At 44.0% G+C, this 144,179-nt stretch overlaps 2 protein-coding genes across 2 annotated transcripts; one reads left to right on the plus strand and one right to left on the minus strand.

Moving 5' to 3' along the window:
- The first annotated feature begins 9,271 nt into the window (after nt 1-9,271).
- On the plus strand, nt 9,272-68,624 carry LANCL2 (LanC like glutathione S-transferase 2). Its single transcript, XM_065399364.1, has 9 exons — nt 9,272-9,490; nt 39,704-39,821; nt 43,246-43,453; nt 46,028-46,175; nt 48,244-48,390; nt 57,543-57,725; nt 59,715-59,891; nt 64,504-64,576; nt 68,509-68,624. The coding sequence occupies exons 1-9, from the start codon at nt 9,272-9,274 to the stop codon at nt 68,622-68,624; spliced, it is 1,389 nt and encodes a 462-aa protein (XP_065255436.1).
- A 15,416-nt stretch (nt 68,625-84,040) lies between these two features.
- VOPP1 (VOPP1 WW domain binding protein) lies at nt 84,041-119,098 on the minus strand. Its single transcript, XM_065398398.1, has 5 exons — nt 118,973-119,098; nt 113,917-113,975; nt 93,066-93,143; nt 91,873-92,009; nt 84,041-84,222 (listed from the first exon to the last, which is right to left on the minus strand). Exons 1-5 carry the CDS (start codon nt 119,096-119,098, stop codon nt 84,041-84,043), a joined length of 582 nt encoding a protein of 193 aa, XP_065254470.1.
- Between the last annotated feature and the right edge of the window lie 25,081 nt (nt 119,099-144,179).

Below are 144,179 nucleotides of genomic sequence, written 5' to 3' on the forward strand. Positions count from 1 at the left end.
CGTTATACAAGGCACTGGTGAGACCTCATCTGGAATAGTGTGTGCAGTTCTGGTCTCCCATGTTTAAGAAGGATGAATTCAAACTGGAACAGGTACAGAGAAGGGCTACTAGGATGATCCGAGGAATGGAAAACCTGTCTTAAGAAAGGAGACTCAAAGAGCTTGGCTTGTTTAGCCTAACCAAAAGAAGGCTGAGAGAAGATATGATTGCTCTTTATAAATATATCAGAGGGATAAATATCAGGGAGGGAGAGGAATTATTTAAGCTCAGTACCAATGTGGACACAAGGACAAATGGATATAAACTGGACATTAGGAAGTTTAGACTTGAAATTAGACTAAGGTTTCTAACTATTAGAGGAGTGAAGTTCTGGAACAGCCTTCCAAGGGGAGTAGTGGGGGCAAAAGACATATCTGGCTTCAAGACTAAGCTTGATAAGTTTTTGGAGGGGATGGTATGATAGGATAGCCTAATTTTGGCAATTAATTGATCTTTGATTATTAGCAGGTAAATATGCCCAATGGTCTGTGATGGGATGTTAGATGGGGTGGGATCTGAGTTACTACAGAGAATTCTTTCCTGGGTGCTGGCTGGTGAGTCTTGCCCACATGCTCAGGGTTTAACTGATTGCCATATTTGGGGTCGGGAAGGAATTTTCCTCCAGGGCAGATTGGCAGAGGCCCTGGAGGTTTTTCGCCTTCCTCTGCAGCGTGGGGCATGGGTCACTTGCTGGAGGATTCTCTGCACCTCACGATTTGAGGACTTCAATAACTCAGACATAGGTTAGGGGTTTGTTACAGGAGTGGGTGAGTGAGATTCTGTGGCCTGCGTTGTGCAGGAGGTCAAACTAGATGATCATAATGGTCCCTTCTGACCTTAAAGTCTATGAGTCTGAGTCTTTCCTCTCACCACTTTCCCCCTGTGTCTCTCTGCAGGGTCCAGACCAGCTGCTCATGCTGGGTTCTGTGAAGATTTGGCTTTAAACACCTAATCATGCAGCCTCTTCTCATGTGAATAATGACTGCAGCATCAGACCACTAGTGAGGAATGAAATGTGCATGTGTTAATTCTCAGAATAAGCTACTGTACAATGCATTTCTATTCATGGGAATGAATGAGGTTCTATTGTGAGTTACAGTGAGTAATGAATGAGGTTCTATTGTGAGTCAGGTAAAATGGGGTAAGCAGTGTAAACACTATGTGTGTGATCCTGCCAAGTGTGTGATCAGCAAGAAGCAGCAACCTCATTTCTCATCAAGATTCATGAAACTGCAATTCCCATTGAAAGAGGCACTCAGCATGTTGCAGAGATGAGTCCATAACATATGGTAGAAAATTTATTTATTGTTTTCAGTCACAATACGTGCAATCCCCATGATAGCAGTAATCAATTCAGATGTACAAGGAGGTTTAGCTTTTGGTTTACCTTAGCCACTTGCAGAGTGCAAGTTGTCCCTTTCCTGATACAGATTTCTAATTAAACATGTGACCTATCAGTCTATTTCATCCTCAGTGCCAAACCTGTTATCTGCAGGGCCCTGCAATGCACTTTCACCTTCACCAAGAGAGGTAAGCATTTCTTTCATAGACTTTCTTGATCTTGAATCAATGAAATCAGTGAGAGTTTTCTCACCATCTTGAATAGGAACAGGATGGCCCTTTGATCTCCACTGGTTCCTTCCCTCCCCCACATCTTTTCATCCTCCCTCAGCTGTTCCCAGTACTGATCCTCCCCATTTTCCTTCACAATGTGTTCTTTCTGTCTCTCTCTCTCTCTCTCATCCTACTGCTTCCTTCGCTTGCAAATCATGTTAAACTTCTTTGCTTAAGACTGCTTACATTTTGCTTGTCTATCATATTAAAAATTCTTCTGTCTCATCCCATACTCTGTTCCTGTGTGAGAAAAAGTGACTGAATGTTGGGCACAGTTCTGTAAGGTGGGGAGCACCTCTTACAAAATGCAGAGGACACTCAACTCCCATCAGAGTATATGGGAGTTAAGAATGTTCTGTGCCTCCCAGGATCAAGCCCATTATTTCTGATGACTGTCGGGCCCAGGTCTTATTTCTATCCCTAACTCAAGGCAGTGATTGAGGTTGGTTCTTAAGCCACATTAATATTTCATTCAAGGGATAGGGGGCATGGGTCAGCATTCATGTCGCACTCCCTGTCAGTACCCAGCCCGGGGAAGCTGATGATCCAACCAGCAGACCAAATTTGGTGATGAATCCTGGTCACGTGGCACCTGAGGAACATTGAGCATATGTTAAGATTCAAGAGATGGAAGAGAAAACAAAAAAATGAAACCCATGAGGTAACACCAGAAGTTTGAAAGCCCTACTCACAGGTAGATTCTTAACACACAGAAAACACTGCGGTAATCCTGAGCTTGTTTTAGATCAGTGGTTCTCAAACTGTGGATCGGGACCCCGAAGTGGGCCATTTTAATGGGGTCGCCAGGGCTGGCTTAGACTTACTGAGGTCTGGGGCTGAAGCCTGAGCCACACTGCCTGGGGCCGAAGCCGAAGCCCGAGGGCTTCAGCCCTGGGCAACAGGGCTCAGGTTATAGGCCCCCTGCCTGGGGCTGAAGCCCTTGGGTTTCGGCTTTGGCCGCCCCTGCACTTGGGCTTTGGCCCCACTACCCGAGGCGATGGGGCTCAGGCAGGCTCAGGTTTCAGTCCCCACTCCTGGGATCATGTAGTAATTTTTGTTGTCAGAAGGGGATCGCGGTGCAATGAAGTTTGAAAACCCCTATTTTAAATATTGTGCAGTAAGTAGATGTGCATAAATATATAGAAGACTGCCCTTTCCACCAGCTATATGGCATTGAGAATGTGATATTTATCTTCTAATAGTTGATTTGTACTTTCAACTTCCTTACAAAACTTGTAGTGGCTGGAAATAACCCTGCTGAAAAATATATTGCTAAACTAATGATTGTCAAGTGGTCATTTTTAATAACATTGAGTAATTGTTTCATTTTCAACATAGCTACAATTAACAAGACACCAGGAGAATATTTAAGGGTATCTTCAGATGACTGCATTATTAATTGTATTCCTCTGGATGTGAAATCAAGAAACATTAAGGGTAAGATGACAAGGAGATGAAATGGGTGACTATGACAAAAATTTATTCTTTAAAAATAGACAGAAGTTCAACAACTGCCGCTCAGTCTTATCATTTCATATTAGTGTACACTCATCAAAACAAAGCAATACAGTGCCAGCATTTGATGGCATTGCTCTCTCTTAGAAGTTCAAAGATGTGGGAAAAAAAATTCTAGGTTCCCAAGCAACAGCATGTTAAATGGAATTGTTATTAAAAGCATCTATACAGTGATTGAATATCACAGTGATTTACAAGCCATACAATGAGACATACAAGCTCTCAAGTAGCGAGATCGAACAATAATAGAAACCAATTACTCATAGCAGCCAAAGAAGTGTGCTGTTTATGAAAACACAGCACAGTATATTATATGGGCCAGATTCACTCTTGCATAAGTGGATTCAACACCAGCTGAAGCTGAGTCCACTTACAAAGGGCTGGATTTGGTCCAAAGTCTGTAAGTACAATATAATGAAAATGTAGGACCTGATTCTTCAAATACTTACCACAGAGCACAGATGCTTACTACCATGAGTAGTCCCATTGTCTTCAGGCCCTGTTTTGGTATGATGGCTTTCAGACAAACTGTATCCCTAAATTTCTTTCAAATATTAGATGATATCAGAGGTAGAAGTACAGACAAGGGAAAAGAGAGATGTTTTCACATGAATTAAAGTATCAGTACAGGTGGAGAGTCAGTGAGGTGGAGAAATATTAGATAGGTATTCTAGCTAGGAGTAGAGCCAGATGAGTAGGGTCCCTTCCCGCCTCGTCCCCCACTCACTCCTCTCCACCCTCTCCCTCCCATCCGCCGGAGCCCCTAGAGCCCCATCTCACTTGTGGCTGGAGGAGCTCCAGCCAAACCACCCTGGACAGCCGACCGCCCCCAATGCCAGGTCGCCTGCCGGCCCCAGCTGCCTGCTGGCCTCCAGCTGGAGCTGAGCTCCTGCTAGCTTGGGGGAGAGGATGGGGCCAGGGCCTGGATTAGGAGAGGCTTAGCCTCCCCTGGCCTATTATACCCACCGCCCATGCATTCCAGCTACTGATGAATCACATGTCCTTCAATGAATACAATCCATGAAGGAATAATCCCCGAATCATGCAGTGGTATTTGTTCCTGCAACCATGTTGCTTTGAAGTACTGCATTGAGCTGGTAAAGATCATAAAAATGCAGACTTCTCTTCACAAGTCGGGGGGGGAGGTCAACATAATTAGAGCCAGTGACTCTGAAACTGAGGGGGAAGGGGTTTGATGGGGTCTAACTCCCCCCCCCACCCCCTTACCACTGCCAACTGCTGTCAAATGAAGCTCATAAAAGCTATATTTAGAGTTATGCAGGAGCAGACATTAATCTCATCTTTCGTTTCCCAGAATTTGCAAAGTAATTTACTTTAGATGCTGATGCCCACGTACTCATCATCCTGTCCCTGCTGAAGAAAACACAGAGAGGTTTGTTGCTTGTATATGTCAGATGGTGTCACACAAAGACCGGGAGAAAATATGGAGCAGCAAGAATGAAAATTACTAGTGAAGGAATAATTAAAAACAGAAACGTTGCTGCCAGTGCTTTGGGAGGCTCTTGATAGTTGTTCATATTGATTACAAAAACCACATCAGATTTCAGTATGATGAAACACTCGTGGGTTTAACACTGAGTACAATTGTGTACTAGCCCGTGGGGTGAACTGTATGACGCAAAAGGCCCTTTCCATCCCTGTCAGTTATGATCATATGTTAAACATGATGGGATCAACAAGCAAAATATATGGGAAACTGTAGTGTCATTACGGATTTATTAATTTACTATTATTATTTATACATTATCTAAAACAAACGAGACACTTTATTATACATTTTGAAAGGACATGGCACTTTCCCTAAAAAAATAGATCAGGCAATGCAGCAAGGAAGACAAAAACAAAAGTAGTAGGTGCAAGGCTAGAGGAAGGAAATATGAAGACTTTATGTATTAATCATTTGGCAAAAATGATCAGAAGATGATTAGCCCATATCATCCCATCGATTTTTCTTTTTTTAAGCTGAACTCTTCATTGAGTTATGTTATGTAACTAATTTCTAAGCAAAATACAGTGGGGAGTTCTGATTTTTTTTTTAAATGACATGAAATGACCCATTATCACTATTTATTATTTGTTCTGCATTATATAAAACATAAAGACATCCCTGCCCTGAAGATCTTACAATCTAAAAGACAGACACAGAAGAGACAAGATGCATGGAAAGCCCAGGAGTGTGATGTAAGTTAGGTGCTTGTTTCGGGAACAACTCCCTTCCCCTGTCCAATGAGGGAAAAAATGGGATACATATTGTCCCTCCCCCTTTATCATAACTTCCATGAATGCTGCAGAAATTGTGTGCACTGGCATCAAAGGGAGAATATTCAAGTATGTTTTGTGTCCACTTTTCCTATTAGTGTAAAAAGAAAAATTGTCAACTGAAGAATGTTTTAAAAACCTTCAAAGTATATCCAGCTGTCTGGGTACAAAAGAAAGGAGGAAGGAGAGAGTTGCTATTTCCTCACAGACTCTGTCAACATTACATGAAAAATGCTGCAAGAAACCACTGGAATGCAAAGAAAACCTTCTGCTTGCAACATTTTTGAGTCTATAATACCTTGCCAACAGTTGTCCCAAGTGTTTTACAAACATTGGTTGTATCAGCTGATAGCAGAAAATAAGTCTTTAGCTCAGCTGAGGCTGAGCTGGTGCACTGTAGAATGATTTCTCCCCAGTGTGGACAGGAAGTTGCAAGCATGGAAGCTGTACAAATGTACTGCCTCAGATTTAAGAATTACCCCCCAATCCTATTTCCAACAAGAGCAGCGAGGATTATGGGGAAAGTGCTTCAGAAGTCCCAGAATGCACAGATATAACAGCGACTGCAAGAGAAGGTGTGTGAGAAAAATCACTTTTTGTATGAAAAGGAGAGTTGGATTTTAAAAAATGGGTTTCCACACTAGCAGGTGTTGAATAAATTTCCAAGGGCACTGTGCATGTGCAAAGATGTTTTAACCTACTCAAGCTATTATGATAAGATTTGAAATAGTTTAGACCTTTGTTTTATATAACACTTGCGAAATAAATGAAAAAAACAGGCCTTTCTGTAAACAAGACTAGTTCTTTGGTCCAGATTTTGTTCTCTAAATAAGCATATTCAATTGTATAACTTACAGATTTTGATGGCTATTTCTTTTCCAGAGATCGTATGTGGTAACAGATGATATTTTCTTATGACACACACAATATGTTTGGAATTCCACTTTGTCATAAATTCCACTTTTAAAAAATAAAGGGAAAATGTTTTCTAAAATCTATATTATACCACAAGATAATGGCTGTGTGCACAAACATACCTATATATACATAGGTATGCATGTGTAACCTATGCCTGCTTGGTGTGGTGCTCTGTTCCCCTCTAGTGGCACCTAGCTTAGCTAGAGATTAATGAATCTGCTACAGCCTTAGTTACAGGGATGCTGGAACAATTTGTATAGTGGGGGCACTGAGAGCCTGTATATGATGGAAACCACTTCAAGCCAGGGGGTGCGGCATATCCCCTAGTTGCAGCACCTATGCTTACCTAAGAGCCAGCTAGCTTTTTAGCTCATGCAGTAGAGGCTCATACACTAAGCTTCAGAGGTCCTAGGTTCAGTCCTGTCCGTAGATGAACAGGGTCTATTGGTGTTACACATGCATGTGTATGTGTACACATACATACAAACTAGCACCCCTAGCCGGAATAGACTTACATTCATTCTTAATTTTCTGCGCTCTGAATATTCCCATTGAAGGCAGTAAATCTATGCAGGATTGGGGTCATGGACTAGAACCTTGATAAACTGCATACTTCATAATTACTTCCAAAACTGGTGGTTTATCTACTTACTAGGAAATATTTAATAGGAGATTGCTGTAATGAGATCTAGATGTCCACATTTTAATAAGATATTCTACAGTACCTTTACTTAGAGTGTAAGCTCTCCAGGGCAAGGACTGTCTTTCTGTAATGTGTTTGTTCAGTGCCCACCAGAATGGTGCCCCTGATCCATGATTGGGATCCCTTGGGACTATCACAATATAAATAATTCGTAGTTGTATATTATGAAGTGTTATAAAATCAACAATGTCAAAATAAATATAGAGTACATTTTGCGATGCACTCTTAATTTTTGTTGTTTATTCATTTACACCTCTTAATTTTAAGCATGTACTTAAGTGCTTGCCTGAATAGGTACTGATTTAGTCACATGCTTAAGTATACCAGGGCCTTTCAGTTAAACCTCTGAGGTGGTGAACTCCTCTTCAGAAGTGCGGAGTGTACTAATCTTCCATGCACATCAGTGGGATTTGAGGGCACACTTCACTTTGCAGGGTCAAGCCATTAATTCCTCATTTGCATAATTCAATCAGTTATTCATAATAGGCAATCCTGTCATTACTTAAAATTGTTGAGGTTATATAATCTGTATATGTGCATAAATATATTCACACACAAGTAGAATCTTGCTGATCTGCACTATTTTATACAGTTAAGCTGACACACTGTCTCCAAGATATGTTTTCCATTTCCAATACTAAGCAACTGGGATTTGGCAGGCAGTCTCTTTTTCCACACAAAGCTGTAACACAGTTTGAATATAATAAATAAACAAACCAGAATATATTATCTGAAACCTGTTATGGGCTGCTGCTGCCTGTCTATAAAAAAGAAACATATATGTGAAACTAAACAGTGAGCCAAGAGGAACAAAAAATGGAGATTGGGGTAGGCAAAAATGCTCAGCCAAGACTATTAAACTAAGAAGCATACAGTGAATTAGGCAAATGCCAGTACCACCATCTGTTCATACATGTGTGCCTGTTTCACATATGTGTAGATGCTGTAGGTGCTTTTTTCTTTTTTGGTTTGAGTGTGTGACAGCCTGGTGAAAGCTGGCAGATCAACTGACTGTTAGAAATAGTTGAGTGTGCAGGCAGCCCGCCCCCCTGATCTTGTCATGCAAAATGTATTCCTTCTTCATCCGAGGCCAGGGGGACACACATTTCACAGCAGCAAAGGAAGAATAAAATGCAAGGAGGAAATTACAAACTGAGGGGGAAGAAGATTAAAGGCTGCTTTTCCTCATCCCCCCCCCGCACAGGAAGAGTTCTTTGTTATATTTATAAAATTGATTAGATAAGTGTGGATTTGTGACTATGGATTGGAGAAAGGCTGCTGCTGTCATCATTTTGGTGGATGGGCTATGAATGAAAGCTGAATATCAATGTATTGAGCAAAGGAAGGGTACAGCCTTTACCATTTACGTGCATGTTTATCAGGGTCAGGGATTAGTTCTGTACGGTTTTTCTCATTCTCTCCTGATGATTGCAGCAAGCTGGAGGGTTCGGATGACACTGGTGAAGGAATTGATCATTTACTGCCTATACTTTGGATTTTCTTTCTCCTCGGTGGTTCTGGTTATTATGTAAAATAATTTGGGAGAGAATTTCTCCCTATTGCAGAGAGACAGAGGCAGCAGGAAGGAGCTGAGTTTTGCAGCCTTGGGTGTTGTTCGCAGCAACAGCCTGATTTATTTTTCGGAGGGGTTGGGGAGCTGAGGGGGAGAAGATGAAGAACTCCGATGGGTTTTTTAGAGGTGTGATCAAGGCTCAGTGGATTTAAAGTGGCTCTCTCTCAGAAGAGGTGCCCAGCTGTCCTGGCAACGATTGATGGGCGGGCGGCTTTTTCACTGTGCCAGCCCTTGCTTCCTCGCGATCGTGCCGTTTCGTGCAAAAAGGGGAGGAAACTGTGCCCATCTTGTCTTAATGTTCAGCGGGGCGTGGCGCGCCTCTTCTCCCAGCCCTGTTCTATGGCAGGCGGCAGCAGCCTGCTTCCTTATTTTTAAAGTTGGTATTTTCTGCCTCTTAGAAGTGGGGGCAGGGGCACAGCTACCCTGATACCTTCCAGCTGTGCCGGCAGCCGTGTTAAGTGCTAGGCAAGCCGCCCCCCACCGCATTATTATCAAGACAAGGCGCGTTTTGCCCCAGCCCTTGGCGTAGTACTGGCGCTGCAGCAGGGAGCGCGTTGCTGTTCTCGGGGCGGGCGCGTGTCCCCGGCGGCTCGCCGTGCAGCAGGGGGCGGGCCGGGGGCAGGCTGTCATGGGAGAGAGCATGTCCAAGCGACTGAAGCTGCAGCTGGGGGGCGAGGCGGAGATGGAGGAGCGGGCGTTCAGCAACCCCTATCCGGACTACCAGCTCCACGGAGCCGCCGCCGCCGCCTCCTCGAGCCCAAGCGAGGCCGCGGAGACCCAGCGGGACCCGGCGCCCTCCCCAGTCGGGGAAGAGCCTGAGTCCCTCCCCTTCGGCCCGGACGGGAAGGTGAGCAAGCAAGCGCGCGCTGGGCCCGGGGGGGCGCCGCCTCCTAGCATTCGAGAACGCTCCGGGCTGCCGTCCAGCGTTCTAGAACCCCGCCGGGCTTTGGAACGTTCAGCCTCCTTCCCCCGCCTTAGGGGGCCCGGCCCGGCCCGGCGAGGGGGGTGCTCTGCTGGTGCTGCTTGGTGGCCGGGCTGAGGGTGGGTCGGAGGGGGCAGCGCCTGGAGGGAGGGAAGGCGCGTGGCCACATGGGGTGCAACCGGGTGGTTATTGACAAAGGTTAGCGTGGCTCAAACCTTTCCCCTACACGCCACGCCCACCAGCTATAGCGCTGGGCTCTCATCCGCCTTGCCAGGGCCTCCTCCCACAGCACTAGGTGCTCCCTTCTCTTTCGCTCCATTGCATGCCACCCATGCGCTGCTCTGTACCCTGCACTCCCCACAGCCACCCCATTATGCCTCCCACCCGCTCTGCCACACTCACATGGCACCGACTCCTCTGAGCCCCCACGCAGCACATTGAACCCTTCTGCTCCCTGCACACTGTCATTGATCTGTATTTTACAGTAGTGCTCGTAGGCCCCCCCCCCCCCCCGCCCATAGGCCATCCCTACAAACCCACAGGTCCTCTCCCTGGCCTTTATACCCCCACCTTACTTGCATTAGCCTGGGACACCCCATTTCCTACTAGAGTGGCCATTCACACATCCCCAGAATACTGGACATTCCAATACTTCCAGAAATGGTGTGAACTCATCCCGCTGGCGTGACCCCGCACGTATGTGCATGCAAGATCACGCTGCACAGAGCATGCCATTTTTAAGAGAACATCGCTCTGCCCCCCCTCCCCCACTGATGTGACCTTGTGTGCAGCTCAGACTGGGGGTGGTGGAGCGGTGCATTTTTCAAAATGGTACCCTCTCCCTGTCCAATGCTGGATAAAACCACATTCGCTTTTGTCTCAGTACTGGCCGGGGCACAAACCACCCAGAAGGAAGACTTTCAGGTTTCAAACTGGATGAATGACCTGCTTGTTTCTGACCATGCCTTTTACAGCGCTTTGCCTGCCCTCACAGACCCCTCAGGCTATGTCTATGCTTATAGTGGCATGTAGTGTGCATGCACTGCGCTCCATCTAGCATAGGTATACATAGCAGTGTAGACAGTGAAGCACTGCTTAGGCGAGTAAAGGTACATCAGAGCCTTAGGATATATCCTACACTGGGCTCTATACAGCCAAGCAGTGTCTGCCCCATCTACACTGCTATTTTCAGCAGTGTAGTGTCCTGCTGCCTCCCCCACTGCTGGATGCTTTCCCTGCCACAGGGAGCTGCCAGTTCTTTTCTACACCACAGGAAAAGGCACTGCCAGAGCCTTTCCCCATTTCCTCCACCATGCCAGAGCCTTTCACTGCCGAGTGTAGCTACACACCGCAATGTGGATGCAGCCTGCTTTTCACTGGCATGTAGGTTCATGTACCCTACACGCCACCGCTAGTGTAGACAAGGCCTTGGATTCTAGTTTGAACCCACAAAAATAAGAATACTCAGTTCTTGTCTTCACTGAAGAAAAAAAGTGTGCTCTTAACTCGAGATAGGAACATGCTTTTATTTGCAGTGAAGGCAAGGCCTCAGAGTAAGACTGGAAACACTAGCCTTATCTACAACTCTCAATGTATGTACAGTAGAAGCTGCTTTATCCGGCACTTCATCATTCGGAAAGCTTTATAAACCAGCATTTCTGATCTTCATTGAAATTCTGGTTTATAGTCAGGTTGATGCGGGGCCGTTAGGGGGTTGGGGCGCAGGAGGGGGTGCGGAGCGCAGGCTCTGGGAGGGAGTTTAAGTGCGGGAGGGGGCTCAGGGCAGTGGGTTGGGGCACAGAAGGGAGTGTGGGGTGCCGGATCCAGAGGGCGCTCAACTTGGGCAGCTCCCCGCAAGTGGCAACCTGACCTGGCTTCTCTTAGGTGGAGGCACAGCAGGCAGCTCTGTGCGCTGCCCCCACCCTGAGTGCTAGCTCCACAGCTCCCATTGGTTGGGAAACGCAGCCAATGGGAGCTGCGGGGGCAGCACTTGTGGGTGGAGGCAGTGTGCAGAGATGCCTGCCGTGCCTCCACCTAGGAGCAGCTGGGATAGGTCACCGCTTGTGGGGAGCCGCCCAAGTTGAGCGCCCTCTGGATCCGGCACCCCACACTCCCTTCTGTGCCCCAACCCACTGCCCTGAGCCCCCTCCCGCACTTAAACTCCCTCCCAGAGCCTGCGCTCCACACCCCCTCCTGCACCCAAAGTCTCTTCCTCTTGTTTAACTGGCATTTTTCACTTACCAGCACCCCCCATTCCCCCAACATGCCGGATAAAACAGCTTTTACTGTATATGTTACAGCTCAGAAATTATCAAACGTTCATTAATAAAGTTATACAGAGAATGGAGGTGAGAGAGAGCGAGCCTCTGTTGGGTCACTTCCCTTCCAAATGCCCAGTTTTCACCACAGTATTCTCGGCTTGCTTACACGGTGACTTACTATGCGGCAAGCCACGGTGTGACTACTGCACGGCAAGCTAGTGAGCTGTAATGTCCTCTATGAGCATTGCTATGGTGCAGTGGGACTTTCGCTGTGCTGTGGCAGTGTCCCTGGCTTGCCGCACATTGACAGTGTAGCCAAGCCCTCAGTCTATGCTATTTTTAGAAAAGATGGATTTCTCTGTCTTTGATGGAGTTCACACTTACTCTTTTTAGATATTGCTGAGCCATTCCTTTCTCTTTTTAATCTATGGCTACTTGCATGTACACATGAAGGACAATTTCTTTTTGTAATTTTTAATTGATTCTATGAGTCTCTTGCCTTGTGATTACATCAAATGATACACACTTGCCAAACTGTTTAATCAGGAGAAGATCTCTCTAGGTACTGATATGGCCACCATCACATTCGTATCTGAGCACCTCACAGTCTACTATGTCTAAATCCCTCCAGTACCCCAGTGAGATAGGGAAGTACTATTCTTATTTTTACAGAAGAAACTGAAAAGCTGAATGACTGTCCAGGATCAAACAGGAAGTCTGTAGTGGGCAAAGAATTGAGCTTTTGAGGGAGTCCCAGGCTTCTGAGTCCCAGGCTCCCACTCTAACCACTGAGTACTTTCTTCTCAATACCACTGGATGGCTCTGGCTCTACCTCTGCCCTGACTGCGAATTACTGAATTTTAACACTGGTAACAGCTTATGTAGGATGTAAGAGTAACTGCTTGCCATTCTGAGAACTATGCAAAACCTGCTTGGGTGAATAAAGGATAACATGGTGACTTACTTTGAATTTCTGTGATATCAAATAATCATCTTGACACTTCAATGTAGCTTTATTTTAAATAAAGGATAGTGGTAGTGCTCTTATGGCTAGGATTCCCCTTCTTTAAGCAAAAAAAAAAAAACCCTTTGGCATCACACCACCTTCCAAAACAATTAACTGCTAATTGGCATCTGTGTTAGGCATCTTGTCAGCAATGAGAATGGGCTCACAGATTGGAGTATTCTCTCTTTAGTAATAGTCCCTTCAGGTCAGGGTTAAGACAGATTGAAGACCTACTGAGAAGAAGTTTGCACTGTGGCTGCATGTGCAGTATTTGTAGATAAATAGAACTCTCCATTCTTCAGTCTGTCATCTTTTTTTAATCACTAGCACCAAAATCAATTAGGTCCCAGTTCTGCAAACTGCTCCCATATCCCTGCATCCACATGGAGGACCACCTGTAGAGCTGGGTGCACAGAGTGATTTGCAGGATCAGTGCCTTAATGTTAATGGCCAAATTCTGATCCGTCTCTGAGTCTCTATTGGGAGTGGGATTTGTTTGTGTATATTCAAAGGCATAATTTCTTATTTGAAAAGAGAAGGAAAATGTGTCTTGGGGATGTAATGTTATTGAGATTAGAATTAAAACTGGATGTCCCCAGAGACTTTTGTAAATACAGGTATAGATCAAAAATCTTCATAAAACCTGGGTTATAAATTCTAATTTATTTTATGAATTTTGCAAGTAGGACCACATACTAAATATATTCAATGTGGGGAGGGGGAATTGGTTTATCTAAATATCTTTATTGTGTTAACACAGAAACACTTGGAAAGTTTTCCCTAAGTGGATCATGTGCAGGGTAGGAGATCCATCTTTTCACACCAACCCTACTTTAGATTCTACACATTCTGACCAGGTTTTAGAGAAAATGTGCATTCATAACTGCTTATTCAGTTGGACAGGCTGAGAGCATCACAAAAGTGAGAACAGAACTTGGAAAATGTGATGAATGAAGATTTTTGCTTCTGTTTTGTTTTTAAATAACTACATTTATAAAATGCACGTGGGAAGAAAATATTAACTGTATCGCAGAACATTTCAAATTCTGATTCATTTGAGAATTTTATGAATCCTTAACTCAGTGAAATTCTCCCACTGCAGATTCATGCTTCAGGAATTCCTAGCTCTAGATTTGCACTAGGAATTTGTTTCATTTTGCTAGTCTCACTATAATGGAGCATGCTAAAGTGCAATGCCTGTGTACTTTCATCCTGTCCCACATGGCATTCACTGTTGATAAGTGAGGCAGTTGGTAGCTAACTGCGCAGCTTTATTTGTAAGTATTTTGGGTCACCTGTGTACCTTATTACTTACTACTGTGAGGGAAAATTTAGCAGGCCTTAAACTTTTGTCAAGGCCTTGAGTTTGGTCAAGCTTGCTTACAGCCCTTGAACTAAGATCCTGCTTGTTTCTGTGTACAAGGGGCAGAAGGAGTCAGAGTGGGAAAAAAATCCCCAAACAGAATAATTTGTAATAGCCCAAGCTTAGGAAATATATAACCGCAATAGCACTGTTAGAAAAGTCAAACCGCAAACGAACCAGACTGTGAACAACAAGAAGGGTGATTGTTCTTTTTGCTTTTGACCTGTATTAATTTTGCAATGTATTCCAAATAAGGTAATTAATATGGAAGTTAACGTGTAATTTGTCTGTGGTTTTAAGCTTTAAAAAGCTTGTGTGTTCCTGAACTCAGGGGGGCAGCTCCAATAGCTGTCACCCCCTGCACGCTTGTAATCAATAAAGGGCCTCAGGCTGATCTGATTGAAAACACAAAGCGTGGATCGATTTTTTTTTTTTTTAAATTTTTTTTTCCCCCCCACGTCATTTGGTGCCATGACTCGGATAGACAGCGATCCCGAACACCGGATGACCACGAGCTGTTCCCCACCAGACCCCGGGCCCATTGAAAAGGTAAGAGACCTTTTGAAATCTCTATTTTGGGTTTCTGGTGGAGGACTGCCCGTAGGCTCTGGGATTGGGTGAGTGCACGTTCTATCCAGACCTTTTGCTGCCAGACAAGCCTGACGCCCTTCTGTTCTGTTCCCCGGGAAGAGCCCTATGTGTGGCTAAATAGGCCTCTGTACTGATTTGTGTGCCAGTGTGAATGTTTGAATGAAAGAAAGAGTCACGGGAAGATGCCCAGAGCTCTCTGCGAAGCTTGTTGGCTTGTGACCGGAGATGTCTCTAAAGCAAGCCCTGTGACTCCCACCTAGAAGGGCCAAAACAGAAGGGCCCTGGCCGAAGTAGCCTTGCTCTGCTGGCTTGACCGCCGAGGGGACTGCCTGGGTCTAGGTTTGTGTGACCCTATCCTCCCCACCCTTGGGTGGTCTGATTTCCTCAACCTCTTTCCTCTGATTCCCCTCCCCGCCTAAGGGCAGTGCATGAGCCACTGATGGGTCCAAATGTCCCACCAAGAAGGGGGGTGTAGACAGTCGTGGACGCCCTACAATAAGCCTTCCCTGTGTAAAAGACCCTAATGAAAGTGATTTGTTAAAATGGGGGCCGGTGAGACCAAAGGAATCACCGTCCCGCCAAAAGGGCACACCTGAGTATTGTATGTTTGTATGTATGTAAATTGCAGTCCTTTCACTTGTAAGCTTTTTAAAGAATGGAATCCCCACAAAGCCAGTTCGATGTGTATTTTAGTTGGTATGAAGAAGCAGAAAAATGGCACCGTGAATCTCAAATGAGGAGTCTCAAGGACTCCCAGGAGAAACTTACCACACAATTAAAAGAAATAAAAAGGGAATTGGCAAAGAATTTAAATTCAACTAAGCCGGCAAGAAATATTATGCAACAAAAGCCCCTTATGTTCACCCCTCAGACAGCATCTCCCCGTGCTGAGGAAATAGTCCCCTTGCGCCAATTCCCGGGCATTGCCACTTCGGGTCAGGAGACCTTGGTGTCTGTGCATGCCGTGTCTCCCACGGATTTGTATAATTTAATTAAAATTTTTCCAAAAATAAGAGAAGACACTGTTAAATTTCAAGAAGAATTAAAAACTGTCATGCACTGTTATAACCCTACCTGGGTAGACTTAAACCAACTCTTGAAGGGAGTCCTGCCCAGGAAAACATTAAATCGCCTTTATCAGGCAGCCCGGTGGCCCATGGAGGACCCAGGCCACGACCAGGACACAATAAATAGGATTAGAAACAGGCTGTGGGAAGCAGTTCTCACAGTCTGCCCAAAGAAAGCAGATTGGGCCAAAATTAGCACCTGTAAACGAAGTAAAGAAAAGAATCTAAATGAAATTTTAGCAGCTACCCAACACTATCACCGCCACATTGAAACTAAGTTAATGACCCTCCATTTCCAGGACATGCAGGGATCCCGCAAAAGCCATTGCGGGGGAGAGGGGAAAGGCCAAACCAAGGTCCCCACCGTCCACCTCCCCAGGGACCCAGTGATGGCACGTGTCATTATTGCAAACAGATGGGCCATTGGAAAAGGGAATGTCCCTACCACCCTGCCCGCTCCACAAGCGGTAGGCGTGGGCAAGGTTCTTGTGCCCCACCCCGTCTCTTCACCTCTGACCGTTTCTGTCCATCCTCTGTCTAACTATCCTGTTTTCCTCCTCAGTCCTTGTTCACGGGCTAACCTTTTGGGAAAAGACTTGCTGTGTAAATTAAATTGTATAATCTGCTGTACCCTAGATGACGTGTATCTGGACGTGCCTGGTCCCACTCAATGAGGTCCTGGCAGTTTTGCAGGAGAAGACCGACCCCAGCCCTTCCTCGTTGCAACAGGAACTGCTGGCTAAGGTCTCTCCCTCCATGTGAGCCGATCATGCCAACCAGGTTGGGTGCATTGGGTCTGCCCAACCTGTTAAGATTTGCCTAAACCCAGCAAGACCCCTTCCTGAGGTGCAGCAGTACCCTCTATCAAAACAGGCCAAAGAAAAATCCAACCTGTTATTACCTCCTGCATTCAGCAAGGAGTCATTTTTCATGCGGTGAGTGAGTGTAACTCCATTTTATAGTGCTGTTAATGCGGCTGTTCTCCCTACCTTTCCCGTTGTCCCTAGCCCTGCTACTATCCTTCCTTACAATGCACCGGTGCTGAGGGGTTGTTACCGCCTCAAGGAAAGATTGTATTAAGTCCCGACATAAAGAATTTAAGGTTATTATTAAATAAGATGCATCTAGATGTAATGTGTGTATGTAAATAAATAAATAAAAGGGGGGTTAGTCAAAAAAGCCCACCCTCCTTGCTAAATTGGTAGTGAAACAATGCCTGTGCCCATGGAAAGAAATAATGCAACAAGGAAAAAAGGATCGGGCCCAGACAAGCAGGCAACCACAGTTTGAGGAAGTTGAAAGAAAGAAAGAGAGAAGTTAACTCTGTAGTTACTGGAAGGAATTAAGCAGTAAAACTTTGTACAAATGTTAAAAGAAAGTGTTATGAAAGGAAGATTCTTGGTTTCTTTGCAGCCATTCTGAAGGAGAAATGTCTGTAAATAATCCAGGCAAGAGGTTATTTAAGTGTAATCATTTAATTATGAACAAGTTAGTTGAATTTGCTTTTTAAAAAAAAACAACAACCCACTCCTGGTGTGTACAATATTTGTTTTATAAATTTAAGATGAATTGGTGTTGTTTTAAGGTTGTAAAACCGAAAAATACTTTTGCCAGACAAAAGAAACTAGTGTTGTTTAATTTTGTTATTTAGCATTTAATCCTTAAAGTGACTTAATGCTTTACAAGATTTAAATTGTTTTAAATAAAGACCAAAGTTGTGGCTGCAGCCGGGCTGTCACCCCCTGCACGCTTGTAATCAATAAAGGGCCTCAGGTTGATCTGATTGAAAACACAATGCGTGGATCGTTTTTTTTTTTTTTTTTTTCCACATCACTACAAAGCAGGCGTTCTATTTTTGAAGAATTAAAAGTAGAAAATCTTATTTTTCTCCTTTGGAAAAAGACTGAGTCAGATTCTATCGTCCCATTAAATGGATTTAAGCTGCTTTAAAGTCAATGGAATTACGCTGCTTTTTTTCCTCCTTACTCTGACTGTTTCTGTTTTTTATTAGTAAATTGGTTTTGTCAGAAGATTGTGAGTATACTTTTCCTCATGAGATTTTGCTGGGGGTGTGTGTGTGTGTGTGTGTGTGAGAGATTTCCTCCCTCCATCCCCAAATCCTAAAATTATCTCTGACTTTATTGGGCCCTCCTGGAATATCATATGGCTTCAGCATTATATCTAGGACCTCATGTCATTACTTTTGAGGGTGGAGGTAGATATAGGCTTCTATCCTGTAACACAGACAGATCCCACTTTGAACACAGTGGGTCTTTACACAGGTTCAGGGGTCTGCTTATATAGAGTGACTTGCAGGATTACAGTCTAAGGCTTGTAAAAATCAAAATGTATGAAGAAAACCTCGATGTTTTGCATGATCCCCATCTGCTATAACACAAGTGGAATGGTGAGTAAGAACTATGTGACTCACATAATGACAGCTGCAAATATACGGGGTACTTCAGTTGCCACAGAAGTCACTGTATTATCAAGCAATCCATTTGATTTCATAAGTTGTCAAGTTAGCCACATAAAACTCATCCACTTTGGAGAAGGGCCAGCTCTTCAAATGGTCATGTTAAATGTGAGACAGTTAGGGCTAACTGCTGTATACAAACTTTGTTTTATAAATCTACACATTGGAACTCTGAATTTGGGATGTGAAAACAAAGCTATTTCAAATTATCTGGTTAACTTAATCACTTAAACAGCTAACCCTTTCAAATGTCATAGATTTATAGGTCAGTCATTCACATAGCTGAAGTGTTCTTTTTACATTGGAAGTGATTTGGATTTAAACTATATATGTAAAAGTTTTAGAAAAGTGATAAACTTAATCTATACTTGTATGGATTGTGGGGGTGGGGAGTTAAGGTGTGGTGTGTGTGTGTGTGTATGTATGTGTATATATATATATATTAGGACTGTCAAGCGATTAAAAAAATTAATCACACTGTTAAGCTGATAGAATACCATTTCTTAAAATTTGTTTAGATGTTTTCTACATTTTCAAATGTATTGAGTTCAATTACAACACAGAAAACAGTGTACAGTGCTCACTTTATAATTATTTTTGATTACAAATATTTGCACTGTAAAAAAACAAAAAAAAGTCTATTTCAATTCACCAAATACAAGTACTGTAGTGCAATCTCTTTATAATGAAAGTTGAACTTACAAATGTAGAATTATGTACAAAAAAAACTGCATTCAAAAATAAAACAATTTAAAACTTTAGAACCTACAAGTCCACTCAGTCCTACTTCAGCCAATCGCTCAGACAAACAAGTTTGGTTACAATTTGCGGGAGATAATGCTGCCCACGTCTTGTTTACAATGTCACCTGAAAGTGAGAACAGGCATTCGCATGGCACTGTTGTAGCCAGCATTGCAAGATATTTACGTGCCAGGTGCACTAAAGATTCATATGTCCCTTCATGCTTCAGCCACCATTCCAGAGGACATGCTTCCATGCTGATGATGGGTTCTGCTCCATAACGATTTAAAGCAGAGCGGACTGACGCATGTTCATTTTCATCATCTGAGTCAGATGCCACCAGCAGAAGGCTGATTTTCTTTTTGGTGGTTTGGGTTCTGTAGTTTCCGCATGGGAGTGTTGCTCTTTTAAGACTTCTGAGAGCATGCTCCACACCTCATCCCTCTCGGATTTTGGAAGGCATCTCAGATTCTTAAACCTTGGGTCGAGTGCTGTACCTATCCTTAGAAATCTCACATTGGTACCTTCTTTGCATTTTGTCAAATCTGCTGTGAAAGTGTTCTTAAAACGAACATGTGCTGGGTCATCATCCGAGACTGCTCTAACATGAAATATATGGCAGAATGCAGGTAAAACAGAACAGGATACATACAATTCTCCCCCAAGGAGTTCAGTCACAAATTGAATTAACACATTATTTTTTTAACGAGCGTCATCAGCATGGAAGCATGTCCTCTGGAATGGTGGCCAAAGCATGAAAGGGCATATGAATGTTTAGCATATCTGGCATGTAAATACCTTACAACACTGGCTACAAAAGTGCCATGCGAACCCCTGTTCTCACTTTCAGGTGACATTGTAAGTAAGAAGCAGTCAGCAGTAACTCCTGTAAATGTAAACAAGCTGAAAAGTGCCAGGATAGACAGCGCTTTATCGCTGGGAGCCGTGCTTCTGGTGATAAAGCTACCACCCCTCGTTTGGGGTGGTTATTTTTTTATCGCCAGGAGAGCTGTCCCCCGGCGATGAAGCGCAACTTACACTGCCCACGTCACAGCATTGCCGCGCTGTAACATGGGCAGTGTAGACATACCCTAATTGTAGCTCATGCTTCCTTTGTTTAGTAAACCAGTTAGTTTTTAACTAACAGGTCGTCAAATCACTGCCATATAATTATTAGAGACAAAATAATTATTATTAATTACAGATCTGTTAGTTTTAAATGCAAAACTTGTTTTGATAAACTGTTTTTCTTGTGTATCCAGCACATGTGTTTTTATAGTAGTTTTATTTAATTAAAAAAAAAAATGCTGGGCTTTGTGCATGTTTAAGTTAATTTGAATTTCCATCCAAACAGAGCCTGGCCCAAACAAAAATAAAATTAATCTTCTAGTAAATAAGAAATACATCATTCACAGTTTTCTAATAAAAATGTACAAACTAAGAATTTGAATGCAGATTAAGCAATGTAATTGCTTGAACAAATAGAGATAGATATAGTGTATAGCCTCCTGGTTAGCAAATAAAAGTACCAAATTTAGTGTGTAATAGCTATATTTGATTGCAAACCAACATGCTTGAAAGGTTGAGTCTTATTTATTGGTAACCATTCTTTAACTAAAAGGTACATATGCAAAACTAGATTAAAACTGATTATTTAAATCAAGATTTCCTATTTGCTGACTTAAATCAATCCACCCTGCATAGGACTGGCTTAACATTCAAAGGAATTTACAGATATTATTTCAGCTATCAAAGGATCCAAAAATATTGGAAGTGGAAACCTGTTGGAAGTTACAAGGGGCACAGGGGAAGTGAATCAAAGGGCTATAGAGTCCAAACAAAGAGTCTTCTCTAATTCATAGCAAAATGCATCTGCTGCTACTCCTGGAATTCTGTGCCACTGTGCAATGCAGAATTTGCGCAGAATCAATGTTCCCTGCAGAATTTGTGACTTCCTCCCAGCACTCCTGCCCGCTGTCAGCCCTGGGCAGCTGGGGCTCCCACTGTCAGCAGGAGCCCTGGCTACCAGGGCTGTCAGCAGGAGCATGATTATATTGTGGTGTTCTGACAAATAAAATATGCAGAATTTTGCAGAATTTAAAAATACTGTGCTCAGAATTCTTAATTTTTTTTGCGCAGAATTCCCCCAGGAATAATCTGCCTGTAATATTTCAGAGACAAGGTGGGTGAGGTAATACCTTTTATTGGACCAACTTCTTTTGGTGAGAGAGAGAGAGGCTTACACCGGGCTCTTCTTCAGTTCTGGGAAATGTCTAATAGCCTGGGACCAACATGCAATATTCCATTCATTTACTTTTCATTCATTTCACTTACTTTTGATGCTAAAGAGACCGTTATTAGAAATTAAACTTGAAGTTTCTACATTTTTTTAAGCTATAAGTGTATCTATTCTTAGATTCACCTATTAACATTTTTGCCTGTATGTTAGTGATAAGGTCTCTGAAGCACATTAAGACCTTGCCTACCTTTGCAGCAGTGTGTAGGGTAAACGTAGCTACATGCCGCAGTGAAAGACTCTGGCAAAGAGAGGTAGCGGGGAAAGGCTCCAGCAGCTCCCCACTGCCTGAGTCTTTCCTCACTTCTGGAACCTTTTCCTTGCTACCTCCCTTCTGACTGAGCCTTTCTCTGTGACAGGGAAAGGCTCTGGCAGTTCCCCCTATCAAAGCCTTTCACTGCAGTGTGGAAAAGCTGCCGCATTGGGGCGGTAGTGGGACACTACACTGCAAAAAATAGGAGTGTCGACTGGGGAGGCACTGCTTGGGTGTGTAGAGAGCCATTTAGGGTACATACATTGAGCTTCAGGTATGTAGGGCACTCTATTCTACTTGTCTAAGATGTGCCTCGCTCTCTGCACTGCTGTTTATACCCATGCTAGCTGGGCATGCACTGTCTGTACTCTGCATGCCACCTGAAGTGTAGATCTACCCTAAGGACGGAGTTCCAGTGCTGGGTGGTATCCATTCTTGTTCTCAGCTCCATCCTGCAATAAAGAAAGAGTACCCTGTTTTTAACTTCGAGTCATCACCATGACTCAGTCCCCTCATGATTCCATGATGAAGTTTAAATAATATTGTGACGGTGCTGAACAAAAGTTATGACTAGTGAGCATTTGCGGGAGCTGCTTTTTAAAAACCACTCTATACCGAAGAGTTGGTTTAGCTGATCTATGTCATTAGATTTAAAAATATCGTAATAAAATGTTGCATATGTCCTGACAACCCATATACTAGACACTGTACTTAATTAGGATGACTTTTAAGTAGGACTTTAATGATACTTAACTGCAAAGATTGCTGCTTAATGGGGATGCGAAGTTTTAATGGGGACATCTTCATGTGTTTTTTTTTTTTTTTTTTTAAGGGGTGTTTAGTTCCTTGGCTGTGTCTCTGTATCCTGCTAGTTCTATTTGTTCCTTTAAATGGTTTTTTAATCCTTCTTGGACTGTCATACATGCAAAAAGTCTGTGAAGTGCATCTCCATCATTGCCTGGCTGTTTACTCCTTCAGTGTCAGCTATACTTGCTGGGCTACCATGTTGGGCATCTCACAGCTCTTTCTTCAGCAGGCTCTTTCTTTTTCCTAGGGCTCAATCCTCCTCCCATTGAAGCTAAATGGAATCTTACCACGGACTTCACTGGAGGCAGGATCAGGCCTCTAGTGTACATGTGTGTGTCTTCCTAACTCTGTATGGGATGGTCCAGTAGTGTGATGGGATTGTAATAATATTGCTTAATCAGGACAAAAGGCCATTTCCTGGGCTGGCCTGGTTAAACAGTTCTATGATACTACATTCAAGCCCAGTGCTGCTTAATATAGTCAAGCAATGCAGGACATGTATTTGCTCCCTGTGGCTCTTCCAGATAATGTTAACTAAAAACAAAAAAATGTGACTAGAAAGCCCACTCAGGCTTAGAAAAACAACAGTTGTGTTCTTTTCTTCCCTGTCCATAATAACAAGTTAAGGCTTCCAATTCAGGAAAACATATATGCATGTGTTGCAGTCTATCATTATTCAGGAACATACTTAAGCACGTGGTTTAAGTCCCCTTTTTGGGACTTACACATGTGCTTAAAGACAAGCCCTTGTACCTGTCCTGAATGAACCCCTTAGTTTTGATTTCAGAATGTTTTCTGGTAGTAATTGTTAAAGACAGAGCATGGCTTGATTTCTACCTGCTCTTCATCAGATCCCAGTTTAAACTTACAGAGCTGATAGTCAGAAAAATCTTGTTCTGACTGGTTAAACAAATTCAATTATGTGAATTATTGGTGGTGAAAATTAAATTGACTTCTAAGATGCAACATATTTTGGGCTGTAAGAGAATTTTTTGGCTCTATGCATACTGTGTGTATATCAAGTATCAGAGGGGTAGCCGTGTTAGTCTGAATCTGTAAAAAGCAACAGAGGGTCCTGTGGCACCTTTAAGACTAACAGAAGTATTGGGAGCATAAGCTTTCGTGGGTAAGAACCTCACTTCTTCAGATGCAAGTAATGGAAATCTCCAGAGGCAGGTATAAATCAGTGTGGAGATAACGAGGTTAGTTCAATCAGGGAGGGTGAGGTGCTCTGCTAGCAGTAGAGGTGTGAACACCAAGGGAGGAGAAACTGCTTCTGTAGTTGGCTAGCCATTCACAGTCTTTGTTTAATCCTGATCTGATGGTGTCAAATTTGCAAATGAACTGGAGCTCAGCAGTTTCTCTTTGGAGTCTGGTCCTGAAGTTTTTTTGCTGTAAGATGGCTACCTTAACATCTGCTATTGTGTGGCCAGGGAGGTTAAAGTGTTCTCCTACAGGTTTTTGTATATTGCCATTCCTGATATCTGACTTGTGTCCATTTATCCTCTTGCGTAGTGACTGTCCAGTTTGGCCAATGTACATAGCAGAGGGGCATTGCTGGCACATGATGGCATATATAACATTGGTGGACGTGCAGGTGAATGAGCCGGTGATGTTGTAGCTGATCTGGTTAGGTCCTGTGATAGTGCTGCTGGTGTAGATATGTGGGCAGAGTTGGCATCGAGGTTTGTTGCATGGGTTGGTTCCTGAGTTAGTTGTTATGGTGCAGTGCGTGGTTGCTGGTGAGAATATGCTTAAGGTTGGCGGGTTGTCTGTGGGCGAGGACTGGCCTGCCTCCCAAGGTCTGTGAAAGTGAGGGGTCATTGTCCAGGATGGGTTGTAGATCACTGATGATGCGTTGGAGAGGTTTAAGCTGAGGGCTGTAGGTGATGGCCAGTGGAGTTCTGTTGGTTTCTTTTTTGGGCCTGTCTTGTAGCAGGAGGCTTCTGGGTACACGTCTGGCTCTGTTGATTTGTTCCTTTATTTCCTTGTGTGGGTATCGTAGTTTTGAGAATGCTTGTGTATATGTTCACAGTGTTTCAAAATAGAGTGTAACTTCCAGTTATCTCAACCTCTGTTTTCAAAAACTTGGGGTTATGTCACCCAGCATCTATTCATTAAATTTATAATTCCCTCCATTATCTATAAGCTTGAGTAAATGTACAGTAACTCCTCACTTAACGTTGTAGTTATGTTCCTGTAAAATGCGACTTTAAGCGAAACGATGTTAAGCGAATCCAATTTCTCCATAAGAATTAATGTAAATGAGGGGGTTAGGTTCCAGGGAAATTTTTTTCACCAGACAAAAGGCATTATATATATCTCTCACACTCACAAGTTTTAAACAAACAATTTAATACTGGTACACAGTGATGATGATTGTGAAGCTTGGTTGAGGTGGAGGAGTCAGAGGGTGGGATATTTTCCTTACTGCTAAATGATGAACTAGCAATTGGCTGAGCCCTCAAGGGTTAACTCTCACTCTACAAGGCAGCAGGAATGGAGGGAGATATGCGCATTTCCCCTTTAAGTACACTGCCTTGTTAATTAGATCAGCTTGCTGAGACCGCAGCTGCTGCAAGCTCCCTCCGTCCTGAGCCCTGGTGTGTCCCCCATGGAAGATGGGGTAAGTGGGGTGCAGGAGCAGGGGGGAGGGGGACACCCTGACATTAGCCCCCCTCTTCCTTCCCTCCCCCCCCCCCCCCCGCCCGCACAGCAAGCAGGAGTCACGGGAAGCCGCTCCAAGGCAGAGGGCAGGAGCAGCACATGGCAGTGGGGGGAGGGACAGCTGCAATTGCTAGCCTGCTGGGCAGCTGCTGCACAGGGAACTTAGGGGAGCGAGGAGCTGATAGGGGGCTGCTGGTCCACCCTGGTTCCAAGCACACAGGCTGCTCTTCCTGCAAGCAGTAGACAAAGCAGGCGGCTGCCAAACAACGTTAGAAGGGCGCATTACACAACTTTAAACGAGTATGTTCCCTAATCAACATTAACCGGGACGACTTTAAGTGAGGAGTTACTGTATTTGGATAATCTAGTTTTTATTGTAATAATACATGCCAACCAAAATATACTATGAGGCAAGTGTCCGTTTTGGATACCCAAGTACCTTAGATTTATTCTTCATACTCTAGCACTTTCTTTAGATGATGTTGGTGTTTAATACAGTTCTGAAAATCTTGAGAATTTAAGTGAATAGTGGCTTCTTGGTGCCCAACTGGAGGCACTTTAGAGGCCTGATTTACAGAAATTGCTGAGCACCCAGTCTCTGAAAATCAGGTCCTTTTAAGGCATCTTGAGTTAGACATCCAAAGCAACTAGACACTTCTGAAAATCCTGGCCTACAACTTTTAAATAAGAAGAAAAGTTATCTTTAAATTGAATTTGCTACCAAGCATCCACCCCTCCTTTTGTGAGTCCTTGGTTTTATTTTTAACTTCCCCCCCCCCAAAGGTAAGATTATTTATGAGTGTAAGGACTTGTTCTAAAAATAGCATGTGGAGTTGTTTTTCTTACAGCCGTTGATGTTTACATGAGTTCTAACTATGCTGCTTGCATGAAAATGAATGTTAGATCAATGAAAACAGGATACGGTGTTCTGCAGTCAGTGTTTCAGAACGTTCAATAAGGACCTGCTTTTGCAGAACTGGTGTTTGTTTCCATAGGGATTGGAGTGAGCTGCAGCAGGATTGTTAGATCTCTCTTAAACTTCATTTGCTGTATGGTGACAATGCCAAATGTCTGTCTCTTTTTCAGAAAAGGAGCTGTAGTCAAAGATGCAAAAATGAATAGTAAGTTTAATAAAAAACAAAAAAAGTCTTTTGCTAAATTCTGAGTCCTGGTACCTCTGTAACTCATCAGAGACGCATCACCTAGCTGGATTCTGCAGGTGCTGAGGCTACTTGTGCTCAGAAGAAGGAGCTCCCTGCCTTCCAAGGCAGCGATGTGGCATGTATGGCCCTGTCTAGAGGAGAAAAACGAGGTGTGTTTACCAAATGTGCTAGCTAGTATAACCCTTCTGCCAGGTGGTGTTGGCAGCAACAAAGGCCAGGTTCAGTGTCTGGGGGTTATTTTTAGCATTACAAAACAGAATGGCTCCAGCCCCACCCAGGAACCTGGGAAAACTGAATACAGCATTGGGGCACCTCCTGTAAGGCAATATGCCCCCATTCCCAAGCACTGAGTTTGTGCATAACAAAAGAAGACTTTCGAGGGGAGAGGGAACTCAGCTTGATTTGGGAAAAAGATCGCAACAGTGACTCAGAAGTATGCAAACAATAAGTAAAACACCCCACAATATCTTGAGCAGTTTCTTTGCTGCAGTTTCCTAACTTGCAGTATGAAAGTCCAAGGTCCGTTTAACTCCCCCTTTCCCTCCTTCACACCCCACTCACAATTTCTTGTCTGAGGTCAGTCAAGCCTGGGTGTCCAGAGGTTCGTTCATGTGGCTTCACCTCCACTCACTGGGTGAGGGACAAATGATGCCGCCACCATCACCACTGCTCTGCTGTGTCCTAGTCTGATCCTACAGCACCATGACCACTTAGCTCAGCTAAGTAATCACAGTTCTAGGATTTGCTAGGTAGGGGAGTGACTTTGCTGCTGTTGCATCTCTTATCGCACTGCATTTAGCTGCAATTCCACGCTCTGATGGTCCACCACTTAGGCCATGGCTACACTTGCAGATGTACAGCGCTGTGAGTTAAACCTGACTTCGTGCAGCTGAGTAGGGAAAGCGCTGCAGTCTGTCCACGCTGACAGCTGCCCAGCGCACTGTTGTGGCCACATTTGCGGCAATTGCAGCGCTATTGGGAGCGGTGCATTATGGGCAGCTATCCAACAGAGCACCTTTTCCCATTCTGGCGCCGTGGGTTGTGGGAAGGGGGCGTGGGTGCGGGGGATTCTGGGTCCTGTCCCAATGCCCCCGTGATGCATCGCTTCGCATCCCAGAAATCCCTTTGTTTCCGTCCACCTTTGGCGCCATCTTTCAACAGTTTCTGTGCAGCGCGATCTGTCTGCGGGAAATGGAGTCCATACTGCTGAGGCGTATGCTGACGAGTCTCGCCAGCACGTCACGTTTGGCTGTCGAACTATTCCTTAAGATCCAAAGTGACAGTGACAGTGAGGGTGAGGAGTCCGACGATGCTATCAAGCCGCGTAACGCGTACGACACGAAATTGCTTGTGGCATTCACGGATATGCTCAGCACCGTGGAACGCCGCTTTTGGGCTTGGGAAACAAGCACCGAGTGGTGGGATCACATCGTCATGGAAGTCTGGGATGACGAGCAGTGGCTGCAGAACTTTCGGATGAGAAAAGCCACTTTCATGGGACTGTGTGAGGAGCTTGCCCCCACCTTGCGGCGCAAGGACACGAGATTGAGAGCTGCCCTGCCAGTGGAGAAGTGGGTGGCTATTGCAATCTGGAAGCTGGCAACTCCAGACAGCTACCGGTTGGTCGCAAACCAGTTTGGAGTGGGAAAGTCGACTGTTGGAATCGTGTTGATGCAAGTTTGCAAGGCCATTAATCACATCCTACTCAGAAGAACCGTGACTCTGGGTAACGTGCAGGAAATAGTGGATGGCTTTGCACAAATGGGGCTCCCTAACTGTGGAGGGGCGATAGATGGGACGCACATTCCTATTCTGGCACCACCCCACCTAGGATCCGAGTACGTTAATCGGAAGGGGTATTTCTCTATGGTTGTCTAGGCGCTTGTGGATCACCGTGGGCGTTTCATTGACATTAACACAGGCTGGCCTGGAAAGGTGCATGACGCACACATCTTTCGGAACACTTGGCTGTTCAGGAAGATGCAGGCCGGGACTTTTTTCCCAGAGCGGAAGATCACGGTAGGGGAAGTTGAAATGCCCATTGTGATCCTTGGAGATCCCGTTAATGCGGTGGCTCATGAAACCCTACACAGGGAGCCTTGACAGCAGCAAGGAACGGTTCAACTACAGGCTGAGCCGGTGCCGAATGATTGGAGTGTGCCTTTGGCTGTTTAAAGGACCGCTGGCGATCTCTGTATGGGAAGCTGGACTTGGCTGAAAACAGCATCTCCGTGGTTATATCCGCGTGCTGTGCCCTCCATAATATTTGTGAAGGGAAGGGTTAAAGCTTCACTCAGGCATGGACCTCTGAGGTTCAATACCTGGAGGCTGAATTTGCACAGCCAGAGAGCAGGGCTATTACAGGGGCCCAGCGCGGGGCTGCAAGGATTAGGGATGCCTTGAGGGAGCAATTTGAGGCTAAAAACCAGCAGTGATATCTGGTGCCCTGCACGGGAGTGAAGTGCAGTAGTTCCAATCTTTAGGAATCAGTGTTTGCTAAGCAGACTTGCAGTGCCTGTTTATTTCCTGGACTAAGGAGTCTTTTACTTTATGCAATAATAAAGAATGTTTTCAAAGCCAAAAAAATCCATTTATTGAAAAGAAACAAGGGGGTGGAGTGGGGAACAGTACAATCACAGATTCGCGTATGTCCTGTCTGGTGTACTGTGCAGGGAGTACTACACTTCAGGACAGTTATACTGCATGGTGATGGGGGTTGAGTGCAGAGGGTAAGGGTCATGGTTTTCAGGGCTGGGTGGTGAAGATACTGGTGTTGGAGGCAGCTGGTGGCGTGAAGAACACGGAAGTTGGGGAAAGTGGGTTGGAGGTGACAGTGGGGCACAACGGAAAGAGTTTTGGGACAAGGGCTGTAGGGGGGGTTGGCATTTGCGTTTGCGGTACTGCTCCTCTTTCTGCATGGCTACCAGCTCCTGGATAGCGTCTGCTTGGCGCTCCAGGATGCTTATGAGCCTATCAGTGCTTTGCTGCCGGTGTGCGGTGCTTTGCCGCCGGTGCGCTGCATTTTCCTGGCGGATCCTGCTTTCTCTCTCCCTCCAGTTCTGTGCTTTCTCATTCTCTTTAATAGATTGCTGCATCACTTCTTGCAGCATGTCTTCTTTGCTTTTTCGCGGTCTCTTCCTGAGTCTTTGTAGTCTCTGAGCAGGCGATAAGAGGGACGGCTGAGGTCTCAAGGTTGATGCAGCTGTATAGGCAAAATGCAACATTTAACCGAGGCAGCATTGTTTATACCAGACAGAGTAATGATTCCCCCCGCACTTAAGGAGTAGAAAACACACAGGGTCTACACAATAGCATAATTTTCCCGTCCGAAACAGAGCGCACATATCCCACAGGAGCCTCAAAATGGTGAGTAAGGGGGACTGATTGTTTCAGGGCTGCACTGTCCTCTGGGTTTCTGTGCCTTGGGGAGAGCCAACAGCTTCAGGGGGCACCTACACTGACCCAACATTTTCCACAGGAGTTCGTCCTGGACGATATCTCGCTGCTGAGGGTGACCTGGGAAGCAAGGGAGGGTCTTCTACTGCAGTGCGGCTTCCGCCCTGGCCCATATGCAGCTTGCCTGTGTGCAGCAATGGTCCCCCCGCCCCTCGCGGCACAGTGGCGCGGACACGTTAGCCTGGCTGGGACAAGGACCACGGTGGCTCTCCCGATAAACCTGCGCCAAGCACATTGCACACGTTCTGGATGAGACATTCGAGGAGATTACCGAGGCTGATTACCGCGATGTGATAAACCACATCAATGCACTATTCCGCATCTAGGCATGCATGCCTAACCCTCCTCTCCCAAAGAGCCCGCACCGAAAAAATTCCTTCCCGAAAAACCCCCCCGCTTACCGGGAACCTGCTCTTCTGTTTGTCCTCCACCAAGTACCGGCCGCTGCGACTGGCTACCTTCCTCCTGGCTCGAGAAGAGCTCCTGGCTGCATGGCTCTAGGGATTCTGGGGTGTCTCCATCCGGCCCACCACCATCACTCCCATTTTCCTCCTCCCCCCCCACCCCCCCCACCCCCCCACCGGCTCTGAAGTGTCCATGGTGGTGCTCGGAGTGGAGGTAGGGTTAACCCCAAGTATCGCATACAGCTCTTTGTAGAATCGGCAGGTCGCGGGGGGAGCACCCGAGCAGCCGTTTGCGTCGCGGGCTTAGCGGTAGGCACTCCGCAGCTCCTTCACTTTAATCCTGCGCTGCAGGGCGTCCCAGTCACGGCCCCTTTCCATCATGTCCTTTGATACCTTCCCGAAGGTATCGTAATTCCTACGGCTGGAGCGCAGCTGGGACTGTACAGCTTCCTCCCCCCAAACACAGATGAGGTCCAGCAACTCGCCATTGCTCCATGCTGGGGCTCGCTTGGCGCGTGGAGGCATGGTCACCTGGAAAGACTCACTGATAGCACTCCACACCACGCCGGGCTGAGCAAACAGGAAGGGGATTTTTAAAATTCCCGGGGAATGTAAAGGGTGGGTCACATGGTTGGTTACCTGAGGCCAGGGCAGTAGAGTTTGAACTGATGACCAGAGTGGCTAGAACAGGCATTGTGGGATACTGCCGAATAATTCTGGAGGCCATTCACAGCGCATTGGGCGGCCACACTGGCGCCGCAGCGCTGCAGCGGCAGCGCAATACTCACTATTCCTCTCGGAGAGGTGGAGTGCATGCAGCGCTGCAACCACGGAGATACAGCGCTGCAAATGCCTTGCCAGTGTGGACGGGGAGTGAGTTACAGCGCTGTAACTCGCAAGTGTAGCCAAGGCCTTAATGTTTTCAGCTCTTAGTGATTGCTGCAAAGAAACAAGGACTCTCAATTGAGTTTTAATTAGCTCTGTCTGAAAACACTGGAGAGGGAGGGTCAAATGGCAGTTAGGACCTTTTAACAGGATGACCCAGATAGAAACACCTACCCTCCCACCCCACCCTCTGTCCATCACTTGAATTTCGCTCACTGTCCCATGCTTAGCGAATGAAGGTTACATTCACATATAATATGCCATGGATTAGGGCATATTAACTACAGTTCTGCTGCCCTTTAATCATACAATAAGGATAACATTTCATTACCCCTGCATCCAAGGCTTAAGAGAATTTTAACCCAAAACAGGCAAAATTGATTGCCTTGGCAAAGTAGGTCTGCTTCTGAGGCTTTTCCTCCAGTTAAAAACCTCTTGGCAACTATGATTGTGATCAACATTGCTAAGTGGTGTTATGCTAATTAGCACATGTTAGCAAACATGTTAGGTAAACATATCTCCCTTTCCTAGCCTAGACAGTGCCTCACTCACAGCTCCTCTTCTCCATGCCCAGAGGCAGAGTCCAAGGGTTTATCCAAACACAAACATTTCAAGGTGCTCAAACTGTGTGTAGACAAGCCCTCACTCTGCTCCTCAAGTGTATTGTTAGACATGGAAAGATTAGATTTTTTTCGTTTTTGTTTTTGTTTTTTGGTAAACATCAATTTCACTGTAGACATGCAAACTGATTTTAAAAAAAATTGCACCATTAATAATCAAAATTTACAGTTAGGCAAAATAGGAAAAATGCTGTTTGAGAACTGCAGTTTTCTAAGGATATTTACTTTATATATTTTTTAACATGTGTTGTTGACTGTTTGTGTTTAACAGTTATAAAGCTTTAATTTTTTGAATCTCCATGTCATTAAATAATTACTGCCCTAAATGCCCAAAGCTTCCTGCAACTGTGAACATGTAAAGTGATTAAAAATTGGAGAAAATATTTAAAAATCAGAATCGATATTCTCCGTCAAAATGTATATTTAAAAAAAAAAATCGAATGCTGCCAAGCCTGTGTATTGTCTTCATTTAGACTGCTCACAGGAATGGAGATCCGCACCGACAGGGTAAACTAAGCAGACCTTTTGTTGAGGTGGTTTTCCCAGTACACGCTCTACTATCAGCAACACGGTTTAGTGCGCACACAGACAGAGTCTGTGTCTCAGGGTCACTTCTGGTGCCTATCTTAAAGGGACAGCGTACCAGTTATCTAACTGTGCATGAATACAGTGCAACAGGGATGCTGGGGGAGGCCGTGAGCATAGGACTGCTGTGAATGAGTGCTTTATAACATGACTGTTGCAGCATAGCCTATTGAGACTGAACTTGGCTGACATTTCAAAAATGAAACTAATACGTCCAGGTGAGACGAGGGTCCACTGGGGCAAAGCTATTCCCTTCTCTGCTGATTGCTGTGTTGGTATTGCAGGGAGCAGTGCCCCCCCCCCCTAAAGTCTTCCAGAACTGTTTGGGACCCTTCTTCTGCTCCTGCAGGAGCTCTATGGAGGTGAGAAGAGGAGAGTCCAAGAAGGCTGTATGGGGCTGAAGAGGACCTGGGATCTCACTTGTTCAGATAACCATGGGTCCCTGGGCATAAAAGTGTGAAATCCTGACCCCATAGAAGTCGGTGGCAAAACTCCCATTGACATGAGTGAGGCTAGAATTTCACCCAGAGCGTGTATGTTCTCTTTTCTTCCTTACTAGCATTGCTCCCCTCCCATCCCCCCTCTCATTTTTCTACCCTTGTTTGCCGTTTGTCTCTGATCAGGTGCTTATTGGAAGTTCAGTTTTCCAAAGTGATCTTTTGCAGGATAGCCTGGCGCTAGACATATAACGTTTGTGTGTTTAAAAGAAGTCATCAACTTAAAAATCATACTTCTGACTGAAAACTTTTTATGTAAAATGACTGAGTGAGATGAGAAGGAAATACATTTTTCTGTTTGTTCACTTGACAGGACCTTGGGTATAGTCAGTTTCATTGTTTTCCCCTGTATTGTCAGTAAGTTTCTCCTTCGGTTTGTGAGGTTTTACTTTTGTCACACATCATCAGGGGAGAGAAAAACATAAGAGATGAAATGTGATTGTAAAACCACAAAAGTTTGCAGAGAGCTTGAGGGGCTGATGATCCAAAGGTAGGATGGTCCAGTGGTTAGAGAACTAGCTGGCAACTCTTCCCTGCTCTGTCACGGACTGCCTGTGTAACCTTGGGGAAGTCCATTCAGGGCCAGGTTAACAAAGATATTTAGGTGCCTAAAGATACAGATAGACACCTAGTGGGGTTTTCAGAAGCACCTAGGCACTTGATTTCTCAGTGGGAATTAAGTGCCTAAAAATGCAGATAGGTGCCTAATGGATTTTTCAAAAGCACCTGTGCAGCTAAATACCTTTTAATAATCTTGCCCCAGTCCCTCTCTGTCTCCATTTGACATCTGTAAAATATAAATAGTACTTCACTTCCACATAGGGGCATTGTTAAGATAAATATACTAAAGATTGAGGTGTTCAAATGCTATCGTGATGGGGCCAAATGAGCACCTAAGATAGCTTCAGGTGCCACACTGTCTGTCTAACTTACTTGCTCTCTTAAATTTACTGGATTTTAAATTGACAGTATTCCTTCAAACCATAAGACTTTCCAGTGGTTGTATTTATGACCTAAGATGTTTCAGGGAAAGGAGAAGTTGACTATTGCGTGATCCAGTCAGGCGGCTGGCTTGACATAAAAATCACAAATGCAAAATCAGCTACGATTGCAATATGAGGGTAATTCAGCAAGTATTGATCTATATTACTGCAACCTCAGATACCATAGCTGGTCATAGAAGTGACATAGTGCTGGATTAGATCTCTTACTCTTGCATTGTTATACCAGATTATTTACAATGGTTTGGGTTTTTTTTATAACATTAAAAAAAACCTGAAATTTAATATGCAGGATTTGGTCCTGTACAGAGGAGTAAACTAATGAGTTGCCAGTAATATTGTACATAAAGTACAGGAGGGAGCCAGTCCTACCTGTCCTTCAAAGAGTTTCCTGCTGTTTAGTTTGAATTCCATGAAATAACATCAAGCTATCTATTTTTTTTTTCTTTTCTTTTTTTTTTTTAAGCAAGAGGGAGACTTTCTTTTTTTCAAGCCATGTGAAATTTTTAGACTCCAGCTCTACAAATATAAGAAACTGAACAAATAATTGTAGTGACTGGTAACCTCCCATTCACTTTTTTTTTTTTTTTTTTTTTTTTTTTTAAAGGACCGTTCCTTAACTTTTTAAATAAGATTTGGTGCTGAACTTGACCTTAGATTTACTTTGAAGTCTTCAGGCTAACAAAAGTAGATGTGGAAAATGTAGGCATGAAAAGACATACAAGCTATGGTTATCATATATGCCAAAATTCAGTTAAATTGTATGCTGTGTACTGTCTATGAACCCGAGACTCTCATTGACTTCAGAGAGTTTGGATTAGGTCCTGTGTGCATGCACACTATACATTATTTTTATATAATATATACACACATACACACTCACACATGTGCGTCACCATCAGCAATGGAAAACTGTTGAGGTTTATGAATCCATTATGCAGCATTTAATCTGCAAAATTATGTATTTATGTTTCCTGGCCTTCTATTGTTTCAGGTTGAAAAGAGCTTTTTCAGTTCCCACATAATTGAAAGAAAAAATCACTGGTCATGGTGGATTTGAATGGTTTGTTCTATATATATTGAGAGAGAGAGAACAGAGTAGCAGTTAGGAAGATAGCACGGGTTTATTTCACCAGCAGCAGAGGAGGAGTAATACAGAAACTGTATTTCTGAAGAGAGCCATTTCTGCTCTGAGAATTTGTCATCCCCTTGTGCAGCACACTCCATTGGAAACCGGGAATAAAGTTAATACCTTGCTATTGGAAGTCAGATTCCCCTCCCCCGCTTGTGCATTCCATTGCCAGAAATAGGCATGGTAGGAAGCCAGCATGAAAGGATGAACACGAGCTGGAATAATCGTCATAAAAATGAATATGTTGCTCATGCTATATACAAATAGTATACGTTATTCTCAGCTGTAACGCTGCCATGAGAATCTGTTTTTTCACATTTTATAAATTAAATGTATATAAAATCCATCTTTCCCCACACTTGCCCATCCCAGTATCTTTCATTAACCAGATCAGTGCAAAAGTGAATGGGCTTAATGCGGCCACAGGGCTAGACCGCATGGATCAGCTTGCAGGAGTGGAGCTTCTGAGTGTTTCTTCACGTTGGGTGGGTCTTTAAAGACAGGTGAGTAAAACAAAGAATAGATTTTTAAGCAAGATTGTTTCTAAACAAATTTAAAATTTTCTGCAGAAAAGCAGCCCAGTTTTAAATTCAGTGACATGCATCAAAATAAATGATTTTGGGATTGAAGGAATGGAATTCTTAAACAAATGTGTTCCTAAAACTTAAGGTAAAATATTATCAAACAAATCATGTACCTGCTCAGTTGTTAAACCTTCAGAGCAATCCTTCCCACTCCTCTCCCGCCCCACCCCCCAAAAAAAGGAAAATGTAATAAGTATTTGGGCAGGGCTTTGAATAGTACTAGCAACTGATACTCATTCTGTTCTCACTTAGGCTGGTGTAAATCTGGAGTAGCTCCACGGGGTCAAGTGTTACACTGGTGTAAACCCAGTTTAAGTGAAATCAGAGTAAAGCCCATAGTGCCTTTCATCTTCGCTTCTCAAAGCGTTTTATCAAGGTGTATGGTAGGTATTATCCTCATTTTAGAGCAGGGAAAACTCAAGCATAAAGAGGTTGAATTATTTACCCAGGTGAGAGGGTCCAGAACAGAACCCAGGTGTCCGGACTTCCTAGTCCCTCCTCTAAACAACTTGACCTCCGTTGGAGGGACCTGCCATGCAAGACAGCATGATTTGGTAATATGACTGGAATATTCTCATTTTTGTTGAAGTTATTTTGTTCCAGGATATTAGAGAGACAAGGAGCTCTGTGTAGCTTGAAAGCTTGTCTTTTTCATCAACAGAAGTTGGACCAATAAAAGATATTACCTCACCCACCTTGTCTCTGGAATGTTCTCAGTAATTTAAAGACCATTTAAATTCTCTTATTTTTATTTATTTAATGTCCATTTAACATTCAGTAGATTAATAGCCTTGGAGACCGAAGTCCTCCATTCCACTCTGTTTATTCCACAGAAGAGGCATAGCGCATTGCATCAGTACCACCTTTCCTCGCTCCTCCCCCAGTATGCCTTGGTCCTTGGAGTGACCACCTCGAGGGGAGAGCGAACAGTTTAGTCTCCATATATCATTGTGAAAATGTTGGTTTTAATCCTTGCCCACCCTTTGTGTTGGGGCTGCACTACCGTTGTCTAATTGGAAATGGCTGTGACCACCAAACCTAGATCGTTGAACAGCTGTCAGTTGTGAATAGCTTTGGGTGACTACCAGCTTGGGCTAGTGGATTTGAACCCTCATCCTGGAGGTGTACATCTGAATGTCTAATACATTACTGGGGTCCTCTAGAAAAGAAAAAATGTGTAAACTATAAACTGTCATACATAGGTCACCTGTTCTGTATCTGTAAAATGGATGCTTGAAATCAACTGAATGTACAAATGCAGTGTGAACAGCGATACTCAGGGTAGTATATTTGGAGTACTTAACTTCATGATTGCACACAGGCCTTTTTTTTTTTTTTACTAATTTTACTGAAGCCATCCCCCAGTCCTCATTTTTCATGTATTATAGTCGAGCAAAAACCTATTGACTTAATGAACTAATCGCCTGTTGCAATGGAGAATTGCAAATGGCGTCAGGTGGACATGTTAATATTAACAGCCTCCAACCCTCTGTTTTATTTCAGTTGCCAATGAAAAAAACTATGCAATAGGGAGACCGAGAATTGTTAAAAAGGTTAAACATTTTAACAACCAACCAGCTGAGCTAACAACTAGCTGAATTAGTTATGTATCTCTTCTAGATACTGGAGGCTACTAACTTGTGTCTGTCTACTGGTTTTAGCAACTGTGAAAGCTGTACTAGTTCTCATGTTCTTAGAACTCTCTCCTAATTTGCTAGGATAGTCTGGAGTGAAGAAACTAATCTACCATACTATGCTAGATATTTTGTTCTTTTTAGGGAAGTTAAAATGAAAGCCCCTTCTCAAATTTTTTTGAGTGACATACTGTCTGAACCATTGTAGTCAAGTACTGATCTACCAGATTGTCTGGTAAGAACATAATAAAAACTTGTCAGTGAAATAAATTGTCCATAATCAAAGATTGGAAGGATTACCAATTTCTTTTCCCCCCTCCAAAATGGATAATTGTACTTTAAATAATGTAAAGATCCACACCTATGTACTATTTGTAACATTTGTGGGAGGGGGTTAATGTTTCGATGGGGGGAAAAAATCGCCAAAAGAATTGTATTATAAAAGTACATTTTTATAGGATGCTTAGTGTTCCCCTTTTGAATGCGGAAACTATGAATAACTTTACTTACAGAAGTAGTCTCCATGGAAGTCAATAGGGCAATACATTATAGATAATTGATTATTCATACACTATGGAGTACTACCACAGTTCATCTTCTCGTATACCATTAGTGACAGAGTAAATCGTGATGACAATGCAGGATCCCAGGTTATACTGCATCACATCTGTATGTAGCTTCCCTAATCAAAAATAAAACCAATACATGGACTAAGTGCCTGAAATGTTACAACGCAATTGTAATGAACATACTATACAGTGATTCCTACAGAAGACTATACCCCTTACAGGAAAACTACCACTCTACATGCTTTGCGAACACATGAGCAGCTGTACTCCCCCGAGCAGTTGTATTACATTTAATGATTTGCAGTCTGCCTAAAAATAAACTCCAGAAACTGAAAATCCTATCTATTGATCTTGCACTTAGCCATGCTAGTGTAAGCTGAGTTGTCATGGCTGCTTTCACATAACTTCTTTGCTTTTATTAGTTTGTTTCAGCCTTTTCATATTTTATTGAAGTTGCCTTTAACAACACCCCCATACATATGAGAGAGAGACAATCAAATTTTGTGAGGGTAGGAGTGAAGAGAGACATGAATTGCATCTCCTACAGATTTATCTTTTATGGAATAATCAGGATTTTAGATCAGGAGAGGAGGGTGATTTTTTTTTTTTTAATTGTTGTTTTGTTTTATTATTAACAGGAATGGGAATGGAGACAGTTTCTGAGCTATTTGAGCATTTCATTAAAATAGATCATTTAATTGACGCCTCCACTCTCATCTCTTCCATTATGCACCTTTATTTTTCCCAGTCAGCCATTTCTGGCACACTAGTTCAATCCATGAAGGCAGTATTACCTAATGATTAGAGCAGTGTTTTTCAACCACTGTTCCGCGGCACACTAGTGTGCCGCGAGATGTTGCCTGGTGTGCCGTGGGAAAAAAATATTAAACCATGCTTGAATGTCAGAACTGGTTACTAAAATTTTTGAATCCCACCACTGATGTTAAGGACTATAAATAGCTCAGAATATCAGATTTGTGTTCAGCCAAACAGGCCCAGGTTGCGCACTGAATAAAGTATTTTATAATTTTTCATATTTCTGTTTACTTACTATTTCATAATAAAGTAATTATAAAATACTTTCTTTGTGTTTATTTGATTCCTATTCAAGAGAATTACTTTATATATAGTCAATATAGGCACAGAGTTAAATTTTTTAACATTTTCTAATGGTGGTGTGCCTCGTGATTTTTTTCATGAAACAAGTGTGCCTTTGCCCAAAAAAAGGTTGAAAAACACTGGATTAGAGCAGGGACCTGGTAATCCGGGCTTCTGGGTTCTGTTCATGTTTGAGTTCACTCTGCTACACTAGCTGGTGATGGGCATAGACCTGGAGTAGAATACTAGCTTCTTGGGTGCTGCGGGGCAATTCTCTTAACCTCTGTTTGCTTTTATTTACTCACTTTTAAATTGAATATGCTTTTTACCTACCTCACAGGAGTAGTGTTAGGTTTGTTTAGTGCTTTAAGATCCTCAGGGCGGGTCTACATTTAAAACACTGTAGCGGCACAGCCGCACCTCTTCAGTGAAGATGCTACTTTGCCAACGGCAGAGCTTCTCCTTTTGGCATAGTTAATCCACCTCTGCGAGAGGCAGTCCCTATATTGATGGGAGAAGCCCTCCAGTCGACGTAGCACTGTCTACACCAGGGGTTAGGTTGGTATAACTGTGTTGCTCAAGGGTGTGGCCTTTTCACACCCCGGAGCGATGTAGTTATACTGATGTAAGTGTATAGGCCTGGCCTTAGATGAAAGGCAGTATATAAGTTCATAGGGGTATTATTAAAAACAAATACTATTAATACCACAGCATCCATATAATTCTTTAAGTTTACATGAAGGGCTGCTAAAAGAACTTTATTTTAATATTCATATGCAAGCGTGACTAGATAAACATGTTTTTCCTCTTAGGCTAAGGCCTATAAACCGCATGAGGACACTAAGGACCAGCTACCCACTGCTTATGTGCTGTGTACAGTCTAACTGGTTAAAGCATTAGAAAAATTCGGGCTTGGTTTTTCAAAGTCAGTTTGAATTTTTTTTCACTCCCCTCTCCTTAAATTTCTCTGTCCTGGTTTCAGATCAGTTCTCAGTTCACAAGACGGATCCAGAGTAAAATCAGAGACCTGCTGCAGCAAATGGAAGAGGGGCTAAAGACAGCAGATCCACATGACTGCTCTGCATATACTGGCTGGACAGGTGAGCAGTCTGGGATCTGAATGGAACACTTTCAGTTAACTGACTTCTTGGGGCCCCTGATGGTTTCCACTATGGTGTGAGGGTTTTGTGTTCTGACAGAAATGGCAATTGCATCATAATCTTATGGTAAGTCTGTGCAAGCCATATTCTAGGAGGGTCTGGGTCCCTTGTCTGTCAATGTTAGTGGAAGGATGCCCATTGAATTTAATGGACATTGGATCTGGCCCTAAGAGAGAAAATTGGTTTCTGTACTTGAAGAGTCTGACTGTGCAAAGAGTGTATGTTTGAAGATGAGTTAGCATTTTTTTGTTTTAAAAATGTTTTACTGACACAGAATATTTTCACCTTGGTCCACTAAGTTGAATTGTGTTTCATGACTCGGTTGATGGCAAAACGACTCTAAAACCAGGAGGGTGAGAGCGGCATGTTCTTGCACCCAGGACTCTGGAATTCTTGCTCTGACTTCCACACTTTTCTGTGTGGAGCTGGACAGATCACTGCATGAGTGTCGCAGGGATTGATAAGTGAATGTTGTGAAGTTGCTTTGAAAATGAAAAGTGCTATGCAAGTGCAAGGACCAAATGTGAATTAGCCAGCCTGATCCTCATGGCAAAGAATGCAGTCATCAGGGTTGATTGTTCTAATTAACCTGGATATAGCTCTTCTAGTTGCCAGAAGACTTCTCCGTCTTGGCCTCTTTGGGTATGTGTGCATGGTGTTTTGGAGTGAGTGGGAGCAGGGCTCGCGCTATTGCTCTAAAAATTGCCGTGTAGACAACTTTGAAGTTGCGGCTCGAGCTGGAGCTCAGGCTCTGAATTCACACCCCGCCCCAGGCTTCAGAGCCCCAGCTCCAGCCTGAGCTGCAACTTCACAGAGTTGTCTGCACAGCTAGTTTTAGCGCACTTGCGCAAGTCTTGCTAGCCCGAGTCCATCGATAACAGTCGGGAGGCTCATGCCAAAATGCTGTGTAGACATACCTATAAGTGCTATGCTCTTTCTACAGTGGGATCACTCTTCGTACCCTGCCCAGATCAATCCTTTAGTACAGCATGTTTGCAGTTTTTCCTGTGAGAATTCATACTGTTACCTTCATGTCATGTTGGTACATGAAAGGTTGGATTGGGAAAACCTCTCCAGTGGTAAATTTTGAGCGAGAATTTGCCCACATTCAGGTTTAATTCTGGACACAGAGGTGCAGCATTTCACTTTTCTTTCTTCCTGATGGCCCTAGGAGGGAAGCTGAATGTTCTGTACAGATGGTGTTGTGGGTGCATGTGGAGAGAAGTTGTAGACAACCGGCAGCTTGTAGGAGTTTATTTTAAAGTCTAAAAATGGGAGTAATTTTGTGTTGCTTGAGTGAAAGCAGGCAATTTTCACACGGACGTTTTAAAAGAAATCTAGCAGAGCAGTGTTCTGACATTCAGTGATTGACGAGAGAGGTGTTATGACTAAACAACTCAAGTGTAATAAAATGAGTCCTAGAATAAAAGAAACAAACTCCTCATTAGCTGGAACGACAAGATAGTTGGGTAATGCGATGTAATGGAAGGTATTTTTTGCCATTCTGAAGGGGCCTGTCAACTGCGGTAACCCAAAATGCAGATTTGATTTTTTTTTTTTTTTTTTTTTTTTTTTTTAAAGCTTTTACAAAATCTAATCTGAGAAGGAATGTTTCCCATGACTTTGTTTTTAAATACTACAGTGAAAAGGATTTTTCCCAAACTTAACCATTTTCACCATTGTGCCAGTGTATGAAAACCAGAAAGTGACACCAACACTGAAAATGACCATTCTGGTTTCTCTGCCCCAAGCTGAGACAAGTGCCAAGAGTAAACAAATAGCATAAATGGTGAACAGTAATGCACCTTGGAATATACTTTATAAAAACTTGTTTAAAATCTTGTGATGTATAGGGTGTGTTGTTGGTGCAGAATAACAAAGAGATGCAAGCAACATGAAACTCATGTAAGAATTGGCAATGTATTAGGGCCAGATCCTGCACACCTTTGTTTCTGTGAGTTGTACTTAATTATTCAGGTAATCTCAGTGAATCCATTGTAAGGGCTAATAAACAAGTAAGGATTTGCAGAACTGGGCCCTGTGATTTAAAATCCACTCCCTCTTCATAAAGCCCAAGTATTTGGGCTCTATGTGTGACGAGAAGAGTGGTTGTAGAAATCCAATCAATCCCCACAACACTGGGCCATAGTGCAGGGATGCAGTGCATTGCCCTCCCCCCCCCATCCCCCCCACTCCTGATGCTACTATTCTAGCCCACGGCCTGGGATAGTAGCCATGCCCTCTGCACCAACTGCGTGGAGGTACTGGGGACACTGAATCAGTGTAACTGTGGCTCTGAAGCCCACCCTCATGGTGGTCTTCTGTGCCAGCTTATTCAGGGATGTCATGGAGAACCTTTCCATGGTGGATAGGGGATGTGCAGGCACCCCTGCACAACCTTTCACCACTATTCTCCCAGTGCAGCCTCTGTATGGGGTTTAAGTGGGCCTTGCACTGAATTTCACCCGTGATCCTATTTTTAGCTCACAGAAAAAAACATTTATAAGTTCAAACAGCAGTGCAGTCCGACACCTTTCATGTTGCTATTACAGTAGAAGACTTCTTTGTACAGCAGGATGAAAAAGCTGTAGTTACATTTAAAGCACCTTAATGATAGTTCTTTTAAGTTGTCTCACTGTGGAATATATGTAAGTCTTATACAGCGTTGACAGCTGAACACTTGACATTTCATAACAGCCAAAGAGTGCATCAGAGGGCTCTCTTTAAACCAAATTGCACATGCAGTGAAGGATTCATTTTATCCTATAATGTGTGTACTGTATTTGCAAAAAGAACCGGAGTACTTGTGGCACCTTAGAGACTAACAAATTTATTTGAGCATAAGCTTTCGTGGGCAACAGAAGACGTGGGCTGTAGCCCACGAAAGCTTATGCTCAAATAAATTAGTTAGTTTCTAAGGTGCCACAATTACTCCTGTTCTTTTTGCAGATACAGACTAACACGGCTGCTACTCTGAAACCTGTACTGTATTTGTATATACACAGGCATATTGAGCCTAAATTCTTCAAAAGTGCTGATCATTCACTCTCTGGAAATTGGGTGACTCTAATTGAGTTCTAGGCTTTTAAAAAATAAATAAATAAAATTAGGCCACTGTAGTTATCCAAATTGAAACATAATCAGGACACCGGGCTCATGCCTTTTGCTCTCTCCCTGGGATCTGTAACAGATACTAGTGGTCAGAGCCTTGATTTTACATCTTGTTAACAGCACAGGTATCTTCTAACATTCTGGGGCACTGATTCAGAGGGAAGGAGAAACAGGTAATTGAAAAATGCCATTTAAGTGGAAAGAAAAGGATATATCTTCTTGTTCTGTTTTTGTTTGTCGCTGGTTGTTCTAGGCATAGCCCTTTTATACCTACAACTATACCGCGTCACAAAAGACCAGAAGTACTTGCAGCGATCCCTGGATTATGTGAAGAGAATACTTCGTAATCTGAATGGACGAAGGGTTACTTTTCTCTGTGGTGATGCTGGACCCCTGGCAGTAGGGGCAGTAGTGTACCACAAACTAAAGATTGACAGTGAGTCTAAGGAGTGCATCACAAAGTAAGTGTCTGGTGATAGTGGAAAAGGCTGTACATTTACTCAGGATCCCTTTATATATGATCAAAGACCAGTATTTTAATAAGTGATTGCCAGAGGTTTCATATTTCAATAACGCTGGCTTGGGAAAAGTGCTCTTGCTTTCCATCAAACAGATGTCTGTCTTTTATACCTATGTCCTGGGAAATTTTGATCCAGAGCCTTTTTGAAGGTTTTCCAATCCTTGAAGTCCCACTGGGGATTATAAGAACCGGTGTGCTGTGCAGTTTGCATTCGGTACCACAACTGCACCTGTTAGCATTCTGCCTGTATACCTTACTGTGCTAGAATTTGCAGATTAACTCTTGAGGACTGGCTCCACTTTCGTATTTCCAGTACAGTTTTATATTTAGAAGTTTAATCAGTCTCTTTCTAATCCAGGATCCCAGCGAGATTAATCTCTGCTGCCGCTTTGATATGAATATCCATTTGTTTGTTTTTAAAACAGACAGCTCTTATGTTAGAGTAAATCTTATTGTCAGATACCCTTCTGGATGCAATTGTAGTAACATTGTTTTCACAAAGCATGAAAATAAAGTCTCTGTGAAATAAGATTAAGAGCAGTAGATTTTCTAATTAGCCTTTGCTTGAAAATTATCTTCAGGAGAAAACATGAAAATGTAATTAGTGTTAGGTGTCTGTTCCCTTTTTTTTAAGGTTGTGTCTATATATACACTCAGATACCCAAGTGATTGGTATAGTATGAATAGCGCAACTATCTATGATTTTTGTGTTCCTTTCCTCTTCTTTTTTTTCCTTGTAGCTGGTCACGCGGTGGTGTGATATGAAGATCTTTTTATGCTCAAATTCCATATTTGCAATTTTTAAAAAGAGAACAGTTTAATATGAGTCTTAAATCTGGTATATCATTGATGCATCAAACGGTGTTAATAATTAAAGCCATTTTTTTAAAATGGATTGTTAGTAGTGAGACCAAAGCAAGAGTCTTTCAAATCACTGGTTCAGATCCAGCATGAGCTAATAGCCAACAACCACCTCTGATAACTATGTGAATTGAGATTTTGGTCTAAATCCAGGGACAGATGGTCATATTCAAATTAAACACACGCACGCACAGTTTCAACTAACTTGCACCTTCTGGGCAATTCTACAGAGAAGACAGGATTGAGCTGGCACGGAAACTGATCCTCCCTCTCCCATTTCAGGATTGAGGCATGTTGTGCTGCTGCTGCCTTCCCATGCTGTACCTACTTTGTGGGTGGATTGAGGGTTTCACTCCCTGGGGCTGTCAATCTGGCCCCATTAAAAAATCCTTAAAGTCAAACAAAGCACTTTTGTAAAATAGCAAGTCCTTGTCAAGCATTTGATGCTACATTTTTTTTACCTACAAATGATGGGCCAAATCCTGAGATTCTTATTCAGACTTTTTTTATTAGAATTTCACAGTTTGGCCCATCAGTTGGTGGCTATTTGAAATTTTAAGCAATCCTTTTGTAAATGATTTTCGTCATCAGTAACATTGAAGTTGGGATTTTAGAGTGTTAAAGGCCCAAGATGGTCTAGTTGTCTGGTAACTGCAAATTTTATTCCCAAGTCAGAGCCAGTAAAATCTCCTGGGTTGTATTACACTCATAGACTCATAGACTTTAAGGTCAGAAGGGACCAATATGGTCATCTAGTCTGACCTCCCGCATGATGCAGGCCACAAAAGCTGACCCACCCACAACAGAATCTTCCAGCCTGCGACCCCTGCCCTATGCTGCGGAGGAAGGCGAAAAACCTCCAGGGCCTCTGCCAATCTACCCTGGAGGAAAATTCCTTCCCGACCCCAAATATGGCGATCAGCAGTACCCCGAGCATACAGGCAAGAATCAACAGCCGGACCCTCATTTTACCCGCGATGGCACGTTAATGCCTAATTGACTACCCGACCTCTGCCACTCATTTGCCATGTGACCTCTGGCAAGTTGCACTCTGTGTCTCAGTTTGCCATTGAGTAATTGCCTAGCTCCCATGGGTGTTGTAAGGTGAATTATTCTTTGTCAAGAGTGTCGAGATCCATTGCTGAAACGGTTGTCAAAATGCAACGTTTTCATAGTATATGAAACTTTTTGAAGTGCAGCAGCTCAGTAAACTGCAGATGATTTTAGGGGCAGCTGAGGGCTAGTGGATTGAGCACAAAGCTGAGAGTCTGGAGATTTTGGGTTCTGTTTCTGAGTCTGCCACTGTCTTGTGTTGTGACCTTGGGTAAGTCACTTAATGGTTCTGAGCCTCAGTTTCCCCATCTGAAATGGGGATATAATACTTCTCCACCTTCAGTTTGGGATCTGCAGATGAAAAATGCTGTGATTGCACAAAGTATTATTATTAAGTAATCAAAAACTGCCATAGGAGAGGTTAAAGAAAGTCTGTTCTGATTATGTTCCCTGAGCCAAAAACAAAATGTGTGAGACATTTTTAGCAAGCTCTCATTACCTCTTGATTGGATTGGGTAGCATACCATATACAGAAGGAGAACTCTAGTATGTCCTAATGAGATGGTACACTTTTTTTCTTTTTTTTTGTTTTTTGACCCAGGCTTTTGCAGCTCCAGAGAACGATCATAAGCACAGACTCTGAACTTCCAGATGAGCTTCTTTATGGCAGAGCAGGTTACCTCTATGCTTTGCTCTATTTGAATACAGAAATTGGTCCAGACACTGTACCTCAGTCTGTTATCAAAGAGGTAGGAAACTTCATATTGCCAGGTACTACCGTGTCTTTGAGGTGGAATCATATCTGTTGTTTCACTTCAAATATAGGAAAGAAAATATGAAGTAAACTTCCACCTAACCTGCAAAAGAGAGTTCATGGGGTAGTTTAGTGAGGAGAAACACTTGGGACCTGATTCTGCCTTTATTTACCCTCTTATAACTTCAGTAAAGTTACTCCTAACTTGTACCAACATGAGGTCAGAAACAGGTCCTCTCTGTTTAGCTCTTACCCATGAAGGACTTCACTTGTCACTCTAACTTGTTTCTTTAGTAATCCATGTAAACAGTAGTAAAGCTAGATGCAATGAAAGGAAAGAGGATATAGAATTTGTGAATTCTTCTACAGCAAAAGCAGTACTTAAGTATACAACTGAACTTTTAAAATTTTATACTTTTAAACAAAACCTTAATTATAGGGGTGGGGCTGGAATCACTGCTTATTAAGATTGCTTGACACTTCCCATTGTAAGACTGTTTTCAGTTGCTTATAACTCTTCCAAACTTTAACCAATTGGGCTGAAACTTTGCATGCCAGGTATCTGCCTCAGCCTGAATTTTCAGGTCAGCTTTTTCTGAGTACAAGGCTAGGGAGAAACATGTTCTGTCAATGTTTGTTTGTTGTTGTTGTTTTTTAACTGATCTTTTCTTTGAAAAGCTCTAGTGCTTTCATGCTTTGGAGCAGGGACTTGAAATTTGGCAGGAGGAGTGGCCTTTGTTTCAGGGATGTGCCTTTTGTAGTCCCTGTGAAAATTTGGGGGTCAGTATGTGTGGGAGAGACTGAGATTGGGGGAGGAGCTGGGACTGAGAACCAGTGGGAAAGAAGGGGAGGGTGGAGGGGAGACATGAGCTGGGGTGTGGGGGGAGAACTAGGACTAGCTGGTGATGACCTGGGTGGAGATGGTGAGACACAGGTTGGGTGAAGAGCCCAGTGGGAGCGGGCAGGGGGAACTAGAGGCCACAGTGAGGGAGAGAGACTGATTAGATAAGGAAACAGGAGGGGGGAACTGGGACTCACTTGCGAGGAATCTGGGACTGAATAAGGAGCCAGGCTGGGACTGGCTGGAGGGGACTGAGCAGAAGGGAACATGCTGGGGTGGGGAATTACCAGGAAAGTTTGTGCCTACTGCAGAACATACCCCTCCAAAGTCTGGAATGGAACTGAGTATTCTTGAGTCTCACCATTCCTTTGTTGTCAGGAAATGTGTCTGAAACCCACTGGCAAAGAGTCTTATCCCTCACACCTACTGCTGCTATCAGTTACTCCCTTAGCTCAAGTGGCAGAGGTCTATGTGTTGGCTCTAAAGAATCCAACCCTGTTGATGAATACCCATGTGGGTATCCATATGATGCCACATGATGGAATTTCCTCCCCACCCCCACCCCCGGTTTTATTTAAAAAAACAGAAAAAGCCCTAGGAAATTACACACACAAAAGGTATGTTAAAAGAACATCATTAAGGTTTCAAAGTCAGGCACTCAAAAGTTAGGAAATGCCAGAATTAAGGTTGTCTTAATTAAGGGTTAGAAGACAATTCTTCAGGACTGCATTCAACTGTCTTAACCTTGAGCCCATCCTTTCTGTTCCTACATCCCCTGCCTCATTCACTACACACCTTCCATCTTCTGCAACAAATGAGGCAGGTGACCTACACACAACAGCCTCCTTCATTACACAACCCTGTTGATCTCAGTGCAGGTTTGTCCTGTGCACCAAATGAGGCAGGGATCCTTTGGAAAAAATAGTATGTGATTGTGTAATTAAAGACTGTATTATAATACACACACACAAGGGAGGGAGGGCAAATTAAGGTTAGAGCTTTTTATTGTACAGAAAAATTGCAGTTTTTCTGACACTTAAAAGTCTTGATGGGATAAGGAAATACGATATTTTGTAGTGCAGCGGTAGACTTGTATATTGCCTCATATTCTTTGATACATTCTCTCTAGTGTTGTGTCTTACAATTCTTTGTAAAGTAGTCCTCTCTGAATAAATGAAAGCGATATTCATGGCAAGTGTTTGTTGTTTTATTTCAACATTAGGTGGTAGATGCCATTATTGAATCGGGTAAAAACTTCTCAAAGGAGGAACGCAAGACTGAACGCTGCCCTCTGTTGTACCAATGGCACAGGAAGCAGTACATTGGAGCAGCCCATGGCGTGGCTGGGATCTATTACATGCTAATGCAGGTAGGTAAACTAGTGTTCCAAGGTAAGGTTCTTTTGTATGAAACAGTAGTTAAGAGTTTCATTCACTTAACATAATCGTACCTAAAACTTAGTAATGTCTGAATCTTATTGAGGGCTTTATTGTGCGTGTTAAAGGTCCCTCTTGACCCTCACTCTTCCAAATTAGCTCTTGGCTCTTAATCTTCAGTTATTTCTCTCACCTGTTTTCCTGTTCACAGCATTGAACTTGCCATCAGAAATGCCTTTGTTCCTCTTTCCCTGATCTCGCCTACACCAACCACCGCTTTGAGTACATTTTCCACCATCTCTCAACTCCAAAAAACTACATTGTCTCAAGCACCTTCATCCTGTTGATTTCTAGCCTGGTTTATTCTGATGTTCCCCACTCCCTTGGGTTGTTGCCCACAACACTGCCCTGCCTGTTGCCCTTAACCAACTTGCTGTCCTCTGTACTTTCCCTCTTTCCGGCACCTCAAATGCCATCCCTCCCAGGTCCCACAGTGACTCTCAAAGGCGAAGCTGACATTTGAAGACAAGCTGCACATGCCTCATCTTCATATTAGTGATGAGATCTGGAAATAATTTCAGCAAACGTCATTGTACAACATTGTAGCTATTGGGCTGCAAAGTCTAATTTATGCCCCTCGCTCTACTTTCCAAAGGTGCTGGCAGTCTTTGTTCTGCCTCAGGTAATATCAAGTTTCTTATCTGCTCATGCAGAGCACCCCTTTCCCCGCAAAGTGCAAGGAATTTGTTTCCTTTCAGTCTGAGTGCCATAATTTACTGTGCCCTCTCCTTGACCTCCCACTTTGCCTCCTCAAGAAAACACTTTTTCCCAACAAGTTTCTGCATCTTTTCTTGCTCCCCTTTTCCTCCCCTGTTTCTCCCCCCCCCCTCCATTGACCCTCCTGATAACATCCCCTCCCTTAGGAAAATCACCATGTCTTTCCAGCCCTTTCCACTTTCTTTGCTGTTTCAGGTGGTTAATTAACAGAAATAATTCTGTCAAATACTGCTGGTTGTAAGTGGCAACTACTCTGATCATAAATCTAGACAGAATTGTAATTTCTTCCTCTCCAAGATTGCTGCTTTTGACTATTACCACAAAACCTACTTGTACATTATTAGGTTTATGCCTTTTCATTGAACATTAAATGTTGTGACTCACTCAGAGTTGAGTCCCTTCCTGCAGAAGGAACAAGATATGTGGGTTTTTGCCAATACTAGGAGAACTTTTTGGCAAAGAACTTAGGAGTTTTTTATTTCTTTAATTATAATCCTACTTTGTACTTACTGCCTGTGATCTGAGGATCTCTAGCCCTTTACAAACAGTTCCTTGCAACACCACTGTGAGGTTAGTAAGTATTAGTATACCTATTTATAGCTGGATGAACCAAGGCACGGCAGTGTTAAGTAGCAGCAAGCCCCAGCAGATATGAGCCAGGAATCTCAAGGCCAAGTCCCCTCCTCTAATCATTAAATAAACTCTTTCCCTCCATCTAACAGTTCTTAGCTAATTAGTAAGTTTGTGTCTTTAATAACTACTCTATTATTTGTATTGGCCCATTTTGCTTGGTCCTGTCCAAATACAGAACAAAAAGACAGTCCCTCTCCCAGAGAGCTTATGATCTCAGGCCAGGACTAATCTACAAAGTTCTGTCGGCATAGCTGTGTCGTTCAGAGGCATGGAAAGACAGTGCCCTGTAGCTAACGTTGCTATGCCAGTGAAGCCCCCAGTACAGACACAACTGTGCCCACGGAAGAGTGCTTCAGTTGGAATAGCAAATGTTGCTTGGTGAGGTGGTGTTACTATGCCGACAGAGAAACTCCTGTCAGCATACGTTGTGTCTACCATAGGGGGCTCTGCTGGTTCTTTTTTAGTTCCTGCTGTATCTGTGCTAAGGACAGTAATTCTTCCCAGTTACTAGCTTGGTGCCATTGTTGTGGTCTGAGTGAAACAACATTCTATAGAAACACGGGTCCTATCACTGGCTCTTAACTTTAAAAGAAAGGTCAACTTAAATTAAAGTTGATTTTGCACAGACCTAAATGGGAGCACAAGCAAGGAAAGAAAGGTGTAAAAAGTCTCACTCCGCAGGTGTATCCCTGCATGAGGACGGAATACAATTGCACTGAGGTGGCACAAGGACTACACACTGCTGGCGCAATCAAAAGGTGGTCCAGTGGCTACACTCCCCCTGTGCACAATTTGAGGCTGTGTGTCTAAGGCCATGTCTACACTAGCAACTTATGTCAACTCAACTTACGTCGGCATACAGCTGCCGCAGTAAGCGCATCATTTGTGCGCGTGCATGCTTGTCTCCTTATGTCAGCGCGCTGTATCTATGCAGAGTGCGGTGCACCATGAGTAGGTATACCAGTGTGCAACTCTTCACCATCCAATGCACTGTCTTTTGGGAAGCTTTGGCAATGCATGATGGGGCTGAAACAAGTTGTGCCAGAGTAACTGGGAGCATGGGGTCAACTTGCCAGTTTGCAACAGTCTCCATCCCGTAACATCATCTGTATCTCCATAATGTTTGCATTTCCCCCCCACCCCCCCAAAATCCCACAAACCTGCATGGCTGTCCTCGATGTCTGTCCTCTCTGACAAAAACATGGAGCCTGCACAGCTCTGCACTATTGTCATAGCATTGCAAGCACAGGGCACATGATCCTTCAGTATTTGCAGAGCCATGGGGAACATGACGATTCCTTGGAGGACATATTGCTATGGGAAATGGCAAGAACCAATTCAAGGTTGTTGGTGGGATTCACGGTGGAACACCGCTTCTGGGCCTGAGAAAGAAGCACTGGCTAGTGGGATCACATCATAATGCAGGTTTGGGATGATGAGCAGAGGCACAGAACTTTCGGATAAGCAAGGCCACATTCCTGGATCTGTGTACAGAGTTTGCCCCCTGCCCTCCAGCTCAGCGACACCAAAATGAGAGCTGCACTGAGAGTGGAGAAACGGGTGGTGATCGCACAGTGGAAACTTGAAACGCCAGATTGCTATTTGTCAGTTGGGAATCAATTTGGAGTTGGGAAATCCATCATGGAGGCTATGGTCATGCAGGTGTGCAGGGCTCTTAATTGTCTGCTGCTACGCAGGACTGTGACTCTTGGCAATGTGCAGGACATAGTGGATGGATTTGCAGCAGTGGGGTTCCCGAACTGTGATAGAGCGATAAACAGAATACATATCACTATTTTGACAGCAGACCACCTTGCCACAGAGTACATCAACAGAAAGGGCTACTTTTCTATGGTTATGCAAGTGCTGGTGGATCACCGGGGATGTTTCTCTGACTCTGGCTGGTCAGGGAAGTTGCACAATGCTTGCATTGTTAAGAATACAGGACTGTTCAGACAGCTACAAGAAGGGACTCTCTTTCCTGACTGGTGGATTACCATTGGCAATGTTGAAATGCCTATAGTGATCCTGGGTAACCCAGCCTACCCCTTGCTGCCCTGGCTCATCAAGCCGTACATCGGCCACCTCGACACCACCAAGGAAAGCTTCCACTATTGGCTCAGCAGGTGCAGAATGACACATGAATGTGCCTTTGGTTGTTTGAAGGGACGCTGACATTGTTTACTCACAAGATTGAGCCTCAGTGAGAAAAATATCCCAATGGTTACAGCTGCCTGCTGTGTCCTGCGTAATATCTGTGAAGGAAAGGGGGGAAAGTTTCCACAGGGCTGGAGGGCAGAAGTGGAGCAGCTCGCTGCTGAATTTGAACAGCCAGATACAAGGGCTATTAGAAGAGCTCAACGTGGAGCTTATACGGCTCAGGGAGGCTTTGAAAGACCATTTTAGTAGTGAGCCAGAGTAGTGTGTGGTGGTGTGCTCTACCTGGCCCTGCTCTTTTTTTGGCACGATATGTATTGTGTGGTGATTGCTGTACGTGTAGAGATATTACATTATCAGTGCACCTATTACTTTTTTTTTTTTTTGTGAATGATCTTATGTGTTAAGTGACACTGTGCAGTAACAGGTAATTGGTTGCTTTCAGAACTGATGAGCACTAGCCAGCATATGCTGTGAACTAATAAAGATGAATTATGTTCGAAATAATAGAATTTTATTCTGTAACAAAATCAGTGCAAAAACATCCCAGGCAATTTAAAAACAAATATATTAAAAACATAGTAAAACTCAATAAATTAAGAGAACAGAACTTATGAAGGGGAAATAACATTCACATCCATTCCAGCTACACATACACTGACCTGTGAAAGTCATGGTTGGTATATGTGAAGCTGAGATTGTCTTTTAATGTTCTCCAGGGTGGAGTGGTGGGGGTTGTGCAGGGACCTGTAAGGCCACGTAGAATGTTGGGGGTTTGTAGGAAGGTCCCGATACTGAGTTCTGGGCTGCAGAGGGAGGCGAGCACGGGATTGTTGAACCTGCAGGTCCACCAGAGTCTACAGCAGTGGTTTCCAACCTTTTTACACCCAAGATCACTTTTTGAATTTAAGGGCAATCCAGGATCTGCCCCACCCCCCATCCCCGTTGCTTGCTCTCTCTCACCCACTTTCACCGGGCTGGGGCAGGGGTTTGGGGTTTGGGACGGGGTGTGGGCTCTGGGCTGGGGCCGAGGGGTTTGTAGTGTGGGAGGGGGCTCCGGGCTGAGCTTGGGGCAGGGGGGCAGAAGGGGTGAAGGGTGCAAGCTCTGGGAGGGAGTTTGGGTGCAGGAGGGGGTTCCGGGCTGGGGCAGAGTGTTGGGGTGCTGGCTCTGGGAGGGGGGTCGGCTGACACGGGGTATGGGGGGCTGGCTCCGGGAGGCTGCAGGTTGGGTGGTGGAAGAGAAATGCTGGGCCAGCATAGCTGGGCCTGCTGTACTCATGCTACACCTGGTCTTAATGCTGCAGAGCCATTCAGAACCTGCCCATTGAAGGGGGCAGCGCTTACCTTGGGCGGCCCCGGCCCCATGCTGCTCCTGGAAGGGACCAATGCAACTCTGCGCGCTATCACTCTGTGCAGGTACTGCCCCCGCAGCTCCCATTGGCCACAGTTCCCTGTTCCTGCCCAATAGGAGCTGCAGTGGCCATGCTTGCAGGCAGGAGCAGTGCATGGAGACCCCTTCTCCCCTCCACCACCCCCGCCCCCGGGGCTGCGCTGGCCACTTCTGGGAGCAGCTTGGGGCTGGGGCAGGCAGAGAGCCTGCCTTAGCGGCAGCTCCACTGCATCACTGGAGACCGCGATCGACTGGGAGAGTCTCCAAGATCGACCAGTAGATCGCAATTGACGGTTGGTGACCACTGGTTTACAGCATCTGTATTTTGCTGCCTGAGATGTCCCATTATGTCCTGGTACATCTCCCTCTCCTTTTCCTGTGCCTTTCTCCTCTCTACCCTATCCTTTTCCAGGCTGTCTGCAATGTTCATCCTCCAGGCCCTGTGCTTGCTGTCTGATGCAGCATTGGCCTGCGGGATCTCATTGAACATGTCACCTTGAGTCCTCTCCTTTCTCCTCCTTATCTGGCCCAGGCATTCTGTGGAGGGGGAGACCCTGAAGGCTGCAATGGCAGCATTTGCAGATAAAACACACAGAGGTATTATTGTCAGTGTATTCGCTATGAAAGCGCAACTTCTGTTTGGGATTCCTTGTGCGTGGCACCAGTCACAGCCCTGGCCATGGTGTGTGTGGCCCACTGAGGGTTGGGGAAATGAGGAGGGAATTGCTCAGTTGCATGATTCTAGTAGCGTAGGGCAGGGGCACTGGATACTGGCACCGTTTTGCATAGGTGGTGGTGATTTTAGCTATGCCTCACTCCTGAGGGTAACAAAGGTAGAGAGCACAACTGCTGCTGGCGTCCTGAAGCTGCTTGGACCTGTGTATGCTGCTAGCCCGTGTACTGCCGTGGTGCCTGCTGAAGTTATCACTGAGTAGTGTAGGAAGGCAGCCTTCCCTAGAAACCTTTGGCAGAGGATTGCAGAATACCCCCATGGAAGTTTCATTGAGATCTCTCTGGAGGATTCCTGGGACATCTCTGTGCACGTAAACAAACTGCTCTGCCTGCCCCCTGCCTTACTCTAGAACAGGGATTCTCAAACTGGGGGTCGGGACCCCTCAGGGGGTCACAAGGTCATTACATGGGGGTCGCGAGCTGTCAACCTCCACCCCAAACCCTGCTTGCCTCCAGCATTTATAATGGTGTTAAATATATTTAAAAGGGTGTTTAATTTATTGGGGGGGGGGGGGTCGCACTCAGAGGCTTACGATGTGAAAGGGGTCACATCGTAAGCCCACATAGTAAAAGAAGTTTGAGACCCACTGCTCTAGAAGGAATGAAAAGCAGACAGCAACTCTACCTCTCTCGGTTGTACCACCATCTCTTCCAGCATGAGTAAATTAATGAAAAGTCCAAAGATGTATCCTGCTTCTTTGGGGGTGCCATCCCTGTAACTGAATATCTACACACTTACGCGTGGTTCCTTCCTCTGCTTCGGGTTCATCCATGCTCGACTGGCTGGACTGAGGTGGAGTCAAAAACAGGTCCTGGCTTGCTGTACAGCTGGATCCCCCCCCCGATTGCCTGTTCCCCGTACTCCTCCTCTTCTTCACCATCTCCTCCTCCTCGCTGTTCGCAGCAGGGGCCTGTGACTCTGGCTCACTGGCGGTATCCGCAGTGCTGTTGGGGGTGGTGGAGTCTCTGCCAAGTCTGAGCATGCAGCTCTCTGTAAATGCAGCTGGTCTGCGGCTCGGCCCCAGATCGATTGTTGGTCTCCCTGGCCTTCTGATATGCCTGCTGCAGTTCCTTGGCTTTCATGCAGCACTGCTGCTGGTCTCTGTTAGACCCCTTCTCCTGCATCCCCCCGATCAATCTGCTCATAGATGTTGACGTTTCTGTGCCTGGTTTGGAGCTGTGCCCGCACAGCCTCCTCTCCCCACAGACTCAGGTGATCCAGTATCTCCTGTCTACTCCAGCCAGATGTGTGTCTGGAGTGTGTAGCCAGCATGGTCAGCTGGGCAGTTCCATATAACAATGGAGAGCTGCTAGGTGTGCTTGCCAAGCTGGGCAATCACGAAAAGGAATTTCAAAAATTCATAGGGCTTTAAAGGGGAAGGAATGCGTTTCCAGTTTCTGTGACCCCGACAGCAGAGTTCACAATGGTGACCAGAGATGTCAGTGTGGGGCATTGTGGGATAGCTGCTGGAGGACAGTTACGGTCGCCTTAAGTAACTTAGGCTAGGTCCACACTACCCGCCTGATTCGGCGGGTAGAGATCGATCTTCTGGGATCGATTTATCGCATCTCATCTGGACGCGATAAATCGATCCCAGAAGCGCTCCCCCGTCGACTGCGGAACTCCTGCTCGCCGAGAGGAGGAAGCGCTGTCGACGGGGGAGCTTGCCTGCGCCGCGTGGACCCGCAGTAAGTAAACTTAGTTCGATCTAGGAAACGTCGACTTCAGCTACGCTATTCTCGTAGCTGAAGTTGCGTTTCCTAGATCGATCCCCCGCCCCAGTGTGGACCAAGCCTTAGTGTCTACACTAAGTACATTGACCATAGCTCTATGCCGCTCAGAGGGGTGGTGTTCTTAAGTAGGCATGACAGGGCACTTACATCCATGGGAGCCTAATTTAAGTGTAGACACATGCACAGCTAGGTTGATGTAACCTGCCTTGCATCGATCTAACTGTGTCGTGTAGACAGTGCCTAAGGCACGCTTGCTACCAGAGCTCCTGCCTTCTATCACAGGCCTAAGATTAGCCCTAAGATTCTTGACTGGAGAGTCATTTCTGTGACACTGCAGCACCATCTAGATCGAGTTGTGAATCGCCACTCACTCAAAAGTTTCTCTTCTCTCCGGGAATTCATCATGGAATCCCTGTCATTTGAAGAGTTTAAAGAACAGGTTAGAGAAACACCTGTCAGGCATGATCTAGAGCAGTGGTTCTTAACGTGTTTACCATCGTGGGCTGCATATGCAGGTCTCTGTGTTATGTGGGCTGCATCTACACAATATATATACTACCTGTACATCTACAAAAAAATTAGGTTTAGTATTTGTTATCTGACAGCATTATGATTCAAATTGATATAGGGCCTTTCATTTCAACACTGGCAAATGTCTACGAAGAGCATTTTAAATTAGCAAAAAAAGTCAAAACATTAACTGTTAAAATTAATTAATGTACTGTAAGGTTTGCATGGCAGGGTGTGTTGCCCTCCTCGCTTCTGTGCTGCTGCTGGTGGCCGGGCTGAGCACCCGGAGAGCGCAGCTGTGGAACCTGTCTGTAAAGATGGGAGCCCTGCATGGTGCGGAGTGCCTCCCCAGTATCTAGACCCCCCGTGCTGTGCTGGCACACATGCCTGCCCTGCAGAGACAGGCTGCCCTGTTTGGGGCCGAATAGCCCCTGTAGGTATTGTCCTTTCCAGCCCCGCACCCAGGGACTGCCTCCCATGCACCTAGCTCCCCACCTAGGGACTGTGCCTTAATATCTAGCCCCCCATCCAGGGACTGCCCCCGGCCACCAGTTCCCTACGCATCAGCTGCACCCCCCTTCTGCAGTCCTAGCTCCCTGACCCCTCTCCCTCCCCCCCTGCATGCCCACTGGTCTCTTACCTCCACTGCAGGTAGCTCAGCTGTGCCGCCTGCCCTGCCCACTTGCCGCTGAGGTCCTAGTGCTAGGGAGCCTGCTCCAGCCAGGGTCACTGGACCTGCAATCCTGTGGCGTGGGGGGGCACTGAGCACCCTGGTCTCCTGCTGATGCTACTGGGTTTGATCCTGCTGGGGGCGGGGGGCTGACACCGCTGGGCCTGAATTTGCACCCCCTCTCCCCCGCCAGCTCAGTGCCCAGGGCAGGTGCTCCTCCCATCCGACCATAGTTACAGCCCTGAGGATGTAAGGCATTGATAGAGGTCTAGGAGTCTTGAAACTTGTGTTCTATTCCAGTTCTGCCACAGTCATCCTGGGTCCTCTTGATGTAAGTCACCCAACATGCCTCAATTTGTCCATCTGTAAAAAGGGGATAATGCTGCTTTTCATAAGGGTATTGTGAGGCTAAATTAATGAAATGCTTATAAAGAGCTTTGAGATTTGTACATGGAATTTTCTACGTATGAGAATTTGTGTATGCAAAATCGAATGGACAGAGTAAAGAATTGCATTTTAATATGTGATTATTTTGTTCTTAGCCAGTTTCAAATGTGGATCAGGAGACCCTGACGGAGCTGGTGAAACCGAGCATTGACTATGTACGTCATAAAAAATTCAGATCTGGGAACTATCCATCATCATTAAGCAATGAAACGGATAGACTAGTCCACTGGTGCCATGGTGCACCGGGAGTCATCCACATGCTAATGCAAGCTTATAAGGTAAGTCTTTCTCTTATACATGTACGCACACATCCTCAGGTGTCCGTATGTCTACAGAAGTAATTTTTGATCTTTATGCTCCTAGTTTTGAAATCTTGGTCTGTAATCTTTGAGTCTTTATTCAGAATGTTAAAGGTGTCTTTAATTTTAAAAATCACTATCTCTAAACCACCTTTTACTTTAAGGATTGTAGTATTATTAAGATGTAGCACTTACTGCTGATGTCAGATTACAAAGATCCCAGATGCCTGACAAATATCATGTGTATCCTATCACAGTAATTTAGCACTAGCGTAGTCTTTGTTCCTATGTATCCTCACTGGTTCTGCTGCTGTTTTCAGGTTTCGGAGCTCTGAGTCACAGAACATTAGTAAGCAAGCAGTTTAATTAAATTTATGCAAATTGATTCCTGTTCTTGACAAGCTGCCTTGGCAGGTTCTCTGCTTGGTCTTTGAGTGGGCTGATGAAAAGCGTTCATGGTTATCTGTATAATTATGTGCACTGCTGCCTGAAATTTGAACTGTAAACCTCCTAAAGTGTTTGTGAATGCAACAGAAACCACAGAAGCATGTGCTCTGGAGTGCTCTGAGAGGAAGGGTGATTGGACACTGCAAAAATCCATTTTTCCCTTCCCGATGTGATGCTTTCTCAGCACAAAATGCTGTATATCTTGAGGAGTTGAGAGGATCAGGAACATTTTTGGTTGGCAGACACTTCTTTGGCCCTACCTTGTCTTTTAAGATGTTCAGGTCACATAATCAGCTTCTTTTTACTTCAGTCTCCTTTCTTAAAGAGCAATATAAAAAGTAATTGAAGAGATAGTCAACAGATCGTACTCCATACTGTAAAGTAAGAGGGATTTAGGTAATGGAAAGTAGCGCCTTGGAAACTAGAACCAATCATCCAGCCTTCAAGTTAAGTCTTGTAACTGGACTGTCCTTGTGTGGTAATAGAGAAGTTGTTCAGATAGTGAGATGTTTTCTCTGCCTTGTTGGTCGAATTTTACAAAGCTCATGAAACTATTTAATAAAAATTAAAAAAAAACAAAAAACTCATACTGATGGTACTATTCACTTGCTTAATGACCGCCACTGATAGATCAAGGCTTTATAAACCTCTAAGCATGTCAACCATCCCTTTTTTGACTTGCTGCTGATCTGAGTTAGATCAGATAGAGAAGAGCAGAAACTGGCTGCTTAAGACTACAGGTCTCCGGTGTCTCAGTGAAAACCATCTGTTTCATTCCCTGCTTTCCTGATGGACTCCATAACATAACTTTAGATGGAGTTTTGGGTGTGAGTAAAGTCTGCAAGAGTGGGTTCTTGGTGTTTGAAACACAGCTGAAGGTCAGGCTGGGAGGAATGCTTGTATGGTCCCTAGCACAATGGGGCTAGTGCCTCACAGAGCTACTGCAGTACGAACAATGATCTATAGTCAAGGCAATATACTGCTCTTTGTTGTGCTTCTGGTAAAGAGGCAAATGCCATACTGGGTAATATGAAATGTAAAGCATTTCTTTGACAGCGTTTCAATGTAGAAACAGGGAGGACCTGCCCTTGGCCAGAAGTCACCATGACCTCAACCAGAAGGCTTGGGGCTGAAACCCCTTGTGCCCCCATCTGTTACATGAATCTAATTAGAATAACCCTTTTGTATTTCAAGTTTAAATCAAACACAGTCACAATTTGGAGGAGGGGGGAGTAGTGAAAAAAGGAGAGAGAGATGATAAATGTGGACTATAGAGAGAATCTAGAATTTAAGATACGGATCTTGTGTTTTCTTTTGATCATGCTTTCAAATTCATAAAGTCCTCTTAACTTTCTTTTATCCTGCACAGGAGGGGAAGCAGTCTGGTAAGAGAGGAAAATTATTGCCGTGATGGGTGGATTATAAATAGCTAGAGAACGGATGAAACTTGCCCCATTCTCCACTCCCTTTCTCTGTTGCTGGGTAGGTTGGTTGAATTTGAGTGTTTTTCTTATTCCATAGAGCTTTAAAGAGGATAAATATTTGAAGGATGCCATGGACTGCAGTGATGTCATCTGGCAGAGAGGTTTGCTGAGGAAAGGGTATGGAATCTGCCATGGGACCGCTGGCAATGGCTACTCCTTCTTATCTCTCTATCACCTAACTGAGGACAAAAAGTATCTCTACCGGGCTTGCAAGGTGGGATTTACTGCATTGCTTCTTCTGTGCTGGCTACAGTCATGTATGAATTTCTGTGTGATTAATTGCAAACATCACATACCCTAATATAATAAAAAGGAATAATATTTCTATGCTACCTGTAACTTTTTTATTTAATTCTCAAAATGTAGGGAGTGTTTAGAATCAGAAATAGGAGTGGCCTGAAAAGATGATACCTGCTCTAAACGTAGCTAACCAGTGTTCTATTGTGATATTAAAAATATACTATAGGTATTCCCTTGTGATATCCGCTACGGGATACATCTGATCTAGCAGTGACTGTTTAGTGGTCTGTAATGATTATACTTTGGTTCATTGGCTTTCACACTAGTTGTTACCTTGGGGTTCTAGAACTCTGAATCGCATGGATTCAATTTTAATGTATATAAAATGAGTTGATTACTTTTTGCTGGGCTTAAGAGCCCCATGGTCTGAGTACTGCTTTGAGAGCTAATCCTTGCTCTGACATATTGCTTCCTTTGTGATCTTGGGAAAGTCATCTGAGCTCTGTGCCTCTGTTTTCTTATCTCACCAGGATGTCATGAGCCTTAACTCGCTGAAGTTAATTAGACAATCGTAGACCTTTCTGTATAGTCTGAGACTATTTAAAATACTTCAACAGGAAATTTGAAAAATAGTCTCCCAACTGTCTTCAAATCAGCAGTGGCCATCTGTACAGAGGCTGTGTGGATTCCGAACATTTCACTGTGGAACAGTCGAAAGTTTTAAAACTGTTGGCCCTCTGTTTGCTTGTATCCTCTGATATTTACTGTAGTGCCCAGCAAGCCAGAGGCCTAGCTGGTATCAGACCTCAGGACTTCCTGTCTTCCAGCTCTGGATTCGTCCAGGGAAGCACCATGATTTGAAGGAGAGTGGCATTAGAGATGTAGATCTAAACAATTGTATAAATCACTAGCAGTCACGTAGCATATGTAATGTCTGTAGGTCAATCTGTCTTGACCAGGTCTAACGCAATCTATCTTAGGTACTTTATATGGCCTCCATCACCATAATGTCTGAGTGCCTCACAATCCTTCAGTGTTTTTAAGAACATAAGAACAGCCATATTGGGTCAGATCAGTGGTCCATCTAGCCCAGTATCCTGATTTCCAGCAGTGGCCAGAGCCTGATGCTTCAGAGGGAATGAACAGAACAGGGCAATTAACGAGCAATCCATTCCCCTGTCATCCAGTCCCAATTTCTGGCAGTCACTGGCTTAGGGACACTCAGAGCATGGGGTTGCATCCCTGACCATCTAGGCTAATAGCCATTGGTGGACCCTATCCTCCTCAAACTTATCCAGTTCTTTTTTGAGCCCAGTTATAGTTTTGGCCTTCACAACATCCCCTGGCAACGAGCTCCACAGGTTGATTGTGCATTGTGTAAAGAACTTCCTTATGTTTGTTTTAAATCTGCTGCCTGTTGATTTCATTGGGTGACCCCTGGTTCTTGTTATACGTAAAGGGGTAAATAATACTTCCTTATTCACTTTCTCTACACCAGTGGCCCTCAGCCTTTCCAGACTACTACTACTGTGCCTCTTTCAGGAGTCTGATTTGTCTTACATACCCCCAAGCTTCACCTCACTTAAAATCTACTTGCTTACAAAATCAGACATAAAAACACAAAAGTGTCACAGCACACTATTATTGAACAATTGTTTACTTTCTCATTTTTACCATATAATTATAAAATAAATCAATTGAATATAAATATTGTACTTGCATTTCAGTGTATAGGATATAGAGCAGTATAAACAAGTCATTGTCTGTATGAAATGTTAGTTTGTACGGACTTCGCTAGTGCTTTTTATATAGCCTGTTGTAAAACTAGGAAAATATCTAGATTAATTGATGTACCCCCTGGAAGACCTCCGATTACCCCCAGTGGTACACGTAGCCCTGGTTGAGAACCTCTGCTCTTCACCATTCATGATTTTATAGATTTAAGATGAACAGTCCCAGTCTTTGTAATCTCTCCTCATATGCAAATTGTTCCATACCCTTAATCATTTTTGTTGCCCTTTTCTGTACTGTTTTGAATTCTAATTTATCTTTATCCTCACAACACCCCTGTGAGTTAGGGAAGTGCTATTAATCCCATGTTACAGATGGGGAACTGAGGCACAGGGAGACTATGACTTACCCAAGGCCATATAAGATGTCAAATTCAAGTTCTTCCACTCCCAGGCTCGTGCCCTTACCCCTGGACCATCCTCCTCCTTTTCTAATCGGGTTAAGTTTTGTCATATGCCCTTTGTGGGAGGACAGAAGGATTGTAATATCTGGTAATATATTACAGCCACTTTGCGTCCTGTAGTCTCCAAGGTTCTGAAGCATTTAACATTTTTAACATTTTTAAATGTCTTTAACATTTAAGGGAGAGACTTTCAAAAGTGCTAAGGCAGTTTGTAAAATCTCTCTTGTATGGAGCAGTATGTAACAAAATGTCCAGTCACACTGGGTACCTACGCCTATCTATCTAGATAATTGTATGGCTCCTGTCACCACAGTATCTGATCACACTGAAAGCATGAGGTTGAAGGTAGAGAATCCACCCAAGAATCTTTGATAACGGCACAGCTGCTTGTTGGCTATTTCTTGCACCGTTAAGAGGACTTGGAAGAGAGCAGAGGTTGGGAGTTATTGAGTCAGAGAGAGATCACTTGCCTGAATGCTTCAATCTTCTGGCTTTTCAAATAACACAGCTATTTAATGTGTTGTTTTTTTTTTGTTGGGCTTGCAACAGATTGTCCCATTAGTTGAATAAACTTGTCTGGCAGTGGCTGTAGGTACCGCTGATCTTCTGGGCCTTGTGTATCTGGGACTGTTGAAATTTTTTTTCTGCTGAATAAAATTGTAACGATATAAAATGGAAAGACTAAGTAATGATCAGAGGTAGATGGTGCCTCCACCCCTTCAGTCACCTAATTAGCAGCGTGAAACAGAATCTCAGTGAGGGTAAAAGCATTTTTAACACAAACGGAATTTTTGAAGTCAGAAAGTCCATCTGGGTGGAAACTAGATGGCACCCTAAGCTGCTTTCTTGATGAACATGCCTGCCTGGCTTTCTCTCTTCCCGCCCTCTTCCCTCCCCCCCCCCCCCCCCCCCCGTCACCCCAACTTGGAGCTAGGAACTTTTGATTTATAATCCAGCTCTGATACCGATTCCCCTCAGAGGCTTTCAGCAAGTCACTTAACCTCTGCTTCCATTCCCGGAATAATAATGATACTTTACCTTTCATGGATGCCATGAGAAGTCATTAAGGTTAGAAACACTTTGCAGACAAAAGTCCAGTTTTGCTCTCCATTACAGGGAGAGTAATTTGTAGACTTCAGTGGGAGTCACACCTGCATAACTGAGGGCAGAACTGGGCCTAAAAATTATTTGAGATGAGTACTAATACTTTGTCTCTTTTCTAAAAGCATCACTCTCCTCTCACTAAATGAAGGAGTTATTTTTCAGGAATATGTGCGAGGAAGGGGGGTGAGACTTTCCTTTTGCTTTTGATTAATTGATTCTTGGTCTGGTCTCGTGGCTATTGTTGGGTGCAGTAGAACCAAACGACAAAAAAATATGCTATAGCTAGACTCTAGTACAAATGGAGCAATGGTGACCTCTACTGAGAAGGAAAAGCTATTCTCTATAAGCCTGTTCAAATTACAGGGGAAATTTGTTTAAATGGGTGCTTTGCAGGACTGTTCCAGTAATAGAGGACTCCGAGCTGAAACATGTTAGAAAAGCAAAGCACATGGAGAGACCAAGGGAGTAGGTGGGATCCACATATATTGCTTCTGAGAGGCCCATAAAAGAGCTTTTAAACTATCGTTGCTGTTAAAATCTTTCCAAATGCAATTTGCAAGTAATTAATGTTAGCCCAGTACTTGTAGCATTCCCTATACAAAGTATACCAACTACTGTTAATCAGGCATATCGGAAAACAATACAATTTTCAATGGCGCCCTCTGCCCAGTTGAGGCAGAAAATGGAAAGTTCTTGAAAACAAAAGATTGACAACCTTAATGATCCAACTGATTTACCATAATGCTCAGGGTGGACAAAATAAGGTTAGTAATGTAATGGCTGTTGAATATTAAATATTCTAAATTGAAGTGTGAGCAATGTAAGGACACAGAAATGTGATTAATGGGCATTACTCATGACCGCAAGGATACATTAGCAGGGAGAGGGAGAAATTGTTGCCATTATGGTGCATTCTCTGCTTGCCCTTCAAATTGACATACAAATATATTCTTGCAGCATTTTTCTTTCCTCTTCTCCCCCTCCTCCCCCAAGATGTTCAGTGAAAAGTGTAAGTAAAATCTGCCCCACTAATTAAACTATATCACCATGTAGTGGATTTCAGTTAATCTGCATTTCCAGTTTCCTGAAAACTAATTGAAGTCTTAGCCTAGTTGAGGCAGGACAATTTAATCTTGGATAATGAGTCCAGTTTGTTTCTCTGCTTGAGCCTCATTGCATTTTCTATATATTAAAAGGTGGCTTTATGTGCTGCTGTCCAAGCTTGCATCTGTCTACGTACACATTTAAGCCACTCTGTTTTCCTTTTCTTTTTCCCTCTCTCCCACAGTTTGCAGAGTGGTGTTTAGAGTATGGTGCACATGGATGTCGTATTCCTGACCGACCCTACTCTCTATTTGAAGGTAAAGTATTGTTGCTGCAGGCTGGGTTGTATTAGGAAGAAGGACAATCTTGTGGTAAGGCATGTGACTGGAAGTCAGAAAAACTGTTATGTTTTCCTTTATTGGGGAAAACCTTTTAAAAGCTGCATTCTACAAATTTTCAATATAAAACTGGTGCCACTGGGTATTTGATGGTTTATTCATTCGGGGCACTGGTTTATTCATTAATCTCTCCTGTGTTTGGAGCCTTTTGGGGTCATAAGCAAGCATGAGTCTGGGCAATTGGATAGTTGTTGTGCATCACAGAACTATCCTATAAATCATAATTACTGAGTGAGCAACAGACCGGAATTGCAACGGCATTGCAGATTAGTAGTTTGTTTCTTTGACAGAGGCCCGTAAGAAAATTTGTCTGTTAGGCCTGCCTAGGGCCAGACTTAGTTCTATTAGTCCTTTCTTGAGTACCAATATTAACCAAATTCATCCACACAGCTAAAGAAAAGAAATGCCGTGTTTTGATTAAAGGCCTTCCTGTGTCACTTAAATATTCTACAACAGTGGTTCTCAAACTAGGGCCGCCGCTTGTTCAGGGAAAGCCCCTGGCGGGCAAGGCCGGTTTGTTTACCTGCTGCATCCGCAGGTTTGGCCGATCGCGGCTCCTACTGGCCGCGGTTCGCCACTCCAGGCCAATGGGGGCTGCAGGAAGCGGCGTGGGCCGAGGGATGTGCTGGCCACCCTGTGGACGCGGCAGATAAACAAACCGGCCCGGCCCGCCAAGGGCTTTCCCTGAACAAGCAGCAGCCCTAGTTTGAGAACCACTGTTCTACAATGAACAAGTAGAAAAGTAGAGTTTATATTTTTCTAACGCTCTCTTGTAAATCCTTATCTTTTGTAAACTCAAAACAGAACAATAATCTTCGCCCTTAAAAGGCTTAAAAATAGCTTTGCTGTTCTTTGATAGTGAACCGAATGCACCACCTATCACAAGTATGGGGAATTACAGCGGATTTTATACGGGTGTTTTTTAGAATAGTAATGCAATCTAAGGGCTTTTGTGTCAGCAGCTGTTATGCACCTCTTCCAAATGCAGTTGGGGTAAAGAATATGATTATAGTGTTCGTATTTCTGATATGGTGCCCTGAATTAACTGCTGCTTTCTGCAGCAATCATGACTGGATCTTTATATGTAGTGGAAGCAAAGTCACCCTTGGAGTTATTTGTAGAATAGAAGCTTAGAAACTCACTGAGAACGTGATGCAGAAAGAAAGCCACTCAGGGCTGTCTAGGGGTTAATGTGACCCGCAGCTACAAAAAATGGAAGTTACAATTTGGAGGAACTTTGCCAAGTTTTCTTTTTTTTTTTTTTTTTTTTTTTCTCTCTTTTTCAAGTCTGAGTCAAATTGCCCCTCTCTTGTGCACACATGCGTACACACTCTCGTGTGTACTCTCTCTCTTTCTGCTAAAGTCACTAGGAGCTGCATGTGCACGTTGTAGGGTGATACTTGGGCCTAGTAGGAAGAGAAGAGTTTTTAATATATTAATTTTTATTGAGCATCCGAGACTCTGAACCAGGAAAACTTTCCTATTCAGGGAAACGTATAAGCATGTCTTTAAGCATATGCTAAAGTTCCATTACTTAAAGTTAAGCACATACTTAAGTGCTGTCATGGATCGGGGCCTGTAACTGGGTGGTTAGTGTTACTTTTAAGGTGGGCATTTAAAAATTGTTTTAAGAAGTGGTTAAACTGCAACATTAACAAGATTACATACTATACCTCAATAATGGCAGAACTCCATTTAGAAAACATTACAGATGTCTTCGTAGAATAGCAGTAGTCGCTCTAAAATGCTAAGATTCTTTTATCATTCATGGAATCCAAATTTTACTTGCATTAATACCATGTATTTGTATGAGACCTTGCACAATTGGGCCTCGAGGTTGATTAGGGCCTCTGGGCACTACCTTCCTGATAACAATAAATATATTAATACCTTGTTTATCCAGTGGCATTGAATTGGTGACATTTATTATGATAAACCAGGGTTCAGAAGTTCAAGAGTTGCTCCTATGGAGACACTGCGACAGGTTACCCCTGGGGTGCCACCTGGAACTGGGGTACTGCTGGGCCCTCTGACCTACCAGCCTGTCACACTGCTTCTGTGACAAACTGCAGATACACTCCCGGTCTTACACTTCCACCAGCATACACATAGGTAGGGACACACCCAGCTGCAGTTGCATGCAGGCTCTCTGACTAGTCACGGCATGTACCAGCAGTAGAAAGGCTACAGCCAAGGTAACTCTCAGCTCCCCAGGCACGCACCCCCTCTGGAGCATAAACCCCTAATGATACCGTCTCGCACTGCACAGGGAACTGTACAGCATAAGCTCATAGTGTTCCCCTCACATACAATGTGGAGAGGAATATGCAACAGCCCCTCTGAGTTAAGGTTCCCACACACTTCACTCCAAACTCGCTGTTTACATTAAAACATCAAATAAATGTATTAACTACAAAAGATAGATTATAAGGGATAGCAAACAGATCAAAGCAGATTACCTAGCAAATAAAGAAAAATGCAACTTAAGCTTAATATACTAGATAGATTGGATATGAATAGCAGATTCTCACCTTAACTGATGGTACAGGCAGACTTGTAGATTCTTAAGGCACAGGCTGCATTAGCTTTACAGCTTGGGTTTCTCAGGTCTCCATACACAGGCTAGAAATCCCTTTAGCCTGGGTCCAGCACTTCCCCGAGTTCAGTCTTTTTCCTCGGGTGTTTCCAGGAATCTTCTTGTGTGGGGAGGGAAGAACCACAGATGAGGTCATTCCCTGCCTTATATAGCTTTTGCATATGGCAGGAACCCTTTATTTTAAAACTTGGTTCCCAGACCACTTTGTGGAGAAATACTGACATCCCAAGATGGAGTCCAGAATCATGTGGTCTGGTCACATGTTCTTGCAGAGTCATAGCAGCCATTACTTACAGGCTGTCTGGAGTGTTCTCAGGAAGGCTTACCAGGTGAGAGATAAATTTCTCCTAATGCCTATTGTTTTCCCTAATGCCTCCTTGCCCTGAATAGTAGGGTGACCAGACAGCAAATGTGAAAAATCGGGAGAGGGGGTGGGGGGTAATAGGAGCCTATATAAGAAAAAGACCCTAAAATCGGGACATCTGGTCACCCTACTGAATAGGCCTCCCAACCAGCTATCTAGACTGAAAGCATCTTAGTTTAGTGGGCATTACCTACATTTGAAGTACAGATACATAGTCAGTATTTATAACTTCAGATACAAAAATGATACATGCATACAAATAGGATAATCGTATTCAGCAAATCATAACTTTTCCAATGACACCTGACATGACCCATCTTGCATAAAATACATCATCATTATGATATAGTCATATAATAGCACCATGAAGAATGTGAAGTACAGTATCAGACACAATCTAAATTAGGATAATCATAGACTATCAGGGTTGGAAGGGACCTCAGAAGGTCATCTAGTCCAACCCCCTGCTCAAAGCAGGACCAATCCCCAGACAGATTTTTACCCCAGTTCCTTAAATGGCCCCCTCAAGGATTGAACTTACAACCCTGGGTTTAGCAGGCTAGTGCTCAAACCACTGAGCTATCCCTGCCCCCTAGGCTCTTTGATGATTGATATAGGTTGAGGTAGTGCCAGACTCTGCAGAGCCAGAGTGCCCCACAGTGTGCACAATTTAAGGCCTCAGTCCTGCAATTTGGATCCATACAGGTGAAACTTGCACCCTTGCAAAATCTCAGTGGCTTTGGGGCTCCATGTGCACATAAGGATCCCCCCCGCTCAGAGCAGACTGCTGGCTGGAGGTTTTAAAATGGGTTCTGATATATCTGGTTTGAACTCTGATTGTTTTTTAATTTCTTAAGCTATTGTAATAAGAAATCAGTTTGTATGTTTCAGGCATGGCGGGAGCTATTCATTTCCTATCGGACATATTGGTACCAGAGACTTCCCAGTTTCCAGCATTTGAACTTGGACCTCAAAGGAGAGAAAACAAAGTGGAACAGGACAGCTAAGAGATCTGCTGCAATGGAAACTCGATGTCAAGAGTGACAAGACTGTCTAGTGCCTCTGATACTGAACCAACTTTAAAGCCTAAACAAGGGACAAGGAAATCCCTCTTCACACCTCTTTCTCCAAAGGACCACAAGTCATTAAAGCATGAATCAGAAGCCATGCCCAGGTTTTATTTAAGTGATGCCTTCGGTGGTGGGAAAAGAGAGATTAAGTTTTGAACTCTTTTTTGCAGTTGTTCTCTTCAGGTCTTTCAAGTGTTTGCATGTTTCTTGGTGTTGTCCATAGTTGTGAGTCTTTCGTTGTAAGCCAAAAGCTGTTTTCTTGTGTGAATCCCACTCTTGTCCCTTTTGTGCATGAGTAACAGCAGCAGGATCGCTATTTTTGCAATGTGACTTTGGATAAGGTTCCACTTGACCTGACAAATGAGAGAGTCCAGTGTAGTATAGTGACCAGGTTAATACATAGTTATATCTTAAATGAGCTGATAATTTTCAAACAAAACATAAAGCTTTTCTGTGCTGTACTTCTCTGTTTCTTCATAAGAAACATTTTTCTCCCCATCCTCTAGAACAGGGGTGGGCAACCTGCGGCCTATCAGGGTAATCTGATTGCGGGCCACGGGACATTTTGCTGACGTTGACCGTCCACAGGCACGGGCCCCCAGAGCTCCCAATGGCCGTGGTTCTCTGTTCCCGGCCAATGGGAGCTGCAGGAATGTCCCATTGACAGGGAACGGCGAACCGCGGCCCCTGGGAGCTGTGGGGGGCCGTGCCTGCGGACGGTCAACATCTGCAAAATGTGTCGCGGCCCGCAATCAGATTACCCTGATGGGCCGCAGGTTGCCCACCCCTGCTCTAGAAGTTACGTTTAAAGAAACTGGCCTGAATTTTAAGAAGTGATTTTTGGTGGCTCAGTTTTCAGTTTGAGAAGGCTTAAAGGGACCTGATTTGTCAGACATAGGGGCTCAGCACTTTCAGAAAGAGAAGCCCCTTTAAGTTGTCTTCAGTTGGGCCCTGAAAATTGAGGCATTCAAAATCATTAATAATTTTTGAGACTATAGGTCTTCCTGCCCTACAGAGCTGCTTGGAGTCCCCTTCCTAGAGCAGTAACAAAAGCAAAGTATTTCTTAGTTCCTTAAACACATACCAGAAGATGTCATGAGTGTGTTACTCATACCACCATTTCTCAAAGTTTCATGCAATAGCAAAGTGTGAAACTGTGACAGCAGTTACACTTTTCCTGGTAGTACTCTCTGGTTATAACAAGCACATCCTCTGAAGGAATCTGTACAGCATACAGTTTACAACATATAAGTAAACATGGGGGGAGACCAGGGCTGGAAGAATAGAAGCGTCTAGTTATTGGTAATTCAGGAAGGCGCACCACTTCTGAAATGAGAGGAGAGCAACTCATTTCCTCTTTGTTCTGAATTTCAACGAGCCTAATAGCCCATCCGGTATGATAGGAGCTGTAAATGTTAGCCAGTTGGGGAGGTACAAAAGCATTAATAAACAAAACTTAAACTATCACAATGACCTGCAGTTGAAACTTGTTATGCAAAAAATAAAATACAAGCAAAAAATAAAATAAAATGCAGATTTGTGTTGCGCAACCTCCCCTCTCCAGTAGTTTCAATAAAAGGACAAATGGTCTGATAGGACCAGCTCTTCAGCAAGTATAAATCAGCTTAGCCCCACTGAAGACAGTGCTGCTGCATGTACTGTTTCAGTCAGAGGGAAGTGGTATTGCATCAGGATTCCCGAGGATTAGAACTAAACCTGATGTTCTATACTCTAGTGTTTTAAAATGTTTATTATGCAAGTGCCTTCATCTGCAAAAAGGGCCTTATTGGAAGTGAAGGTTCCTTTATGTTTTATTAAGATTTCTGCAGTTAAAGTATATCAACCAAATCCCAACTTGCATAACCCCCGTTTGCCTGCTTTAAACAGTACCTCCCCGCAGTTTCATTTGGATACAAGGTTTATTCTCTACTTCTTTCCCTAAGCTAGCATGCAGTGTTGTTATGCAATGTGTGCAACCCACCATAGGGCTAACATGTAGCCCAGGTCTGGCCTTGTGAGCCCAGGGGTAACTCATAGCACCAAGGAAAAAATTGGGCCCCTAGTTTATAGAGAGCATTGAAATCCTTCAAAAGAGAAGGTGCTGCAGATGTATCATCATATTTTTTTCTCTCTCTCCTCCAACCTCCACCTTTCCCGGTAACCATAATTTAGTTCACATTTAATATCAGTGTGGTGTGACTGATCTTGTTGAGACTCAACAGACCTTCCGGACATATGTTGACATAAATACGAACGATCTGTGCACCCTCCAATAAGATCCTAGGACTATCTTCACAATTAAAAAACACTGGCTTTCCATCCTGTGCAAATGCCAGAACAGCGACCAGTATGGCCCATTATGCCATCTGTTGCCAAATCACTGGAAGGATTATGCCCCGGATTCAGTTCTTTTGTAAGTGGCAGGAGGCTCATGTGGCTGGCTGGCTGTATGGGTAGAGAGGAACGTGAGGAAAGGTTTTGGGCACAAGAGGGATCCAGGCAAGCTGCAGAGTGAGGAAAGAATGGAAGGGAAGAGGCAGAAGGGTATGAGAGTGAGCTTAGAGCAGAGAAGGGGAAGTGGGGGCAGTGAGGAGATCGGAGAGCAGAGGAAGGGATACAGTGTCTGCAAAATGTACCAATGGAGACCATGTCCAGTGAGGAAGTGAGCCTGCTGTGGAAGCCCATTAGAATAATAATAGCGAACAGGTCTGCGGATGCAGGATGCAAAGCTGCCTGATGAGTCCTGCACCTCTTGTGGGTCACGCTGCTTAGTTCTTTCATCTCACGCCTATTATGATGGCGGAGCAAACGTCATCCTCAGAAGAGGGTGGAACAGAAAATGAGGTGTTCCATAAGGGATTTTCACTCCCGTGATTGTAAGCCTTGTTGGCTACTACATACTGTCTGGCAGTTCTGGGAGGCACATTAGGCTCCATCCAGCCAAAGTTACATTATAACAAAATAGTCACTGGATAGTTTAAAAAATACACATTAGAGCTGTTTAATAACAGCTGATTGCCGAACCTCCAATTCACTAGTCAAAAAACAAACGAGAGCAGCCAGCCTGTGGCTTGGTTGGCCTGCTGCTGCTGAGTGAAGTTGACAGCATGTTGTGTGGCCTCGTCTTCTCGCACACTTGCTAAACTGACAGCATGCTGGGTAAAGTAGGACACACACTACTGAATGTTGGGCTTGCCTCTTCTCCCCCATATCTTTTATCATGGACCCTTGTCATCATTCATGCAAGCTCCATGGAATGCAGTGGGCCAATAGGAATGGGCATATAGTGCGTAGGGGTGCTTGAGTTTCCAGAAATCACATGGAGCTAAAACTTTAAAATGTCTTTACATTTTTTAGTTTGCTTTGTCCATGTTTAATGATCCATTTGTGGCAAAGGAACAGCAGTGATGTTAAAATCAGAGAAGGTCATTGTGTAGAGAGGGGAAAAAAGTGCTGGTGGTTTTGTTCATTGGTGGTGTTAGTAAAAGCCCATTTGTCTGGTGGTAACTTGTAAAAACCTCTCTCCTGCATGCACACTCTGTTCAGTATAGGGGAATGATTTACTATCCATACCAGCTAATCAGTTAGATGAACTGCTCCAGGGGGTTGTAATTGTATTGAATGAAATAGGAAATCCCCAAGAGTGATAACAAGGCTGTGACTGCCTTTCATAACCTGCCCCATAATGACATTGGAGGTCTCGGCATTGCTGAGCCTGTTTGGAGTCCTAAGCACTATAAAACTATCTACTGTAAATCATCCCAGAGCAGTTTTGCCTTAACCTACTTTCCATCTCCCCTTGTTCTATATATTAAGTCGATAGATTCTTCAAGGAAAGATTCATTGTAAAATCATGTTGTTGTTGTTTTTTAACAAAACTCTCTAATCCAAAATGCCTTTCACCCTAGCCTGATCTGAGAATAGTGTATAAAATCATGCTTATGTGCGTGGAGCAATAATTGCCATAATTGTTCTCAAGAGCCCTGATGATACTTATTTCCTTTAGAAAATGCTTTGAGGCTTACTGATGAAAAGTGCTATCTATATAAGAGCCAGGTATTATTATATTCCATATACTGCCTTCAGGTGGTGTGAACAACTCTTGTTGGCATCAATAAGAGTTGCATGCTTGGATCAAGGGCAGCATATGTCCCTTGCCAGTATGCAAATAATCTAATGTAAGCCTCGCAAAATAAGAATGGCCATACTGAATCAGACCAAAGGTCCATCTAGTCCAGTATCCTGTCTTCTGACAGTGGCCAATGCCAGGTGCTTCAGAGGGAATGAACAGAACAGGAAATCATCAAGTGATCCATCCCCTGTCGCTCACTCCCAGCCTCTGGCAAATAGAGACTAGGGACACTATCACTGCCGATCCTGGCTAATAGCCATTGATGGACCTATCCTCCATGAATTTATCTAGTTCTTTTTTGAACCCTGTTGTAGTCTTGGCCTTCACAACAGAGTTCCACAGGTTGGCTGTGTTGTGTGAAGAGCCACAGGTTGACTGTGCGTTGTCTTTTTTCCACTGTAGCTGAAGCCCTGACTAGAAATAACCACTAGGCCTATTGATGGTTTTTCAGTGCATTATGTGGAGTTTCAGCTGCACAAATTCCACTGTTTATAATTGGAATCACACAGTTAAATCCATATCTAGTGTTTTGAAAATGTACCCATTTGGGCTCGTCTACACTTGAAATGCTACAGCAGGAGGGGCTCTCCTGTCAATGTAAGGAATCAACCTCCCTGAGAGGTAGAAGGTAGGTCAGCACAGTTTATACCAGCAGTTACATCAGTATAGCTGTGTCTTTTGGGATATGGATTCTTCACATCCCTGAGAGCAGTAGCTATGCCAGTGTAAATTCGCAGTGAAGACCAGCCCTTAGTTTATAGACTGTTTGTTTGCAAGAACAAGATTAGCAAACAATTTTAAAGATTTTTTTGCCAGCCCCCACTGCAGCAGTCCATGCCCTGTAAAGGAGGTTCTAGTTAAAACAGCACCACCCGGTCTTTTGTGTTTCATATTTTTTTACTTGCTTCCTGAACAATATATGGCTCCACCTCCCAAGTTTGTTTTCCACAATAGCATAACAAGTAGTGGGGCTTGAAAATTCACCTGTCACTGCATTGTCTGTTCGGCAACTGATAATGAAATGGTAGCGTTGGTTAGACGCTACTGGTGGAATTCCAAAGACAACAGGCACTGCTATTGCTGTCTTTTCCCCGACATGAACTTAAATAGGAATTTTAATTCGAAGAATAACTAATTAAATTAAATTAGATCTACTACTTAACAGGACAAATGGAGCCCAAATAAAAGATGACTGAAGTTAGTGGAGTTACACCACGGTTAAATTTGGTCATGCCTGTTCTAGACTTTGGGGTAGAGCGGCTGGGAGAGTGAAACGGCAAGTGTGTGTAAAATCAGTATCATCCTGCCACGTAAGAAGATGGTGTCTTCAAGGGCTCAGGGTACTGTGCAGGTCAGTTGAATGGAGGGTGTATGTAATATGTCCCTGGGGTAGATGGTAAACGGACTTTACAAAGCAGTTGAGCACAGGGTTTTTTTCCTATGACCTAGGCAAGAACTTACGTTAAGGAGCTCCTGACACCCCATCCTAAGCAGTGACCAAATTAACACCTGTTCTGATTTTTCTTTCATTTGCACGGATGTAAATTAGCAATAATTCAATTGAAATCAATCCTGAAAGTTGGCGATTATAATTCAGAGGAAGGCAAGTGAGTGAGAGAGGGAAGGCTGAGCTGAGGCACGTCTCATTAGTAGTCAGAGGAGCATTCCTGCCAGTTGGTGCTCACAATTCCATTAGCATCAGGGCCCTGAAGGGACTTTCCGCTTCTCTTCCTTGGCAAAAGTATGTTAACTGCTCCTTCAAGGGTGAAGATGGTGGTTGGCACAAGCAGAAAACAAAGCAAAACGTTATGACGCTCCTGTCTCTGATGAACTTGCTTGCCCTCTCTATAGCCCTTCCCTAATTAACATGCAAGGTGCTTTGAGAACTTTGGATAGAAGGTATGATAGAAGCACCATTTTTATTTTTGCTTAGAGCTGGAAGAGTGCATATAATTTATGTACACTGCAGAATTATTTCAAATAGCAATTGTTTCTGTGGTGGCTTTGGGAGGGGGGAAGCTTAAGGATTAGCACTGAGAGAAAGTTCAGTCCGATTAGCAGAAGTTAAAAGAAAGAGGCAGCCTATTTTATTTTTATTTTTTAGTACTGTCTCACTATTTGTGCGTGCATGTATTAAAGACTGAAGCTGGGAGTAAAATGTAAAGTCCCCTTGGCTGACAGCTCTGGTGAGTAAGAGGGGAGGGAGGGCCTGTTGGACCAAAGATTTCCCCCTTGCAACCCTAACTTTGAGCAACACTAAGGAGGAACCTCCACAGCAGCTGTGCAAGTCCTCTTTCCGCCACACCAACAACAGCGAGGATGCGGTTTCCACTCCAGCAACCAGAGCAGGCCTTTCCCCAGGTGCCCCTCCACAATCTCAGGTTTGGGCCCCATTCAGCTCTAGATAATAGGCAGGTAAATAGAAAAATGGGCCCAGGCTTTTGCACCCATTTCCCCCTCCTCCCAACTTTGTGTGTGTAGGTGTGCGCACACACACACACACACACGCACACACACACACACACACTCTCTCTCTCTCTCTCTCTCTCTCTCTCTCACTGACCTCCTAACTTGCAGTATACCTGGGAGAGGGAAAGGGGAAGAAGGTCATTGCAACAAGGACTAAAACTATTTCTCCTCTTATGGTGCCCTGAAGACGGTATGCAAGCAGCATATGGGGCAAGCTCACGCAATGTGCTCCAAAGCCTACTCACCTCCTCTGCTGCACAAGTCCTGGCTGTAGTGTTGGGGATGTTAGTGCAGGGAGTGTACCTCAGCGGGAAGGTTAATGGCCCTGCTCCAGGTTGTGAAAGTTGGGTGTGGGCCAAAGAGCAACAGAACGCGGGGTGGGGTAGAGAGCCATAGGGCCCAGGGCGGGTTGTGAAGGGCTGAGGACAAAGATGGAGTAGGAATCCAGCACAGGCTCAAGAAAGTTTGTCCCAGATGGGTATTGTGATTAAAGAACTTTCTTTTCTCGAGATTGGGGGATGACCTGGCTTTCAGACTACATACCAATCCAGTTGGGCAAACAGTGTGTGTAGGCCACAGCAGAATAGTACACTTACATACCACTTTACACTCAGCCACACAGGTAGCGCTTTGCCTACTGTGTCTGATCACAGTGGGGAACTTTAGGGTTACACCATTTTATTCCTTTGGTGGTAGAATCAAGGTCATTCATATAGGTGAACTGCAGTTAGGTCACCCCCCCCCCATTCGCCTGCCAAACTGTGAGACCCCAAGAGACGAAACAAAGCCAATGAATCAGATGTTCCTGCTTATAATGAGAAGTCAGGACCATTAACAATGAACATGCCTTATTGTGATTGCTTTTGTGCTTCATCTATAATGGGCCCAAAAACCTCTTCCCTTCCAATCATGGAACGTGGGAGATGGCTAAGGGGCTGAAATGGATGTTCTGTGCAAAACAGGAGCATGAGTTTTTATGTAGTTCAGAGCGTACAGTGCCTTTGACAAGCTGTTCATTACTGGTTCCCTGAAGATTCCTACATATGTCATTTGCCTCCCAGGTTTGTAGCTGCAGCAGGACAGTTCTGCGCTCGCTGGAACATGAAGGCCTATCGTGGCTCAGTTGTGTGTGGTCATGGCAGGAAAGGTCCCAGGTCTAAAAAAAAAGGCTGCGTGGTTGAAGCCTTTGAAGCCAGATGGGGATATTTCCACCTGAGTGGGGTGACCGCCCTGAGTGACCCTAGGGATTTGTATTCTGAGCAGCAGCTGCCTTGAGCCCAACAATGAAGACATTGTAATCTACTAAATAAGCATGTTTTACAAAGGGCAGGGAGGCAGCACATAGATGCCCTAGGTGTCCTTTGGCTAAAGAAACCCTGACAATGCTCCAACCATGGGCGAGCAGGGGATAGGGAAGAGCTATAAAGAACTTACTGCTGTTGTTGTTTTCCCCCCACCTCCACCCCTTTCATTTACACACACACACACACATGCTTTTATATATATATATATATATATAAATATAAAATATACACCCACACCCACATATGTATACACACACGCCCTCTCCATCACCTGTGCTGGAGCCAAACGTGATCACACTAACACCAACATTCTTAAAGATGCCTTTGTGCCCGACCAGCCAATAGCTATGCGATCAGGTAAGGCTCTAGCATTTAAAAAAAAAAGGGCGGTGGGGGGTATTTTAGGCTGGGTTGTGCATAACCAACAAAAAAGGGGTGACGCAGTTCCCCACCTCTTCAGGCTTCAGCTCTGCCTCTGTCACACCCATTATTACCCACCTTGACTCACCCCCTCTCCCAAAAAAGAAAGTTCTAATTGCCCCCAAACCTGCTTGTCAAATTCTGCCCCTCGCCACCTGGCTGCCTCCTAGCCAAGTTGGCATCACACCCAAACCTCAAATTTCCATCTTCATCTTTGCCGTCCTAAAGCCTTCTCCTTCCTGGCACTGACTCCCCCGATGAATGCTTCAAACCCAGGACTGAGGTCCAGTCTCTCTCCTACATGAGGCAGGTACACCTTGGCTGTGTGCTCACCCACTCCCATAGCCCAGTTTGGGCCTTGTCAACCCCAGGCCTGCCATTCATGCCATGGTGAAGGAATCTGCCTTGCGCCATCAGCGTTGGCCGAACATGATACGCGCTTGGGACCTGAGCCACTAGTGCGTCACTTGGAGCAAGCTTGGTGCATTAGCTGAGCTGGATTGTGGGGTAGCGCTGCACAGCTGGTGGGCCTCTCAGCTTGGGTAGACCTACAGGGGCTATGACTGTGCACCTACTGCCTAAAAACAGTGTGGCTGTGATAGCACAGGCTATGCTGGACTACAGGCCCATTCACCTCGCTTGGATGGCGCGCTCTGGCTGCTAGCTGTGCCTTCATGTTCACACTGCTATTTTTACATGCTAGCTCACATATGTCTCCCCAAGCTGGGCAGCACCAAGGGCATAGCATCTAGACCCACCCAACTCTGAGTGGGGGGTAGGGGGGGGTAGTGTTGCCCATACCTAGTAATGTGCCTAGGCACCTGGCCCTGCTCCGGCCCCATGCTCACCCCGCCCAGACCTGTTCCCCCCACAAAAGACGTGGGCAACAGCACGTGGTGCAGGACGGACACCGCGGCACAGGCAGGCCAGAGGGACATGGAACGCTGGGCAGATGGACACCAAGACGTGGTTGGGCGGGATGGGCAGAGCATGAGCTCCAGCAGGGTTCCACCCCTTCCCCCCAGGGGCAGCCTGTGGGCCCCAGCAGTCTTGTCTTCTGGTGCCTGCTGAGTGTCAATGCCATGCCCCAGTCCTTACCCTTTTCCTACATGTGGTCACAGCTTTGCCAAGCTACACGTGTGGGGCACATTTTTCAAAGGTACTTAGGCTCCTAAAGATGCAAACAATCTAGTGGGACTTTCAGAACTGCTAATCCAGTTAGCTGCTTAATTCCCATTGATTTCAATGACCCCATTAAGCAATTTTTGTAAATCCCACTACAGGCTACAGTTACGATGGAATTTCAGTGCCTAACTGCCATTTCAGGAACAGAGGTACCAAATTTAGATCCTCAGCCCTCCTCTTCTCCTCAGCTGCTGCCTCACCGTACCTGTACATAGCCTATGGCTCCTCCATTTCGCTTCGTGGGCATGAACCAAGATGCCTAAGTCCAGACACGGGCCCACACCTCACGCCTAAATTGAGCAGTGCTACGCCCAAATCCTCCTTGTGAATCTAGCCCTAAGTGTCTATTCATAACATTTCTTTTCCTGTCATGCAGGAGCTGCTGCTCACGCATCAATGCACAGCCCCACTCCTGCTCATTTTTCAGCTAGAGGCCTAAAACCAGAGCATACACATCATTGGTCAGCAGTAAGCTTTTGCTGTCACACCTGCATTGAACGGTGATCATTTCAGTGAATCACAGGAGTCAGACATGGAAAAGGTCTTCCAGGCAAATGTAGGATCATTTCTCAGACAGCACTAGCCAGTGCTTTCTCCAGTCGTGCGTTAAAGGTTCTATGCCCAGCTGGAGTATTCAACTCTTCACATAGGAAACTAGTCTACAGCCGCTCACTCTTAGGGAGCATTCCCTATTCAGCATTACCTCGTTATTTACCTTAATTTCATCCCTGCAATCCTTATTATACCTCCTTGGAGCAACCTGGGTCACTTCTTTACACCCTTTCACAAAGCTATAGGGCCTGACGGACCACACTTAGTTGACTGCAGTGGAATTACAGAAGCATAGAATTCATGTAGCAGAGCAGCCACTCAGGCCCTTTGGCTTTTATCATGTAACTCCCTGGAGACCCAGATTACTCACTGCTTTTCACTGTCATTTATGTTGATGCAAAATGGAAGTAAAATGCTCTCTCCCTTTACTGTGAGATAAACAACTGCAGACCATTCAAGGCAAAGGAGAACGAGGCTCACAGCCCTTTATTTTCATTTAACCAATATGCAGAGTCGTAAGCAGAGGGAAGAGGTTGGAGATAGGATCACAAACCTGCCTAAGTAGCTTGGCACATCTGGGCCTCTAGGTTCTTGTTTTGTATAGAACTGAGCACATGTTCAGCTCTCCGTTAGCAATAAATAAATCCTTTAAGTGCATCCCTCCCTCTTGCTACCTAATCACCTTTATTGCCCTTTTCTGCACTCTTGCTTAATTTTGCTTTAATAGAATGCAACTTAAATTGAACTTTCTAGTGGACCCATTCTAAGATAACAGCAGAAGCCGCAGGCAGTAGAAGGACTAACTTCTCCCTCACCCTCCCCGCCACAATTCCCAAACCACGTTGGGCAAAAGAAGCAATAAACACACCCAGATCAGTTTTATTTGGAATACATATGAAACATGACCCTATCAAAAGTTACAGGGTTTCTTCCCCCCACACCCTTTTCTTTAAAAAAAACTAAAATAAAGGGAAACAAAACAAAAACCTAGAAACCAAAAGAAGAGGCATATCAGAGGAAAAGCATGCAAGCAATCTGCAAATAATTCCTAGATTTACCCACAGTGCTGCTGTGTTTTCAATTAAGTACCAAACGACTTCACTAGACCAGGAGTTTGACTTCGTTGTAAGAGGTGGTTATAATCCACCAACATTAATAAAGGAAACAATTGGATCACAGAAAAACTTCATCAGAAGTTGAATTTCAATATACAGCATAAGAGTCCACTGGAAAAGGGTTCTACCCAATGTTATCAGGAAAACATCAGTTCTCTTGGACACATTTAATAATATAAAAGGGTTTAACGACACCTATTTGCTCACATCATAAGGCCTAGTCTGTTAAAGGGAAAAAAATCCCTTGATTAAGTTAAAAAAAATTACAGTGTATACAGAGCCATATTATGTGATTGTAGGCAGTGTTACAGTTAGTGTGCACACTAGTTTAGAAAATACATACAATTGTGTTATGCAGGTAATTGGGCCAATCATGTAATACATATATCTGAAATGTTCATGGGGCCCGCATCGCAAACGCACAAGTAGCTGCTGTAACCTTACCACAGGCCAGGAAGAATATTTTAACAGTAATATCCTCAGAAAACGATACTATTGCTGCAATACTTTTGAAAAGTATTTTTTTCTTCAGTGTTTCTCAGTGTTGGTATCAATGCAGGGGAATTGGATGAAAGCCTCTGGCCTGTGTTGTACAGGTCAGACTAGCTTATCTAATGAGCCCTTCTGGCTTTAGATCTATTAAGCCCATGAGTAACACTGCAATAGGAGAGTTCGCTAAGTGCAAGAGTCTCCTCTCAGGTCTCCACTGCAGGTTTCCCCTCCAATATTCTGTGTAGGCACGTAAATCTGTGTGGAAAAACGATATGGGCAACTAGGAGATCTCAACAGTCGGTGGTTAGGCCTCAATCCTGCAAACGTTTATGTGCAATCTTAATTTTCAGCCCCCGGGTACTCACACTGAAGCCTCCTTGCTTAAAGTTAAGCACATATGTGTTTGCAGGATCTGGCACCTCAGGTGCTAGTAAGAGACGTGCAATGATAAAGAGATTACAGTAAATTTAGGTTCAGGTAGGTTATCTTAGTCAAGATCAGTTGGGTGGAGCTGAGAGGAATTTTGCCTTTCGTGTCTAGGACATACTAGGACACTCAAAAATATCACACAGAAGGTTTAACAAAGTTTAGTTTGTTATTTAAAGCCAACTCCCTTTTAAGTTTGTGAAAAAGAACAACAGAAAATATTAGACTTTGATTGGTTTTTAATCTGCAAAGTAGGCTGTAGGGATAAGCAAGAGATCAGGTCAAACTTCATGTTAGAATATAGCACTAAACACAGCACTACAGAAAGGAATGAGCTTTGCCATGTATTGTGAAATCTTACACTCTCAGTAAGTACGAGTGTCTCTTTTTACCCTAAAAAGATAAATGGATATGAATGTCACATTCAACACTTCTAAAACACAATATGGTCGGATACGATCTGATTTAACTTCCTATGGACTTTACTATAAGTGCAAGTAGAAACACAGGGCCTGGTTCTAATCTCATACCAGTGGAACTGAATTGACTTTACTGGAGTTCCTCTTGGTTTACACCAGTGTAAGTAGGCTTAGAAACATACTCTTTGGGTTTGTCTATTTGATCATTTAATTCACAGCAAACTGGGGGTGGGAATCTACCCCACACTGATGCACACTAACAACTCCTTAATGCCCTTTGACCTACTCCTGTTCCAAAGCCAGGTAGATCAAAGTGTACTAAGGAACTGTTACTGCACATCAGCAGGGTCCATGTGGACAGTTTTGATGCAGCAGGCTAACACGGGATAGATTCACGCTTCAGCTTGCCACAAACTAAATGTTCGTGTAGACAAGCCCTTTTAAAGACTGTATTTAGAAAATGCAAAAACAACCCAGCCTTACAGGTTAGTATTTTTAACCTGATGTCATCTTTATCCCTTCATTTATTTCTTCTTGAAAGCAAGACTAATAGTTATATGCCAAGATGAAATCGAGTGCAAAGGCTAACAGAAATGCTACCACTGCTCCTGGCAGGAATCCTCTGCTTATATTTTATTTGCTAAACAAGTTTAATCCTTTCCTTTGGGCCAAATCTTGATCCAGGTGAAATCAATGGCAAATCTCCCATTGACTCCAGTGGAACTGGGATTTGGCCCCTAAAGACTGCTTGGAAATGGTCCACTGGAGTCTATGATATGTGTTTCTGTGACTTTAAGGATTCTAGCTCAAGTCCCAGACTGGGCTCTGGTAAATGTAACACAATTCAAATGAATGCAATTTCAGTGTATTTATAGCAGGCCAATTCCTCCCAGAGTGTATCAGGGTTGTACTGGAGTGGGCCCAGAAAGTATTTTCTCCTAGACGTCACACAAGTGGCTATTCTCAATAGGAATTCCACCTGAGTTATGACTGCTGGATTTGATCCTTTGAAGGGTAGTTCCACTCGGAAAAGGGACTAAAAAGAGGACGGGGCGTTCCCGGGTTTATTGGTGCTCGGTATTTTCTGTACTGAAGTTGTTTAGTTTACAAGCAAAAAGATGTTGGTCTCTGATTGTTAGCCCTGCAAACTCAACCTGGGCTCTGAAAACCAAATTCTCACAAATCATCACCAGTGATAAAGGCTCTGCAGGCTAAATAAGGCCCTCAACTACATCGGCGCAATGCAGATTCTTGGGAGTATGCGCTCAGTTACACATGGGCACCCTCAGGCATCCAGTGGGATGGCACCGGTGTAACTAATTGGAAGTTAATAAACATTTCTATAGGTCTTGTGCCAGAAGCTCATAGTTGAGGTGGTTCTTCAATTCAAACAGCAAGAAAAAGCACCACACTTTAATTGGAAACAATCAAAATAAGTGGAAAAATGTCTGCAAAAACAACCATTCATAAATACCTCAGGAGAAAAGGTTTTGTTTGTTTGAAGATGTTGGGTAGTGGCCACTGCCACTCAAAGAATGTCCCAGGAGTATGAGGCAAATACAAATGGGGGACATTTTCAGCATGATGCACAGGGACTTCTCTGCAAGTGGTATTGCATGGCCAAAGTGTCCATGCATTAGGCTCAGAAGCAACCCTTAAACATATATCCCAGTAAGTTATTGCGCTTAAAGCATCATTAAGAGAAGATTTTCAAATCTCTTGCTTGGAGAAGACAACTTGCTCTCTCTGTGGCAATAAGACCGTAACCAAACCCAGTGAGCTAACGTGCTGAATGCAACAAGGACCCAGTCATCACCCAGTGAAGTCAATGACAAAACTCCCAATGACTTCAAAGGGAACAAGATTGGGACCCAAGGCCCAGGTGGAAGTTCAGTGCCCAAATATCTTGAGGTTCTGGGCCTAAGTTCCCATTTTTTCCATTTTAACTTTAGGGCAGAAAACTCTTCTGTGTATTGAAATATTTCTAAGTAGTTTCTCTACAAGTGTAGATGTGTAGCTGATAACATTTTCCCCGCCACACACAGGTCAGTCTAACATTTAGATCATCAACTATATTTTACAATCTTATCCTTGGCAACAACAACAACAACAAAAGCCCTCCAGAAAGTGTCAGAAGGAGAGGAGGAGCCAGGCTTAAGGTGGCAAGTTCAGAGTCCAGGTGCATGTGGAGACACTGCAGACCTGCCCATTCACAATTTCTTGGACCCAAACCTTTTATAGAAGTGAAGTTCTCAAGTGGGACTTGTTCCAAACAGAACCCACTGCCATGACTCGACTTCCTCACTCACTCGATGGCTTCCATAATATCCTGTCCCCCTTCTTTGTCTCAGAACAGAGCTTTCCTAGAAAACCACAGGCCATGAGGTTGGTGGTCACACTTCTCATAAATATCTTGCCCTGACTCTTTCCTCCAACTCACTCCTTCTCTCCTTTCTACTCTAGTAGAAAACCACATTCGTCTACCGGGTTTTAGGACAGCGTGCATCACTTTGTGGTTGCATAAAGCTGCTACCGTATTTTGCCACAATGCGTTAATATGCACCTTTGAAACAATAAATAAAGGGAAAACGTACTGGATTTAAATATAGGTTTCCATTAAAAGCATTTAAAAGACCTTGCTTTAGTTTTGAATACATCAAAATGAAAATTCACCCCCTACTACAAAAAAAATCATCCCTTGCAAGTAATGTTAATGGGGAGTGTGTGTAGGGAGAGTTAGAGAACTAGCAAGTGTTCAGAAGGGCAGAGGCCCTCTACCCCAGTCACTTTGCAATGGCACCTGCTTCTCACAGAGTCAGGTAAAAGAGCTGCAGAGTTGTTACGTGGAGGATTTCACCACCTGCTCATATGGGGGTGGTGGTGCGTTGCAGTAAGAGGGCGGAGGTGGGTACACTGGATTCCCTTGCGGGGAGTTGGGCTGGACATGGAAAGCCATAGCCATGGGGTTCATCACAGGTCCTCCTGGATCCGTGTAGTATGGCATCCCTGGTTGCTGTGATCCTAAAAGAAATGGAGAGAAAATACATTAATTTACAATGCAACGGTAAATTTATAACAAACAGATAGGCTAGTATCATGCTGCTCCAGTGCTGAGGAAAGCACAAATATGCTCTTCTCTAAAGGCAAATAATACATAGTAGGTTTTAATTGGAGTATGTGACACATGGCCAAGACAATGCACAAAGGTTGTTTCCATCTCATGGCTGCCCAGTCACATGAGGTTGGTGATCTCAGTCCAGTGGACAGCTGTTGACACCATAACAAATCACCATCACACTTACTAGCACCCTGGCTGGGAGTCTCAGAAGACAACTGAAGGACTGAATGGACCCAGAGATGGAACTACCTTTCACCCCCTAAAGGTGCTTTCTCCAGATCACAAGCACTGGGGATGCTTGCCCCCTCACTGCTTCTTCTATGGATAGAAGAGTTCAGTTTCCAGGGCTGTTGAACCTGCACCAGTTAGGAGCACTAAATTCACTTTGTAGAGAAAATACACCATAGGATCTCAACCTACACTCATAGCCTTTAACTGACATGCATGTACTCTATATTCAGTTGCCCGTGGATACTGTTTGAATACAGTAAGGACATATCCCCAAGGATAAATCCCCAAGATCCCCAAGAAAAATGAGATGGAAACCCTAGAACACACATCAATGTACTTAGCTGTGTCAGCCAAGAAACAACATTCAGATCAGGAAACATTAAGGGCCCAGTTAATTCCAACATGCTTGCCAATAAGGCTGTTCTGTGGTTCTTCACTAACCTAATGGCAACATCTTTGACATTAGCAATTAGCGTAGGCCAGAGAGAACAGAGAACAAACATGGTTGCTCTAAGCACCAAGGAAACTTTGATGCCATTAACATTCTGTCAGTTCATTTAGGCACAAAACTTCAACTAGCTCAAAGGGAAAAAAAGTAAACACAGAACCAAAGTCATATCAAAGAACATATTAATAAATCACTACATCTAATGACAAAGGAGAGTAAGTCACTAAAAGCAGCGTTTTGAATATGATGAAAAAGAATCATTAGTCAAACACCAAGCTACCGCCTGGAAAATATGATGATTAGTATTATATCAGTATTATATTACAGTAGTGTCTAGAGGTCCCAGCTGAGATGTTAGGTGCTGTAAAAAGACTGGGTAACATACAGTCCCAGAGGTGCTGGAACCAAGGGTGTGGGAGGTGCTCCAAGTGGTTTCCGTCATATGCAGGGTTTACAGTTTGGTTCAATGGTTCTCAGCAGCCCCCACTATACACATTGCTCCAGCACCCCTGCACAGTCCGTGCCACAAAGTGTTTAAATCTAAACAGATGATGGCTTGGAGGTGGAAGGCAGAGGCACAGAGATGTGAAGGGATCTGTCCGAGCTCACTCAGCAAGCCAGTTGCAGAGGTAGGAACAGGGGCTTCCGCGTCCCTGTCCAGTGCCCCACCCACAACGCCTCTCCACTGCAGTAATTAGAACTGGTCGGAAAAATTCCAATGACACATTTTTTTCCGTTGAAATTTGCAGATTCAGTAAAATCAAATCGCTTTGCAGAGCTGGTTTGATTTCATCAAAGTCCTGTTGGAAACCTATTTGGATACCTACTGGTGTGTCCACCTGGTGCTGCAGCAGTCCACATGCCTCACAGCTGGGGGACCCCAGGGCTGCCTGGGAGCCACAGACCCTGGAAGTCTGCCAGACAGACATGTATCCATGTACATGTACCTTTGTCTCATTGTTCTTTGTACTCCCCCATTGATCTGTCTATATCCATCTGTTGTCTCTTGTCGCATACTTAGATTGTAAACATGTTAGGGCAGGGACTGTCTTTTTGTTATGTTTGTACAGTGCCTAGCACAATGGGGTACCGGAGCTCCTTGGCACTACAGTAACAAACAACAATACACAGGGTGGAGAGCTGGGAGTTGTGAGTTTTCTGGGTGGCAAATGGAAAGATGGGATTAGATAGAATGCTTGCCTAGAATCAGTACTAAGGCTAGATCTGTCTTTCCATTTACTTCACTGCCAACAAGCCCTTCCTCCCCTCCCCTGGCACAATGCCCTCTAGCAAACCTTAATTCTTAAGGGAATAAGCTAGATTCCTGGTGATAGCTACCTGAAAATTAGCAAGTTTAACCAAAGGTGATATTACAGCCAAATCTGAGTACGAAAACCTCTTTAAGATGGCGCCTCCTTACAGTGGTGCAAGAATTCACACTGCAACGGATCACAGGCATTTACAGCTATAATAATCAAACTTCCTTCTGTCTGGATCCGAGCAGCATGACAAAAACAGCAAGGGCCACATTTTCAAAGAAGGGATGTACCTACCTATCAGCTGAGCCTGCCAAATGCTGTATGAACACATGTCAATTGGCATTTGTGCATGCCAGGGTGAATACACACATTGTTCCAGGTGCATCTGTGAGGCTTCCTTGGGCAGACTGGCAGACTGGCCCCCAGAGAACTAAGCCATTACACCCAGAAAAGCTGAACAGCCCATACCTGCTGCTGTAAACTATCTCCTCTCAGGGCCTGAACCAACTCCCATTTTGTGTTTTGTAAATTGCTCTTGGTGCCCTGGGGTTTTGGTACTTATTTGCCGACATTGATTTTTTTGCCCCTGTCAGGTATGCTACAATTACAAATAAATAGCTTGGGGGGTTGCTGTTCTTATTACTTTATTTTTAACCAAGATCTTTGTCTAAAACCTTCCAAGATACAGTAAAATGCACCTCGGATTTTACAATGTGCTGAATGGTATTGCCTCTTGGATTGCATCTCAAGCTCACAACCCCACTTTAAGACAGACAAGTGTGAGACCCAATCCAGCTCCAGCTGAAGTCAATACAAGTCTAGTTAATATTATGGGACAGGATTTCTTAGCACAGAGTAAGATTAAGAAATGTCAAATTCTCAAGGTACTGTATTCATTACATGCCAATAATGAAATCTGGGCCCAGAACAACAGGAAATATATGATCAAATGAAAAACTATGCGGTACCCAGAGAATCAGAGACATTATACTCCCATTAAGAAGGATGGGAGATAGACTTCAAACTCTAGATATCAGAACGATCATAAGAGGATAAGAATGGCTATACTGGGTCAGACCAATGGTCCATCGAGCCCAGTATCATGTCTCTGATAGTGACCAATGCCAGAAGTTTCAGAGAGAAGGAACAAAACAATTTCAAATGATCCATCCCCTGTCGTCCAGTCCCAGCTTCTGACAGTTGGAGTTTTAGGGACACGTGGAGCATGCAATTACATCCCTGACCGTTGGCTAATTGCCATTGATGGTCCTATCCTCCACAAACTTATCTAATTCTTTTTTTAACCAAGTTATACTTTTAGCCTTCACAAAATTCCCTGCAATGAGTTCCACAGGTTGACTGTCCATTGTGTGAAGAAGTACTTCCTTATATTTGTTTTAAACTAGCTGCCTATTAATTTCATTGGGTGGGCCCTGGTTCTTGTGTTATAGGAAGGAGTAAACAACACTTCCCTATTCACTTTCTCCACACCAGTCATGATTTTATAGACCTCTATCATAAACCCCTTTAATTGTCTCTTTTCTAAGCTGAACAGTCCCAGTCTTTTTAATCGCTCCTCATATGGAAGTTGTTCCATACCCCTAGTCATTTTTGTTGCCATTCTCTGCACCTTTTCCAATTCTAATATTTTTTGTTTTTGAACTGGGGCGACCAAAACTGCACGCAGTATTCATGGTGTGGGCCTACCATGGATTTATACAGTGGCATTCTGATATTTTTTGTTTTATTATCTATCCCTTTCCTAATGGTTCCAAGCATTCCATTACCTTTTTTGACTGCCGCTGCACATTGAGCAGATGTTTTCAGGGAACTATCCATGAGGACTCCAAAATTTCTGATCAATAAAAATCTATTGAATATGGTTTCAGCAATTAAAAAGTTATGCCCTCCAGGAGCTTTGCAGGGTTTGTCTGTGGGAATACATCAAGTTCTTTCCTCCTCTCTCCCTTTTTTCATGGCAAAGCTGAGTTAACAGAACAAAGTGGTCAAGGAGCAGCAATTTCTCCTCGGTGCCTTGCTTCCTGCTTTGTCTGTAAGGAAAGCAGCCCCCATGGATTTTACATTTGATCACCCATTTCCATGCCTCAGTGGCCTGGGGATTCAGTATGACAACAGGATGGAACCCAGAGACACCTTGAAGCATTACACACTACTTAATGCTTTTTCAGACTGAGTTTTTATTCCCTTAGTATCAAAGAGAGATGGGCCTAAGCCATAAGGTGCCAATCCAAACATCCATGGAGCTTGGGGTGTCTGGATCTTGTGTTTGGTTTGGCCCATTCAGGGGTTAAGGTTAGGGGAAGCAAGTCAGGAGCACAACTCCTCCTTCCCGCTTCTTCTCCAACCTGCCTTGGGTAAGTAGCACTTCCTAGACAGCTTCCCCTCGTCCTTTGCTGGGCAATGAGAGAGCTCCTGCCTCTGTTTCCATCCAATGTAACCACTGGTCCCATTATAGAAATGGAGTTGAGCCATGGAGATTGGATTGGGAACTGGATCCAAACCCAAGTTTCCCTAAAGTGCAGGGGTGTTTGGGACTGTGTCTACGATTATAGCAGTGTTATTTTTCTTAAGCGTTTTGCCACAAAGATGGTGCTTGCATATTTCAGCATTTTTCCTCACTTTTCCTTCCACAAAGGGAACTTGGGCGAGGAGTGGGGGAACTCCTTGCATTTTGCAATTATTATTGTTAAAATGCCTTGCACAACTACATCATAGTAATCAGTTTATTTCCACAGTGGTATTCAGATCAGTGATACTTTCAATAAACCCAACAGCAAAATAAGGGCTGGATCCTGACCTTCTTGCAGGATCAAATCCCAGGTGTTTACTTTTATTGCTTAGTATATCAGAACTATTCAAGCCCATTAGACCTTCAAAAATGGGGTGCTGGGCAGCCACAAATCCATTGAATTATATAATATCAGGGTTGGAAGGGACCTCAGGAGGTCATCTAGTCTAAACCCCTGCTCAAAGCAGGACCAATCCCCAGACAGATTTTTGCCCCAGATCCCTAAATGGCCCCCTTAAGGATTGAACTCACAACCTTGGGTTTAGCAGGCCAATGCTCAAACCACTGAGCTATCCTTCCCCCCCTCAATGTGAGTCATAGGTGCTTAGCACCTCGCAGGCCCTAAGTGTGCTTTATTTTAAAGGACAGACATGGTCAGAAATGCAGAAGAATTCAGAGTTGCTGGGACTGAGACTCATATGAGAGAGACTGAGAAAGCACTTACAAATTAAGTGCCTAATCTAAAGCTCAACAAAGCCAATGGGAAAGACTCCCATTGACTTCAATGGGCTTTAGATCTGACCTTAAGACTTTTAAAAAAAATTAAAATCATGTGGCATAACTAGGACATTAAAAGACTTAACTAGATAGCTATTTTCTATTTCCACATGACTTCTGCCATGTGTGGCTCATTAAGAACCATTTAATATATTTGCCAATCCAGCCACGTGATGCTCCCTATTTATATATAACCTCTGAGTTATTTCCAAGACTTATAATAATTTTTATTTTTATTTTTTCCTACCATCTCAGGAAAGAACTACCTAAACTATCTCACTAGGGAAATGTGTGATTGGTAAACAAAAAATAAGTGTGTGTGATTTTCACGTTGAATGAAATGTCCTATGCATTTAACACGTGTAACAAATGAAAGAAAGAAATACCTTAAAGAGAAAAATAAAAATAAAAGGGAGTGTCTGGGAGTCTGAGAGTGAGGGTATCCTTTTATATGATGCAGTTAGATCTCTGACTGAAAGAGAACATGTATGCATATGCATAAGGATGCGGATAACACTGAGCAGGGGTATTTCCAGAACTTATGCAGTGTATCTGTGTGCAATAGGATATGGGAGAGATTGGAAAGTCTGAACTTAAGCTCTCTGTGTGACCTGCTGTTTGTGATTACGTGCCTGGTTGGAACATTTTCGACTAACCTTTTTCCATTGAAATATGCTGCTTCGTTGAAGCTGAAATGTTTTACAAAGACGTATAAATTCTGACCAAGTTTTCATCAGGAAAGTTTCTGAGGTTCAGGGTGGACTCTCCAGTCACTTTCAGAGAAATGAAACCCTGACCTTTCCAATCTGAAGACAGATGTTTTGACACAATATCTGTTTTGTGAAAATGTTGGAAACGTTTTGGTTTCATTCCAATGCAGAACGAAAACAAATTTCGAAACCTGGAAAGCTGTCAAGAAATGGAATAATCATCCTGCAGCCAGCTCTATCTGTGAGGCAATGTACTCCAAGTTGGGAGCATAGGGATGTCTTAGGGTTTGTCTACACTGCAGCTGGGGGTGTGATTTGCAGCTCGCATTCACGTACCTGTGCTAGCTGTACTCTAGCTAGTTTGCTAAAAATAGCAGTGAGGATGTACCGGTCTGGGCTTCAGCATGGGGTGCACAAGTCTGTCTGACCTTCCTGGGTACAGACTCGCTTGTGCAGGTGATGCAAAGCCCACACCACCACATCCTCACTGCTATTTTGAGCTAGCTAGAGTACAGCTAGCATGGGTATGTCTTCATGAGCAGCCATTCACACCTGTACCTGCAGTGTAGATGTACCCTTAGGGAGGGGGAGAGGAGTCGAAATCTCTTCACCGGGTATGTTGATGCTCATGGATATGGAGTGGTGTGTGCAGTGAGCAGGGTGTGTATATAGAAGTGTCTCCATTGTGGCTGCCAATGTGTGACAGCTATGTGTGGGTATGCATTTAGGTACAGATGCAGACCCATCATCTGCAGCTAGAGAGGGTCTCATAACTGGAGGGGACAGGATTCAAGAAGTCCCACAGAGCACACATGCCCTCTGAAGGGCTCTCTTGGTGGGACAGGGTAGGGGTAGGCTGGGGAGAATGGAGGGACCAGCTGATCCACTACTGTACGGATCCTTCAGACTTCCTCAAAATCATTGTTTGACAGTTGAAGAATGCTCAGACTGATAAGGAAGAAGTAGCGTTTTCCCACTTCTAAAGCAGTATTCCATAACACGGAGGGCACAGCAAAAATGGAAACGCCACAGTTAGGTAGTATCGCAGAAGGAAAATGTTTGGTTATCTCATTCTGGCAAAGGTATTTTCTAGTATATTTTACCAACTCTGGGAAACTGTTCCTTATTATTCATATAAAAGAGGAACATCATTGCTAATGTGGCATTGCCTATTGCTCTGCGTATGTTGCAATGTGATTAACTGTTTTCCTATCTTGTTTGCATTCATGGAGATAAGTTATAAAACCAGTGGAGGAAGAACTCTCTAGAAGGGATTAGTAAAAGAAATGCAAAAATTCTTTTGAAAGAGAATTGTGAGCACTGTGATTGCCTTTCTGTTCATTCCTCTGAAGCACCTGGCCACTGTCGGAAGACAAGATACTGGGCTAGATGGACCATTGGTCTGACCCATTCTTATAGCCTACTGGATCTCCGTAGTACTGGGTGTACATTCACAAATGGTGCAACATACTCGAAGCAGAATTTGAACCCACGTCACCTGTGATGAATTAAACTACTCCTAGCTAAAAATCACACGATTTTTAAATATTTCCTGTGCACACAGAAGAAATTAGGCTAGCATATAAGTAGTCTCTGACCTGCTGCAGTGTTGGCTGGTTGTCTGGTGTAGGATACATTAAAAGTAGGTTCTTCTACGAGCGGTGGAGGGTACATCCGCCTTCTGATGAAGAAACCAGCTCCGCAGCAGAACAGAACGCCCATCATCAGAAGGAACCTGAGCAAAAGAAGGAGGAAAAGTCAAATTTGGAGATGGCATCCGTCTAAATGCAGGGCCCCAGGGAGCTGGGGTTATTCAAAAATTCATAGATAAGAGAAACCAAGATCATTACCCTTTAACCATCAGCTCCCATATGCTGTTATCAGGATTTTCTGAAAATATTATTCCTTGAAAGCAGGACTGCACAAGCTGAGATACCTGTGTATGGCAGCATGTAGTTGATATTTCTATAGTGACTGAGGAGATTTTGTTCTTAGGAGTGTTTTTGTTCATATAGTAGTTTTCCACTGTATTTTCTCTTATTAGCTTACAGGAACAATAGTGATTAGGCCAGCAGAGCTGGGAGAATACTGTCTTCTTCCCCTAACTCTGGGGTTATGGGCTCATCTGTCCCCTTCTGCCACCTCTTTACCTCACCTAAGATTTGCTTGAATCAGAATTCCAAATAATATTGATGAAAATAAATGACTTAGGTCCACGTGCCCCTTCTGTGGAACAAGGTGTACCAGAGGGGATTTCTTTGGAGCATAGCCATGCCATTCCTTAAACTGACCAGAGGGGTCACTGTTGAACAACACAAATACTCCTCTCTCGGCCCAGATGCTAAGTAGGTTTGCTCTGCAAGGCTCCCTTCTGGCTGATGGAGAGAAGGGCTGAAGGTACAAAAGTTGTGTGGCAGCATAGACCACTGGATGCGACGGGCCAAATTCTAAACTGGTGTAAAGGAGAGCAGAATTTGGTCCCAGCATCACCAAGCCAACATTCATAAATTCCCTTTTGGCTCTGTTATCTGAAAGTGTTTTTCCTGAACATAATGGCTGAGATTTGCAAAGCTGCCTTGGGGATTCAGATGCAGTCATCACATTCATTTAAATGCGAACAGTGCATCTAAATCTCCTATGCAGCTTTGAAAATCTCAGCCTATATATAGTTTAAATGTTAACTATATAAAATACCCAGGCAGGAAATGTGTTGGTTTCTAGGGCTTTCTTAAAATGAGGCAAGTATAACTTGTTCAGAAACGTGTTCAGAAAAGAAGAAGTCCTAACCTACCAAAAATACCAGAGTCGCTGGATAGAGAGGGCTCTTACGCAGCATCTTGACCCACAGCAATCTTCATAGGAGCGACATCTGCATAGCAATAAAGAGAAAAGGACATTTTGGGAGTGTTTGTCACTTAAAGTAAAAATGCATCATATCAAAATCTGGCGCCAAGGGGGGAATATAAACTCAACAGTAAAATCTCTATCAAATCCAGTTATTGTAAACTGACAGTACAGCATCTAAACACAGAGACAGAGGAGTCAATGCCTCGGATGTAATTAGATTCACGGCCAGGGGCATCATTTATGACCTCACAAATCTGGAAGGAAAAATGTTACATGGTTGCCATGGTGGCACAAAGCACGGCTGGGGTTCTCTCAAAGCAGTGAGTGGTTCTCCACCTATTTACCACTGTGGGCTGCATCTGCAGCTCTCTGTGTGTTACGTGGGCTGCATCCGCACAACACATATACTAGCTGTATGGCCCTGAGGATGTCACATTGGCTGCAGCTGCAAAAAGCCCGCGGGTTGAGAACCACTGCTCTAGGGAGTGGAAACACTGCTAATTTGGGGCTGTAAAGAACCAGCATTAATATCACCATAGATAGTAACAGAGGGCCTGATTGTCCTCTCAACTGATACTGGGCTTACACCACTGATGTCCTTGGAGTTGCTCCTGACTTACACCAGTGTAAAAATCAGACCCATGGCATCAGTGTCACTTGAATACAAAGTTACACACACACACACACTCTGTGAATAGTAATCTGTATCCGACTCCTACAGCCATACCTAGGCAATAGTCCAATTGACTTGAGTAACTACTTGCTAAGGATTGGAGTATTCAGTTACTGGTTCATATGTTCAGACCTGTTGTACAGGTTTTTTTTGCCATTCATAATATTGCTGCACATTATTCAAACAGCCTTCTTCTATGCCCTTCTTTTAAGCCTCCTAAGATGACTTGTTGGAGCATTTAATTTTATACAGTGGAGCTTGTTGAAGACCAGTGGTTTTCAACCTGTGGTCTTCGGACCCCTGGGGGTCCGCAGCCTATGCCTAAGGGGTCCACGAAAGGTTGTCATTACCATAGAACAGCGGTTTTCAACCTGCGGTCTGCAGACTATGTCTAAGATTTCCAAAGGGGTCAGCACCTCCATTCAAAAATTTTTAGGGGTCAGCAAATGAAAAAAGGTTGAAAACCACTGTTGTAGAGGAAAGCAGCATTGCTGCATTTCATTCCAGCACGGGAACAATGCAGACACTGAATGTCAAGCAGTTTGGATTTTGTTCACTGGCAACAGACCAGAAGTACAAGTTCACAGCAGTGAGCTCACTGATCCTCTGCAAACTGGCAGACTAAACCTCCTTGTATTATTACCATATCTGCAAATTAAAAAAACCTCATAACATTATTTTGGCTTCTTAGAGTGCAAAGCTGTTAGGAGAAAAATAGGGGGGGGGGGGAAATCCCAAAACCCACAGAGTTCATTCCATGCAGCTTTTTCTCCAATGAAACTTGGAAGAAAAACCCATTAAAGACTCAGGAAAAATAATCATTTCATTTATACTGTTTTATTAAATGAAAAAAAGAAATTGATACACTTGAACTCCCAGCCAAGATTTTTCAATAGTGGATTTCAAAAAGCCAAGAATCCCATGACATGCATTTAACTAGCAGACTTTCTCCCATAAACACGTCAATCTAACATTTTATATGGAAAAAACAGTTTTGAAAATATTTTAGCACTATCCATTGAAAGGGTAAGGAAAATGTCACTAATGCTGAAGCCAGAACATGTGTTCACGGGTGAACTCACGAGCAGCTTTTGCTGCGGCTGCCACTTCCAGCAGCAGCAAGGAAAGTAGCCAGATGCTAAAACGGAAAAAGGACAGAGATAACATAGAAGCTGTGATACATGGACAGCCTAAGGGGTTAGCTAACAAAATTTGCCCTCGGATGGGAATATGATTCAGATTGCCATAGCCAGATAAGACAAGAGGAGAATAATCAGCAACTGCATTGAACTGCTTTAATATGCCCAATGTATGAATCTAATTTGAGCCAAATTTTCAAAAAGCTAGTAGAAGTAGAAGTAGGTTTGTGCTTGGGCACCCACATTTGCATGTAAAAAATCAATTGGTTAACTGCATGCACAATTACCCATTTACATGCTCAATTAACAAATCTGCATTCACAAATGCAGGTGAATGCACATAGGCTTCAGGCTCTGCTGTTTGAAAATTGGCCCCCTTGTCCTTAGGGATTATTTCTGAGTCGATGACATGCTACCGCCAAGAAGAAGAGGAGGATGCTATTTGATGTCAGAGAATTTAAAATACACAAAGAGCAGCTGTAATGCAAGGGAATGTAGTAGAACAGTTTTCCAAAGACTCTGCCGAAGTTTCTCGGGCAAGCCAGGGAGTCTGAAACATCAACTAGCTGATAGTGCCTAGTAGGATTTTTAGAAGAGCCTAGGTGCCAAACTCCCATTGGAACTGGGTGCTTAAATGGGATTGTCAAACATCCCAAGATGCCAAGTCCAATGAGAGGCACCTAGGCTGTTTTGGAAAAATCCTACTAGGTGCCTATCTGCATCTTTAGGTGCTGCCACTAAAATGTAAAGAACCTATCAAGAATAGAGAAAAGTATTTTTTCTTTATTCTTTCAGCTTGCTTACTTTTAGTATTAGATAGCCCTTTGTGTATTGTCATTAGCTAGTCATTTTCCCTTTTTGTTTGGATGGGTTTTTCCACACAGCAAACGGGGACGGACACACGTTTTTAAAACAGGAAACTATGGTTATTAAAACCACAAAAATTGACAGAGGGTCTCTAGGCCAAGTGTAATGCCCGAAACAACTTTTAATTCTTTTCTCTTTAAACTGACAGGGTTTCAAGTTGGCAGTGTCTCTTTTACTTCTCTGTGCCTCAGTTCTCCTACCTGTAAAACAGGGATAAAAAGAGGGAGGAAGGGAGGCTTAATTTATGAATGTTTATAAAGCAGTTGAGATCCTTCGATGGAATGTTCCACGGGTCTGCACAGATCCATTCTGTCCCCTGCATGCACAGTTGTTAGTGTGTGTGTGTAGTTGATAATATTTTAAAAATGCATGCATGCTTATTGCGCAAAGTTGCATGTGCACAAAAGGAGGCCAGGTTGAGGGCCCTCTGTGACTCAGGCCCTTTACGTCAAATCTCCATTTCAAAATAGCCATTAAGCTTTCTGAGGCAGCTCCTCTGAGGACAATTATTGTACTTTCTGCTTGGTTCTCTAAAAATGAACTAATATATTGATTTAGGAAAGAATCTCTAAAGCACCTGGCACCACAAGAGCATTCACTTTTTCCTCATAAAAAAAAGAGGATCCATTTAATATTGATTTTTTTTAAAAGAATGAACAAATATATACAGAATGTTCTTAAATCAACAGGGTAGTGTACGTGCAATTGTTCGCATTTCCCACCACTTCACAGCAGTGCCAAAACATTGAAAAATCAATGTTTTATTTGCTGCTGTTGCTCTTAAGGTCCTGCAGAAGGCTAGCTAATCCTTTGCTATTAGTGTTTGGATGCAACTATAGAGTCATTCTGACACTTTCACTGGCTCAATTAATATTTAATTATTGAATTAAAGTGGAATAACTTCCATAGGAGACTGAGGGAGACTTACATCAGAATATCCCACAGTCTGGTAGTTAGGGCACTCACCTGAGAGGTGGCTGGTCCTCGTTTAAATCCCTTCTCCCCTTCAAGAGAAAGGAAGACTTGATCCAAGGGCCTCACATCCTGGGTGAGTACCTTTCACTAGATGAAAGGTTATAAGAGAGCTCCTCCCCCACCAAAATTTCTCACTGCGAGCCTCTTTCAACACCGATTTCAAATGAGGATAGCATTCTCCTTCACTTCTCTCTAAGTTATTGTGTAACGTGTTGCTAAACAGTTTCCGAGGCCTGGTCTACACTTAAGCATAGGAGTCTACACTTAAAAAGTTTGCCCGGCATAGCAATGTTGGTTAGGAGTGTGAAAAAAATCCCACCCCTAACTGACATGGCTATGCCAGCAAAAACCCTAGCGTAGACATAGTTATACTGGCAAAAAAAAGGTCATTTTGTTTATTTTGCTTATTCCATTCAGGGAACTGGTATAAGCTATACCAGCAAAAGCCTTTCTAGAGTAGACAAGACCCAAGGTTCACCCCAGAGATGGCTGCACTCCACCGGTAGATGTAAATTATTTCTGTGCATATCATGGGTAAGGTCTGTAAAGCTCACTGGGATTCTTTTTAATATAAGGGATCATGATGATAGGCTACAGATGGGTGAAAAACATCAAGGGAAGGAGAGAAATTATTTAAGATAGGAAAGGGAATTTAACTAGGACTAATGGGATGAAATTAAGAAAGGGCGAAGTCAGGGAAAGATTTTTGGAAAGTGGCGTCGATGAGGCTGTGGAATAGTCTCCCAAGGGAAGTAGAGAAATTCCCATCACAGAGGAAATTTAAAAGTAGACTGGCCAAGACACTAGTATTGGCAGGGAGATGGACTGGATGAACTGTGAGGGCTTGTCCATTTCTACACTGGGTGATTCAATGATCACACTTACTGCAGCTCAGACAGAAGGCTCTGGTCTGCCGCTGAGAGATGGAGACTGGTAGCAAAAACGTGTATGTTTGTGTAATGAAAAAAAGTCAGAAAATGCATTTACTTAAATAAATCCAGAGAGGATCTAGTCTGTGTAGAACTCAGCCCTGCCAGGTGGTAGCCAGGGTGAGTGGAAAAAACAAAGTGAGTCAATGAAATGAGAAAATGATTAATGTTACAGATTGCAAAATAACAAATGTGACCGACAAGCAAAGACAACAGAGACAGAGATTAGCAGCCTGGTTCTGATCTGACTTCTGTAAATTAGGAGTAAGTCCCATGTAAAACTGTCTTCAAACCAGAATCAGGCCCTAAGGATATGAAGGGCAGGGGGTTAATAACAGATCTTTTTTCTCACAGACAGACTGGTGAATAGCTGAAATATGTAAAGGAGTGAGTATTTTACCAAATTTATTCCACTATCGGGTGGCTCTGTATATTATTCTGTTTTGGGCTCACAGTAAAAAGTGTTCTTTGAAGCAAAACATTGCCTAAACTGATAAGAATGTACAGTCCCAGTGTATCAAAGACATAGGGAAGAAACCCAGTCAAATGGAAGGGAAAGCTGTACAAACATGGAGGAGAGGTTATCCCAAGGACTCCATTCTGCTAGAGCACTCTGCTGAAAAGGTACATTGTGGGGCTGCTTCTCAAAATGGAAACAAGGAACCCAATCTTGTCGTCAGTGGGAATTTTGCCTGAGAACGGACTTCAAGACTAGGCCCAAAATTGTTTTATATCTTTTGGGATGAGTCTTTAACATCAAGGTCCTGTCTGCCCCATAGCACACTTTGTAGCCCTAAGACCCTGGTGCTACGGAGAAAGCGTACCTTCTCTAGACAGTTGTGCTGCATGCTGGGCACCAGTTGATTGCTGCTCTCAGCCCTACTGTTGGCTGCATTTCAGTGGTGATGTATGTATACACGACCTGGTTTTCAGAGGCGCTGAACATCCACAACTCCAACTGAGTCAGTGGGAGAAATGGTTGTTCAGCCCCTTTGAAAATCAAACCTTATGTGTCCAAGTTGGGTACTCAAGAATAGAGACTCCCCAAATCAGATACCTTTGAATGATCTCAGCTGCTGAAATAAACATAATGAATATAATTGCTTCACAGCTGAATATATGCATAACTTCTGTGGAACAGCAGTACTTCAAAGGTAAAATACATGGTGCAGTACACGTGACAGCAAGGGAGATACATTTTGTCCACCTACTTGATAAGTCAGCCGGTACTTCACTGGGTAATTACAAGGACATAAAAGGAAGGAATGTAGCCCACTGCCACAGAACTGAGCAAGCTCCTTGGAGGGAGGTGCAGCATTTGGCCCATTAAAAATATTTACAGTCATCTCTTCGCATAGGTTGCAAGCCTGTATTTAGTAGAACAAAGCAGAGAAGCTAGCTAATTTAAGGCTTGGGTTTGGGCAGGCATACATTCTCTACACCATGACAAGTTTTTAATTTCCTAGAGGTGGGAATGTAAATTTTTAATGACGACTGGAATAGGGACTTTTTGTTAATCATCGGGCCTTTCATTAACACATCACTAGCTCTCTCTCTCTTAAACTGCACCGCTGGGTTAGCAATCATATTGATTCTAATGGTATGTCTGCCTTCAGAGATTATGAACATACTTCGTGCGAGGGGGTGGGGGGCGCAATGGATTTACACATTTCAAATTGCGATCTACTCCCCTGGTTTAAGATATGAATGCACAGAAATTCACTCTTCACCAAGCCACCTGGTCCCTTATTAAAAAAAAAAAAAAAAAAAAGACAATATTCAACTTTAATGGCTCAGAACACTAAATCTTACAATAGAATCATTACAGTGTCTTAGATCATTACTGTGAAAGAGTGTAGGAGGTTGGGGTTTTTTCTAAATAAAGACTGCCTGATAACTTTCGCTTTCCTCCTTCACGATGAAGCTCTCTCCTTATGCTCTTGAATTGAACTGAAAATGCATCTGAGACCTTCATGTAATCAATTATGGCTAAATCAGTGACTTTGGCCCAAATCCAGGTCTACGTTTGTGTACTGTGCCAGCCATTCAAAATGTCTGGAATTATGCTAGCTGTTGCGCGGTGTCTCTTTACCCCCCCCCCCCCATGCTGTTTTCAATTCAAATGAAGAAGAAATCTGCAGCCAGATCACTTCGCTAAACACACACCTGCTGACATTTCATGCAGCTGTAATTGTCATTGGAAAGCTAAGTGTAAAATCAGAGAACCCAACTTAATTAAAAGCTGTAAACAGTCACAAGATGCAGAGCATATTAAGTAATTCCCATAATGCAACAGGCTTGATGTTTAGATTGTGATTTGCTCTGAGTCTGACACAGTGCTATTGTATGTATCTCTGAGAATGTATCTACTTTCTGAAGCACTATAGTAATAACAGCAAGAGATTAGAGATAGAAAATAATTGATTTTCTATTGTTTTTGGTATTAGTTTTCAGGCACTTGGTAGCACGAAATAAATATCTTCTTGATTGACTCCACCTGCAGAATACCTAATTACAGGCTTACATTCCGGAGCTAAGCAAACATGGCAACCAAATGACAAGCACAATGTAATAGAACTAAATTACATTCCTACGTAATCAGTAATTAGACACCTTTGCAGTCAACAACGGAGAAAATGTGTGCAAAAATGTGAAATTGATTATGCAATTAAATATGCACAAAAATAAATGCAACCAGTAGCAAATGTACTTCAAAACAAAGAAATAACTTCAGTACATGGATTATTGTATACATATTGCAGGAACATAATTTTGCTTATTTTTTCATGTTGTTCACAACCCGGCTTTTTTATTTTTGGAAGGAATCTGATGCTTAGGCTATGTCTACACTATGCAGCTTTTAGCGACACGGCTGTGCCGCTACAGCCGTGCTGCTAAAAGGTGCACAGTGTAGCCGCTGTTTGTCGGCAGGAGAGAGCTCTCCCGCCACCAAAAACGTCCACCCTCAACGAGCAGCTTTAGTGTTGTTGGCAGGAGAGTGCTCCTGCCGACAAAGTGCTGTTCACAGCGGCACTTATCGTGGACAAAACTTCTGTCTTTCAGGGGAGGGTGTGTGTTTTTTTAACACCTCTGAATGACAAAAGTTTTGTCTTTCATTTGCCAGTGTAGACAAATCCTTAGAATCTAAACAGGTAAAAAACGGGAAATTAAGTTGACATTTACAATCTGAAAAATGATCTATGTACATATGCAATAATTTATTTTACATATGCATTAAACTAACCTATGTGGGAGAAACAAATATTAAAGGGGCATCCAACTCTAAAATAAATATACTTCTTTCTGTAGGAAAGTGTTTTATCTACTAATGATACAAGTCACTCCTAAGATTACCCCAACTGAAAGAAATTCAAGAAAAAATATTTTTTCTATTTTTGTTTATTTACTCTGCAGATTGGACACTTCATCAATAGTCAGTTTTGATTTCACTATATAAGCAATTTTCTGTTTTTTTCAATGGGTCTTTCACACAGGAACAGATTGGCTACTAAACACGTTATTACTAATCAAGTTTATACACATCTGTCATGCTACCACCCTTTGTAGCTTTTGATTGGTTCAAACTCAGTAAGCTGTAACCCAACAGGCTGATCTGAAACAGTGTCTGATTAAGCAAATTTGGATATCACCAAAGCTAGAAAACTGAACATACCTTAAATCACTGAAGATTTTGCAACTTTTGCCTCCTGATTTGCCTTTTTTACATAAGCAATTTATTGATTACAATAAGGGCAAATTAATGGGCTTGTAACAAGCAAACCTTGGTCCCAATCATGCACTTGGATGGGCTGGACAACTCCTGTACCTGGGCAGAGGCCCACTGAGTTCATTGACTACACATGGAAGCAGAGGTCAGCACAAGCAGATCTGATTGTAGGATCAGGGCTAGTCTTTGTAGTACAGTAACTCCTCACTTAAAGTCGTCCCGGTTAACGTTGTTTCATTGTTACATTGCTGATCAATTAGGGAACATGCTCCTTTAAAGTTGTGCAATGTTCCCTTATAACGTCATTTGGCAGCCGCCTGCTTTGTCCACTGCTTGCAGGAAGAGCGGCCCGTTGCAGCTAGCTGGTGGGGGCTTGGAACCAGGGTGGACCGGCAGACCCCCTATCAGCTCCCTGCTCCCCTAAGTTCTCTGTGCGGCAGCCGCCCAGCAGGCTATCAATTGCCAGCAGTTCAGCTGTCCCCCCCCGCCACTGCCATGTGCTGCTCCTGCCCTCTGCCTTGGAGCTGCTCCTGGAAGCCTCCTGCTTGCTGTGCAGGGGAGGGGGGAAGAAGGGGACTAATGTCAGGGTGCCCCCCTTCCCCCTACTCCTGCCCCCCTCTTACCCCTTCTCCATATAGAACAGGGTGGGGAGAGGACAGGGCTCAGGATGGAGAGAGCCGCAGCTGCTGTCTCAACTTCCTGATCTTTTTAAAGGCAATGTACTTAGAGTGGGGTCAGCATGCTTAAAGGGGCAATGCTCATCTCTCTCTCTCTCTCTCACACACACACACACACACACACACACACACACACACACAGGGTGTGTGTCTCTGTATCTGTCTGCCATGCTGTCTCCCCTCCCTCAATTTGTGCTGCCTTGTAGAGTGTGAGGCTACATTAACAACAATGTGTTAGCCCTTGAGGGCTCAGCCGAGTGCTAGATCATTATTTAGCAGTAAGGCGTTCCCTGGGAAATATCCTACCCTCTTCCACCCTCTGACTTCACCACCTCAACCAAGCTTCATAATCATCATTGCTGTGTACAGTATTAAATTGTTTGTTTAAAACTTATACTATAGTTTTTTGTCTGATGAAAAAATTTCCCTGGAACCTGAACCCTCCATTTACATTAATTCTTATGGGGAAATTGGATTCGCTTAACATCGTTTCGCTTAAAGTCGCATTTTTCAGGAACATAACTACAACGTTAAGCGAGGAGTTACTGTACTTCTTTATAACCTGTGTAGGATTAGTATAATGTTTCATATGCTATCTTCAGTGTTTTACTGTGTAATTCTGGGGAAATTTAGCAAGCCACTGGTAAAAAGAAAATTAAAAGAAAGCAGTAATTTTTACCTCACTGGGATTCTGCAAAGGCACAGAAATATGCACTATTGGATCCCACTGCAGGATAGAAGGATAGATTTGATGTCCCACTGCTCTTTGCTTCTTTCCTCCTTCCCATCCAAACATTGCCCCAACCATGGGCCTGATCCAATGGCTACTGACATCAGTGGCAGTCCATTCATTTACTTCAACGAGTGTAGGAGCACACCCTATGCCACTTCCTTCTCAAAATGTTTGTGCTGCTTTATAGAACATACTATCAACTCTGGAGAAGAAATGAGATGCTCAGAAAGGATCTGCTGGATTCGATGACTGGGATTAGATCATTTTACTAGGTGCTCTGATATGATGGCAGTGATTGTAAGAGGGAAAGATAAGATATGTCTGACCTACCTACAACATACTCTTGCTTGTAATGAAAGACAGACCTGGGATCATCACCCTCACACTATTCCAAGTAAGTAAAAAGCAAACACCCTTCCATCTACCCTCCACCCCCACTTCATTTGTCAGCAACAGGAGAAAAAACAGTACAGATAAAAGCACCATTTGACACAGAACATTTGACGTGTGCGTCAGTCTTTTGTGATCTAAAATATTAACTGGCATATTATAAATATGTTCTGCGTCCAGATCTCACTTTCTGTTCAGATAAGAGAAATGTTCAGAACAACTCATCTCTCTGTCTAGGCTGTAGGTATGTCTGGGTTAAGGCTGGGCTAAGGTTCCTTGTACAGTCCCCGCCCTCCCCCCTCCCCATACATTCCTATGGACACAGTCACAATCTAGCTCTTAAACAGCATCGGGGATACTTATGCATATCTCCAAAGGGGCAGAATTGGAATCCAAAGGTCAATGCATTTTTGATTACCAGTGAGCCACATAAGAACCTTACTCAAGTGGGAGCAAAATAATGGATTGGCCTTCCTGGCATATGACTCAGGAAGATAAGCAGCAGCGAGGCTAATGGTTTGAAGGGAGGGCTAAAATGTTGAGTGCTTTTTTTTTTTTTTTTTAAGGTCAGCAGTTGAACAGCCATCCCCTTCATGGTGTACAAAGAAGGCCTGAATATTGTTTTTTGTTTTTTAAGTTTTGATTGGAGTTTTTTAAAAGAAAAGATTTATTGCTTTGGGGTTTCTTTAATTGGGAATTTCTTTTCGAGGCGGGGGGGAGGGAGTATTTTTGTTTCCTGCTTATTTCACAATAAAAATATATCTGCTCTTCCCTGATTTGGCCGAACAACTTGTTGGAGGTCTCAGGGATGTTTGGCTGTGACTCTTCTCATCTCTGAATTGAAATCTTTAACAACACTTTCCCCCCGCCCAAGTGTTTCTCAGGCATCTGAGATAGATAAAACACATTTAATCTGAATAAAAATCACTTCCTCTCTCAATTAATCAGGTTTTCATCCTTCCATGTCATCATTCTGCCAGGTCTCCAGCCACCAATAGTTTCGAAACAATAGACAAAAGATGAATTTCTAATGTAAAAAACCAGCAGATAATTCAACAATTTTAACAGAGAGAGGCCATTTCTAGACATCATAAAGCAACAAAACAGGGAACAAACCCAATTCTTTTCTTTTGCAGGTCACTGTTAACTTGCTCCTTTGCATCTCCTGTTATAGCAAATAATGTCTGCTTAACGACCAGCTGTTCTGTCTCAATCTATTGAAAGTTCCCCACAAGCCAAATCCTTGTTTTCCCTTTCAATAGCCATAATCAAAACATAATCCAGATTCCCCTACAGTGGTTGAAGCTTGCTGTATTGTTAGCTGCACTTTACCATTAACTTTTCTGCAAGCTGTAACAACATGAAGGCCTTTCTCACTAAGGAAGGAAACCTCTTTATGTTCCCAGCTGGCAATGGCAAAGGACACCTGTATGGACAGGGCAATCTGAGCATCTTCCTTTCTGTAGTGTAATTCACAAATCTTCCTGCACACAATGGATATGCACACCTCTACCCCGATATAACGCGACCCGATATAACACGAATTCGGATACAACGCGGTAAAGCAGCACTCCGGGGGGGCATGGCTGCGTGCTCCGGCGGATCAAAGCAAATTAGATATAACGCGGTTTCACCTAAGATTTTTTGGCTCCCGAGGACAGCGTTATATCGGGGTAGAGGTGTACTACAAAGCTTGTATCTATCTTGCCAAACAACTACTGGCTCTTGTGTGAGATCTCTTCCCGTGCCATTTTTTCCAATGGCAATGTCCTTCAGATGTGCAGTACTCTTAGGATGCAGTACATTTCACCTTTGGGCCACCAGTTCCAATCCCGCACCGCTCATTAGGGACTGAAAGTTGTTCTTGTCTCATAAGTGTTTGCTGACTCATCTGAAATAAAATGATGACTTCATTCCAGCTCCTAAGGCTACATCTACACTACAGCACTTGTGGTGGGGACACTCTAAGCCGACAGGAGAGAGCTCTCCCGTCGGCTTAATAACTCCTGCCTCTGCGAGAGGTGGTAGTTATGTCGGCGGGAAAAGCCAGTCCTGTTAGATCATTTGGAATAAAATGCAATTAAATTCATTATGTACCTGAGCTTGCCTATCAAGTTCTCTTCTTAAGGACTGCTGCACTGGGGGCGACAGAGTAAAATAGAGCCCAGCTGTGGCCACTCCCTCTTCCCCCACAGTCCTGTGACCTAAAACTGTGTAGAGGAGACCCCCCCTCAGGGGGCACTAGGACTTATATGGTGCCTCCCCTCCCCTAGTCAAGTGGTCTTGGGGAAAAACTGCAGCAAGGAGCCAGCCACGGATCCCAGCCAGTAGGAACAGTTACAGAAGCAGCCAAAGCAGTGACCTTCAGACCCCAATGATATCACATAATTTTCTGCAGTTTTGACTAGATGCTGTCTGCCCTGTGCTGATTGGCTGTTTGCTCCAACTCTCTGTTTCTTCATCACGGCTTCTCTCCATACCTGCCCCATCCCCATCACCCACTTCCCTTCAACCTTCCCTCTCCTTTCACTTTTCCCTCTCTGTTTAGTTAGGTAATCCCCCCTCCCCCGCTTGAATCATGCCCCCCCACCTCCCACCCCAAAAAACTGTGGAACTAAGATGATACTTGCCGCCATCATATTGTTTGTTCTGCTGGTGTGTTTTATCCCTTTGCCTTACGCTGCATCTATCTTGTCTATTCAGATTATAAATTCTTCAGAGCAGGGACTGTCTACTACTCTGTGTTTGTACAGTGCTTTGCACAAGGAGGGTCCCACTCTTGGCTGGTCCTTGGGCACCACCATGATCAACATGATCCATCATCATCTGGTTAAATGGCACAGTGTCCAGCAGTCTCCCACCACAGGGACATGTGAAGAATCCCAACAATTGAGTAGGTCTGTTAACAATTAAAAAAAAAACTCCTACAAATGGAACAGTCTCTCTCACAATTCTCAGCATAATGTATGAGCTGTGTCCATTTCAATGTTGGGGGTGGTGAGGTGTCTACAACTCCAATTAATGTCACTGATGGATTAGAAAATAAATACATTGTTTCCCCACAGAATAATCAATCTTAGCACACAAGGTGCTGGTAAGCTGGTTGCCTCAAGAAAAATCATTAGGAAGCATCCGTGTATTTGGGAGATCTGTCAGTTTCGTTATTGCAAATAGTCAGTCTCTGGTTTGGTCTGTGTATGTAACTGAGGGTATGTCTACACTACGAAATTAGGTCGAATTAATAGAAGCCGGTTTTATAGAAATCGGTTGTATACAGCCGATTGTGTGTGTCCCCACATAAAATGCTCTAAGTGCTCTAGTCGGCGGACCGCGTCCACAGTACCGAGGCTAGCGTCGACTTCCGGAGCATTGCACTATGGGTAGCTATCCCAGAGTTCCCGCAGTCTCCGCCACCCATTGGAATTCTGGGTTGAGATCCCAATGCCCGAATGATGCAAAACAGTGTCGCGGGGGGTTCTGGGTACATGTCGTCAGGCCCCTCCTCCTCCGTCAGAGCAACGGCAGACAATAGATTCGCGCCTTTTTACCTGGGTTACCTGTGCAGACAACATACCACGGCAAGCCTGGAGCCCGCTCAGCTCAACTCACCGTCACCATATGTCATCTGGGTGCCGGCAGACGTGGGACTGCATTGCTACACAGCAGCAGCAGCAGCTAACTGCCTTTTGGCGGTAGACGGTGCAGCATGACTGGTAGCCTTCATCAGCGATCTGGGTGCTGGCAGCCGTGGGGCTGGCAGCCGTAGGGCTGCATTGCACCAGCCCTTGCCTTTTGCCTTTTGGCAGTAGATGGTTTATTACGACTGGTAACCGTCATTGTCATACAGCAGTGGCTGGAACTCCGTATGTCCCCCAGTCCCCCATCCCCCCAGTCATATTCTGCTGCCTTCACAATGACGATGATGGCTATCAGTCGTAGTATGCCATTTTCTGCCAAGCGCCCTGTTGGATCATTGCACGTTAGCAGAGTCTTCCCTGAGCAGCAGATCGTGCAATAGGCCTGAAGGCCATCGTCATCATACAGGAAAATTGTGGTTATAACTGCCAAGCGCCCAGTATTTGCTGCCAAGCACCCAGAAGATGCCGAGGGCTATCAGTCATGCTGCACCGTCGTCTTAAGATGTAAAAAATAGATTTGTTCTGTATTCATTTGCTTCCCCCTCCCTCCGTCAAATCAACGGCCTGCTAAACCCAGGCTTTTGAGTTCAATCGTTGGGGGGGGGGCCATTCTGTGTGACAGTTGTTTGTGTTTCTCCCTGATGCACAGCCACCTTTGTTGATTTTAATTCCCTGTACCTGTACGCCATGTCGTCACTCGCCCCTCCCTCCCTCCCTCCCTCTTTCCCCTGGTCCGTCAGATACTAGTTTCGCGCCTTTTTTCAGACCAGACGCCATAGCTAGCACTGGGATCATGGAGCCCGCTCAGATCACCGCGGCAATTATGAGCACTATGAACAGCACGCGCATTGTCCTGGAGTATATGCAGAGCCAGGACATGCCAAAGCAAAACCAGGACCAGCCGAGGAGGCGATTGCAGCGCGGCCACGAGAGTGATGAGGAAATTGACATGGACATAGACCTCTCACAAGGCACAGGCCCCAGCAATGTGGAAATCATGGTGTTCCTGGGGCAGGTTCATGCCGTGGAACGCTGATTCTGGGCCCGGGAAACAAGCACAGACTGGTGGGACCGCATCGTGCTGCAGGTGTGGGACGATTCCCAGTGGCTGCAAAACTTTCGCATGCGTAAGGGCACTTTCATGGAACTTTGTGACTTGCTTTCCCCCGCCCTGAAGCGCAAGAATACCAGGATGAGAGCAGCCCTCACAGTTGAGAAGCGAGTGGCGATAGCCCTGTGGAAGCTTGCAACGCCAGACAGCTACCGGTCAGTCGGGAATCAATTTGGAGTGGGCAATTCTACTGTGGGGGCTGCTGTGATCCAAGTTGCCAGGGCAATGAAAGACCTGGTGATATCAAGGGTAGTGACTCTGGGAAACGTGCAGGCCATAGTGGATGGCTTTGCTGCAATGGGATTCCCAAACTGTGGTGGGGCGATAGACGGAACCCATATCCCTATCTTGTCACCGGAGCACCAAGCCACCGAGTACATAAACCGCAAGGGGTACTTTTCAATGCTGCTGCAAGCCCTGGTGGATCACAAGGGACGTTTCACCAACATCAACGTGGGATGGCTGGGAAAGGTACATGATGCTCGCGTCTTCAGGCACTCTGCTCTGTTTCGAAAGCTGGAGGAAGGGACTTTCTTCCCGGACCAGAAAATAACCGTTGGGGATGTTGAAATGCCTATCGTGATCCTTGGGGACCCAGCCTACCCCTTAATGCCATGGCTCATGAAGCCGTACACAGGCAGCCTGGACAGGAGTCAGGACCTGTTCAACTACAGGCTGAGCAAGTGCCGAATGGTGGTGGAATGTGCATTTGGACGTTTAAAAGCGCGCTGGCGCAGCTTACTGACTCGCTCAGACCTTAGAGAAAAGAATATCCCCATTGTTATTGCTGCTTGCTGTGCGCTCCACAATATCTGTGAGAGTAAGGGGGAGACATTTATGGCGGGGTGGGAGGTTGAGGCAAATCGCCTGGCCGCTGATTACGCGCAGCCAGACACCAGGGCGGTTAGAGGAGCACAGCAGGGCGCGGTGCGCATCAGAGAAGCTTTGAAAACGAGTTTTGTGACTGGCCAGGCTACGGTGTGAAACTTCTGTTTGTTTCTCCTTGATGAACCCTCCGCCCGCCCCCCCCACCCGGTTAACTCTACTTCCCTGTAAACCAACCACCCCACCCTCCCCTACCCTCCCCCCTTCGAGCACCACTTGCAGAGGCAATAAAGTCATTGTTACTTCACATTCATGCATTCTTTATTAATTCATCACACAACTAGGGGGATAATTGCAAAGGTAGCCCGGGATGGGTGGGGGAGGAGGGAAGGAAAAGGACACACTGTAGTTTAAAACTTTAACTCTTATTGAAGGCCAGCCTTCTGATGCTAGGGCAATCATCTGGGGTGGAGTGACTGGGTGGCCGGAGTCCCCCCCACCGTGTTCTTGGGCGTCTGGGTGAGGAGGCTATGGAACTTGGGGAGGAGGGCTGTTGGTTACACAGGGGCTGTAGCGGCGGTCTCTGCTCCTGCTGCCTTTCCTGCAGCTCAACCATACGCTGGAGCATATCAGTTTGATGCTCCAGCAGCCGGAGCATATCAGTTTGATGCTCCAGCAGCCGGAGCATCGACTCTTGCCTTCTGTGTGCAAGCTGACGCCACCTATCATCTTCAGCCCGCAACTTGCTCTGTTCATCCCGCGATTCAGCACGCCACCTCTCCTCTCGTTCATATTGTGCTTTTCTGAAATCAGTCATTGACTGCCTCCACGCATTCTGCTGTGCTCTGTCAGCGTGGGAGGACATCTGTAGTTCTGTAAACATGTCATCACGCGTCCTACGCTTTCTCTTTCTAATCTTCACTAGCCTCTGTGAAGGAGAAACATTTGCAGCTGGTGGAGGAGAAGGGAGAGGTGGTTAAAAAAGACACATTTTAGAGAACAATGGGTACACTCTTTCACGTTAAATTTTGCTGTTCACATTACACAGCACATGTGCTTTCGTTACAAGGTCGCATTTTTCCTCTTATATTGAGGGCCTGCCGGTTTGGTGTGAAAGATCACTCACGCAGTGCCAGGCCACAGATTTCAGCTTGCAGGCAGCCATGGTAAGACACAGTCTTTTGGCTTTTTTAACCTTCTTAACATGTGGGAATGGTTTCAAACAGTAGTGCTCTCATTTCCCATACCAAGCACCCGTTGGGTTGGCCATTTAAAATGGGTTTGCAATGTAAAAGGAGGGGCTGCGGTTTCAGTGTTAACATGCAGCACAAACACAACTAACTCCCCTCCCCCACACACCCAATTCTCTGGGATGATCACTTCACCCCTCCCCCCCACCGCGTGGCTAACAGCGGGGAATATTTCTGTTCAGCACAGCAGGAACGGGCACCTCTGAATGTCCCTTCCCCTTAATAAAATTGCCCCATTTCAACCAGGTGACCATGAATGATATCACTCTCCTGAGGATAACAAAGAGCGATAAGGAATGGATGTTGTCTGCATGCCAGCAAACACCGGGACCATACGCTGCCATGCTTTGTTATGCAATGATTCCAGACTACGTGCTACTGGCCTGGCGTGGTAAAGTGTCCTACCATGGCAGACGGGATAAGGCAGCCCTCCCCAGAAACCTTTTGCAAAGGCTTTGGGAGTACATGAAGGAGAGCTTTCTGGAGATGTCCCTGGAGGATTTCCGCTCCATCCCCATACACGTTAACAGACTTTTCCAGTAGCTGTACTGGCCACAATTGCCAGGGCAAATTAATCATTAATCATTAAACACGCTTGCTTTTAAACCATGTGTAATATTCACAAAGGTACACTCACCAGAGGTCCCCTGTGTGCCCTCAGGGTCTTCAGTGAGTTCGGGGGTTACTGGTTCCAGGTCCAGGGTGACAAACATATCCTGGCTGTTGGGGAAACCGGTTTCTCCGCTTCCTTGCGGCTGTGAGCTATCTACATTTTCTCCATCCTCCTCTTCCGAACCCTCTTCCCTGTGTGTTTCTCCAGTGAGGGAGTCATAGCACACAGTTGGGGTAGTGGTGGCTGCACCCCCTAGAATGGCATGCAGCTCCGCGTAGAAGCGGCATGTTTGCGGCTCAGCCCCGGACCTTCCATTTGCTTCTCTGGCTTTGTGGTAGGCTTGCCTTAGCTCCTTAATTTTCACGCGGCACTGCTGTGCGTCCCTGTTATGGCCTCTGTCCTTCATGGCCTTGGAGACCTTTTCTAATATTTTGCCATTTCGTTTACTGCTTCGGAGTTCAGCCAGCACTGATTCATCTCCCCATATGGCGAGCAGATCCCGTACCTCCCGTTCTGTCCATGCTGGAGCTCTTTTGCGATCCTGGGACTCCATCACGGTTACCTGTGCTGATGAGCTCTGCGTGGTCACCTGTGCTCTCCACGCTGAGCAAACAGGAAATGAAATTCAAACGTTCGTGGGGCTTTTCCTGTCTACCTGGCCAGTGCATCTGAGTTGAGAGTGCTGTCCAGAGCGGTCACAATGAAGCACTGTGGGATAGCTCCTGGAGGCCAATAACGTCGAATTCCGTCCACACTACCCCAATTCCGACCCCCTAAGGCCGATTTTATCGCTAATCCCCTCGTCGGAGGTGGAGTAAAGAAACCGGTTTAAAGGGCCCTTTAAGTCGAAAGAAACGGCTTCGTCGTGTGAACGTGTCCAGGCTTAATTCGATTTAACGCGGATAAAGTCAACCTAAACTCGTAGTGTAGACCAGGCCTGAGGCTTTCACCAGTTCATGTTGAATTTACCTGGAGTATAAACAGACTGAGCCAACACCAAAGATGAGAGCAGATAGAACCTCATGTTAACAAGGAAAACAGCAGTCTGCTATGATTGTGTGTGAGCAGAAACATAAGTGGAACCCTGGTGTGATGGTGAATAATGTGCTCTTGAATGTTAAGGTACAGTGGAATTTTCATTACATCTCAGATTCTTTCCCATATTGCTGCAAAAAAATTAAATGTAGGTGGAACTAAACTCCTGTTGTTATGAGGATGGAAAGAAAATTAAATTATTTAAATTAACCCATCTATTCTGGCCAACAGCTTATGAGTAATTCTCAACATTTTGTCACCTAGAAAGACAGTCATATCCTGACAAACACATCATATACCAGTTAGTATTTTAGATCACGGATGATTAACATGTATGTAAAATATTGCGTGTTACTTCAGAGAGCTTTGCTTCTTGCCTGCCTTCCTGGCTGCTCTTGTCTGTAGTGTTTTTCTTCTGTTTCGGGCAGATGAAGTGGGGGTGGAGAATAGAAGGAAGGCTTGTTCTTATGCAGCATAATGACTACTTTTATCCCAAGTCCCTCATAATAAGCAAGGACGAGTTTGCTTAGGGAACGTTTCACCTATTGCTTCTACCTATCTATCTATCCCACATTCATTACGATAGTATGCAAGTGCCCAACAAAGTTATAAAATCCAAATGATAGAATCCAGCAGATCATCTTCCTTCCCCCAAATCTTTAGGAATGTTTCCGCACCCACCCATCCTTCCCACCCACTTGGTGCTAAGTCAAAGAACTGAGTTTTGCAAGTATAGGCTGCAATTCAAGAAAGCGCTTAAGCATGTGTCTACATCCCATTGACTTCAATGGTACTTAACGATAAGCATGTGTTTAAGCTCCCTTTCTGTTCAGAGATACCATAGTTTGCTGTAGCACTCTCATCCTCTTCTCCACTGCTGCTAGCAGCCCGTGTTCACCCGCCTAAAGGCAAAGACCGACAGGGGCAAAACAGGCAATCCAACCACCTGTGGGGTGGAAGCAGGCTGAACAAAATTGATGGAGGCTGTATATGAACTGAGCACTGAGGCCATGTTAGCAAAAATGGTGTTGTTGGTAGTGGCTCCAATCAAATTTTAGACTTATGAAAAGGAAGGTTCGGAAGATGCAGAGTGATTCCGTGGATAGGAGCCTAGACCGAGACTCATGAGACCTAGATTCTGTTCCCAGCTCTGCCACTGAGCTGTTGTGTGACTTTGGGCAAGTCACTTCACTTCCTTCAGTTTTCTCATATGTAAAATGGGGATAATGATAGGGACCCCCTGTGTAAAGTGCTTCAAGATCTCTGGATGAAAAGCACTAGCTAAAAGCTAGGTGTCATCACCATCATCATCCAGGTTTGGGACCATCTCTTACTATGTATCTCCGCAGTGCCTAATACAATGGGCCCTGGTCTCGGCTGGATCTGTACTCAGTACTGTAATACAAATAATAATAATAATAATAATAATAATCTGGGTACTTACATCCTTGCTCCCCATGTTATTATATAACCATATCCAGGATGCAAGTACCCATTCGTCTTTCTGATAATTTCACCTGGTACATGGATAGCAAAAACCCTATACGAAGGCATGAAACATTCAATCCTAAAAACAAATCTCTCCTGAAACGAACTGGTTGGTAATGCAGGTGGCCATCTTCACAGGCACTTTCCAATCTAGAAAACAGTGAACGTCTCAGGACTAGTTTATGGCTGAACTTGATGTAAACTTGGATGCCACCCACTAACAACGCAGTTACACTCTGGGTAACAAATAACCTCAGCTCCCTTGACTAAACAAACAGTAATACCACAGAGACAAATTTATTTTCAAAGCCTGCTTGGTATCCTGCCCAGTAACTTGCTCCTTGTTCAAAACAAAAAGATATGATCATTGCCTCATAAGGCACTGGCCACCTTTCCTTGTAACATTCTGATGGCAGACCTGTTTATAAACTCCTTTATTCTTCTCTCAGCTTAAAGGTGGCCTGAAAAGTGGGGGAAATGTACTTGTGCTCTTCTTTTTACTTTTTTGCTTCTGTTATGCTATAAAAAAGATGTGAAAGTTTAGATTTGTTTTGTTTTAATTATTCCCCTCCCCCCCCCCTTTGCTTTTTTACTTGAGAACCTTCTTCTCTGCTCTGGAAGACTCTAGGATAACTGGAGAACTAGTGAAACGATGCCATCACAAGAATCAAGGGAGTGAAATCTGAGCAACTAAACACATATAGAAGAAAATGATGACTACTTACATATAATATGTAGGATACAACCCTTCAAAGTACCAGCAATGCTTTTTGGCCTCTGTACACTGGAAAGAAAGAAAAACAACATCATCTTGGTGTTATTATTAATTTAGGACAATCATAATTTATTATAAATACAGGCATCAAATAAATATTATATAGTCAGACAAGAAAAAGGTCTCTGATCCCAAAGATTTCACAATCTTAATAAATACTACTATTGTGAAATCAGACATCTTGAACTGTAATATGCACTTTTAGGCCCCGGACTCTGCATGGAGATGCCCACGGAGGTCAGTGGAGCTCCAGACAGACACGGGGCTCTATCTGTCTGATCTTAGCTCTGTGCAGAATTTTAGGGCTTCACAAAAACCCCAAAGATAAAGGGAAGTTAAGAGCCAGTCAGTATCACAGGTCACCTATGAAACAATTCTAAAGCATCCTCAATTGAAATTGGCTACCCCAGTCATATGACCACACATTTAATTAGTCATTAGTTTATAGCAGAGAAGTGATAATCTTTATGTAATCTCTATGCAGATGGAATAAAGCTAGGAAAGGAGAAAAGGCAACAAACAGTGTTGGGATATTTTCTTATTTCTCTACAACAAAAATAAAATCAGTAAATGTTTCAAGGTGCATGGTAAAGTATCTAGGAAAGGAGACTGCTCTCTGCAATCTAGTAACATTATTCTCTTTCATGTGCACTTAGTATATCCCTTTTAGAGGATGGGGGCAGGAATTTTTTTCTGTGTGTGAGGCAATGCCTATCATTGTGGACATTACCAGAACACAAACAACTAAATAATAATAATGATGATGATGATGCTTGGAAAGGAAACACAGAGATGTCAAGTACAAGGTTGCATATATAAGGCACAAAATATTTCTATATACTTCACTGGCATCCATAACGTCAGAATGAATTATTATAGATACATTTCCAGAAGTTTTATTGCAAACTATGTTTTTTTGTTGTCACACAAATGATACGTTCTTTGATATCTTCCACACACCAAGAGGATTTTACCTAGGGAATGTTTTGTTGGGTTTTTTTTAAAAGTTAGTTCAAACTTCTCTCTCTGTGGAAAGCCCCTCACGGCCTAGTTTTGAGGGCATTCATCATGTCCGTAGGACTTAACTCACCCTTCATTTTAACTCTGCAGCTCATCTTTAAATAAGAGCTCATCTAAGATTATCAGCCTCTTTGAATTCCAGGAACACAGAATACATCTGGGCAAGAGAGAGAAAGTGCTTTTAGATTCCTGACTCTCACTATTCATGAATGAGAGAGGCTGTAAGCCCTTTATTAAGCATCTCATGCGTGGATTCAAACACAGAGCAATTATTGCCCAAGAAGACCATTTACTATATATTAAACAGTTAAGACTGGAAGAAAAGACCCTTGTCTCACATGATCACTGATAAGGTGCTAGGGCTCATGCCAGCCACCAATAGGCTTTGGGCCCTGTAAGAAGGACCAGGGCCGGTGCTACCATTTAGGCAAACTAGGCGGTTGCCTAGGGCGCCAAGATTTGGGGGCGCCAAAAAGTGGTGCCCCCAGTTTTTTTTTTTTTTTTACAGTGTTCCTACGCCCCCTCCCCTCGCCGCTCCACTTCTCCCGCCTCCCAGGCTTGCAGCACCAATCAGCTGTTTGGCGCCGCAAGCCTGGGAGGGGAGGAGAATTAGAGCGGGGGCGGTGTGCTCGGGGAGGAGGCGGAGCAGAGGTGAGCTGGGGTGGGGAGCTGCCGCACGGCTCCCCGGAGGGGGGGGGGCGCCTCAGGGCGGGGGGGGGGGGGCAGGGAGCTGCCGCAGGGCTGTGGGGGGGGGGCCCCGCAAGGTGGAAGTTTCGCCTAGGGCGTGAAACTTCCTTGCACCGACCCTGAGAAGGACCACAGCTTTCAACTTAAAAACAAAGTAAGCCTCTTTTCCTTCTGAAACTGACCCCATTTTCCTCCTCAGACTGATGCTAAGATTGAAAACAACATGCAGCTGGGCTCTATTCCTGCAGCAGGAGAGCTAAAGATCCACCTGCCCACACACACATATACACTTTGTGTAAAATGAGTCAGTTAAGTTTGGGGTGCACTCAAAAAATCCTCTTACTAACCCTTCCCAGATCAGACTCCACTGACCCTCTTCTCATCCTTGAGAGAGGGGAATGGCCATTCATTTCCTGTGATTGTCTTGACTCTCTCCTCTCCTAGTTTCCCATCTTCTCCTCCTCTCCCTTCCTCCCTGATCCTAGCCACCCTGCATTCTCTCTGACCTCCTTCACAGGCAGCTGCATCTTCATATATCAGACAAAGGATCATGACATTATTTTGAAATACTCTGCCCAGGGGGCTATAAAACGGAGCTGGAACAATGAACAATGAACGTCCAAGAAACACAAAACTCCCCTAAGCATCCAGTTTCCCCATTATTTTACAATAAAAATGTATGTGAGCTGCAAAGGCCTGTGAGGCTGTCTCTTCAGCATCAACCACCTTACTCATTGCTGAAACCCCCCAGCCCTAGCAGCGCGTTCGATAGCTCAGTGTTGCAATGATATTTAATAACCTTTACATATTGTCATTTAAAAAATCATCAAGTCACTCACATTCAAAGCAAATCAAAAATAATTGTAAATCATTCTCCTTTCTTCCTATCATTTCGATCATGACATAACCATATCAATTATCCAGTGATTACACTACATTATTTAAATAAAATAAATCCCATAATTAATTGTCCAAATTAAATAGCCAAAATAAATTATTTTGTATTTGAATTTTTCTTCCTGCCTGTTGCCCAGGGGCTTCTCCACTGCCAGCAGCGCCGGGGAAGTGCTGCTGCTGGTACCAGGCACAGGAGCAGCTCTGGGACAACAGGAGGCAGCAACTGAACGCAGGCCCAGCAGCAACGTTTTCCCATTTCCCCCTTCCCCTGCCTCCTACTACCCCAACCTTCCCTCTCCCAAGGCCAATGCATAGAGGCAGGCAGGCCTCAGTGGCTGAGCAAATCTCGTGTCCTTAGCCCCGAGGGTCTCACAGCTCTGCCCGCATGCCCAGCCTTGAAAAAAATTGCAAAAAGGAGCTTCTTATATCATTGCCAGAGCTCTCCCTGCAGGCTCCAAAACCCTGTGACTCATGATCAATTTGTGAGCACTAGCTCTATTGCAGCCCCGTCAGGCATTCCTGCAGCCCAGCCTGAATCTCACACATCTGGCTCAGTAGCAGGAAGGCAGCAGGTCTTTAATTCCAGTTTCTCCTTTTCTGGCCACTTGAGGCCACTGTGGCACCAAACACCTCTTCTTGATGGATCAGGGCCAGGGACGGGAAGCTGGAAGGAGAAGATGGCAGGGGCAGCAATAAAAGGTGAGGGGGCCTCGGTCTGGCCTCAAATGCCCATGCCTCTTCCCCCTGCAGCCACCTGCTCCAGGCTTCACAAGCACAAACCCCCAGCCTCACCCCTAATGCCCTGCTCCCATCAGCCCTCTAGCCCCCTGGAGCACACCAAGCCCCTGCCACTTAGAAGGCCCCTGCAACCCAGTACCCTTTACTTCCAGGAACCCTGTGAAACCATTATCATCTCCAGGAGCCCCAACACCTATGTGCCCCTCAGCGCTAAAAATCCCAACAGCCTTCCACCCAGCTACCTCCAGCTTTCCATGCACTCCACCGTGTCCAATTATGGCCTCCGATACCCTTGAACACCCACACACCTATCCACTCCCGCCACAGCTGTCAAATTCTGTTCAGCTCCATGCCCTGCCCGATCCTCACCACTGCTCAGGACAGGGCCTGTTGACCGTAATCTTATGTTTATGGTTATGCAAACTATGCAAATTGTTTTGTTAAACAAATAAAATGTCACAAGCTGGATGGCACAAAACTTGGCAGCTAGGTAGCCCTGTAGTTCAAGAGAGCTGGAGAAGTAGGTTATTCCCTGCTGGATGTGAAGCTTCTCTGAAATTTAAAGGGTTGGGGGGGAAAACTTGACAACTACTGCCATTCAATGTCTCCCTGCCGCATGTCGCGACTACCGCTGGGCTGCACTGAAACAGGGGAGAAGGGGAAGAACAATGGTGTATGGAATGCCCACACAAGCTCTTTTGGGCAGGAATTGTCTCTTTGTCCTGTGTCTGTACAGCACCTAGCACAATGGAATCCTGGTCCCTAGGCACTATGGCATTACAAATAACAAATAAACCAATAATGAAACAGCCCTCAACAACTGGTAGATAACAGCACCTCTCTCCTCAGGATGAATTCAGTCAAGGAAAGTCATTGTGATTGAACTATTATTATTAAATACGGATATTACCACAGTACCAAGAGATACCAAAATCAAGACTGGTGCTCCATTGTGCTAGGCGTTGACAAAGTCCTTGTCCAAAAGAACTTGTGTTCGTTTAGGTCTTGAAAAAGCTACTCGCCCACTGCAAGACAGACAATGAGACCTGCGATGTAAAACCAATCTTGCTTATGACCCTGCTGGTGTTTTAACTTTTATGATGGAAAATTTCTTTCCATTTTGGCTGTAAAATAGTTTATCCTATGTCCTTTATCAATTTGGCCACACTATCATGAAATGTAAATAAATATAGACGTGTGTGCATTTTTTTAATGAATGATGCAGGCTTAATTGGTGAGTATAGGTCAATTCCAAAGAATTAATGGCCTGTATATTAGCCAGATTGCATGAACCATTTCTCAACACTGTGATATTTAGAAAAAATGAAAAATCATAGATGAGACATCATATATCTGCTTCTCTGACATATTGCTACTGACTGTTTTCTTTAACAGGGGGTAATGACACGAACTGCAAGCTGGGCTTTCCTAAAATCACTGAACTCATTTAGGTTTCCTCTATAGAAAGGAAATGTGCTTTCTATCACTGACTGAAGCAGTTTTCTTCAAATGACTCCACGACTAAGAACAATTGGGAAAAAAAGAAGTTGCTAAAATACTAACTCTTTTTAATGCCACCAGAGAGCAGGCAGTCTGCTTGTTAAATGTCTGAAGCTATTCTGCGGATCATTAGTTACAGCATGCAAGATTTACAGAAATACTACAGCACGATCCTCCTCCACACCATACATCTTTATCTTCCGATTCACCAGTGAATTCAAAGATACCAGGTCAGTCTGAACAGTCTGCTCAAGACTGGGCACAAAGGATAATGCAACACGTTCACTCATAGTGCTTTTATGGGACTGGAGGGAAAAAGAAGAGGACTACCAAGAAGTTCACCATCGGTATCACACTTTCAAATAAAGATACAATTAATTTTTTTTGAGGGAAACGGCGAACACAGAAATCTTTTGTGGGTGGAAGCAAGGGATTGTTTTTTATCTGAAGGTACATTAAGTCTTTGAGTTTGTAAAGTCTGTTCCAATCCAGATCCTCATCTGATGTAATCTGGCAAAGCTCTACTGATTGCTAAATCAGTGGACCTACATTGATTTTCATCAACAGAGGATCTGGCTCCTTCTTTTTAGTCAGACAAAGTGCAGGCAGCAGCAATACAATTTTTCTCTACACACATAATCATGAGGACTTAGAAAGGTGAATACTGAGCGCAAGTGGGAATTTAGCCATGTGACGTGCCACATTAACAATTACATAAATGGTTCCTAGCATTTTGTAGCAACTGTATCAATCAGTGCCTACCAACTCCCATTCAGCTGGGCATACACTAAACTGCAATAGAATCTGGGCTGTTCCAAAGCCCATTCTCAAAGCCTCAGTCTCTGCTGAAGATTAAAGCTTCCACAGCTGAATAGAAAGTGAGCAATAAAAGCACATCAGAAGCCCAGAACAGAATCTTCTTATTAAAGGCCTGAATAATTGAGCAATGCCCAGTGTGGCTTAGGGAAGGAATACTCAATCCAACATATGTTCAGGACAAGGACACCCAGGCAGTCAGGCCATGGCTGGCTATTGCTGAGTGTGCGTGTTTGCTGGAGGTGGAGGAAGTGGGGACAGAAGGCACAGCAGAGAAGGTGTGCTGCTTTTCCACATACTGTGTACCAAGCAGGTGGTTCCATACTTGATCCAAGGGTCAACTCCTCCCGCCCCCATTATACATGATTCCATAAAGAGACCTTTCACAGAAGTTACTTTCATGGGTTTGCTGCAGTTTTCTCTGTTAGGGCAGCAGAAATTTCTTCTGCATCGGGGACCTGAACTCTAGAATGTGGCCCAAGTGGTGAGAGTCAACTGCTACAGGCTAAAGAACCAATACTTGTAGAGATGTCAGTGGCTGGGAATCACTGTACTGCAGGAATCTGACCTTTAAATCAAATCAGTGACTAGAACCCCCTTCACTCAGAACCCTAAACAAGAGCTGAAAGCATTCCGAAGCACAAGCTGTTTCCTAGAAATGGATTGTCAAAATCAGTGGGAATTCTGCATGCAGATGGCTGGAAGAATCAAGTATGTAGACTAGGAAATGTGCCTGGTGTTACTGCTCTTCCACAGACCAGGAGAGGAGCTGAATCCCCCCTGTCAGATTAATGGATTTCCCGATATCAGGGCTGCACTGTTCAGTATCAGTATGGGGTGAAACCAACCTGCTAGGAAGTGTGGTTTCATTTAGCTTTGTTTGAATTGGCGAAATTCATCCTTATTTCCTAGCTAGTGGCTCTGACAAATGAGGGCAAAGGTGATCAAACTTGAAGCTTCCCAGCTACTGAGCTCATCAAACAAATGATTGGTGACTGCAGCAGGTGTTCCTTTCATGTACACAATGGTAAGGGTACACTAAAACACCTCTGGGATTTTTTATACTCACTTTTTAACAAGTGGATGAAGATACTAAAAAACCTTGCATACCAGCTCTATCCCAGGTCACAGACACTCTGATCTTCTGATTAGTCTCTTCCTCTCATTCTAATAGGAATAATAGTTCTATGAAGAGACACTGTCCCTTAGATACAGCTGAATCCACCAAGCTCCAATATTAGACATTGCATGACTCAGGTCTTTTTACACTTTATATTACAGACCTTGCTGTTTCTTGCCATTCTCTTTGGCTCTTCTCTTAGACAGATGAGGATATTATTCACACAAGATTCACAACAGAAGCAGATTCCCTACCTTAATTTCATTAATCCATGTTTGGCAACAATACAATTTTACCACAAGCAGCTAGTATTTAGTAATTCCTTTGGCGCTCACAGTACTGACATTAATCATCATATTTGTATTTGGAATGAATGTGAATTAGCATTAGATAGCATCAGAAAGCATTACATTACATTAAAATCTCTTAGCCTTTAAGAATACAACAGCCTTTAAATGCAATTTCATTTTAAGAGGATACATCACTGATTTCTTTGCCATTATGCACTAATTGTGAATGCATTTCAATCCTAGAGCAATATAATTTTAATTGAATATAATCTCTTCTTCACTGTTCCAGAAAAAGATATCCACATTTCCCAAAATGTATGAATGAACAAGAGTACAATTGTCTCACACAGGGATCACCAAACCTAACGAACAGAGGTAGTAGGAGTGCTGGAGAGGCCCAGATTGCTTTTCTTACCGCTGCTTTGGTTTACATCAAACATGTCTGTCACAGGGAAGACTATCCACCATTAGCCTGCAAGTGGATAGAAAGCTTGAGAGAGATCAGTGACACCCTCTGCTATTTCTCAGAGGGATGAGCAGCACCCCATTGTGCCAGGCTGTTGCCTTCATATCTGTCAAAAGCAGAACCTGACACATGCTGCAATGTGATCTTAGACAATTTTCAGTTTCAACCCAATTAAATGCAGTGCCTTTCATTCAACTGAAACAAAGAGATCCTCCAGATAGTGGTGAATTGTGCTCTCAGGACCCTGGACAGTGGCACAAGGACGCAAAAAGCCTTTTTGCCAATAGGTTGGTATTATGAATGGGTTGACGGAGAAATGCATTAAAGATTCTGTAGGTTCAACAGTGAATGGAAAAGGCCATTTATTTGTTACCTATTCTTGAATTTTAAATCAATAGTCCTAGAGATGATGACTGAATTTCTGTATTTATAGAAACCCAGCAGCCCAGAGACAACAAACAGGTATTATCTGAATTTGGCCAAGCTTCAGGAAGTATGAACATTCTGTAAGTATCAACAGAACCATTGGTTAAAACATAAAGCAGAAAAATAAATTTGGATAATATTTATGTGTTGGAATTTGACAAAGAAAACTGTCTCTCCATTCTAATGTTGGTGAAACTGGCTTAGTATTGCATACTGCATAGTATTGCATACTGCATAGTATTGCATAGTATTGCATCCAGGCAGGAAAGTTATATTTACAAACAACTTTTTGAAGGGTCTCAAAGCATTTTATAAACCACATATTTATAGTAATTGCTTCATTCTGTTCTCAAAGGCAGCCACCTCTGGGAGAGAACATGAAAGTGGTTTACCAGGGCATAGCAATACCACAAACCATTTTAGGATAGGAGGAGAATAATAATGTTTGATCTGTTTGAAACCAGAATGATAATACTGTATCTCATTGAAACTACAGGGGAAAGTTTAGGTATGTGAAATATAGTCAGCCTACTTAGAATCTGGTCAGGACATGAGGACATTGAACCAACTAGTTGTGAAAGCGCCATAGGATCCTTAGTGAACAGAAGTGGCCCGGACCTTGGTTTTCACCTTATTCATCAGACATAATTTGCTATGGTCCATTGAACTTAACAGCACTTTGCGTGGATATCAGTGCACCTCTTTTTTCTGACCTTCTCGGTAGGACTGACCATGCATACAAAGACCTTATAACCTTGAGAGCTGAAAAAGGCACTTGAAAAATCCATTTTATGAGGTAAATCCTGTCAGTGGTTTCTCAATGCACAATCCATATCAAATGGTGCTTACACACAGGCTTCTATGGCCAAAGTGTGGAAGATTAAACAAGATATTAACAAGGAGTTTCAAGGACAACAAAATAATTGCACCACCCTCTTGCCTGATGTTTTACTTTGTTGTGTAGTAAAGCTGAACAAGATCCACACAGATGATCTAATGACAACACAACACTGTGCACATTGGGGTATCCAATTTAGGTCTCAATCTCGTTGGCTAGCAGGGGCCCAACTGCTGGAGAAGAAGGGAGCACATCATGTTACTCCAAAGTCTAGTTCTGGCTAAAATACACAGCAGCACAGATAGTCTCTGAACAGAGCCACAGCCAAATAACCTTGCCAGAGGGAAGGTAACCATTGTGTGTGGCCATTGGGTGTACTAAGGGAGAAGGAAATGAGAAAAACTGGACAGACTGTGATGAACAAGTGGAAATTTCTCTGCTAGACCAATGCAAAAAGGTAGTTGGTTTGCAGATTCACCATATACTGGGTTCATTCATTAGACAGAGCTTACTAACAGTCTCGTTAGGGGTTAAGCAAAACACACACACACGCGCGCGCACGCACACACAGAGTAAGCAGGTCAAGGTACGGGGGGACTCTCATCTTTCACAGAGTCTTTGGCAGTTCAGGTAAGTGTTGGACTCAGCCTAGCAGCCATCTCTGTGCTCTTTTTAACTGTCACCTGCTGCATCCTCCCAACATGGCAGAGCTGTAAGAAAAGCTTTTATAGGAGCAACATGCTACACACAGAGCATCAGAGATCCCAGTTGCCTCCACCGAAAACAAAGGTGCAGAGACCTGAAGGCGGAATGCTGACGTGTAAACAGGTGCTTTACCCAATAATATTGAGTGTAACCTCCATGATTATTCCACTTCCTTTCACATGTGCATGGAAGAATAATGGCAGGGTAATTCAGGGCCCACCTTATAAAACAACCCCGTAAAAAGGGAGGATCAATGTAAGAGAAGAAGTAAAAACATACCAAAATTTAAGCTATTCATGAATCCCTCCCACAGTGTCTTTAAAATGGATATTATCCCTTTCAGGAACAAGATTCCTTGCTTTGTATGATGCTGAACTCATTTTACCTCCCTGCAGGTAATGAAGTGAGGCAGGATTGTCTACATCACTGCCATCACCAGTGTGATGAAAAGGAAAATAATAAACATGGTCCAGTGTGGCCAGTGCCACTTTCAAGTACAGAGAGTACAAACCTCGCTCGCTGTCCTCCAGGAACTGCACTGAATGTATTTGCACTGCACTGACCCTGAGGTGTGAGGTACTCACATATTGAAGGTTGCATCGTTCACATCAGAGTTTAAATTCAAGTTTTTCCCATTCTTGTCTGAATAACTCCAACATTCAGTTCCTTTGTTAAAAAGGTTTAAACTGAAATGTTTGGCTAAATGTTTCGTAGGCAGATTTTGCTCCTTCATTTTCCCACCCCAAGAATAAAAATGGCCCCCCTTTTTTTTCCTTTTTGCCACTAAGCATTTAAGCCTTCAGGAGTTACTTTCCATCTTCCACAATAATTAAACCAAATCTCAGGAAAGGTCAAGTACAACTAGATGGATTCAATGCCTGATTTTCTATCTCACGCACTCACAGAGGAAGAGAGCAAGCCAATGACAATGGCTAGTGTGCCAGACATCAGTTAGTTAAACTACGACAACCCATCAAAGGCTAAAAGGAGAATTTCTTCGATGGTCCCATGAACTAAGAGGCTTTGTTCTGTTCATGTTATGTGCGCTTTCTCTCTCATTTGCTCAGGAGAGAGGACACTGACATGATTGTGTGCTGCTACATAATCACAGCTCTTCTCTGTCCTCTTCCTACCAACATTATTTATCATTCCCGACATTTCATCTGATAATGAACTCTTTGCCCATGTCTTTCTTCAAGAATAATTATCAAAAGTCAAAATATTTCTTTTACCCCAGTGAAGCTTTTTTCCTATTGTTTCTGAAATATTTATTCCAAAATTTCAATTATGGGATCAAAAACCTCCGTGGGCTGCAAAAATCTTGCAGTACAAAATAAAGATTGTATCATCAATCACATACATCCAGTACAAGGAATAGAGCATGCAAACTATTTTAAGTCAATTAATATTGATAGAATAGACAGACAACCTAATATGGTTCATTAAGAGGTATGTGTGCCAGGCCCACTTCTGAACTTGCAAGGAGTTTATTTTTTAATCCCATTATGCATGGTTATGAGTGTCTGTTCACTGTAAATCAGATTACGTGGGCCCCATGTATATTAAGCAAGTAAACATATGAACACAGAAGAGAGGTCAAATAGATTGCATGGAAGTCATTTTGAGGTGTGAAAGTCAGTTCATGGAGAGTTTAGATACTTTAGCACTATGAGCCTGATATTTATTCTACCTGCCTACATCAGGTATCCAAGGGTGGAGCTTTTTTAATGGTCACATTCTGCCAGCCTTACACTGAATAGTAAGCCCAGCCGCATTCTCACTATCATCTGTCGCCGGCAGGGAGAATGGCATTAACTGTCATTAGTATTGTGCCCTCCATGTTCCCACAATGTGCCTATTTAAAATTAAATTTGACAATCTAAGTAAGGCCTAAATTTATTATAATTTAGTTAAATCATTTACATTAAATGTAAAAAAAAAAAAAAAAAGAAGATTAAGCTGTACATGCTTTCTGCCATGTTTTAAAGAAAGTCAAACCACTGAACTGGTGGCAGTCACTGGCTAAGCATCTGGAACCAGAATTGGCCAAAGTGCTAAACCAGCTGTTGACAACAGGTGCAGAGCAACTATTTCTACATTTCAGTTTATTCAACTAGTTCAGTTAAATAACTAATTCATTCAAAGTTAAGAAACCGACTGGGACCAGGAAAAGCAGGAAAGCTTGTCTTCCTCTTCCAATCTATGAATAAAAATGAGGTGAGAAGATGAGATCGGTTAGTTCTAAAAACTTGAAGGACATTGCGACCAGAAACAATCACTTCATTTCACTAAACTACAGATAATACTTCATTTGTTTAATAAAATCAGTTACTTTTAAACGCAAAACATATTTTGATAAACTTTTTTTTCTTATTTATCCAGCACATTTATGCATAGAGTTTAAGGCCAGAAGGGACGACTGGATCATCTAGTCTGATTAAGGTAGTTGTATTTAATAAAAAATGCTGGGGGTTTATGCATTTTTAACTGAATTTGAATGTCCACTCAAACAGAACTTGATACAAACTGCCAGTAATAATTTAATCATCTAGTAAATAAGGAATGCATCATTCACCATTTTTAACCTAATAAAAATGTAAAAATGAAGATTCTGAATAAATGTAAGTGATATAATTGCTTAAATAAATATGCATAGATATAGCATATCCTCCTGGTTAGCAAAAAGGAGCACCAAATTTAGAGTAAAGGCTAAATTTAGTTGCAAATCAACATGTTTTAATGGTTACCAAATTATCAGAATCAACTTTTTTTAGGAAACTAAGAAGTACAAATGCAAAACGCTATTAAAATCAACAATATAAATAAAAGTTTCCTGCCTGCGGATTTAAATCATCATTAACATCAGTGATTTACATTGATTGGATTTACATTAATTCACCCTGCTCAGTCTACTGTATTCATCAAGCAATTAAAAAGAAGCAAATAGCTTGATCTGATGAGATTTGTATTTAGTTAACATGTCAGTTCAAGTTCTCAGGTGAAGCGACGATGGCATTTGGGCATTTACGTGCCATGGGACCAGGTGTGCCAAAATAAGGTTGAACAAAAATATTACAGGTCTGAGCTATTTGTTCAAAATGAGAACCTGACCCTACCCATATTTGGATGATCAGCAGCAGCACCATAGCAAAAATAGTGGAAGCATGACCTAAAGGCCCTTCCTTGGAGTGAGTATTTCCCTTCAGTGGCGGGATATCCAACGCAAGGAATACAGGCAATTCAATAGCAAAAATCAGTTCTGGCAGGTAGTAATGCCTGGTAATGGTGAGACATTTTTCACGACAAGGAAGTAGGCTCCTATGCAAGATCACAACTTTAACTGTCTTTCTTTCAACAGTTTGAATACAACAATACAATGTCTTCAATGTCTCAAATATCTGGTGATACAAACACTAATTGTGATGTAATCTACAAATATAAATACCCACTAACCAGTGTTGCCAACTCTTGCCATTTTTCACAAGTCTAGCAAATTGGTGTTTTTCTTAAAGCCCTCGCAACTAGAGTCAAATGATTACACAAGAATCTCAACATTCCTTTTCATGGGTTATCAATACTTTTGGAAATCATCTCATAACATAATCTGAAGAGTAAACATCTACCGCAGATTCCAAAAACTAATATAGAGATGCTGGAGTCATAGCCACTGCGAACAGATCCATCTGATTTAAAGAACCAGTCATAGCATGGCATTCATGCCGTTGGTATGGAAGTCATGCCTTTACCTAACCTGCTTTTTGCTCTTCTAAATTCAGTCCAGTATGAAAATTGGCATTCTAAATGGAGATAACCATTTACACATCTCCTATGTTGTTCAGCTTATGTAATGCCCCAAATCCAAATGCGAACTAATCACTTCATTAGAAAATGAAGCCCCTACTCCCTACCCCCACAATAAATGGATCTTATGGGCATACTGGAAGCAGTCCAGCTGAGGGTTACGACTCCGCAGCTAACCTACGAATTACAAAGTGTCTTTACCAAGGAATGCCATTGGAAGCTTAGGACACAGATTTCCAAGCTGTGATCTGTGAACCGCAAGTTGTCTACAGAGCCCTTGTTTGTGGTCGGTGGAGATATGGCTGGTCACATGGTGTTAGATCTCCTTGTTGTTTCGATTTCTGAGAAACAGAACGCAAGGGATTGGGAGATGAAGTGGTGAGGAAAAACGGATGGGATGGTGGGATTAATTTTTTTTCAGAAAGAATAAAGACTTTGCAATGAACACAGCTAAGAGCTCTCCACTGTAAGATTATCTTTCCAGGGCAAGCAATTGCTGTAGTTCCCAGAGGGATGTTAGGCAACTGTGAAGGGAAGGGGAGGTGTGCATGAGATACTCTCTCCATTAATATGTGGTCCACCCTTGAGAAAGATTGAAAGCCCTGCCTTGAGGGATTGCTAGGGATGGATAAAAGCATGAAATAAAGCCAGCAATGTTTAATTTATAAACCTTATAACTGCTAGACAATTATTCATTTGGAATGACAGTATCAAGGATTTCACCTGTACACTGTACACATTAACAGATGGAAATAGCAGCGATAGTTTAGAAACAAACACAAACAGAAAAAACCTGACACACTTGCCTGGCTCTAATTAGGATGACAGCTGGGTAGAATTTATGGACCCTGGATAGAATTCAATCCTGGGGTAAGCAGGGGGCAACTCTATAGGAGTAATTTGGGTCATCTGTGTTCATAAGAGACTGGAAACATGTCACCTCAGGATGTGATGCAGACATAAAATGTCTAGACACCATTAATGACTGCTTCTTGGAATCCACAAGGAGAGAGGTAATTCCTGATTTAGTCTTAAGAGTGCACAAGATCCAGCCTAAGAGGTGAATACAACTGAACTGCTTGGTAATAGTAACCATAACGTAATTAAATTTAATATCCTTGTAGGGGGGAAATACCAGAGAAACCCACCACAGTAGCATTTAACTTCAAAAAGGGGAACTACACAAAAATGAAGAGGCTAGTTAAACGGAAATTAAAAGGAATAGTCTCAAGAGTGAAATGCCTGCAAATGGCATGGAAACTTTTTGAATAGTTTCCATGCCATCACAGAGGCTCGAACTACATGAACACCCCCCAAAAAATGACATCATGGCTAAACAACAGAGTAAAAGAGATGGTTAGAGACAAAAAGACAGCCTTTAAAAACGGGGAGTCAAATCCTATTGAAGAAAATAGAAAGGAGCATAAACTCTGGCAAGTCAAGTGTAAAAGTGCAATCAGGCAGGCTAAAAAAGAATTTGAAGAGCATCTAAAAAAAGACACAAAAAATAACAGCAATTTTTTAAAGTACATCAGAAGCAGGAAGCCTGCCAAATAATTAGTGGGGTCACTGGAGGATCGAGATGCTAAAGGAGCACTCAAGGAAGACAAGGCTGTTGTGGAGAAGCAAAACGAATTCTTTGCATCAGTTTTCACAGCAGGGGATGTGAGGGAGATTCCCGAACTTGTGCCATTCTTTTTAGGTGACAAATCTAGGAACTGTCCCAGATTGAAGTGTTAGTAGAGAAAGTTTTGGAACAAATTGAGCAATTAAACTGTAATAAGTCACCAGGACCAGATGGTATTCACCCAAGACTTCTGAAGGAACTTAGATATGAAATTGCAGAACTACTAACTGTCGTAGGTAACCGATCAGCTAAATCGGCATCTGTAGATGACTGGCACATAGCTAACATAACACCAATTTTTAAAAAAGGGTCCAGAGGCGATCCTGGCAATTACAGGCCAGTAAGCCTAACTTCAGTATCAGGCAAACTGGTTGAAACTGTAGTAAAGAACAGAATTATCACACACATATCTGTTGGGTAAGAGTCCAATATGACTTTTGTAAAGGGAAATCATGTCTCACCAATCTATTGGAATTCTTTGAGGAGGGGTCAACAAACATGTGGACAAGAGTGATATAGTATACTTCGATTTTCCGAAAGCCTTTGACAAGGTCCCTCACCAAAAGCTCTTGAGCAAAGTAAGCTGTCATGGGATAAGATGGAGGTCCTCTCATGGATCAGTAACTGGTTAAAAGATGGAAAACAAAGGGTAGGAATAAATGGTCAGTTTTCACAGTGGAGAGAGGTAAATAGCAGGGTCCCCAAATGATCTTTACTGGAACCAGTGCTGATCAACTAATTCATAAATGATCTGGGAAAAGTGAGGTGGCAGAGTTTGCAGATGATACAAAATTACTCAAAATGGTTAAGTCTAAAGCTGACTGAGAAGAGTTACAAAAGGATCTCACAAAACTGGATGACAAAATGGCAGATGAAATTCAATGTTGATAGATGCAAAGTAATGCACATTTGATAACATAAACCCAACTATACATACAAAATTATGAGGTCTCAATTAGTTCCAAGAGATCTTGGCATCATTGTGGATAGTTATCTAAAAACATCTGCTCAATGTGCAGTGGCAGTCAAAAAAGTTAACAGAATATTAGGAACCATTAGGAAAGGGATAGGTAAAAAGACAGAAAATATGATATTGCCACTATATAAATCCATGGTACACCCACATCTTGAATACTGCGCACAGTTCTAGTTGCCCCATCTCAAAAAAAGATATATTAGAATTGGAAAAAATACAGAGAAGGCAACAAAAATGATTGAAGGTATGGAACAGCTTCCATATGAAGAGAGATTTAAAAGACTGGGACTGTTCATCTTAGAAAAGACAACTACGTGGGGTTATAACAGAGGTCTATAAAATCATGAATGGTGTGAAGAAAGTGAACAAGGAAGTGTTATTTACTCCTTCATGTAACACAAGAATTAGGGGTCACCAAAAGAAATTGTTTTTAGCCTGCTGCCTATTAAACACAAAGAAGTACTTCTTCACACCACACACAGTTGAACTCACTGCCACGGGATGTTGTAAAAACCAAAAATATAACTGCGTTCTAAAAAAGAATTAGATAAGTTCATGGAGGATAGGTCCATCAACAGCTATTAGCCAAGATGATCAGGGATGCAACCCCATGATCTGTTTCTCACTAAACATCTGACTGCCAAAAGCTGGGACTGGTCGACAGAAGGTTTATCACTTGATAAATTGCCCTGTTCTGTTCATTCCCTCTGAAGCATCTGGCACTGGCCACTGTCAGAAGACAGGATATTGGACTAGATGGACCACTGGTCTGACCCAATTGTGAAGGATCATGGGCCTTGAACCCGGGCCCATCGGTCCCCAGACACTGCTCAGGCCTCAACCACCATCCAGCAGCTCACCTGAGTAACCCGGGAAGGGTCCAGGAAACGGTTAGCTCTCATAGAGCCCTTCCCCCAAAGCTCCCAATTGGTGGAAACATCCTGCTCCCCACTTGGCTGAGGAGTGCTATATAAACCAGGAACAACAGGAAGTTGTCTGAGCACCTAGAACAGTGATTTTCAACCTTTTTTCATTTGTAGACCTCTAAAACATTTTGAATGGTGGTGTGGACCCTTTGGAAATTTTAGACATAGTCTCTGGAACCCCAGAGGTCCACGAACCACAGGTTGAAAAATCACTGAACTAGAGGAATCTCTGGGTGGCTGCTGCTACGGACCCCTCCTGCTTACATTCCTGCCTACTCCCAGTTCCTGCCCCCACCTGCTCCTGGTTCCTGTCCTCCTATCCAAGTTCCTGCTGTCCTGCCCTACTCCAGGGCCCTGCTCCTCTGCCTTACCTCTGATGCTGTCTCTGGCTCTGACCTTCAGCTTAGTACCTGACACGGTCTTTGGTTTTGACCTTTGGCTCCAACCACAAGGCATGACTCGTGCTCCGAACACTAGGCCTGACCACCCGTGGCCTGGTCATTGCACCACTGTGGCCATTCTTATGTTCTTACAGTAGCCATGAATTGCGCTTGCTGCCTCTCTCTTCAGGGCTCTGTTTGTTGACGCAGAGTACACTGCTCTCCAAAATATTAGTCTTCTGCATGATTTGCTTCAGACTATAAGACTATATTATGGCAACACTGAACCAACAATATGATGCTTCAATCCCTGAAGGACAGCATCTTGCAGGCAGATAACATAGCACACTGGAACTGCTGAAGTTGGGGATGGTAGTAACACTTATGGGAGAGAAGAATGAGGTGGGATGAAAGTGGCAAAGGGGAGAATGGCAGGGAAGTGGGCAGAAGAGGAAGTTGACAAAGGAGATTAAGGGAATAAGAAAAGTGGGGGGAAGATTTATAAATGGGTAGGGGGACAGCAGAAGAAAAGAGATTAGAGATAACAGTTTCCAAGTCTCCAAGTCTCTGGGACAGGGATTGTGTCTTTGTGTGTGGTTTGTACTATATCTAACACAATGGGGCCCCAATCCTGAGTATAATATAAATAATAAATGATAAAAAAGAACATATAAAACAGCAAGAAAAAAATTACCCAGTACATTTGGGGCAGATTCTGCTCTCCCCCTGGAGTAAATCCATACAAGTCAGTGGAGCTGCAAAGCTGTATAACTAGTGTAAATCAGATTAAAATCATGCCCCAAAATCTCCAACGGCCCCAGAACTTTGGGGATTTATTTAAGAATGTAGAACACAGAAACCAATTGTCTTTAAACGTTCCCTCCAGGTCCCAGTCAGGTTTCTTCCCCCTCCCTAGAATTAAGACCATTAGCAGGAGAGAAGAGGCTAATTCCACCCTTTGACCGTGGATGGCTCTGAGTAGTATAAGGGCCCTACCATCAATCAAACCCGAACCCCGCCCCTTGACCCCTTAAGCCCCGCCCCTTGACACCTTGGTCCCTCCCACCTGTCACCGGAAGTCCCACCCCATGGGGATATTACTTCTGGGGTCAAGGTGCCACCTGACCGGAAGCAAGGTGTGTCATGTGACCCCTCTAAGAACTGCCCCCACCACCCTCTACCAATCAGGAGGGGTTTCATCCCGATAGGACCGCCCCGAGAGGAGATTTTGACCAATCAGGGGGACTTCTGGGGCGGGGGTGACCCGTCCGGAAGTGGGTCGTGTGACCCCTCTAAGAACTCCCCCCACTACCCTCTACCAATCAGGAGGGGTTTTGTGCCAAAAGGACCGCCCCGAGAGGAGATTTTGACCAATCAGGGGGGACTTCCGGGGCGGGGGTGACCCGTCCGGACGTGGGTCGTGTGACCCCTCTAAGAACTCCCACCACCACCCTCTACCAATCAGGAGGGGTTTCGTCCCGACAGGACCTCCCCGAGAGGAGATTTTGACCAACCAGGGTGACTTCTGGGTTAGGGTGACCCCTCCGGAAGGGAGTCATGTGACCCCACTAAGAACGCCTCCCAAGGCCCTCCGCCAATCAGAGTGCAGCACCATTACCCCATAAGTCCCAGCGCCAGACAGAGGAGGCGGCCATCTCTTACCAAGGACACGTGTTTTCGAAAGCGCGGAAAGGCTGCTGAGAGGAAACATGGACTCCTTCACCACCCCCGTGAGAACTTCGGACTTTGTTTTAGCCCTGAGGGTCTTTGACCATCCGCGGAGAAAGCGCTACATCAGCGACAGTTCCGAGGAGGAGGAGGGAGCGACCGAGGGGAGCCCTTTGGCCCAGCCGTTGCTGGATACGCCGGAACCCGACCCCGAAACCCTCGTGAGACACCCCGATGAGCATGGCGGTCTCTCTTTGTCCAACCCCTCAGAGGTGGAAGGCGATCGCGGCTTGGGGGAGTCACCGGCGGACAAGGCGAACGGAAAAGACGGCGCTCAGGTAAATGAATGCTTAAGAAGCGATGGTCGAGGAGGGGTTGGTAACTCTGAGGATGATGGCTATGAGGAGTTTAAGAGGCTTTGCATAGAAAGTGTGGAAAGGCTGCTGAGAGGAAACAGGACAAGGCGAACGGAAAAGACGGCGCTCAGGTAAAATGAATGCTTAAGAAGCAGCAGTCGAGGAGGGGTGGGTAATGGGTTAGGAACCGGGGGGGGGGGGGGTTGCGTAAATTAAAAAACAAGCAGTGAGGGGTGCTTACACGTTTTCTTTTCTGAAAATTTCTCAACAGCTCGACGATGCCTTTCTAGAGGACCCGGACAGCGATGCATCAAGCAGCGAAGATGAACTGGCCCCACCATGTTTTTGCTCAACGCCAATACAAGTTGTTGAAGAGGACTCTGAGGATGATGGCTATGAGGAGTTTAGGAGGCGGCTTGGCATAGAACTAACTGAGCCAGTGCCACGTCATGAGCGTAAAAAAGTCATGCGGACTATTGTACGCGTTGCTGTTTATGCTATCCTTAAACACTGCCTTAGGGAAAAGCTTTTTGAAGATTGTGAGGGCTGTGTCATAGATGCGCCAGGCCAAAGGCACCATGATTGTGTGACTTGGACTTCAGTGGATATAAACTGCAAGCTCCGGGGCCTGTGTGCTGAGCTGTGTTTGGAAAGCTTATTAAACACTGTTGTTGCCATAGGTTATGGTATGCAATGTCTGTGCCTAACCCAAGAACATTTAGCGCAAGGGGTGACCTGGATAAATGCTGTGCAATTCAGTGCAGACCCTGACCGTGTTCTAAGGAAAATGACCAAACCGGAAGATGCCTGCTTAGAGCATTATCTTGACCGTCTAGTCCGCACAAAGAGTTACAGAACCCTGCTTAAGAAAAAAACTATTTGTAAGAAATCTAAAAGGATTAAGTTAGAGAATGGTGAGGGGACAAACATGCAATATAAAACTTGGTAGCTGTAAATTTTTAAAAAAGGGGGGGGGAGGTTGTGACTATTGTGTTTTGTTAGAAGGCCTTTGGCCTTTAAGTGAGCTAAAAAGTTTTAATGAAGCATCTTGGTTTTATTTTCAAGAAGCTGTATGTTTTTTAAATAAAAAAATAAATTGTGAGAATTAGCTCTTGTGTTTTGTGTGTGTGTGTGTGTGTGTGTGTGTGTGTGTGTGTGTGTGTGTGCGTATAGCAAAAAGCTGAAATGTATGTTGTGGTGGGGAAGGGGAAAAAATCCTAAAAATGTGCTTACAATAAAACAACCAAGGCTAGTTCAGACATGTGTCTGAGTACAATAGAGTTAATATGGAGATATACTTATCTCATAGAACTGCCTTTACTAGCAGGGCCAAATATTGATTTTGCCCCAGAGCCCTAAGTGGCCCTCTCAAGGCTTGAACTCACAACCCTGGGCTTAGCAGGCCAATGCTTAAACCACTGAGCTATCCTTAGGCCTGGTCTACACTACGACTTTAATTCGGATTTAGCTGCTTTAAATCGAATTAACGCTGGACCCGTCCACACAACGAAGCCATTTAATTCGAATTAAAGAGCCCTTTAATTCGATTTCTGTACTCCTCCTCGACGAGGCCTGGTCTACACTACGACTTTAATTCGGATTTAGCTGCTTTAAATCGAATTAACGCTGGACCCGTCCACACAACGAAGCCATTTAATTCGAATTAAAGAGCCCTTTAATTCGATTTCTGTACTCCTCCTCGACGAGAGGAGTAGCGTCTAAATCGGTTTTGTCAATCCGAATTAAGGTTAGTGTGGCCGCAATTCGATGTTATTGGCCTCCAGGAGCTATCCCACAGTGCACCATTGTGACCACTCTGGACAGCAATCTGAACTCGGATGCGCTGGCCAGGTGGACAGGAAAAGCCCCGGGAACATTTGAATTTCATTTCCTGTTTGCACAGCGTGGAGAGCACAGGTGACCACAGAGAGCTCATCAGCACAGGTAACCATGCAGGCTGATAATCGAAAAAGAGCACCAGCATGGACCGTACAGTAGGTACTGGATTTGATCGCTATATGGGGAGAGAATTCAGTGCTAGCAGAACTTCGTTCGAAAAGACGAAATGCCAAAACTTTTGAAAAAATTTCCAAGGGCATGATGGAGAGAGGCCACAATAGGGACTCAGATCAGTGCCACGTGAAAGTCAAGGAGCTCAGACAAGCCTATCAAAAAGCAAAGGAGGCAAACGGTCGCTCCGGGTCAGAGCCGCGGACATGCCGCTTCTACGCCGAGCTAAATGCATTTCTAGGGGGGGCCGCCACCACTACCTCTGGTGGTGGATTCCGAGATGGGGATAATCTCATCAGGTACACCTGATGATTCCGCGGAAGGGGAAGAGGAGGAGGAGGAGGACGAGCTGGCAGAGAGCACCCAGCTCTCCGTTCTCCCCAACAGCCAGGATCTGTTTCTCACCCTGACTGAAGTACCCTCCCAAGCCTCCCAAGCCAGTACCCAAGACCATGACCCCATGGAAGGGACCTCAGGTGAGTTTACCTTTTAAAATATAAAACATGGTTTAAAAGCAAGCATTTTTAATGATTAATTTGCCCTGAGCACTTGGGATGCATTCGCAGCCAGTACAGCTACTGAAAAAGTCTGTTAACATGTCTGGGGATGGAGCGGAAATCCTCCAGGGACATCTCCATGAAGCTCTCCTGGAGGTACTCCAAAAGCCTTGCCACAAGGTTTCTGGGCAGTGCAGCCTTATTCCGTCCTCCATGGTAGGACACTTGACCACGCCATGCTAGTAGCAAGTAATCTGGTATCATTGCATGACAAAGCCTGGCAGCGTATGGTCCCGGTGTTTGCTGGCATTCAAGCAACATCCGTTCTTTATCTTGCTGTGTAATCCTCAGGAGAGTGATATCGCTTAGGGTAACCTGGTTGAAATACGGGAATTTAATTAAGGGGACAGATGTGGCTGTTCCTACTGGGCTGTTTGCCTGTGGCTGAAAAGAAATCCTTCCCTGCATTTAGCCAAGTGCAAAGGGGGGGGGGGAGGATTGGCCCAGAGCTTTTCGCGTTTTGCTAGCAGGGATCTTCCCTGATACCAGCCACGTGGTGGGGGGAGGGATAAAGCACTCATCCCAGAGAATTCATGGCGGGTTGGGGGGGTGTTAGTTTGGTTCCTGCAGGGATCTTCCCTGATACCAGCCACGCGGTGGGGGGAGGGATAAAGCACTCATCCCAGAGAATTCATGGCGGGTTGGGGGGGGGGTTAGTTTGGTTCCTGCAGGGATCTTCCCTGATACCAGCCACGCGGTGGGGGGAGGGATAAAGCACTCATCCCAGAGAATTGGATGGTGGGGGGGTGTTAGCTTGTTTTCTGCTGCTGAAGGTTAACAGGAAAACTGCAGCACAACGGGCTTTGCTTGGTATGTGGGAAAGCAGGGCGCAGAAGCCGAAAGACAGTGGCTTACCATGGCAGCATGCAAGCTGAATTCTGTTGCCCGGACCTGCGTCTGTGATCTCTAGCAGCAAAGCCACAGGCACTCAATATTAAGAGGCAAAATGCGACCTTACACAGAAATCACATGTGCTATGTAATGTGAATAGTATTCACCGTGAAAGAGTATAAGCATTGTTCTGAAAAATGTATCTTTTAAAAAAATTCTCTCCTTTTTTCACTCCCTCCAACAGCTGCAAATGTTTCAAGCCTCCCTCCTCCTTCCCGAAGGCTATCCCAGATAAGGCGTCGGAAAAAGAAGACGCGAGACGAGATGTTTGCAGAAATCATGCAATCCACCAGGAGTGAAAGAGCTCATCTGAATGAGTGGAAGGACACGGTTTGCAAGTATAGGAAAGAAGCCAGTGAACGTGAGGACAGGAGGGACCAACGTGAGGACATGAGGGACCAACGTGAGGACAGAAGGGACCAACGTGAGGACAGAAGGGACGCTAGAGATGAGAGGTGGCGTCAGGAAGATCAGAGGAGGCAGGATGCAACGCTGGGGCTGCTGCGTGAGCAAACAGACATGCTCCGGCGTCTGGTGGAGCTTCAGGAACGGCTGCTGGAGAACAGAGTGCCGCTACATCCCCTGTATAACCCCCCTACCTCCTCACCATGTTCCATAGCCTCCTCACCCAGACGTGTAAGAACACGGGGGGGGGGGAGGCTCCGTACACCCTCCCATTCCACCCCAGTGGACAGCCCAAGCAAAAGGCTGCCATTTTTTTAACCTTTTTTTAGTGGGCTTTTCCTTCCCGCTGATCCTCCTCCCAAACCCCACTCAGGTTCTCTCCCTCTTTTTATAATCAATTAATAAAGAATAAATGATTTTTAAACAATAGTCCCGCTGATCCTCCTCCCAAACCCCACTCAGGTTCTCTCCCTCTTTTTATAATCAATTAATAAAGAATAAATGATTTTTAAACAATAGTGACTTTATTTCCTTTGAAAGCAAGCTGGGGGAAGGGGGAGGGTGGGTTCCTTACAGAGAATGAGTCAATAAAGGGGGCGGGTTTTCATGAAGGATAAACAAACAGAAATTTCACACTGTAGCCTGGCCAGTCATGAAACTGGTTTTCAAAGCTTCCCTAATGCGCAGCGCTTCCTGGTGTGCTCTTCTAATCGCCCTCGTGTCTGGCTGCGCGTAATCAGCAGCCAGGCGATTTGCCTCAGCCTCCCACCCTGCCATAAAGGTCTCCCCCTTGCTCTCACAGAGATTGTGGAGCACACAGCAAGCAGTAATAACAATGGGGATATTGGTTTGGCTGAGGTCTGAGCGAGTCAGTAAGGATCGCCAGCGACCTTTTAAACGGCCAAATGCACATTCTACCACCATTCTGCACTTGCTCAGCCTGTAGTTGAACAACTCCTGACTCCTGTCCAGGCTGCCTGTGTATGGCTTCATGAGCCATGGCATTAAGGGGTAGGCTGGGTCCCCAAGAATAACAATTGGCATTTCAACATCCCCAACGGTTATTTTCTGGTCCGGAAAGTAAGTCCCTTGCTGCAGCCGTTTAAACAGATTGGTGTTCCTGAAGACGCGAGCGTCATGAACCCTTCCCGGCCAGCCCACATGGATGTTGGTGAAACGTCCCTTGTGATCCACAAGTGCTTGCAGCACCATTGAAAAGTACCCCTTGCGGTTTATGTAGTGGGTACCCTGGTGCTCCGGTGCCAAGATAGGAATATGGGTTCCATCTATCGCCCCACCACAGTTAGGGAATCCCATTGCAGCAAAGCCATCCACTATGACCTGCACATTTCCCAGAGTCACTACCTTTCGTAGCAGCACCTCCGTGATTGCTTTGGCTACTTGCATCACAGCAGCCCCCACAGTAGATTTGCCCACTCCAAATTGATTACCGACTGACCGGTAGCTGTCTGGCGTTGCAAGCTTCCACAGGGCTATCGCCACTTGCTTCTCAACTGTGAGGGCTGCTCTCATCTTGGTATTCTGGCGCTTCAGGGCAGGGGAAAGCAAGTCACAAAGTTCCATGAAAGTGCCCTTACGCATGCGAAAGTTCCGCAGCCACTGGGAATCGTCCCACACCTGCAACACTATGCGGTCCCACCAGTCTGTGCTTGTTTCCCGGGCCCAGAATCGGCGTTCCAAGCCTATAACCTGGCCCATTAACATCATAATCTCCAAAGCACCGGGGCCCGTGGTCTGAGAGAATTCACGGTCCATGTCCATGTCCTCATCACGCTTGTCGCTGCGCTGCAGTCGCCGCCTCCTCCTCCTCGCCTCTTTTTTCTGGTCCTGGGTAAGCATAAACTCCACGAGAACGCGCGAGGTGTTTACAATGTTCATGACTGCGTTCTGGAGCTGAGCGGGATCCATGCTTGCTGCGGTATGGAGTCTGCAGAGTTCACTCAGGAAAAAAGGCGCGAAATGGTTGTCTGCCGTTGCTTTCAGGGAGGGAGGGGGAGGCTGTACCCAGAACCACCTGCGACAATGTTCTTTGCCCCATCATGCACTGGGGTCTCAACCCAGAATTCCAAGGGGGGGTGGAGACTGCGGGAACTATGGGATAGCTATGGGAAAGCTACCCACAATGCAACGCTCTGGAAATCGATGCTACTACGGTAGCTTGGACGCACACCACCGAATTAATGGTGCCTAGTGTGGCCGAATACATTCGAATTTATAAAATCGGTTTCCTAAATTCGAATTATATAAATTCGGATTAATCCTGTAGTGTAGACATACCCTTAGTCTATTGAACTGAATGGGGTTTTAACCACACACACCCCAGACAAAATGGTTTCACTATCCCAGATCACAAAAGGGAATGCTATTGGGAGGGGTGATTAAATTAACCTGTTAGCACCTATGTTGAAGTTTTGTTTGAAACAATGGGCTAAGAGGGTATAAAAACCTCAGGTATGCTGCAGTTTGTCCTTTTTCAACAGAAAACTTTCTTGGATAGCTGCTGGACTGCAAAAAGAGGTAAGACTTGCTGTCTTTAACTCTGAAACTATATATTATATAAGGCCACTCTTTGCCCATGCTGTCTTAGTAAATAATGGTGCCTATGTTTATTGCAGTGTGATCTGTTTAGCATGGAACCAGTAACTTTAAACTGCATTTCACCACCAGGCCAAGGTAAAAACCATTTTAACTATAGTTGTGCTTAATACCATTGAATTAAAAAAAAAAAGTATTACACAGGCTGTATAGGGATTTGGTGGTAATACTAACTAACATTTTTGCTTGTTCTTGAACCTGAAGGCTCAAGCACACATGAGGGGGAACAGAACAAGCATGTGCCTGCAACACTTTATCCCATAGTGAAAGGTAACTTTTTTTTTTTTTTTTTTGCAACAGGCTTTTAAATGCATGTGGGGTTTTTGAAAAGTATTTAGTTGCAAACTTGGTTTGGTGTGTTTTATAAAGCTGCTGTTGTGTGTGTGTTTGTGTGTGTGTGTGAGGGGCCTGTGCAAGGCATAGGTTTTTGTTTTTTTTTTAAACTGTGCATAATGTGATGGGTTTTTAAAATGGGGTGGATGCTACTAACTAAACCAAAGGCACATGGCTGGGAGTCAGAAAAACCATGTGGCTTTTAAATGCATGTGGGGTTTTTGAAAAGTATTTGGTTGCAAACTGTGCGTTTTAAACTGGTGGTATGGGTATTTTAAACTAACAAGGGTTTCTCTGCAAAATGGATTTTAAAAGCAGTTTTGGTTTTTATTCTGCAAAATGAGATGTATTTAAAAACCTGTTTGTTGTACAGCCTGAAATGGATTATTTTGTTGTAAAGCTATGACTTTTTAAATAGAAAAACACCCTAATGAAGTGTGTGTGTGTGTGTGTGTGTGTGTGTGTGTGTGTGTGATATGTATGTTTACAAGACGGTTTCATGTGTTTTATAATAATGTTGTTGTTTGCTCCACAGTACAGTCAAAACATGAGAGATCCTTAGACCAGAGGGAAAACAAGCTGAAAAGAAAAAGGAAAGAGACCGCTGAAAAGGAAAATTCACCAGCATCAGTGACGGATGGATGGATGAAGCCCTGTAAATATATTTAGCTTATTGGTTTGGTTCTATGAGGTTTTGTATTTTAAGTAAATACATAGGTGTGGGTGAGAGAGGTGGTAAAGTTCAGTTTTTGTAAAATGTTGTTGTTTCTCCGTCATAGGCCTGGGCAACTTTTCTGACAATGCTGTAGTCAGAGATACAAGGACATCTCCTCCAGAACTGCCAACAAACCAGGAATCTGCTTTGAGACCTTTAACAACGCAAAACAGCACAAGAGTGCAGCTGAAACATCCGGGCGGTCCAAACCTCATATACGTCAAACCCAAGGACAAAACAAAAGACTCTGGTAAAAAACAAACAACCATGCCACCACAACTCCAGTTCCTCAGTGGCCACCACCACACCAAGCCCTGAGGAAACTGTGAGCGAAAACACCCACATTCACAAACCCAGAGCACGCACTCTGGGGGTTCTGAATGTGCGCAAACCCGGAGCATGTGCTCTAGGGGCTGCGTTTAAAAAAACAAGGACTAAAAGCTTCTGCGATGCTGAGGTATTGCAATCACACAACCAGCACTCTAGTTCCTCAGCGGCCACCACCACACCAAGCCCTGAGGAAACTGTGAGCGAAAATGCCCACATTCACAAACCCGGAGCATGCGCTCTAGGGGTTGTGAATAAAAAACCAAGAACTGACAAACCATTCTCCCAAAACCATAAGCTTGTCCCAGCTCCCCCATATTCTAGTAGTTGGGAAGGGGTTGAGGCTTCCCTCAGAAAAGTGGTGGAGGATGTATCCTCGGGTAGTCTAAAAGAACGGGATTCTAGAAAGAAATGGGAAAAATATGATGCTTGGTTCAGAGCCATGCTGAAAAACATAAGGGCTGGAAAAGGTGGCTCTGAGCAGGCATGACTAGTCGTGAAAAGGGGCCTGGGTAAAAGGGGCACCCTCCAGGGTACACATCAGCTCATGTGTAAACAAAAGGGGGGACAGCGCTTGGGGGATAAACAGATGGCTGCCAAAAAGTTCCAGGCCCGGGTTGTTGTAAAAAATTTTTAAAGGGCTAAAGAGGTAATGAGGAAAAAAAAACAAAAACAAAAAGAGATGCCCCCTACTGGAGGCTCTCAAACTGGCTTGTCTGAAAATGGGGAGGCGGAATCAGACTCTGGTTTAGCAAATTCCCCAGAGGGCTCTCTAGACGGGTCCCGTTCTACTCCCAATGACCCTCATGGAGGCGCCTCAGAGTCTGACTCTCAAATAGCATCTGATGTCGCTAATGATCCCGTAGAGGAACCCCCAAGTAACCCCGAAAATGTCGAGGTGTATATGGAGAGAGTGAGAAGTTGGCAACGTGAAGTATCCAGATTTGGGGGGTCAGTGTATTGTGAGGAATTTTGTTTTGTTAATCTTGAGCAAATAAATTCAGCTCAGCAGGTTGTTGAAGCCATACACCGGGGGATACAGTTAGTGCTCGATGACATTAATGGTAGGGTAGGCCCTGATGATTATGTTCAGTTACGTTTAGAGAGCCGTAATTTAACTAACTCTTTGTTTTCGGTCAAAAGAACTAGGGATGAGCTGTCTGCTGAGGATTTCTTAAATCAGATCTCAAAACTGCTACAGAGCAATAGAGAGTTGCATCTCGATGGGACATTGTGCCTTGTTGTGACAGTTGTAAAAAACGGGTGGGGGCGCTCGTAGAGTTTTAAATACTATCCTTAATAGTCAAATTATTCATAAAAAGAGACAGTGTTTAGTAGACCTGACTTACACCGGTACCAATTTGTGTTTTGCGGGTGGGCTCTTGGCCGTCATGTCCGATCGTAAACCTACGGACGCGGAATTGTTAGCGGAGGCGAGAAAGTTACATGAGAAACTGGGGTGGTCAGATCAAAAAAAGGTTATGCTCAGCGACGTAGCAAAGTTTGAACAGCATTTAGGAGTTAACATACAGGTGGTGCTGTATACGGCGAAAGGGGCTTTTTTAAAACGGGGGGCACAGTGTACCCCAAGACTTATTTTATCCTGTTGCACGATGAGCATTACTATGGGGTTCTGGATGTAAAAAAGTTGTTCGGAGCGAAAAATTATTGTGAGTTTTGCCACATGGTGTACAGCCACGACCACTCTTGCATCTATCATTGCCGCCTCTGCTTGAGCATAACGTGCTCAGACAGCGTGGGCGTGCAGCAGCGGTGTCCTAGCTGTAGACTGTATTGTCAGTCCAAAGAGTGTTTAGACAGACATATCGACTGTGCATCAAAAAACCAAGTTGAATGCCTGTCTAAAACTTTGTGTGAGAAGTGTCAGTCTTACGTGGACAAGCGGCATAGGTGTAAAGGGAGACGGTGTAAGCAGTGTCAGGGTTTGATCGTTAGTGATGTAGACGGTCACCTCTGTTTTATGGACAGCCTTAGAAAGCCCGAATCTTCAGAAAAGTATATTTTTTATGATTTCGAATGCACGCAGGAGACTGGGGTGCACACTCCCAATTACATTTTTGCTATGTCCCTAAAGCCAGAAAAATCCTGGGAATTTAAGGGCGATGAGTGTCTTTATGTGTTTGTGAAGACCTTTATTGGCAAAGAGTTTCGGGACTACACGTTCCTAGCACACAATTCTAAAGGTTATGATGCATACTTTATTGTTAGACAGTTACTCAAGGAAAAGATGGGCCTAGAACTGATCACTCAGGGTAGTAAACTAATGTGCGTGGAAATTAAGGCCCTGGGCATTCGTTTTATAGACTCTTTAAACTTCTTGCCCATGAAGCTTAGCAAGCTACCGCAGGCGATGGGGTTTGAAGGGTGCAAAGGGTATTTTCCACACTTTTTTAACACGTTAGAAAATCAAAATTACGTGGGGCCTATGCCCGGTATGGAGCACTATGGTGTAGAAAGCATGATGCCCAGAGAAAAAGCAGAGTTTCTCGACTGGTATCGGGACCACAGCTCTGAGGCGTTTGACTTGCAGAAAGAGCTCGCGTATTACTGTCAGCAGGATGTAAAAATTTTGAGACAGGCCTGTATCCTATACAGAAAAGAGATTATGAAAATGACGGAGAAGGGAGATGTAGTAGAGAAAGAACCTGGTAAATTCACCGAGATAAAACTGTGTATAGATCCATTCCGGTACATAACACTGGCCTCTGTCTGCATGGCTATGTACAGGTTTATGTTTTTGGAGCCTAACACGGTAGCTCTTCTCCCTCCAGACAACTATCACAGGCAGAAAAAGAGATATTCGACCCCATCTATTCAGTGGCTGTTGTATATCTCTCACAAAGAAAATATACAAATACGGCACGCTTTACAGGGTGGGGAACTACAGGTAGGCCCCTACTTTTTAGACGGTTATGCCGATGTTGATGGGGTACGCACAGCCTTTGAGTTTAACGGGTGTTTTTTCCGTGGCTGTGTCACCTGTTATTGTGAAAAAGCACAAAATCCTATGACGGGGACATCTTTTGGGTTTCTTTATTACAAGACGCAGCTCAAGACCGACTATCTGAAACGACTTGGTTTTGTAGTGAGGACTCTTTGGG

Source organism: Emys orbicularis, chromosome 2, assembly GCF_028017835.1.
Source record: "Emys orbicularis isolate rEmyOrb1 chromosome 2, rEmyOrb1.hap1, whole genome shotgun sequence".
Taxonomy (NCBI): Eukaryota; Metazoa; Chordata; order Testudines; family Emydidae; genus Emys; species Emys orbicularis.

Coding starts and splice junctions, on each gene's coding strand:
- LANCL2 (XM_065399364.1), top strand. CDS start 9,272: ATGGGAGAGAGCATGTCCAAGCGACTGAAGCTGCAGCTGGGGGGCGAG. Junction 39,822..43,245: donor TGCATATACTGGCTGGACAG/GTGAGCAGTCTG, acceptor TGGTTGTTCTAG/GCATAGCCCTTTTATACCTA. Junction 57,726..59,714: donor TGCTAATGCAAGCTTATAAG/GTAAGTCTTTCT, acceptor CTTATTCCATAG/AGCTTTAAAGAGGATAAATA.
- VOPP1 (XM_065398398.1), bottom strand. CDS start 119,098: ATGAGTGAACGTGTTGCATTATCCTTTGTGCCCAGTCTTGAGCAGACT. Junction 113,976..118,972: donor GTGTGGAGGAGGATCGTGCT/GTAGTATTTCTG, acceptor CTTTCTTTCCAG/TGTACAGAGGCCAAAAAGCA. Junction 84,223..91,872: donor ACCAGCCAACACTGCAGCAG/GTCAGAGACTAC, acceptor CATTTCTTTTAG/GATCACAGCAACCAGGGATG.